Source organism: Gigantopelta aegis, chromosome 7, assembly GCF_016097555.1.
Source record: "Gigantopelta aegis isolate Gae_Host chromosome 7, Gae_host_genome, whole genome shotgun sequence".
Classification (NCBI taxonomy): Eukaryota; Metazoa; Mollusca; class Gastropoda; order Neomphalida; family Peltospiridae; genus Gigantopelta; species Gigantopelta aegis.
In genome coordinates, this window is record NC_054705.1 from 10,683,066 (window position 1) to 10,799,165 (window position 116,100).

The following is a 116,100-nucleotide window of genomic DNA, read 5'->3' on the forward strand; positions in this document are numbered from 1 at the left end:
TTTTGAATCAGTGGCGTAGCGAGGTGGAAAGGGGGGGGGGGCATGTCTCACCCCAATCAGACATTTCTTCTTTTTTTCTTATTTTACTATATTAAATTTTATAAAATCATACAAAGTACTTAAATATTGTGGGTTGCCCCCACTCCCTCCCAATAGTGGGTTTCCCCTTCACCCCAATCTGAAATCCTGGCTACGCCACTGTTAATTAATATTTTTGTTACCGCGTTGTCCCAGTACAGGCAGTAGCACAGAACGTATCCAACACAAATGCGTGACGTCATAGAAGACTTGCGTCACAATAACGATTGCCCCGCCTCTCAATACCAACGTGTAATGACGCACAATACAATGTCATCGCGTTTGTTTCAGTAGACGTCAGCGGAGAGTGTTTGAAAGCAAAGAGGTGTATTGGCCCATGTGGAAATTTTGAGGGCCCAAACCTGTTAAAGAGAGATCATGACAAAATAGTTTGACTTTCCGCATCGTGAATCTGGGTCACAACTGCCCAGTATTACTCGCCCGGCGGACTAGCGCCATTTAAAATTAAATTGTACTCGCCCCCAGGGATTTCTACTCGCCTGGGGCGAGGAGGCGAGCGTTAGCTTCTATCCCTGCTGTCTTAATGTTTCTAGGATACATACAAGAAGAATATTGCACTAAAAATTGATTTAGCCTCAGGGGGACGGTGTTCGTCCACCCCAGCCAACGCCCCTAAGATGTAACCAGTAATGGGAGTGGCATTCCACCTACAACTGTTCCAGCCAGTGCACCACTACTGGTATATCAAATACCTTGGTACTAATGGAAAGAAAATGTAGCGGGTTTCCTCTATGACTGTCAAAATAACCGTTTGACATCCAGTAACCGATGATTAATAAATTTGCTCTAGTGGTGTCGTTAAACAAAGCAAACTTCTTCCACCTACAACTGAAATAGGAAACACTAACGTATCCAGAGGGGTGTCTTTATCTCCACTCCGTATATATACTATTTTCCTGATCCCCCCCTCCCCCCCCCCCCCCCCCCCCCCCCCCCCCCCCCCCCCCCCCCCCCCCCACCCGTCTCCAATAAAGATGTGGCAAACGACTCCCGATAACAAACAAAACATCCAAGTTACATCTACTCGTCCCTGGTTTTCTTATTTACATTTGAAAATGATGAAACTGTTTTAGTCCTGTCATATTAGCAGCGAAGGTGATCGCAGTGTTGGCATATGCGATCTCTATCGCATCATATCTCACAAGATCGTGTCGTAAATTTTATATAACTTGCAGCGTACCACAACGCAGAAAAACTGCACTCGTCTCAATGTCCTCAGTGGTGAAACCCCACGCCAACATGGATATCATTTGCCCTATGTGCATGCCAGGAAAAAACCCCGACCAACTGTCTTTGTCTGCCTCTCTCTCGATCCCTTTGTCTGTCTGCCTCGCCAAGTGCATGTGCTGGGTAGGGGTGGGGGTAAGTGAGGGTCGGAACCCCTCCCTGCTCAGGGTTTCTGCCAGAGGGTAAAATTGGTATGGCACAATACCCAAATATTGTTTAATTAATTTTGTTTAAGTTAACTTTTTGATAAAGTTAATTACTCATCATTCCTGTATGATTTCCTTAACCATAACCCAAAATTTAAACACTTTTCTTTCTGCGAATAGACTATCAGTGGCGTAGCCGGGGGGGGGGGGGGGGGGGGGGGGGGAAGGGGGCCAATCCCGGGAAACTTACCTTTTCGCTTATTAATAACACTAAAAAGGTTCCTGTGTCAGATCCCACTACACACGATTTGGCAAAACAAACACACAATGACGTCACGTAGTATAAAGCGTTTACATCTTTCTGGACCCATATTCACAAAACATCGTAAGCCTAGTTTTACACGTAAACGTAAATTTACGACTGAAGAGCTATTCACGAAACAACGAAAACGTAAGTTACGTGTAAAGTTGGACGTAAATATAAGAGTGCCTCCGGTTACAACTAACGCTGCACGTAAGTCGTGTACATATAATAAATCAAAGCACGATCGCCGTTATTTACTATTATTTACGGAAACTAGCAGCATTTCCAATAATTGAAGCAGTTTGCGATAGCGAACGCCCATGGATTGAACATATTTTTGTTTGTGATCGAACGGATGTTTTCCACTCGACCAATTTCTCCTGAGTTATCTTTTCCTTTTTTAAGAAATGTCCTCAAGTTCGTGCCAAAACGCGGATCCTAACCAATACCAAAATGCCATGGTTCGCCATTCGCGATGTTATTGTTAGCAGACGACAAACGAAATTGCGTCTTGCGCATTTGTTATTATCCGGTAGCCATCGTTTCTAATGGGTTTGTTTTATTATTTACCGGTGAGAGTGTTATAGATTTACGTCCAACTAAGTTACGTTTATATTTACGACCGTCTTTGAGAATAAGGTGCTTCTTGCACGTAAACGTAAATCTACGACAGACGTAAGTGCTAGCCGTAGACGTAAATTTACACCTTTTTATGAATATGGGTCCAGGTTTCTGTGTTAAACTTGTAATAAAATGGTAGTTTAATGCAATCAATGTGGGGTTTAAAAATGATCTGTGAGCCGTGACTAAAATACAAAGTTAAAGCAATACCCAAAACAGTAAAGTAGTTTACAATGGACGTGTAGCCGATGTAGGCTATTTCGAAAATAAAAAAAGAAAGAAAGAAGTGTTTTATTTAACGACGCACTCAACACATTTTATTTACGGTTATATGGCGTCAGACATATGGTTAAGGACCACACAGATTTTTTTTTAGAGGAAACCCGCTGTCGCCACATGGGCTACTCTTTTACGACAGGCAGCAAGGGATCTTTTATTTGCGCTTCCCACAGACAGGATAGCACAAACCATGGCCTTTGTTGAACCAGTTATGGATCACTGGTCGGTGCAAGTGGTTTACACCTACCCACTGAGCCTTGCGGAGCACTCACTCAGGGTTTGGAGTCGGTATCTGGATTAAAAATTCCATGCCTCGACTGGGATCCGAACCCAGTACCTACCAGCCTGTAGACCGATGGCCTGCCACGACGCCACCGAGGCCGGTATTTCGAAAATAAAGACTCGGTACCAGTTATGTATGTCCCTCGTTCCAGCCAGTGCACCACGACTGGTATACCACAGGCCGTGGTATGTGCTATCCTGTCTGTGGGATGGTGCATATAAAATATCCCTTGCTGCTAATCGAAAAGAGTAGCCCATGAAGTGGCGACAGCGGGTTTCCTCTCAATATCTATGTGGTCCTTAACCATATGTCTGACGCCATATAACCGTAAATAAAATGCGTTGAGTGCGTCGTTAAATAAAACATTTCCTTTTCTCTCTGTACGTGTCTTATGTGTGTATGTATGTTCCCTTTCTCTCTTCTCGTGTGTACGTCTGTCTGTCTCCTTTTCCTCGATTTAGCTACTGCACCATGACTGCTATACACAGGCCATGATATGTGCTATCCTGTCTGTGGTATGGTGGATATAAAAGATATCTTGCTACTTATGGACACAAATATAGCAGATTTCCTTTCTAAGACTATGTCAGCCAAATGTTTTACATCCAACAGCCCATGAGTAATAAAGCAATTTCCTCTAGTGATGTCGCTAAGCAAAACAAACGTTTAAATATTTAGTTATCTATCTCTGTGTGTGCATCTGTGCGTACGAGTGTGTGTGTATGTATGTGTGTCTGTCAGTATGTGTGTTTGTGTGTGTGTGTGTGTGTCTGTATGTTTGTGTTTGTGTGTATGTGTCTTTATCTGTGTGGACCGGCCTCGGTGACGTCGTGGCAGGCCATCGGTCTACAGGCTGCTAGGTACTGGGTTCGGATCCCAGTCGAGGCATGGGATTTTTAATCGAGATACCGACTCCAAACCCTGAGTGAGTGCTCCGCTAGGCTCAATGGGTAGGTGTAAACCACTTGCACCGACCAGTGATCCATAACTGGTTCAACAAAGGCCATGGTTTGTGCTATTCTGCCTGTGGGAAGCGCAAATAAAAGATCCCTTGCTGCCTGTCGTAAAAAGAGTAGCCTATGTGGCGACAGCGGGTTTCCTCTAAAGACAGTGTCAGAATGACCATATGTTTGACGCCCAATAGTCGATGATAAGATCAAAAATCAATGTGCTCTAGCGGCGTCGTTAAATAAAACAAACTTTACTTTACTTTACTATCTGTGTGAGTATGGGTCTGTGTGTGCGCGCTCTGTGTGTGTGTGTGTGTGTCTCTCTCTGTCGGTGTATGTGTCTGCATGTTTGTCTCTGTGTGTGGGTGGGTGTGTGGGTGTGCCATTTACAATTTCATGAAGAAACAACAACAAAAACAAAAGTTAAAACAACATCGCCATTTAATAGCTTTTGAAAAAACATTACATCTAATATTTCTAGAACCTAGTTGATTAGGTAGCATCGTATCAATTATTTCACACAGCACAATATCTAATATGGGTGCCATTTTTAGTTTAACTGTGTCTATGGTTGTTGGCTTTTTTGTCTTATTGCGACCTTATTTTTCTTTTATTAAACCTTAATTATTTTCGGCTTGGTATCGCCCTGTTACTAAAATTAAATGAATAAATATAATTCGTTTCAACTTTCTCACAATATATCTAAATTGCATGGACCAAACTTTTACTAAACGTTGCACTGTGAGAATGCCCCTTTAACCACAAGCAGTACTATTTTTATTCACACCTATGTATTGTTATACTTTGTACTCGTAATCTATATGCATGGTATCATCTCTACTAAACAATAGCAATAAACAATTTAAAATAAAACGCATGCTGCGGATTGAAAACGTTCCTCACGCAAACCCAAATATATACTATATATACATGTAACTAGAGACGTTACGAAACAAAACACGTTCAAATATAATAAACAATAAAACAATAAAAATATTTTTTTTAGAAAAGGCATATGTCAATCTTATAAATAAACAATACAAATTCTTCGAGTAGGTTTGGAGCCAACTTTAGGATATGAAACAAAAACTGTCTTTATGAACTTTTTTATGATAAAATATTTATAAAATAAAAAGCAAGAACAACAACAATTATAACCATACATACATACATACTGGCATATACATCCAAAAGGTTTTAGAAGAAAACAAAATTATCTTATTTTCTACACGAAATAATAAAGTGTGTCTTTTAAACATTATCATAATAATTGTATACAAAACAATACCATTTTATCTATTAACATGCATGATACCAAAAATAACAACAACAGGATATTCACATTTATATCTCCACATGATTCTGGTATCAACTACCTAAACAAGTACTTTTTTCTTCTACATCATTATTAGTAGTATCAAGGCCTGTATGGGGTCATGACCTACTTCCCGTGACCCTGACCTTGGTGTGTTAGGAGACAATGAATGACCTTGGTGCAGGTGTACGTACGATTTTGGTGTGAATCATAGCATCCAGGTGCGTTACCGACTTCCGCCATAGCCTTCAGTTTATAACCTATTGGATTATTTTATACTGATTTATAGAGTATGATTTTTCTGTAGCACTCTTTACACTTAGTTTTGTCTGTTTTTAGCAGTTTTAGTATCTCAGACCAAATATATAATTTCACACTTAACGTTCAACACATAGCCATACCGTTTTGGTGGTTGCTTTGTTTTTATTGTGATGGGTGGTGTCGTCAACCCATTATTAACCAGAACAGAAAATTTATTAACACATTAACAGCAGCTGTTCATTGTACAGCCGCAAGTATTTGGTTAATCCCTTCACAAAGAAGGCCTATCAAAGATAGAATTAAACCAGAGTGGTTTTTCAGATCAGTGTACGTGAACTGGTATGATTAAGCAGTCTTTTAAACTACGGTCAAATAGAGACCACAGAATCACACCAGTTCGCATACACCAATGGCGACTGGCGAAGAGCCGCTCCGGTTTAATTATCTTTCCCATTAACATTATTTGACAAGTGATTGACCAACTACTTGTGGTCTATCACTATGGACATCTATCTATCAGCCGGAACATGATTACCCATAAACGTGAAGGCGCTATGCAGAAGAATGAACAGCTGCTGTTAATGTGTTTTATTTATCCATTTTTTTATTTTTTTAATAAACGGAATGATTGAATGATGTGTTAAACACACCACCCATCTCAATAAAAAAAAAAGAAATCACTGAATGTCGGACAAATGAATTCAAACGAATAAAAATAGACACATACGTTACATCAAAACGGTATGGCGATGTGTTGAACGTTAAGTGTGAAATCAAATATTTGGGTCGTCACTCTAAAACACTAGAACACCTATAAATAGACAGGACTAAGTGTAATGAATGCTACAGAAAATCAGCTAAAATAATACAGTCTATAAATCAGTACACCACAATCCAATAGGTTATAAACTCAAGGCTATGGCGGAAGTCGGTCACGCACCTGAACGCCAAGTTCAGGCTATGACTAACAACAGGGTCGCATACCTGCATCGTATCTCTCAACACACACCAAGGCCAAGGTCAAGTAAAATAGGTCATGACCCCATATTGGTCTTGAAACTACGTTTACGGTTAAAACAATATCAAATCTGAACGTTATAACGAAAACAATATACAGTTTAGTATTCGCAATCAATACAATTCTGTACGCCAACAACTGATCCAACAAACATGATTCGCATTTTAAATATCAACTTAATAAAACAATTTGTTATGTGTGTTATGGCACCACGTTTATGGTAAAACAATAACATATCCGTTTTCTATTTATACACAAAACGCAATCAATGCCACTGTTAAGTGCATGAGTGTCTCGTGAATAGAACCAACATTACAAACGAGAAGAACATACGTTTTGCTTAATTTATATAGTACCAACTTTGTGAACAAAAACAATATTATTTTCTTTGTATACGCACGAACGTATGTTAAAAGCAAAAAACTAAAATATAGTTTATGTTAATACCAATGTACACCTCTTAAAGAGAATTTTTAAAAATGCATACATAAAATGTACGATTTTTTTTATATACGATTATGTATGGCATCAACTTTTCAAAAGTGAGAACAATAGAAAGAAACATCAAAGAACATTACAATAAACATATATGTATACACGTTTGTTTATCAAAACATGATGCATGTATTAGTATTATGTGTAGGCCTACACGTGTGTGTATTACATTTATGAGAAACGCGAACACGTAAAGAAACAACGGAAAAAAAAAAACAAGATTTAATTTAATTTGGTTTTTATCCCATGCCTACAATAAGGAATGGGATTTTTTTTAATTTTGTAAAAAAAATTTATCAACACAAACAAATAAATAATAAAAAATTGTAAAACATTTTTTTTTTACTGACACTCGGTCACTTAATGTTAACTAATATCTGGTATAATTTTCACCAAAATAAAATACTAGTTAAATGTATATGTTTTACATGTAATGAACCAATCTTAATGATGGAAAATAAAATTATATTGATGGAATTGAAAAGTACCATCGTTGTATATATATATACAAGTGAACGGTGTCAATTTAAACAAAACGGAAAGATAAAAACTAAACAAACAAAAACAAAACAAATGGAAGTAGATGGTTGGAAAAACCCCCAAAGCAACAACATTAACGCCGGTGTTTATCCTTACTACTACACATTTTCGAACAAAAAAGTACACACCACCACATCCTTTGATATACCATATAGGGAACACAAACTGATACTGTGACCCATACCGCTCTACTTCCCGCCTTTTTTTTTTTCCTTTTTTTTAAAATTTTTATTTTATATTTTTTTTGTTAAAACAGACATACGTGCATTTTGCAGTTTCACTATTAATAATCTTCGTTCAGATTTTTTTTCCAACTGCTCATGATTTTTAAAAACACTCTTGGAGTTTGGTCTTGCGGGATCTTTCAATGCGATCGGTAAGTAAGAGAAACTGGAGGAGGACTATTAACAGAAAGCCGACCCCCCACCACACGCTCACCATGAGACGCCTCGTTGACGAGCGTAGCCGGGGTTTGGGAGACACCTGGCAACAACACGACTCACTAATCTGAACCGGTGTATTCATCCGCTGTATCTCGCCTGGACTGGACACGGGAGTCTGCGACTTGATAAACTCAGGAGTCACGGGTGATGAGTACGACAGGGAGTTCTCTGGCGAGGGAGGAGGAGAACACGTGTCTCTTTGCTCGACTGCGCATAACTCGACGTCCTGCTGGCAACATGTCGTGGATTCTGGTGGAGGTGACAAGTTCAGGTGCGAGTCTGTCCGCAACGTTACAGATTTGACAATCTGCTCGGAATCGCAGGATCGAAAGTCGTTCTGTTCCCAGGCTGGTGGCTGGGAGTGTTGTGTCGTTGGCGAGCATGGTTTGGAGATCTCTTGGAGACTAGAGTGCGGTTTGAGAACCTCCTGCTGCGATTCTTCTGTCAGTACAGGTGAACTGCAATCTTCACCTGAAATCATCATCGATATCAAGTGTCAGAATTAGAACAATTGTCCCAGCTTATACAACTTTGAAGTTGCTGACATCAGCATGTACTGTCAAACACGCGGAGTGAAATAAGCCACTGACATTAGTTGTAAGACAGTATAAAATACGCCACTGACATTAGTTCTAAGATAGCGTAAAATACGCCATTGACATTAGCTATAAGACAGTGTAAAATACGCCACTGACATTAGTTATAAGGCTGTGTAAACGAAACCGTTGATATTAGTTATAAGATAGTATAAAATAAGCCATTGACATTCGTTAAGCACTGATAGTTATAAGGCAATTTTGCAAGTAAGGTTTTGATTGGTCGAATGAAAGGTCAACTGGACATGAGTTCCAACGGGCTGCTGTTAGATCCACATGTAATAGAGGAGCTAATTTAAATAGATTGAGCCTGCCCCCTACGAAATAGGTTCACGTACGCCTGTGGGGGTACCAAGACTACCCACCCCCCGTTAAGACGAGGCAAAAACGAAAGCATATCATTACGAGACCTTACAGCGAGACATTTGTTGCTATGAAACCGGTGGTACACTGGCGTAACCAGGATTTTATAGTGTGTGTGTGTGGTGGGGGGGGGGGGGGGACCACACTATGTATGTCTGTATGATTTTATAAAATGTAATAGTTAAAAAAAAAAAAAAAAACTTAATTGGGATGGGGAGCATGCCGATCAACTTCCAATATTTCCTGTTTTCGTGCAGTTCAAACATCATAAAGAAAATGTTTATTTATACTAATTTAGTAAATAACTATATACATCTAAGCTGCTTTGTTGTACGTTCATCACGAATATAGTCGTGCTAAAAATAAGAGAAAAAAACCTTAATATTTTATTTTTGTTTGAAAAGGGCATCTTATCTGAAAAAGGTGGTGGTGGTGGGGGGGGGGGGGGGCGATTGAACACCGGACACCCCTTGTATCCGCTACTGATCTTCATTATGATTAGAGTATCATGAAATAATAAGTAAGCCGCGATCAAGCCCGTAGTCAATGGGGTGTCGGGTTTTTTTTTTTTTCAATATGCCCCCAGACACCCCCCCCCCCCAAAGCCACTCATGCCTCACCATAAGCCTAAACGACACACACACACCCCCCCCCCCCACACACTCCTCTCAAAATCCTCGCTACAGGCCTGCGCGAAGTTGGTTGCTCGTCTATGACAGGTAAGGAACCTGTCGTAGGATCTACGATGTATTTACGATATTTTGGAGTCACCACAATAATTTCGAAAGTACGCTAAGTTTGCCGCAGTCACTTACGACGGATTTACGACATATCGTAGCTAATATTGTTTAAAAAATACGGGTCCTGGCCTGGTGCTTATAAAACGTGTTTGAGTCTAGACTCGAGACTCTATTGAGAGTCTGAGACAGTAATGTCATGACAACGCCATACAAACTGTATGCGTGTGATGTCATTAAAGATTGAGTCTAGACTCTAAACGTTTTATAAACGGGCCTGGTGTTTGTAGAGTTTCAAAATTAATTTTCATGCGAAACGAAAGACGTACAAAGGTCGGTGGCTTTAAGGAAGCCGTATTGAGTTAGCTCCCCTGTGTACCATGTAGCTTGTAAAAAGAAAAAGAAGTTTGCTTTGTTTAACGACACCACTGGAGCACATTGATTAATTAATTTGTCATCGGCTATTGGATGTCAAACTTTTGGTAATTCTACCACGTAGTCATCAGAGAAAACCCGCTACATTTATCCTAATGTAGCAAGGGATCTTTTATATACACCATCCCACAGATAGGATAGCGCATACCACGGCCTTTGATATACAAGCCATGGTGCACTGGCTGGAGCGAGAAATAACCCAAATGGGTCCCCCGACGGGGATCGATCCCAGAAAGACCGCGCATCAAGCGGGCGCTTTATCAATGGGCTACGTCCCGTCCCGATTAATAAATCTATGCGCTCTAGTAGTATCGTTAACCAAAACACGTTTTAACTGCAACACGATTGAGGCCGAGCTTGCAGTATCAAAAGCCATTCTAGATCTGAACACCATCTCCCATTGAAATACGATTCCCGCCAACCCTCCCCGAGTCATACCCCTTCGATAGCTCGATTACTCTGTCGTTTGAGAGTTCTCACTACACAGATGTCATCTGCCATTGAAATCCACGTTAAATTGCCCAGTTTCAAATGAAGATTGCCAATAAAACGAGTTCTCGATGATACTAACACCATATTCAATAAATCTCGATTGAAGTACATTATAAAGAATATTTGTAAAAATCTTCAAACGTCAAACTGCAAAACTTTCCCCGTCATTTTAAATTTGCTAAATAGAAGGAAGCAACTCACCTGCACATTAAGAAAAGTATTGACTTAATGTGCACCCTGCACTAGATAGCTCTGTCGTTAGAGATAACTCTATACCGAAAACATGGAGCGGCTGCCTACCACCGGGCACATGCATGTACGAATTGAACTGGAACATTCTTGACGGGGGGGGGAGGGGATTGGGGTACTGTTAGTTTTCGTCCTGTAGTGTGTGTATTATTGATTACTATGTGAAATATTTGTCATCGGCGAACTCGAAAATGATTAATGTAGGCTTAAAGTATTTAATGTCTAACATAGGGTTATTGTTGTATTAGAGCTGGAATCCTTGCCCACCCGGTTGTTTCGTGTTGTGCTACACAGTTATCTCTGACGACAATTAAAATTAGCTCTACTGGGTCTACCAGTAAATCTAACAGCATTGCGTGGACTCCCATGTCCAGGTGACATTTCATCTATAAATAACAATTTTAATCTCGACCAATTACTCTTTGCCTTTTATAGCGTTATTCGGGAGCATATAAATTCTAAAAATATCGGGCGAGACTATTTATGCAAAAAACAGGGGAGAAAGTGCAGTAATAAACTCTGGATTTTATACTAGTATAAACAGCTTTTATGGCTATACTGTGAGAATCCGGGATTACGATATTGCCAGTAAATTATTTTCTATAGGAGAAGCCACGGTGACGTCACATGTTTTGATCACGTGGTACCGCGCGAGCGCTGGTAGGCAAGAAACCAGTTGACAATACTGGCATTAGTAGTAATGAACAATCGAATGTTTTTCCGTCAATTAAATCAGTGTAGACTAGTTTTGATGAATGGTATTTTGTCATGGTAATTTCATACGTTGTTGTTAGATGCACAAGTCACTGTAGTAAGGATTATGAAATTAGTTTCATCAAATACAGTGGAAGCGAAACGTTGAACAGTTAAAGCTGACAACAATCAACTTTGCCCATCCCACAACGGAGATCGTCATTTTATACAAGGTTTGTTGTATGTTATTCATTCGTAATACTAATACACGTCAGTATTTATTGAAATGAAAATTGAAAAGATAATAAAATTAAAAAAAATAATAATAAAAGCCCCCACCAAACTGACATGGAAACAAAGATGCCCTGTGAACAGTAGGCCTACCCAGTCAATCGACAAACAACGTTTTATGTAACTTTTTGTTTGTATTGACGGATCCATTATAGTGGGTAAAACAAAAATCTTAATATATTTTATATTGTATTATGCCATAAAATATGTAGGTGGCTGGAGTATTTATATTTTTAATTAAATAACAGGGAGTGTGTGTGTGTGTGTGTGTGTGTGTGTGTGTGTGTGTGTGTGCAATCAAGCATATATATATATTGTTTCATATGAAAATGGTTCTGAAATATTTCCATTTATTAATTATATTATATGTTAATTATAATGTTTTACTTTTTTTATTGAAGAAGTGATCCACAGGTGTATTTGTAATGTGTAAAAGGTATAAACATTTCAGGGTGGGATATCAGATGTATTAAATCATTTGTTTGGGATTAAAAATAAATAAATACTAATAATAAAACTGGATATTGATCCACAAGTTGGTGATAACCACCATATTTTATTAAAAACATAAATTATGTTACATGCATTTATTATATAAGTTATCTGAATTTGTTTGCAGCAAATAAAGAAAGAAAAGGGGAGCTGATTGTATTTACAAGTATTATTGTCATCAGTGACAGATGTCAATATGTCTTCACAAATACATTTATGTGTATTCAAATATTTAAATAATATTCACTATACACAATATAAAACTTTCATACTTATATATCATAGAAATTTACCAACTTTCTTATTTTTTTCTAGCTATCAGTGATCCCTGTTTATGGACAAAAAGAGAACCGGCAACTCTTGGATGAAAAATGGGCCTTTCACGATGAATTAAGGGCGTTTAAGTTTTAGGGTGAATTAAGGGATGCTAAGGAGAACACTGGTATCAGATTCAGCGATTCTTTTCTACAGTATCTCATGTTTCTGTGCATAAGAAGGATACCAGAACCTTTTTCACTGACTTTCCAAACTACCATGTGCAATATTATTGGGGCTATTCAGTATGTGATGATGACATTGATAACACTTGGATTTAATCTTTTTTTACCAGGATCTCTATTTTCTAATAAAAACAGACTTTACAAAATCAATAAAATTATATCGAGAAACAATAGACAACACATATTTATTATTTTCTTTTTCTATTATCATTATAAACCAATGATCAAATGATATTTGCATTGTGTTAATGTGTGTCTTACATTTAAACATTGTATTGTTACCATTTACAGTAATTTGTTGTTTTAACTGGTTTATTAATCAGGTTGAAAGTGATAGCCTTTGAAACTGTGCCTCTTGTCAAAGGTAACTGACACTGTTTTAGATTTGAAAGGAAGGAATCTTTTTATTTAACAATGCAATCAAGTCATTTTAATTACGGATATATAGAGTCGGACATGTTTAGGGATCACACAGATAATATTAGGGAGGAAACCTGCTGCTGTCACACAATGGATTACTCTTTCCGATTAACAATAAGGGATCTTTTATATGCATCAGCCCACAGACAGGATAATAAATAGTGTAGCCTTTGTTACACCAGTTGTAGAGCACTGGCTGGAATGAGAAATAGCTCTATAGGACCACCAACAGGAGTCAATCCTAGATCGACTGCGTATTAAACTATGTCCTGGCCTGCATGGGATTAGGCGATTAAAATATTAATGGCAATTTTTATTATATATATATATATATATATATAAAAAATAATGCTACAAAATGTTCTGAAGATGTAAAGCACAAAGGTGAGGGACCAAGTAAATTAAATTTGAGATGTATCCGGTTTAAAAGGCTAAGTTCTGTACTAATATTTAAAAAGGGACGCTGTAGCTAGAGGGAGAAATGTATGTGTGGTCATGGAACATGTATGGAAACTAAATTTAGGTTCCTCCATTTTAATACAATGTGTTAATATGTAACCGATATCAACAAGTTTAAGGAATATAAAAGGACCATAAAATTAATAGTTTTAAAAGTTTTTGTAAAGTTTTCTAATAAAATACTTGCTTAAATTTATTGTTGATGAAAAGCCTTACAAATGAACCAGTAGACAAGTTTGATGTGTTATATATATATATATATAACTACTGTCTATATATTGTCTACTGGTTGTTCATTTGTAACAAATGTTCATATATATATATATGTATGTGTATCTATATGTACATATATATGTACATATATATGTATATGTATATATACATATATGCATATATATATATATATGGGTTATTTAAAATTGTTTAAAGAAATAATTTCCTTTAACAAAGTGTAGGCCAATTATTTCTTTTAAACAGTTTTAAATAAAAAATATAGGCTACTCGTTTTATTTTATTATTTTTATTTGTGTGTGCGCGCGCTCGTTTGTAATGCTTTACTTGAAATATGGACCAGACGCTTTAAAAATACATGGACTAAAAATATTTATTCAGGTGAAAAGAAAAAGAAAAAAAAGGAAGTTTGCTATAGTTTTGAACTCTGTCAATCGTCAAATTTTATGGGTGGAAAGAGTACATGTATCTCCTCCATACAGGAGCTATGTAGAATGGCGTTCCCGTGCTACAAGCGGTAATTTAAGCACGTGTTGGCCATTCTTTGCTATTCACGCTACGCTAGTTCGCTTTGTTACTAATGACCATTATGATAGACTTCTGCCTACCAGATGCGCGCGCATGCTGATACGTGACGTCACTTCCCTAAACACATGGCTTCTCCTATAAATTATTAAGCTATAATTCAAGTTCGTTTTGTTTTAGCGCCAACGTGCATCGTAGTCTATATTTGTTTACATTGAACAGCGCAATTCTATGCGCCGGGTCAATAAAACAAGGCCTTGTTTATCGTATAACATTTATACACTTAATCATTAGTGTTTATATTATCAGTAGTCACCGATAACTTACCTTATCAAGTGTTATTAAGTTGTTAAATTGGCATTTTTATACAGCCGCAAATGTAAAAAGATCGAAGCCATGCTTTTGTACGAGCCTCGTTCTGGATTTTTTGAGAGTTACTTCCGGGTTTTTGTCAATGCTATTTTTGACGTCTGTCACACTGTGTGAGTTAGGTAAATATTAGTAATTTCAGATATTACTAATGTAACTTATATCTAATTCGGAATGGATATGGAACTTATATTTATTTGTGTATATATTCTTAATTGTATTTATTTCGTTCCCATTATAGCATAGTAATTAAGGTATAAAGGCCTGTAGGGCCTAATGACGTTAGCCAGTAGTAAATGACGTCATTGGTTTTTCTAACCCGCACTGCGGGATTTACAAATTCTGCAATGCAGGATTGTACCCCGCACTGCTGGATTTTACCCCGTTTTGCGGAATGCATAATTCTGCAGTGTTGGATATTAACCAGTATTGCTGGATTTTGGCGGGGGTATAAATACGAATCCCGCAATGATTTGTCAGTTTCGGTCAGACGTTCGCCCCGATAGGTGGGTTGGGTTTATTAACAGAATACTAAATTATACGGGTTTTACATGTGTATGTTATTGGGATAACTTGTAGAGACCAAACTCACAACCTTAATGATTAGATAATTAATAAAGATTAAAGGGTATTATTTTCGGTATTTATTATTCATAGAATTTAGGGAGATAGACAGCACCCATTACACAAAAGAGGTGTATGCCCCGGGTGTTGTGGTTTTTATGTGGTAAAGTTTAAGGCATATTATATAGAGAGGGATTGAGTTAGAGAGATGCCCATGTAGTGGAAGTAGGTCTGTGTACCCAGACAAAGTATTTAAAGTGTATATTCTTGCTGATATTGATGTTCTTGGTCCAAAATTAAGTTTGTGTATATCATAACGTTGGAGACTTAGTATATTAGGAATAATTATTATTAAGCAACTTACCTGTTTCAGGTGAATAAGACTCAGTCTTTTAAAGTAAATTTAAGAATTGTGGTATATTTCAAAGCCTGAAAGTAACTTAGCCATGTTTATTCAATTATTTATGTGAATTTTATTACTAAATGAATCAGTGAACATACAGTTCAACTGCGAATGTAATTTGAGGTTATTGTTAAATAAATATTGTTGAATTTTAATCTTGTTGGTGATCTTTTGCCTTCATAGTTAGTGGTTATGGCCATTTACAAGGACACCCTCTAATCCAGGGTCGTCACAATACCATCACGGGTTTTTTTGTTTGTTTTGTCTTGAAACGAATTTCATATGAGATTTTATATTGAAATTAGTTTCTGGCATACTTCGTAATTCATCCGAATCATTTCGTATACCCTCGGCATAATCCCGAACGGTTTCAAATTCTTTTCAAATCACTGTCATGATTTTGCAAGTAAGGTTTTGATTGGTCGAATGAAAGGTCAACTGGACATGAGCTCCAATGGGCTGCTGTTAGATGTAATAGTGGAGCTAATTTTAATTAGATTGTCTGACGACAGAGAGCGATCATAACCGTCCATATGTCCGTCAAGCTCTTAACAGCAGAGTACTCTGGCTGACGCCTACAACTATACATTTCTTACCTGACTCTTGCAGTTTGGCGATTCTAGATAGTCGGCTGGGTAGCAGCATGTAATTTCTCTTCTCCCAGAACTTGACCAAGTTGTTGTAAGACTGCGTCGGCGTAGGATCTCTGACGTCATCTATTTTAGCGCCCGAAACCGCGAGGGGTTTTCCACATGACGGTTTTAAACTGTTTGAAATGGGCCGTTCACCCACGTCCGTGTGACACTTGGCGGTCTCCAGCTTGCTGGATTTGACGCTGTCTTCGTTATTTTGTTCATCAGAATCCTCCTCGCTACTGTTTTCAACAGATTGCTTTTCTATCTTTCTTTTTCTAGCAAGGAGACTTTTACTTTCGATTTCTCGAATTGTTTCTTCAACAGACTTTTCTTTGATAACGTCTGGAGCTGAAAACATTTTGTTGTTTTGTTCATCAGAATCATCTTCGCTATTGTTTTCAACAGAATGTTTTTCTATCCGTGTTTGTTTCGCTTGGTGACTTTTACTTTCGATTTTACGAATTATTTCTTCAACTGACTTTATTTTGTTAACCTCCGGGGCTGTATACATTTTGTTTTGTTCATCAGAATCATCTTCGCTACTGTTTTCAGCAGAATGTTTGTCTATCTTTCTTTTTCTAGTTTGGCGACTTTTACTTTCGATTTTGAGAATTATTTCTTCAACGGACTTTATTTTGTTAACTTCCGGGGCTGTATATATTTTGTTTTGTTCATTAGAATCCTCTTCGCTATTGTTTTCAGCAGAATGGTTTCCTATCCGTTTTTGTTTAGCTTGGCGACTTTTACTTTCGATTTTGCGAATTATTTCTTCGACAGACTTTATTTTATTAACGTCTGGAGCTGAACACATTTTGTTGTTTTGTTCATCAGAATTATCTTCGCAACTGGTTTCATCAGAATGTTTTTCTGTCTTTCTTTTTATAGCATGGCGATTTCTACTTTCGATTTCGCGAATTGTTTCTCCAACTGACTTTATTTTGTTAGCTTGTGAACCTGAAAACATTTCTAATGGCAGTTTTCGCGTACGTCAAACCGAATCGCTGTAAAACAGAATATAACATAACTATACAAATATAAATGATATGGCATTTTGTAAAAAAGTAAAAAATCAATAATAATATTCTCTTCTTTTTAAAAAATAATAATAGTAATAATAATAATAGAAAAATATTTTTAAAAGAAAAACCCACCAATGTTCCGAATAGCCTATACAATAATAATAATAATAAGTAAATACCTAAATTTTAAATGTATACAATAAATGTTTTTAAAGATAATAAAATTAATGAATAATAATAATAATACGAGGAACATATTCCCTTTACACCGGAGGTGAAATTTCGTTAACACCGATGTCAACCTTCACCTTCGTCTTTATGTTGGTGAGACAAAAACCGCATGGAGTACCCCCCTGCAAGAAAGTTTGATTATGGAGACAGAAAGTGTTGAAGCAGTAAAATGTTTATCGGAACAGGTAGCTAATTTGTCGCAAACCGTGAATTCGTTTTCTCAATGTCTCGCTATGTACAACTGAATTACGCCAGGCCGAATGGCATCAATGTTTTTATTCAAATCAGCGCGGTCAAGAAACTCTGTTTCAAAATGGCGACCGGTTATAATCTTCGACGCAGGAAGCTGTCTCTCCAAACGTGGAGTTTTCGATACACAAAAGCAGACGCCTACTCAAGTTTCAGCCCCTCTCGGCCCCACACCCAATACAGATAACTTTGCGTCCGAGTTGGAAAAGGAATATTTACAAGTAAAAGACTCCTTGAACAAAGTGTCGGTGCCAAACTACTTCAGTACGGTAGGCCTACTTAAAAGTGTTTGATGGTAGACAAGGAATTTCTAAAGAATGTCACAGTTCTTTATCAGTAATTTCTAAGTGTGCACGCTATACGCAAAAAGCTTTGAAACAATTGGGCTCGTGGTCATTATTAGTATTAGTATTATTAGTTTGTATTGTATATTTGTAGTGGCATAAGTTTTTTTATAAATTATTATTATTATAAATAAATAAAATAAAAAGATAAACCCAATATTTTACAATATTCCGAATATTTAATAATAGTAACAATAATATCAATAATAATAATAATTCTTTGGAATGCTGTAAATGCCGTATTTTATCTGCACCCTTCCTCCACCCCCACCCCCCACCCCACCCCCAATTTTTTATATATTTTTTTTAAATAAATAAAACAAATCATGTAGGCCTATCCGCTAATTTTATGTGCAAAACTGAAAACAAAATACCGTTTACATTTTTGACATTTTATCGCAAATTAACATTGGCTTAGCCAGGATTTTACATTATAAGTGTGCTTTATGACGATAGGCAAATATAACGTGATGAGGCGGGGAGAGGTATGACTAGGAATGGGCAATAAATTAATACTTTTCATGGAACATATGAAGGGTGGATTGCTTAACGGTTATCGTCTGGTATATTATTATTAGGAGTAATACTTATACTTAATCTAGCTGCTTCAGTTATTTTTGAATCAGTGGCGTAGCGAGGTGGAAGGGGGGGGGGGGGGGGCATGTCTCACCCCAATCAGACATTTCTTCTTGTTTTCGTTTTTTTACTATATTAAATTTTATAAAATCATACAAAGTACTTAAATATTGTGGGTTTCCCCCACCCCCTCCCAATAGTGGGTTTCCCCCACCCCCTCCCAATAGTGGGTTTCCCCCACCCCTCCCAATAGTGGGTTTCCCCTTCACCCCAATCTGAAATCCTGGCTACCCCACTGTTAATTAATATTTTTGTTACCGCGTTGTCCCAGTACAGGCAGTAGCACAGAGCGTATCAAACACAAATGCGTGACGTCATAGAAGACTTGCGTCTCAATAACGATTGCCCCGCCTCTCAATCCCAACATGTAATGACGTACAATACAATGTCATCGCGTTTCTTTCAGTAGACGTCAGCGGAGAGTGTTTGAAAGCAAAGAGGTGTATTGGCCCATGTGGAAATTTTGAGGGCCCCAAACCTGTTAAAGAGAGATCATGACAAAATAGTTTGACTTTCCGCATCGTGAATCTGGGTCACAACTGTACAGTATTACTCGCCCGGGGGACTAGCGCCATTTAAAATTAAATTGTACTCGCCCCCAGGGATTTCTACTCTCCTGGGGCGAGGGGGCGAGCGTTAGCTTCTATCCCTGCTGTCTTAATGTTTCTAGGATACATACAAGAATAATATTGCACTAAAAATTGATTTAGCCTCAGGGGAACGGTGTTCGTCCACCCCAGCCAACGCCCCTAAGATATAACCAGTAATGGGAGTGGCATTCCACCTACAACTGTTCCAGCCAGTGCACCACTACTGGTATATCAAATACCTTGGTATGTGCTATCCTGTCTGTGGGATGGTGCATATAAAAGATCCCTTGCTACTAATGGAAAGAAAATGTAGCGGGTTTCCTCTATGACTGTCAAAATAACCGTTTGACATCCAGTAACCGATGATTAATAAATAAATGTGCTCTAGTGGTGTCGTTAAAGAAAGCAAACTTCTTCCACCTACAACTGAAATAGGAAACACTAACGTATCCAGAGGGGTGTCTTTCTCTCCCCCCCCCCCCCCCCCCCCCCCCCCCCCCCGTCTCCAATAAAGATGTGGCAAACGACTCCCGATAACAAACAAACAACATCCAAGTTACATCTACACGTCCCTGGTTTTCTTATTTACATTTGAAAATGATGAGACTGTTTTTGTCCTGTCATATTAGTAGCAAAGGTGATCGCAGTATTGGCATATGCGATCCCTATCGTCTGACTATTTTGGTGATCTAATTTAAAATTGAGTTCATTTATAACTTGAATAATCTTCGGACTTCCTTTGTTCATTTTATTAGAAAATTAGCAGCTTTGAACATCCTAATGGCAGTTTTCGCGTACGTCAAACCGAATTACTGTAAAACACAATATAACATAACTATACAAATATAAATGATATGGCATTTTGTAAAAGAAATCAATAATAATTATTCTCTTTTTTTAATAATAATAATAATAATAGAAACATATTTTTAAAAGAAAAACCCACCAATATTCCGAATAGCCTATCAGTGGCGTAGCCGGGGGGGGGGGGGGGGGGGGGGGGGGGGGGCATTCCTGGGAAACTTTTACCTTTTCGCTTATTAATAACACTAAAAAGGTTCCTGTGTCATATCTCACTACACAGGTGCCGAAAACTGTAGACGTCAGCGGAGAGTGTTTGAAAGCGAAGAGGTGTGTTGGCCCATGTTGAAATTTTGAGGGCCAAAACCTGTTAAAGAGAGATCATGAAAATGTTGACTTAAGATATTATAAATACGATATTTCCAGCCTTCTCAACACAATAGAAAAAATAAAAAGTGAAGGGGTGGTCCCCCCCCCCCCCCCCCCCCATTCCGCAGCCCCTCCATATCTTGGTCCGATTACAGTCTTATTTCAGATAGAAGGACGTAGACTGGTCTGAACCTGGAAGGGGGTGGGGATGCAAGGTCGAATATGAACCTAGTAGACACTTTGTCTTAATGTTTCTAGGATACATACAAGAATAATATTGGACTAAAAATTGATTTAGCCTCAGGGGAACAGGGTTCGTCCACCCCACCTCCCAGCCAACGCCCCTAAGATATATAACCAGTCGTTGGAGTGGCATTTCATCTACAACTGTCCCAGCCAGTGCACCACGACTTGTATATCAAACGCCTTGGTATGTGCTATCCTGTCTGGGATGGTGCATATAAAAGATCCCTTGCTACTAATGTGAAAATGTAGCGGGTTTCTTCTCTATGACTTTGTCAAAATAACCATATGTTTGACATTTACTTCAGCGGGGGGGGGGTCGGACAAACCCCCCCCCCCCCCCCCCCCCAAGCAAATGGTCCGCTTTGAGAACTAAAACATACAGATTTATACATATGGAGTTTCTGGTGATGCAAAACAAAAAGGAAAAACGGTCCACTTGGTTCATATTCGACACACACACACACACACACACACACACACACACACCGTATGTCCAGATCACGCTACCCCCCAAAACAAACTTCTTCCACCTACAACTGAAATAGTAAACACTAACGTATCCGTGAGAGGGGGGGGGGGGGGGGTTTCTCCCACCCCTTATATATAATATTTTCCTGTCGCCACATGCCTGATAAACGGTGCGGTCCCCGTCCCCAATAAAGATCTGGCAAGTGACTCCCGATGACAAAACATGCAACAGTGACTAGTAGAAGACGTTATCATAAAGTGTTACATTCATACGTCCCTGGTTTTCTTGCTTATATTTGAAAATTTGAATGTTTTGTCCCGTCCTATTATTGTAGCTAAGGTGATCGCAGTGTTGTCATATGCGATCACTATCGCATCGCATCTCAGAAGATCGTGTCGTAAATCTTTAATATATAACTTGCAGCGTACCACAACACAGAAAAACTGCACTATTCTCAATTTTCTCAATGGTGAAAACTCCACGCCAACATGGATATCATTTAGCCTGTGTGCATGCCAAGAAAAAACTATTAACTTTCTCTGTCCAAGGTTTCTGCCAGAGGGTAAAACGAGCATGGCGCCATACCCAAATTGTTTTGCAGAAGGCCCCCATACCCCCTGTTGACTGTGGCAGTATTCAGTTTCATAGCGCCATACCCAAAAATTTCTTTCTGGCAGAAACACTGCTGTCTGCCTCTCTCTCTCTCTCTCTCTCTCTCTCTCTCTCTCTCTCTGTCTGTCCCTCCAAGCAAGTGTGGGGGGGGGGGAGGAGGGGGGCGTGTTTGAGGGTCGGAACCCTTCCCTGCTCAAGCAAATTTGTTTAGTTTTTTCAGTAAATGTTCAATGAGAGCACGACCCGAATCCCCTATAAACTTGCCGAAAGCACATACCACGGGCTTTGACTAGTTGTGGTGCGTAGTTGGAACGAGAATCCCCAAATCAGTTGAATGGATGCACTGAAGTGGTTCGATCCTGCGACGCCAGTACCTCAGGCGAGCACTCAGCCGACTGAGCTAAATCCTCCCCCCCCCCCCCCCTTTTTTTGATCGAAGATTGGGATATAGCACAGTGGGTAGAGTACTCGTCTCCTAGGAGGAAACATTCTCCGGTAGAATTTTTTTCCCCGTGACAACCAATGCCTTACGACCGATATATATAACCTGATGATTAATAATTTAAGGATTATCTGTTATTTCTTTTACGTTCTTCGGGATATGAACAAACAAAAAAATCATCCGCACACTGTGTGAATCGGATAAATGATGCGGGTTTTCTCCAGAGACTATTATGTCAGAATTATAATATGTTTGACATCCAATTACCTGATGATTAATGATGTGTTCTAGTGGTGTTGCTAAATACATCAAATTAAACTAAATTTTTTTAATGATAATAATTTACACGAGGTAGGTAGAGCCTCACATAAGGCTAGGGGTCATCCATTTAGTACGTACGCACAATTTTCCGATTTTTTGCACCCCCTCCCCCCCCCCCCCCGTACGCATGCGTACGCCAGTGCCCCCCCCCCCCCCCCCCCCCCCCTTGCGTACATACGCAAAAGATCGTCAGTCAGTACCAGTAAATGTAGACAATGCCACCGTCGATGTCATCATGGTATACTTCAGCAACTTCCATTCGGCCGCGGCAAGTTCCTGAACCTCGCCCGCCTTCTTGGTTGGGTTTACACATTTAATACATTTCAAAAGTTGGGAATATTTGTCATAATTATCACCACCGGAGGCCATTTTCTTGGCCATGCATGCGTGCGTCAAATGACACAAAGGTCATGCAGTGGAATGACGCAAAGGGTTAGTATGGCGAACAAAACAGGCGCCGACGATCTAGAACGTCAGTAAATAATCAAATTAACTATATATATATTTTTTAATTTTACCCAAATAACACCCCCTCCCCCCGCCCCGCCGTACGCAAGCGTACGCAAAATGGCTCTTAAATTTTCACCCCCCCCCCCCCACCCCCCCAAAATGCGTACGTACTAAAAGTATGCCCCCCTACTTATTTAGAATATATTAATTTACTATTCTTGTTTTTCGTGGAAAACGTTAAAAGTTTGTGGTCACCTCTAGACCACGTTAAATTATCAGTCGTCGGCTATTGGGTGTCAAATATTTGACAATTCGGACGTGTAGTCTCAGAGAAAAGCCGCTTTTCCCCCATCGTATATATACTCTTCAAAAGAAGAAACGCAAAACCACATTGTCGTAACATTTGGAGAATTGATTTAATTATTGAATAATTACCAAATGTTGCAGGATTGTTCACAATTAACTCTAGTCCATTGTGAGTAAGTGATAGGACACACCACCAAGGTCAAGGTCATCTGGAGTCAATACCGGGTGTGGCCTCCGCGTGTGTTGACAACTGCCTGGCACCGCCTGCCCATTGAAGCAACCAGAGTACGGATGACGTCCCGGGGGATGGTGGCCCACTCGGCCTGCAAGGCTGCTGCCAGCTCGGGCAGGGTCTGGGGCTGTGGTTGTCGATGTCGGAGGCGTCGGTCCAACTCGTCCCATAGATGCTCAATTGGGTTCAAATCCGGTGATATCGATGGCCAAGGAAGGACATTAATGTTGTTGTTCTGTAGGAAAGCCGTTGTGAGACGTGCTGTGTGAGGCCTGGCGTTGTCATGTTGGAACACTGCGTTGGCGTTGGCCATAACTGGAACGATGTGTGGCCGGAGGATCTGGTCAATGTAGCCCTGTGCATTCAGGTTGCCCTGCACGTGGACCAGGTCAGTTCTGCCAGTGTGTGAGATGGCTGCCCACACCATGACACTACCCCCGCCGAATCTGTCCACTTCCTGCACGCAGTTTGCCGCATAACGTTCACCACGACGCCTATACACGCGACATCTTCCATCATGACGTCGGAGCAGAAATCGGGACTCGTCACTGAACCACACCTGTCTCCATCGCAGTTGAGGCCATTGTCGATGAATCTGGCACCACTGCAGTCGGAGTCGACGGTGTTGTGGTGTTAAGATGACACCTCGAACTGGACGGCTGGCACGAATTCCTACCTCACGTAGGCGGTTCCGTACGGTCTGGTCGGATATCCTGCGCAAACCTGGTATTGCTGCGGCTGTGGAGGTGGCAGTAGTCAATCGTTCCCGAAGGTGGCGTACCCGGATGTAGCGGTCCTGCCCGGGGGTAGCGACCCGTGGTCGACCGGATCTAGGGAGGTCACGTGTTGATCCATGTTGCTGGTAACGGTCCCACAGTCTGGAGATGATGCTTGGGGACACATGGAATGCCCTGGCAACGGCCGTTCTGGATTCGCCTGCGTCTAGTCGGCCGATGGCGTTGTTTCTCTGCGGTTCACTGAGACGTGGCATGTCCTGGATTGTCAACTGTCGGCCAGATACAGAGGCCAGGCAAGCGAACACCCTGCACTTTTATACTGTCGGTGTTCATGTTGCACGTGCAGACAACGCACGTGCAGTGGTGACATGGTTTGCACGTGGCTGCGTTTTTGCGAATATTCACATTTTGGAACTTTATTGTACAGTAGCTGCGTTTTATCGAATGTAACCGTGGAAATGTGTTTGGGACATGCAATGACCTTATATTCACAAAGCATGAACCGGTAGGAAACATAAAATCGGAGTTATAACCCATTTGTACCCTTTTGCGTTTCTTTTTTTGAAGAGTATATGTCCACAAATGACTGTCAGGTCAGATGTCGGGAATTAACGTGCTGAGGCCTATATCAATTTAATGTTGAAGCACGATTTCTGACCTGGGCCCCGTTCCACAAAGCGATCTTAGCGCTAAGATCACCTCAAGTGCATATGTTAGCTGTGCAGTTACGGCGATCTTAGGGCTTTTATATGCACTGTCCACATGCGCGTGCGCAACCCAAAATCCAACAACAATAATTATAATCCTGAATCCGCACTTTAAACGCAGGATATGCCCATGCGGATCCTTTAAATTTGGAAAGCAAGGGGGTCATTTTAACAATTACGTAATGATCTCAAGGGTATTTCATTTCCACTTATTTTCGTACTTAGGCCTATATCCAATTAAGGTTCAAGCACGCTGCCCTGGGCACACACCTCGGCCTATCTAGGTTCTGTCTGCCCAGGACAGTGGGTTAGTTGTTAATCGGTTAGTGGTTAGTGAGCGAGAAGAGGGTGTAGTTTCCTTACACCTACCCACGGAGACTTTAAGAACTCGCTCTGAGTTGGAACCGGGCTGCGAACCCGGGACGGGGAGTATTGATAAGCATTACCTAATGTTAGAAGGGGGAGTGGTCTTAACGTTACACGTTACTTAGGCGAGGGGTGAGCGTATCAAATCCCATAGTTTGTGTTATGTAATTATTAAAGAGCGCCAGTGGTGTTTGTAGATTGTATCTTGTGTTGTAGGGGCGGGACGTAGCCCAGTGGTAGAGCGCTCACTTGATGCGCGGTCGGTTTGGGATTGATTTCCGTAGGTGGGCCCATTGGGCTATTTCTCGCTCCAGCCAGTGCACCACGACTGGTACATCAATTGCCGTGGCATGTGCTATCCTGTCTATGGTATGGTGCATATAAAAGATCCCTTGTTGCTAGTCGAAAAAGAGTAGCACATGAAGTTGCGACAGCGGGTTTCCTCCCCCAATATCTGTGTAGTCCTAAACCATATGTCTGACGCCATATAACCGTTGTTAAATAAAACACTTCCTTCCTTTTGTTGTAGTACTGTCTGTGCATCTGCATACTATATTTACGGAATGTTACATACAAATTGGGGGAGGGGGACACAACTCCTCCTGAATCTGCCACTAAAGCAAATACACAACAGCTGCTAATGTACATCCTCAAACCCGCCTCGCACCCACCCACTGGCTATGTTAGAGGATGGGCCCTGAGTGGGTGTGCTTGGACCTTCAGTGGATATATTGACACGTCAAGAACTACCCTGACCCATACTCACACATTCTATTGTCCACACAAGGAGAACCCAGTCTGAAAAGACAAACATAAAACAACACCACTGTCGACATATTTTATTTTATTTTTTTAAAAATCTATAACAGAAAAAGAAAAATATATATCTATAGATTCAAACAAAATCCTTGTAAAAATGTTTTTAAATAACAACACATACATAACAAATGTAAGACTAAATGCTCACCCATATAATTAAAAAAGGAATATGTCCCAAAACAATTAGCAGGTTGTAAACAGTTTATTCTTAGAAAATCATGATCACAGATTCTTTTGTTTTCTTTTTTTTAAATTAGTTTTCTTGTAATCACTAAAACCCAAGATTTGTTACATGATATGAAGGGGATACTAAAAGAATCCACTGATACCGGTAATATTAAAGGAATCCAGTGTATCTAAAATCTCTGACCACCGTTTCCTAGGCACGTACCTTTTTCAATTTCGTATAAATTGTATTTCGCGCTATTACAAACACCAGGACGATCAGAAAGACACAGATTTGCTCAAATTGAAAACCACAGTCTTTGCTACACCAGCTGTAGAGCACTGGCTGAGAAAAAGAAATAGCCCAATGGGCTCACCAACATAGGTCGGGGGGGGGGGGGGGGGGGGGGTCCAATGCCACCACATGTAGGACGAAAATGTATGGGTGTTTTCCCTACTCTATAGATAAAAATAACGAGGTGCTTTGGTCATAGGTTCGAACCTCTTCAGTGGAGCCCATCCCAATCAGTGCTCCACAACTGGCATATCAAAGGACATAGTATGTGCTGTCTTGTCCGTGAAAAATCATATAAAAGATTCCTTGCTGCTAATGTTAAAAGGTAGCGGGTTTCCTCTGAAGACTATGTGTTAGAATATACCAAATGTTTGACACCATATAGCCAGTGACTAATGAATCAATGTGCTCTAGTGGTATCGTTAAACAAAACACGCCCCCAAATCAAACACACATCTCGATCTCCAAACAGCACTTACCAGCTCTTATGGACTGTCACACAGGCATGACACACGTACCATAACCTTTTGTCATGCCAGCTGAGGAGCCCATGCAATCACAAATTAATCCTGGCTGTTTTGACACTTGATAGGTAGAGGAAAGGAATGTTTGTTTAACAACATCTCAGCACCTTTTAACCACAGCTATTTGGTGTCTTAACAAATGCTTGTTTTAACACTTGATAGGTAGAGGAAAGGAATGTTTGTTTAACAACATCTCAGCACCTTTTAACCACAGCTATTTGGCGTCTTAACAAATGGTTGTTTTGACACTTGATAGGTAGAGGAAAGGAATGTTTGTTTAACAACACCTCAGCACCTTTTAACCACAGCTATTTGGTGTCTTAACAAATGGTTGTTTTGACACTTGATAGGTAGAGGAAAGGAATGTTTGTTTAACAACACCTCAGCACCTTTTAACCACAGCTATTTGGCGTCTTAACAAATGGTTGTTTTGACACTTGATAGGTAGAGGAAAGGAATGTTTGTTTAACAACACCTCAGCACCTTTTAACCACAGCTATTTGGCGTCTTAACAAATGATTATTTTGACACTTGATAGGTAGAGGAAAGGAATGTTTAACAACACCTCAGCACCTTTTAACAACAGCTGTTTTGGCGTCTTAACAAATGATTATTTTGACACTTGATAGGCAGAGGAAAGGAATGTTTGTTTAAAAACACCTCAGCACCTTTTAACAACAGCTGTTTTGGCGTCTTAACAAATGGTTATTTTGACACTTGATAGGCAGAGGAAAGGAATGTTTGTTTAACAACACCTCAGCACCTTTTAACAACAGGGCAATTCCACGGTAACGGAATTACGAGTTGGAGAGATATTTCAGGCATTAAACTCAGCTAGTCCACATAAGAAAAATTAGCATAATGGTGTAACTATGTAATACACTAGTACTGCATTAGTGCTCGTTTATGGACAGAACTGAGACTCTCTACTGCAAGGTGTAGTGCATGAGTACTTAATTAAAGTTTGGTAACGGAATTACGTAAAAACGGACACCATTTTTACGGGCACCGCAAAACATCAACAAACTCTGTGAAGTATGATGAAATAATTATTTATCTTCATGATGGAATGATGACCTAATGACTTGTGATTAACAAAACAGAAATTATATTACATATTATCTTTTCGTAATTTTGTTGTACAACATTGAATGCCGGTAACGGAATTACACAGTTCGGTAACGGAATTACCGCTCTGAATTTACTTTTGAAAAACAATATTTATTTACTTTAAATTTGATTTGTAAATATGTTGCATAATTTTATGAGTTAAATAATAATTCAGTATACTTGTTTTAAGCATTCATATTAATATTTCAAATGATAACTAGTTTCAATATCAGTAACATGTACACGTACATGTATATGAGTGGAGATTTAAACTAGCACTAAACTGTGTACATACTAGTATTACATAGTAAATGTTTAAAATGTTTGACAACAATTGAAACAAATTCTTGAACATTGACATTGTTAATAACAAAGAGAATGACACCAGGTCAGAGGAACACAGGCCAATTAAAATTATATAAACTGACCGTCAAACATCTAGATTGTATTATGGTAAGTGAAAGATATTATGCCTAATAATAAAATTCCTCATCTATCTGAGGTTATGGTAACATACATGACAACATTCAAAACACCAGTATTTTCTTTTTTGGCCAACCAAACATGCCATCTTTCCATTTTAAGAATTTTACTCAGATTAGATTTTCTTGTGAAACAGCATTAATACTATAAAACGGTTGCTTTCTTTTTGTCCATTTTATACATTTAAAAGCATAATGTTGGTAATTAGAATGATACTATCTATTTTCTGGATATCCTGTCATTTAAATATAAATTATTAAATACAGTCAATAATTGCCTTTGGATAAAGTAAAATTAAAGTTTGCTTCAAGTAAATATGTTATGTTACATTTCCACTTTCTGGACCCTATATATGTTTAAAGATATGTATAGAGCTTGAAATAGTGGCCTGTAAAAAGTGAAAAGAAGTCTATTTTTAAATCTTGCAAGTGAAATAAACATTCACCTGCTAAAATTAACTAAAAATTGCGTCATTTTTCAAAAAACAGATGTACATATGATCATCTCATCTTCTATATTTAGCTGAGGTCGAGCTCATAATTCTGTTACATTTTAATTTTATAATGCTCTAAGTAGTTTAAAAGGTCTTAATTTTCCACACATTGTCCCAAACCCTACATTCATGTTGTGTTGTCTTATTTCCAGCAGGCCATTTTTGTTTCACAGCAGGCCATATTTCTTTTGGCCTGCTATTTAAAAAAATAATAATGGCAGGCCATATTTTACTTCATATTTCGAGCCCCGATATAATTCTAGTAGGTTTCGATTATAACTTGAATTTTGTCATGGATTTGCAGAAGTTTAGTCATCATAATGAAGCTTTTAAGTAGTACTGTTTGGTTAAAGTGTATCAGATTTCCTTAATTTCTATATTGTTAATGAATGACATTTATATTTGCTATGGGTGTTCCGCAAATGCATTTGGAGCCACTACTAGTACTATTACCATATGGATTTTTAAAAAAGATTTTGTACATCTTCCTATTGTTACATCACTTGATGTACTGGTATATATGGATAAGAGTGTAGCATTTTAGTACTGTGTAGGTTATATTAAAGTGTTTCTTAACAATATATACCAAAGACGGTAACGGAATTACAAACCTATGGTAACGGAATTACATGTTTAGAGCTATATAATTTTACTAATAATGTATGAATTTGAAAGTAAATGTGTCTGATTATGTTAATTAACATATACTCAGAGAATATGAGTCGATTCCTTGATTACATATAAATGAATAATACAATCTAACTTTTTGTTTGTTTTCGGTAACGGAATTACAAACTGATTCTATGTTTTCTAATTTCTCCTAAATGTCAAAAAATAATATTTTTCATTAAAGTGGATTATGAAGTGTAGTACTTTGTTAGTGGTAAAACAAAAACACTAATAAAAAGAATATTACCTTCAATTACATGGCTGCTGTACATAAATTCATAGTGTGTATTATGGAAGTGTCATATTTTTAGTTTGACGGTATCCTCATAAAATAGCTAAAGTCAAACACATTCATTTATTTTACAATATTTTACTTATCAGATTTGGATTCTCCAGACATTTTTACATTAAAAACAATCTTAATATATAAGGAATAACATGATTTGATTTTTTCACTCCATGTCCACTTTAGCGTGGAATTGCCCAACAGCTGTTTTGGCGTCTTAACAAATGGTTGTTTTGACACTTAATAGGTAGAGGAAAGGAATGTTTAACAACACTCCAGCATGTTTAAACCACAGCTATTTTGGCTAGTTCAACATCTGCCATTTTGGTCTAGAGAATGACAGGAAACTGGCTGTTGCCACATGGACTACTCTTTTAAAGCAGTAAGGTATCTTTTATATGCACTTTTCCATAGACAGGACAGAGGATACCTCGGCCTTTGATGTACCAGTTGTGGGACACTGGTTTGGATCAGGAAAAAAACAAAAATGTCCAACAAAGATTATTGATTTAATTCTATGGCTAATCTTAACTGAGGCAAGCACTTAACTTTAGAAGATGAATTTAATTCTATGACTAATCATAACTGAGGCAAGCATTTAACTTTAGAAGATGAATTTAATTATACGACTAATCATAACAGAGGCAAGCACTTAACTTTAGAAGATTAATTTAATTCTATGGCTAATATTAACTGAGGCAAGCACTTTACCTTATAAGACAAATTTAATTATATGACTGATCGTAACTGAGGCAAGTATTTAACTTTAGGAGATGAATTTAATTATATGACTAATCATAACTGAGGCAAGCACTTAACGTAAGAAGATGAATTTAATTATATGGTTATCATAACTGAGCCTAATACTTAACGGGACACGCCCTAGTTGTTAACCATTACACCGTTGTTTTTCGCTATTAAACCCATTTTTTCACTTACCATTTATTATTTAGAATATACATTTCCATTCACCTGAAGTGTTTTTTGGTAATCCTGTTTTTGACTTACACATGTGTAGCTACACGTATTTACAAAGCCTGTTTTTGACTTACACGTGTGTAGCTACACATATTTACAATGCTTAAATACCCATGTTTAAGATAAACAGGCTTCGTAAATTCGGCCCAATGTAGACTCCCCCCCCCCCCCCCCCCTCCCCCAAAAACACATACCAACGTACAGCAGATTGTGCTTTAGGTAAAGGGGGGGGGGGTCCGAAACAATATGTAAATGTTTATAATTTGAAATAATAAAATTTTTGGTGGAAATCAATTTAGATGTACATGGTGGGGGTGATTTTTTTAGCCAGTAGGGGGTTTCCGTGCAACTGGGAAACCCCCCATAATCCACCCCTGCACTGTTACATGATTGTAAGACACAAAAGGGGCCATAATTGTGTAAAACAAATTAGACACTGGACTCATTAGCTCCCCTGTTGACTGCACCAAGCTGTCTACATTATGGAGCAACTTTTCGACTGCTTCTTCTTCAGAGCGTAGCGTGTCTGGCTGTTCACCACCACCTTCAGCCTATAGTTTTCATCATGCAGTTTGTCCAGCTCTTGTTGTAGTCGTTTCAAGCGTGTGTCCTCTCGGACTTGCACCTTGAGTCTCTCCATCTCCGTGGTAACCTGCGCCAGCTGGTGTTGCACTTCTTTCTGCTGTAGGTGCTCCTTCTCAATTCGCTGGGAAGAAAAAAAAAAAAGTTTAAATGTTTCTGCTAGCATGGATAGAAAATGGAAGTTATGTATGTAAAATATGGTCTGCTGTGGAAAAAAAAAAAAGTTTAATTTTTTTCTGCTAGCTTGGCTAGAAAATGCAAGTACCGGTACGTACGTAAAATATGGTCTGCTATATAAAAAAAAAAGGTTGCAGGCCAATAATTAATACAAATATAACCAGCTAAAAAAACCATATGGCCTGCTGGAAATAGTTTTAATTTCCATAGGGTCACTATACCCTGGGTAGTTTGCTACATTGTAAGATGTTTCCGACTAATAAAATATTTCTACGATTAAACTTACATATTAAATACATTTTCTCGTTTAGAATATCATTGTCTGTAAATTTAATGTGTTTCTGGTCGTCTTAATATTTGTAAGAAGCCCAAACTGGATTTTGTCTTCAAATAACTTCGTACGTACGAAAAAATATATTTTAGGAAATAAAATGAAATTTAACCTAGTACAAATATTAGAATGATCAGAAACACATTTCATATACAGCCACTAATATATTATTTAAAATATATTTTATATGTAATTACAATCGTTAAAATGTCTCTGTTAGTCAATAACATCTTAAAAATTGCAGCAAACTCAGGAATGTCAATATATTTTAGGAAATAAAATGAAATTTAACCTAGTACAAATATTAGAATGATCAGAAACACATTTCATATACAGCCACTAATATATTATTTAAAATATATTTTATATGTAATTGCAATCGTTAAAATGTCTCTGTTAGTCAATAACATCTTAAAAATTGCAGCAAACTCAGGAATGTCCCTTTAAGTAATTATAGCAGGTGAATTTATAAGTCACCTGCTAAAAGTCTAAAACATGGATTGCTTTTCGCATGCTGCTATTAGCTGTTCTAATAATATTTTTGTGGGTATGGAATTTTTATTGGATTTTTATTCAACATTTTTCAATTGTCACAAGCTCTAGCGAGTGACCCTATGGAAATTATTTCCCCAAATGACATAAACATGGTACAAAATGGTAGCAAGGTTAAAATCCTATTTATTACCTATTAATTGATTATAATTTATATCACTGAACTCATTTGATTATAACGCTCTGGTACGTTTTTTTATGCGCCAGTCATATCACGTCACTGTACGACGTCAACATGTTTTATCCCACTTGACGTTCTAGTGAGACTAACACTTTGATGTGTACCAATATATTTTAATCATATACATATAGGTAATAAAGAGATAATATACTGATTACTGAAGGCAGATGTCGTCATGGCATGTTTGTGCTCAAAACGCGAAGCTTTGATTCAAGTCCAGGCCTCACCGTCAACGTTTCCACCTACCCTTACCGAAATGACTTATACAAACTTATAAGTGGAATATACTTTACTTATATGCCACTTATAAGTGGCCTATAAGTTACCTATATATTGGTATAAGTGAAGTATCAGTGTGTATAAGTGAAAAGAATGGTTAACTGATACATCACTAATACTCCACATATATTTCACCTACAAGTGGTTTATCAGTAGTATAAGTGAACTGGAGTTAAGTATAAATGAATATAAGTGAAATATTAGTTTGGAGATAGTCCTTTTGCAAAGGAAATGATGTGTTCCAAATGAAATGGGAAAAAACTAAGTCCAAAACATTTTCATGGTTATTTTTTTTAAATTCATAACTTCTCACAGGATTTATCAAATTCATTGGGAACAGTGGCTAAACAACCAAACAAGTAACAGAATTTGATAGTATTTCCAATAATAATAAAAACTAATTATTAATATTAATACACATGATGCTATATGATTATAATTATCCCATGCTACCTCTTCACTTAAATAGATCATCCCCACTCACCACCTGTCACAATAAATAGCTGTAAAATTGTAGCTGCAGGGCAAGGGAGGAGTGGGGGGAGGTGAGCCCCATTTCAATGTTTATTACAGTATGGATTTATTTTATCTATTAATGGTAATTTGTATTTACATATAAAAAAGTTAATTAACTAAAAAAAAAAAAAAATAATAATATTAATTTAAAATAATAAAAAAATCAAGGAAAAACCCCACAAGAAAAACAAAGACAACAATGACATCTGGAATTCAGATAGAACAAGGGATTATTATAAGAGGTGCAAAATCCTGAGATTAATAGCCTATGTATTTTGATTAAATGAACTAAAATAATTTATGTAATGTTCATCATCTTCTACAATTCACAAACACCGCAAGTCTTTAGATATCACCTTACAAAGGGATTACCTAGCTCCACTAATTGGGGCAATAAAATGTCTATAGGAGAATGGGAGTAATTGTCGCCTGATCACTTTGGACCTGTCTTATGAGGATGTGTACCTCTACTTCTTGCAGACTAAGAGTAATTAATTTACTTCACATAGTGCTAATTAAAAGCCCATGGGAAATGGGGGCAATTGTAATGACATGAAAAATATTTTTCAGCTTTTTTGTTTGCTTAATACACATATTCATTTTTATAAGCCCAATCATTGCCTGTTAATATCATTTACATTAAACTGTTCTACAGTCAGAATACTTATTGTTTGTTCAGAAAAATAAGGATGCTACAGAGAACACCAAAAGAAAAAACTAGGGTCATCATATTTTTTACAAAATGCACAATTAAAATGGATGTCTGCATTTAATTTTATTCACCAGTTATCTCCAGATACATAAATGTTTTAATATGGTTCATGTACTGAACAAATCAGTCTGACTGATGTTTTATTAAAGTTGATCATCCAGCTTTAATATCCTCAACATGCACATGCAAATACATGAAACTTTACCATTTGGATTATGAAAACATAATCAGTCGAATCAGAGAAATTTATAAACAGTCATTTACATTATTCTTTCTAGTAGTTTCCAGAACTTAAGAGATTAAATATATATATATATATATATATATATCATATAATATCTTACATTTTCAGTGCAATCAAAGTATGTGATATTTTTCAGATGACATACTTTAAGAATTTGATAACTTTGCAAATTAGATGTAAATTAGTCAAGGTCTCGGCACTAAGTTTATTGACATTTAAGCAAACGTACTTGGGTGACACTACATGATTGACGTATGCATTCATAGTCATCAAATAAAAACATTTCAATGGCAATTTGACACTGAAAGCTGTCCAGCGTTCAGAAAACAAAAAACAATAGGCATAACTTTATTTTGATGTAAGGACATCCAATATGACGTCATTCGAGTTTGACGTCATTTCCATTCAAAAATACACCGCGCCACATATTCTTACGTCATTTGAATATCTAGTAATGGCGGACTGGAATTAAAGTTGTGTGTACAGTTTACAAAAACTTGTTGTATATTAAGCTTGAGCTTATATGATAAAGAGATTATTACCCTCGTGTATTTCGGTATCGTCAATATCATACCAGAGGCTATGAGGCTCGCATAATACAATTTTTATTCCTAATATATGATATTGACGATACCGAAAAACACTCTGGTAATAACCTATATACATTTGTATATATACACACATGTATTTTTTTTTTTTTTTCTTCTTAATTAAAATTAAATATTTCAAAGTCTAGCTGTTTTAATACAAAAAACATTTATACTAGAGATTTGATTGAATAGTTTTTTAACTTATTATTTTTAGAAGTAAAATTGAAAATTTAACTGAAAGTTTGTTTTTTCCTGAAGTTTTGATTCCCCACACCTGAAACTTGGTAGGCTATGATTCTCTATCTTAGTCTTTAAAAACTAATAGAAAGAACTAAATGTTTACATTAAACAATTGCTAATTACATACATGTAGCAGATCTATCCAGACTACGGTATATAAAATATTTGTTTTCTTTTTTGCTTTGCAGAATCCCATCTGAATGTTGGATGACATATATCAAGATGGCACTGAACAGGATATAACTGAAGAAAAAGGATGTGAGAGAATCCAATCTAACATTTAAAAATAAATATACATTTATATTATTTATAAAAAAAAAGTTTGCATATACTGTTCAGATATATTTGTCGTTCACATCGGGAAGAATGAAACACCACTTTGTTAAGACTATTGTGCTTCAATTTTTATGTCTTGCTGACAGTTTACAGATAGGGTGTGGAAGTGCTGTCATACTGTACCGGTGACATAAGAACAATAACTTTTTAAAACAATTATTTGAATTAAATGGGTCATGGGAATTCCCATGGTATTCTTGGATTTTGAACCTGTTGTTTCATGTTTCATTCTTCTTTTTTCTTTTCTTTTTCTTTTTTTGACAAAACATTTGTTACCAGTTGGTAGCTTGACCAAAATTGGTGTCCATTTCCGTGGTTCGAGATAGGGTCAGTCACATTAATTATACAGCAATTGCCTGAGAATATTGAAATTTGGCCTCCAGGGACAGATTGCTGTCTAAGTTCATTTGTTTAATGATGTCACCAGAGCACCGATTAGTTCATCACTGGCTACTGGATGTAAAAAATTAAACTGATAATTAATTCTGACCCATATAGTCTTCAGAGGAAGCTCTCTACATGTTTCAAAAGCAGCAATCCTTGCCTTTTGAAAAACAAAGGCGAGTGAAAAATCGCACACCTCAAAACGCTTAGGCGAGTGAAAACCAAGCATTTATATACGGTATGAAGTAATTGATACATGTAAATGCAGAGATACATGTTGCACAAATGAATCAATAAACCAATAATGTTTTCTTCTAATTTTGTTGTTTGGTTCATTAGTCTAGTCTGACGTCTTTTCCCTTTCAGGAATGGAGTTATAGTTTATTAAAAAGTTTCAGGAGTAGTACTATAGAAATATAATTATGACAATACACTGATGCATACCATTTGATTTTTTAATTACAATATGTACTATTCAAATAATTTGATGCACACAATTATATATACTGACACACAATGAAAACGCAAAATAGATATTTTTCAATATTTTGTTGTGATTAATGAAAAATATATTTATTGGACTTAAAATAACAATTTATGAGAGGAAGATGGTGGATGATTACCATTCTGGAGAGAAAACTGTAGTCTCGCAGCACGATGTCGCGGTGTCACGATGTTACCGTTGTACGGGCATCTGCATCCGAGTCCAGCCGGATGACCGTCATCGGATGGATAGACCTTCCATGACGTCCTATCGTGTTGCTTGCTGTCATCATCGCATTCCTGAACCGGTCACAGAGGTGGTGTCGTCAAATCTGCCAATCTTGGCGTGGGGTCGTAACGGGACATTGACCAGGTCGAGGTCAATCACAGACACTCCCGGTCTGTTGATGACGTTCAACAAGTTGTCCAATAGTTGATGGATGGACTCTGAAGGTCCTAGCAACTTGGCTTTGCGAAGTCCCCCGTTGAACTATGCCCAACGCTCGCTCCCTTTGTTCTTCTCTGAGTCGTGGCATTCTTAATGTGACGAGGAATATGACACCGTTACGTGACTTTTATGTGTCCACATACTGGCATTTCACGTGCATTGCATGCAGTATGATTGAGCATGTAGTGAACGCATTTCACACCATTTTGTGTGTTTCTGCGAGAACAAAACCAGGATTAAAACCCAGACAAAAGTACCAATCAATGGCTTCCTCTCATAAATTGTTATTTTAAGTCCAATAAATATATTTTTCATTAATCACAACAAAATACTGAAAAATATCTGTTTTGTGTTTTCATTGTGTGTCAGTATATATACCTTTTCAGTGTTAGATGGTTTGATGAACGTGCAGCAAAACATATATAGGAATCAACTTGTCTTGAATTTCATTATTGTGTACAACCAACATGATTAGGATAGTTGGGATGGGTAAAAACACTGGTTCCGAGGAGGTGGTGGTTCATGAACTTCGACCCAAGCATCTCAGGTGTGCACCACTGATTCATATTATTAAACCTTTTTTTTTTTTAATAACTCGTGAAACGTAGGCCTACAATTACTTCATTTGATAGTGTTAGTTGGGACATTGACATTCATGCGGCATTTTTAATTCAACAATTATGCAAACAGTCTCCCTCAACATTTTGTAACAGGTCATTTGACCTACCGCTACAAGTTACGAATGGCTCTGACTTTTTGTCATTGATCTAGCACGGCCCCAATATTGTTTATAATAAAATATAAAAACTCTGAAAAAATCTGTCATTACAAATGATTTTATTCCAAACGTGGGATGCCATAATAAATACCCCATTATTTTAGACACCATCATCAATGCGTAATAAGTTGTTAAGTAGACCAGAGTGTGTGCGTGCAGAATTCCAAGAGTAAAAATAATCTGACCCTGATAGCTCTGATTGGTCAATATGCCACAGATCGAACACTGCGCATCAAATCATGTTCCAGTCACATGGTCTGTGACTTTCTAACAAACGAAACAAAAATTAAGTAATCGGAAATGACCATTGATTACTGTTACTATAGTGTGTACATATATAGATTAAATAACATGTGCATATTCATCAACCTCTGGCTGAAACACAACTATTTAAATGAAGTTTTATTTGATTTTTTTTTTTAAGAGAAAAATAATAGATGTAAAAAAAATACCTAGGCTTATTCCTACATACCTATTATCATTTCTTTTCCTTCTTTTTATTATTCTGTCTAAATTTCATTTTAAAAAAAAGAAAGAAAAAAAAAGAAGAAGAAAAAAAAAAAAAAAGAGAAAAAAAGAAGTATAACTACACGATTGTCATTTTCGGGACCTCACGTAAGCTTCGTAGGCTAACAGTTATTAACTAATCAAGACAATTTTACCAACTTCGCTGATTTCCGTAACGAGTTCATTTGTGTAGGCTACAGAAGCCACTGTTTAATGCAACCCCGTTTCTTTTTTTGGCATAACTATATGAACAGTATAAATGAGTTATCCTTATTCAGATGTTGTGACAAAAGTGGACTGTTTCTAATTAATAATAAATTAAATAGGCAAAGAAGTTTTGATCGGATTGGTACGTCTTCGAAGATGTCTATAAAACCTGTGTTTTCCGATTTGTATAGCAAAGATAAGTACCAGTCATATTAAAATCTTGCATGGACGCTACCGTTCTCGTAACATTTATTTTGCTGGTATTATTAAACGGATCTTTCTATCAGCTACATAAGGTAAATAGTGGCAATCAATATACAAAATTATTTTACGTTCGCTGTTTGTTAAGTGTAACGTGCGTTATTTTCCACACTCGCCAGACTGAAATTACGTGCGCTGTACGAGTGCGATCGCACCCGCGCACCTTAAAAGGCAAGGTTTGAAGCAGGAAGTCTTCTTTTATATGATCTAACCTCAGACAGGAAAGAACATACCACAGCCTTTGATATTCACTTATATTTCACTTATACAGCATTTTTGTAAACTATCAGTGAATCACTTGTACTTCACTTATAAAGCAATGTTTGTAAATATCAGTGAATCACTTATACTTCACTTATACATCATTTTTTGTAAAATATCAGTGAATCACTTATACTTCACTTGTACAGCAATGTTTGTAAATATCAGTGAATCACTTATACTTCACCTATACTTCACTTATACAGCAGTTTCTGTTAAATATCAGTCAATCACCAGGGTATGCACTTTACGGTCGCCCGATCGCGAGTCAAAATAGCGTCAGGCAAGTCAAAACCGTATCACGTGTCGCCAGGCGGGCAACCAAACATTTCCGCATATTGTATTATGTATCAAAATGCAAATAACTAATCTTTGTAAGAGATCGGAAAGTTAGTTTTTATTTATTGTTTTCAACTGGTTTCCTATTAGCCCTTACGGAAATAACTTATACAAACTTATACTTTACATATACACCACTTATAAGTGGCCTATAAGTTACCCATATATTGGTATAAGTGAAGTATCAGTGTGTATAAGTATAAGTGAAAAGAATGGTTAACCGATACATCACTGATACTCCACATATATTTCACCTATAAGTGGTTTATCAGTGGTATAAGTGTTCTGGAATTAAGATATTTTTTGTTTGTTTCTATAAGTGAAATATAAGTGAACAATTAGTTTGGAGATAGTCTTTTTGAAAAGGAAATGATGTGTTCCAAATGAACAGGGAAAAAACTAAGTCCAAAAAAATTTCATGGTTATTTTTTAAAAATTCATAACTTCTCACAGGATTTATCAAATTCATTGGGAACAGTGGCTAAACAACCAAACATACATCTAACAGAATTTGATAGTATTTCCAGTAATAATATTTTTTTTTATTAATATTAATATTAATACACATGATGCTATATGATTATAATTATCCCATGCTACCTCCTCACTTAAATAGACCCTCCAGACTCACCACCTGTCACAATAAATATCTGTAAAATTGTAGTGGCAGGGCAGAGGGTGTGTGTGTGTGTGTGTGTGTGTGTGTGTGTGTGTGTGTGTGTGTGGAGGTGAGCTCCATTTCAGTGTGTTTATTACAGCATGGATTTATTTTATCTATTAATGGTAATTTGTATTTACATATAAAAAAGTTAATTAACTAAAAAAAAAAAAAAAAAAAAAAACACAAGAAAAACAAAGACAACAACAATGACATCAGGAATTCAGATAGAACAAGGGATTATTATGAGAGGTGCAAAATCCTGAGATTAATAGCCTTGCCATCTTAGGCAGTATGGTGCAACTTCAAAAGGACTTAATTCAGACACCACTGTGTGGGTCTCCAGCCAGTAGGAGGAAACCCAAAGAAGAAAACCAAAATGGCGGCACCTGGACATTTTCTTTGTGCACATGTGTTTAGTTAAGACTATACCTCATGTCCGTGGAACAAGTCTATCATACAGGAAAACTAATTTGGTAAGTATCTGACTACATGTAGCACCTATTTTTTTATTTTAACAGTTCATGTTTTTCATTTAAAAGCCATGCATTACAATCATTGCTGGATTTTCAAATAGACAAAATGGTGGCATTCCTTTGTTGATAAATTCTCTTTATTTATGTTAATGCATGTGCATAAACATTTCATTTAGTGAATACAACTATACTAAAAGTTCAAACTAGTGCTGATTATAGTTATTTTGTCACACAAAGGTTTGGTGGTGTTGTTTACATTTAAATATTATAAGTAATTAGTAGTATTAGTAATTAATTAAAATATACTTGTGGTTTCCCTCTGTTACCAACAAACATGATTTTTTTTTTTTTTTTTTTTATGTCAAAGCAAATTTTAAAGTTTTTAAATCCATATGATCAATTAATAGCTTGGAAGTATTAATAAGTTATAATTTTTAATTATATAATTTTGATCATTGTGACCTGTCCCTCCATTTCCGGTAATGGAGGAACATTTGTGCCATTGTACATTAAAAACCAACTTGAAAAGCATCATATATATATATGTATATGTATATGTATATGTATATGTATATGTATATGTATATATGTATATATGTATATATATATATATATATATATATATATATATATATATATACATATACATATATGTATATATATATGTATGTATGTATATATATGTATGTATATGTATATATATGTATGTATATGTATGTATATGTATATATATGTATATATATATGTATATATATATATATGTATTTTGATTAAATGAACTAAAATAATTTATGTAATGTTCATCAACTTCTGGAATTCACAAACACTGGAACGTGGAAGTCTTCAGATATCACCTTACAAAGGGATTACATAGCTCCACTAATTGGGGCAATAAAATGTCTATAGGAGAATGGGAGTTATCACCTGATCACTTTGTACCTGTCTTATCAAAAGGATGTGTATCTCTATACTTCTGGCAGACTGGGAGTAATTAATTTACTTCACACAGTGCTAATTAAAAGTCCATGGGAAATGGGGGGCAGATGTAATGACTGACATTTGAAACAGTAACATGAAAAATATTTGTTAGCTTTTATGTTAATTTGCTTAATACACATATTAATTTTTATAAGCCCAATCATTGCATGTTAATATCATTTACAGTAAACTTTTCTAAAGTCAAAATACCTATTGTTTGTTCAGAAAAATAAAGATGCTGCAGAGAACACCAAAAGAAAAAACCTAGTGTCATCATATTTTTTACAAAATGCACAATTAAAATGGATGTTTTCATTTATTCACAAATTATCTCCAGATACATACATGTTGTAATGGTTCATGTACTGAACAAATCAGTCTGACTGATGTTTTATTAAAGTTGATCATCCAGCTTTAATATCCTCAACATGCACATACAAATACACAAAACTTTACCATTTGGATTATGGAAACATATATAATCAGTTGAATCAGAGAAATTTATAAACAGTTATTTGCATGATTCTTTCTAGTAGTTTCCAAAACTTAAGAGATTAAAAATATATGTATATACATGTATGTATTTTATTTTCTGGTTTCTTCTTAATTAAAATTAAAGTTCAACATTGAATATTTCAAAGTCTGTTTTAATACAAAAATTAACGTTTATCCTAGATATTTGATTGAATATTTTTTTAAACAATTATTTTTAGAAGTAAAATTGAAAATTTAACTGAAAGTTTGTTTTTTCCTGAAGTTTTGATTCCCCACATCTGAAACTTGGTAGGCTATGATTCTCTAACTTAGACTTTAAAAACTAATAGAAAGAACTAAATGTTTACATTAAACAATTACTAATTACACTGTACATGTACATAGCAGATCTATCCAGACTATATAAAATATGTTTTTCTTTTTAAATTGTTTTGCAGAATCCCATCTGAATGTTGGATGACATATATCAAGATGGCACTGAACAGGACATAACTGAAGAAAAGGGATGTGAGAGAATCCAATCTAACATTTAAAAATAAATATATATATATATTATTTATCAAATATTTCTTTGCATATACTGTTCAGATATATTAGTGGGTCACTTCGGGAAGAATGAAACACCACTTTGTTAAGACTATTGTGCTTCAATTTTTATGTCTTGCTGACAGTTTACAGATAGGGTGTGGAAGTGCTGTCATACTGTACCGGTGACATAAGAACAATAACTTTTTAAAACAATTATTTGAATTAAATGGGTCATGGGAATTCCCATGGTATTCATGGAATTTGAACCTGTTGTTTCACTATTCTTTTCTTTTTCTTTTTCTTGACAAAACATTTGTTACCAGTTGGTAGCTTGATCAAAATTGGGGTCCATTTTAGTGGGTGGAGAAAGGGTCAGTCGCATTAATACAGAAATTACCTGAGAATATTGAAATTTGGCCTCCAGGGACAGATTGCTGCCTAATTTCATTTGTTTAATGATGTCACCAGAGCACTGATTAGTTCATCACTGGCTACTGGATGTAAAAAATTAAATTGATAATTAATTCTGACCCATAGTATTCAGAGGAAGCTCTCTACATGTTTCAAAAGCAGCAAGTCATCTTTTATATGATCTTACCTCAGACAGGACAGAACATACCACAGCCTTTGATATTCACTTATACTTCACTTATACAGCGTTTTTGTAAAATATCAGTGAATCACTAATACTTCACTTATACAGCAATGTTTGTAAATATCAGTGAATCACTCATACTTCACTTATATTTCACTTATACTTCACTTATACAGCATTTTTTGTAAAATATCAGTGAATCACTTATACTTCACTCATACAGCAATGTTTGTAAATATCAGTGAATCACTTATACTTCACCTATACTTCACTTATACAGCAGTTTCTGTTAAATATCAGTGAATCACTTATACTTCACTCATACAGCAATGTTTGTAAATATCAGTGAATCACTTATACTTCACCTATACTTCACTTATAAGTCACTTATATATATTTAACACTTCTGTTAAATATAAGCGAATGACTTACACTTCACTTATATATATGGTTAACACTTCACTTATACGTCACATATACTTTGTATAAGTGATACCTCATTTGCATACAAAATCCTAATCGTTTACTTATAAGTCACTTATACTTCAAAAGTATTAACGACTTATACTTCACTTATGAGTAAAAAATATAAGTCATTTCGGTAAGGGAGTATCTGCGCAACCAAACCCATATAGGACATAATAGCGATTACTTACCCAGTCTATCGAACAGTCTAAAACCATTCGGAATGCCTCGGCCAGTTTTGATTATGTATTCGGAAAACCTCAGCCACGTAAATGTATTCGTAGGTTCAATGAGAACACCTCAATCATGTCCGTCTTTACTTTCCATTTAGTTACAATCGGAACAACTCGTCACATTCCACTACGCAATGTTTCGGAGAAAGATTTTGTTTAGGTCTCACTACACAGATGTGATCTGCCACTGAAACCCATGTTAAACTGCCCAACTTCAAATGAAGATTGCCAATAGAATGGGTTCTCGTTGGCACTAACAACATACACCATGGCTAACATACATTATATAAGTATTTTATTTATTTTTTTGCTATATGACTGCATCTGGCTGTAGTACCGATCTGAACAGGTGGTTCATTAACCGATTCACTCCGGCTGTCTCTTGTGCTATACACCCATGTCCCAAAAGGTCAATGCACAATATTACAAAATAACATTGGCAAAATACAGCCAGAAGGCTTACCATTAAACATACATATTGTTTTAATTCTTCGCCATTTCCTGGAAGTGAATATGTGAACCATAACATGTGTCACAATTAGGAACTATAGTGGATCGTCATCAATCAACTCTCACCCGGAAGTCAACTGTATAGTGAGACCAAAGGGTCATCCAGAATAACATGTGTCCTTGACGTCACAGTTGAATTTACAATATATACATGTGTATGTGTATATTATGAAGGGTTCACCAGAATAACTTTTGTGTCCGTGACGTCACGGTTGAATTTACATATATATATATACATGTGTATGTGTATATGAAGGGTCATCCAGAATAACCCGTGTCCTTGATGTCACGGTTGAATTTACAATATATACATGTGTATGTGTATATTATGAAGGGTTCACCAGAATAACCCGTGTCCTTGATGTCACGGTTGAATTTACAATATATACATGTGTACACATGTATGTGTATATGAATTAGGGTCCACCAGAATAACTTATCAGCGATGCCACATTTTTAATAAGGTGATATGTTTGAATTGAACTCTGCAATCGTGGACTATTTATGCCCAAGAAAGCATGATTTACCAACTAATTCATACAAACAAATTGAAGTGAACACACATATATAGAAACACACAAATTCATACAAATAAAAATGAAGCGAAAGCACACACACACATACAAATCAGGGGTAGGGGGTTTACACCTGTACACCAGAAAACAGCATATGCATCTGAGAGTTTAATTTGTATAGTGTTTCATTTGTTTATAAAAAGTAGTGCCCCTTCCTAGGATTTTGATCAGGGTACGGCCCTGTAAATTCACGCGCACGCGCACGAGCACACACACACACACACACACACACAAATAAAGACTACTTTTTAAATCGGGAATAAAATATGATTGCAACTTATGAATATCTCTTAAAATACCATCACTTTGCAAAAAAACCACAATCACACAGACAGACAAATTATATTCATTATAACAAGTCAGTCCTGATCGACTGTCTATTATGTAATTTGTGTATTTATAATCGCACGACGGGCCGCTGTTGTGCATGTGTCCTTATTTTAGCCCATATGCTACCTGACTTCAAATACCCGGTGAAAATGCTCGACAGCTTAACCACTCGACAACAGACACTGTTTCTTGTTTGTTTTTCTGCTTAGTCACCTATTTAAATATGTAATAAATGTCACAGCATTCAATATAAACTTTCTTTCATAAATCTGCCAATTGAGACACGACCCCCAACACACACACACAAACCTTAGCAAGATGACATTATAAAGGACAGCTATATATCAAACTAGAACTATGTTTACTTTTACTGTGCGAAAACCATAAAGTGTAATCTACGTTTTTATATTGTTAAGTCAAACAACATTGCACCAGCCCAGTCACGTATGTGGACTATTTTTTTAAATCGGGAATAGTATGACTGTAACTTGTAGATGTTTCTATTTCACGTGTAAATATATTTCAAAATATAATGACGCAATATTTTATGCGTTAGGATTGTTAAATAGGAACTTTCACCTGCATTTTTGTTACTAACAAAACCCCACAAAAACAAAACAAATGACTAGACGTTCTGTACGTTAGGATTGTTAAACAGGAACTTTAACCTGCATTTTAGTTACTAACAAACCCCCCCCCCCCCAAATTTTTTTAATGACGTGACGTTTTATACATTAGGATTGTTAAATAGAAACTTTCACCTGCATTTCAGTTGCTAAGAAAACTGCAAATAATAATAATAATAATAATAATAATAATAAATAAAAACATGTCTATGTATGTTTGTATTATTGTGTATATGTGGTAAGTTATCTGTGTGTTTGTGTGTGTCTTGTCAGTGTGTTTGTTTGTGTCTGTCAGAGTGTTAGTCTGTGTCTGTCAGAGTGTTTGTGTGTCTGTTAGTGTGTTTGTGTGTGTCTGTGTATTTGCATGTGTCTGTTGGTGCGTTTGTATGTGTCTGTGAGTGTGTTTGTGTTGTATGTGTGAGTGTTTGTGTGTGTCTGTGAGTGTTTTTGTCGTATGTGTGAGTGTTGCATGTGTATCTGTGTGTTTGCGTGTCACTGAGTGTGTTTGTGTCGTATGTGTGAGTGTTTGCATGTGTATCTGTGTGTGTTTGTGTGTCTGTGAATGTGTTTGTGTCGTACTAGTATGTGTATGTTTGCATGTGTATCTGAGTGTGTTTGTGTGTCTGTGACTGTGTTTGTGTCGTACTAGTATGTGTATGTTTGCATGTGTATCTGAGTGTGTGTCTGTGAATGTGTTTGTGTCGTACTAGTATGTGTATATGTTTGCATGTGTATCTGAGTGTGTGTCTGTGAATGTGTTTGTGTCGTACTAGTATGTGTATGTTTGCATGTGTATCTGAGTGTGTTTGCGTGTCTGTGAGTATGTGTATGTCGTATGTGTTGGTGTTTGCATGTGTGTATGTTCATGAGTTGGTGTTTTTATGAGTATGTATTTGTACGTTTGTGTATGTGTATGTGCGTGTTTGTGTGTCTTTGTGTATCTGTCTACAGATGTGCTTGCATTTGTGTTTTCGGAAGCAAGGAGCTAAAGAGCCCGAACATCCGCCCCGAATCCGCTATCAACCAAACTATGACCCATAAATATCAGTACTACAACCCCTACCTCAAAGTATTAACTGCAGAAAATGGTACCCTTCAGTTTTTCGGTTTTTACAACACCCCTAGTTTCTCACAAAATTTTAGTACTTTTTTTTACAGGTACCCCACACATGTTTCAAGTACAAGGCTACTTGACACAGTGGTACTAGATGAAATAAAATTGCATACATTTTTTTGCCCAGATGAAACAATTTTTTTTTTACAATCAACACACTCACATTTATCACCAATCACAGGACTTGTGGTGTTCACTTCTCTATAAAAAGTTTGGTGCACCTCAAACGTTGACCCAACCAGAAGTTATTTGGTTTAGTACTACCTAAAGCACCATGTTCACAGTGCAGGGGGGTAATGTCAGTATATTTGTGAAGGGATGTTCCACAATGAAGATGGAAAGTATAAAGGTATGTAATATAAATTATGATAAGTAATCTGTATTTAGCAACCACAATTACAGGTTTTACATAACTTGAAAGCACTGTAGAAGCCAGCAATTTTGATTGATGGGTATGTGGGGTGGGCACCCATTCCCCTCTCCCCCCCCCCCCCCCCCCCCATGTTTTATATGTGCAGGGGTGGCACTGGTAGGAGATCCGACGGGAATGAGGGTGGGCAACCAACATTTTACAAAACAAACTTATAAAGGCAAACAAATTCCTGATTGGGGATGGAGCATTGCCCCATCCCACCCATACACCAACCCCCTGCGGCAAATGATAATTTCTTAAGATAATTTTTAAGGCCCAAAAGTTGATTTTCACATTATCACTGATAATGTTTAAAATTATATATTATAACATTAAATAATTGCTCAGTATGTAACAGCAATATCAGTATATTGCATGAATAAAATAAAAAAGCCTGCTGAATGTTGTCAATTGTGATTCAGTTTGTTAACATCTTTTTTCAGTTACACGAAGAGAGTGAGGCACACAAGACTGCTGTCCTAAAGAAACTGGGAGTAGAAACTACCCCAGGGACAACATAATAATTATAATTTAATTACAACAATTTGTAATAAAACTAAAACAAGTCCACAATTTCAATCTGTTTCGACCCTTTCTGTCAGTTTCCTCTGAGCTGTCCACACCATCACCTACCTGTCTCAACTTCCTCCACTGTTGCACCCACCTGGCATCCTCGTTCTCTGCCGCTAATAAAGCTGGTCTGACCCACGGCATTAACTAACGACCGCCGGTAGTAGGGGTGCATAGTAGGTGGTTACAAGTGCCGCTTAACAATGCCAGAAGTAACTACTGAACACTCCCTGAAGTGATCAGACTAAGCCCACAGCTAAAAGCTGATGGGGAATGGCAGGTGTGTGGCACAGATAGCCACATGAGACAAGAACCTGTCGCAGTTGGAGAGACAAGGACTGGGATGTGGAGGTGGACAGCGAAAGAAGTTGAAAGATAGGAGTTGCCAGATCGGAAAGAAATGAGATGGACTTCAAAGGAGAGAAAGGAAAGGGGACAGTGGGATAAAAAAACAAACAAAACTAAAACAAGTTCTGTTTCCTTCTTTTGTGTTGTTATTATTGTTTGTATGATATGATAACATGTTTTTAAACTGCAATTTAAGTAAGTTCCTTTTTTAACGAAATTCGGTCGCGGACCATTCAAATGTTGTACGGGTGAGTTAAAGTGTTGAGCACTGTGAGTGGCCCGATTGGCCAGTCAAAAATCCCAAGTGCATACCCTGCAATCTCTTATACTTCATTTATATTTCATTTATACTTCACTTATACTTCACTTATAAATCACTTATATATATCTAACACTTCTGTTAAATATAAGCGAATGACTTACACTTCACTTATATATATGGTCAACACTTCACTTATATGTCACATATACTTTGTATAAGTGATACCTCATTTGCATACAAAATCCCAATCGTTTACTTATAAGTCACTAATACTTGAAAAGAATTAACGACTTATACAAAGGGTAGAAGCCAGATAGTGCCTACTTGTATTTTTTGTACAGATAATATGAAATGTTTTAGTCGCCAAATGAAAAAAATTGACACAATGTCGAGGGTTGCCAATAAATGTAAAAAATGAATGATGACCATTGGGCTCTGTGGTCAAGTGAATAAGCTGTTAAGACTGTCAAGCTGACGACAGTGCATGGTTCAAATCTGGCAAAACTGGCTTACACTTTCATTCATCTATCGATCACCCTCTGCTTATGATGGGCTTATCGTTCTCATTATCTTAACATAAAAGAGCATTCTAATTCATCCCGCACTTACCTCTTTTAAGCCAATTTTTTTCAGTTTCCAACAAACGTCCTTTGTCCTATTCACACTATCATCTACCTGTCTCAACTTTCGATTCCCAGTCTGGAGCTCCACGCGGATAAGACGTGTTTGTTTCGCTTGTGCACACTGCACGTGCTTTCGTGTGCTCGACTTGGGGGTCCTTCATTTCGTTGTTTTTGTCAGCGAAATGAAGTTTTCTACTGGGATGTATGCGGCCATTGGAACTGATTGAACGCTGGAACGCTTCTCGTTTCGACAGCCTGAACCACCAGGTTGCATTCTTTTTTAGCGAGATTCCTCGCCTCCACGTCATTTCTCCGTCTGACTGTCGACTTGTTTTTCCCGTGACTCGTATGACGGCCATTCTGCATAACGCCACGGTTGTTCGCGTTTAGTCTCTACATGTCCGAGCCTGTCCTAGCAGCACTGGAAGATTGACCGCCCCACTCTAAGAAGAAATAGGAAGCGGGGTCGGCCCCTACTACTCTTTTTCTAGACTTTACCTTGCTTTATAGTGATACCATCTCGTGTCCTCCGGAGTCGGGCCCGTCCGCACCACTATACCAACCCATGACGACTGGACTATACCCTAGTCTGATACTCTCTCTCGTTTAGACGGATCCAGCTTCTCAAGATCTGTATTTCAGCACAGCACTACACCTTCAACGTCTATCGACTGTCAATCTAGGGGTTTTCTTGACGGGATGCAACCCATCTCGTCCCTTTAAGCTGTGCACCCAAACGGCCTTAACGAGGCCACTTGCGTAGACATATCGATCGGACTTTAAACTTTTAGATCTGCGTTCAAAATTTTATGACGAAATTACTTCTTTTTTTTAAATATTATTAAATAGTCCGATCCTCTCTTCTTTCTCTTATTTAATTTTGGACTGCCCTTCTAAAATGCTCCAAATTATATAAATATTCGGACGAGCAGTCAATTCTGATTTATTTTTGGATTGTAACCTTTTTCATTTTTTTATTTAATCTATTAACTTTTTTACTAATTGATATTTTCTAAATTCTGCCCCTCCCTATGTCACTGCGTATTTAAGCACAAGCTTGTGAGAATTTTACAGAATTATTACGGTACTAAAAAGTATTTTTATGATGATGTATGTGTAAGACAGTAACCAGTTACAGCCTATACCTGGTATAAAACTGTCACTGACCCTAGCTCCAGTCACCTTCAGCCCTCCCCTTACTTATATTGATATCAGGGCTGTAGCTAGGATTTTTTGTTTACAGGGTAACTGAGTAGTTAATAGTCTAAAACTCCTTAAACGGTTAAGAAGAGAATTTTCTATAAAAAAAATTGCGCTAACTACGGATTTGTAGGGGAAGACATAGTAACTTGCAACCATTTGATTGTCGACGATTGCCAAAAGCATTACACAGTTTTCTCTAACCTATCCCTACATATTAATATCAATAAGGGGAGGGCTGGAGGTGATCCACTCAACCTATCACTGACCTTGCGAGTCCACTCTTGTGACTCCTGAGCCGTCAGACATTGAATGCTGGCATCGCGGCGGACGTACACATCTTCGTTGTAGTCGTACAGCTGGGTGTTATCAACTATCTTGTCCACTGTGATCTTTATAACCTTCAGATCTGAAATTACCCATTCATGGATTCTGATTTGGCTTTTTCTTTTATATATATATATAGTACATGAAATAAAAGGCTAATTAATAAATGTGCTCTAGTGGTGTCATTTCAATTTTAAAAACACACCTTTAACTTAAAATATCCGATGTACATACATGTAATATGATCATATTAATATTTTTTTTACATTTACATTTGTTTTAACATAACAATTGAAAATAACCCATGTATGATTCTATAATTTTTATCATTTTTTTACATTTAACACTGGACGTTTGAAAATAATCCATGTATGATTATATAATTTTTTATTTTGTTTTACATTTAACACTCAACAACTCAAAATAACCCATACCGTATATGATTATATCAATGTTTTTACATTTCAATTTAACACTTGACAATTAAAAATAACCCATGTATGATTATATCAATATTTCTTTTTATATTTAACATTTGACAATTGAAATTAACCCATGTATGATTACATCAATATTTCTTTTTATATTTAACACTTGACAATTGAAATTAACCCATGTATGATTATATCTTCTGTACCTACCCTTAAATAAAACTTACAGATCTAAATGTAGATAATAGAAAACTCTAAATAATACATTTATACCTCTGTTCACCGAGGCGGTTCGATCCTTTAACAAAAGCACATCAGACAAGCACTCTATTGACAGTGACCGGCCTCGGTGGCGTCGTGGTTAGGCCATCTGTCTACAGGCTGGTAGGTACTGGATTCGGATCCCAGTCGAGGCATGGGATTTTTAATCCAGATACCGACTCCAAACCCTGAGTGAGTGCTCCGCAAGGCTCAATGGGTAGTTGTAAATCACTTGCACCGACCAGTGATCCATAACTGGTTCAACAAAGGCCATGGTTTGTGCTATCCTGCCTGTGGGAATAAAAGATCCCTTGTTGCCTGTCGTAAAAGAGTAGCCTATGTGGCGACAGTGGGTTTCCTCTAAAAAAAACAGTGTCAGAATGACCATATGTTTGACATCAAAATTGTTAGTGCTATTACTTTAGCAGATGGTCGATCCATAGGGTTTTTGTTTTGTTTTGTAAAGCAATGAAATTAATTTTTGATTTTGTTTATATGGTAGAAACAGGCCATGCAAAAAAAATTCTTAATGCCCTATAGTCATATCCTCCAATGACCTAAAAATTAAACAAACTGTCACAGCCAAACTGTCCAGGCCATATTTTGCATGTTAGAAATTGGTCACCATGCATACTCGAATGAGATTCCTGAAAGATGTTTTATTACAACAGCATGAAACTTTTCACACTTATTTATTTTGAATGGGTGCTGTCCTGTTATATTGAAACTCTTGTTAACTGCCCTATATGTACCTTCTAGCCGTAATGACTACAATAAATCTCCATCGGTCCTATATAGGCTAAATGGTCTTGCCATATCTCATTTACCAAATTCAGTGTCCACCTACATGTACATGTACCCCAACTTGGTCACTTTTGGAACTGCCCTTACCTAAAACCTTGTCACCATCATATCTGATTTGGACAAAGTCCACTGTGTATTTCTTTGGAAAGAGCAGGGGGTGAACTTTCTTTATGGCGTCGTCAATTTGGAGTCGATACCGATCTTCGTGTTGCTGGTCGCAAGAGACCCCGACAACACAGCCTGAAACACATTATTATTACATTATTTACATTTTAAACTATTTTCATGCTTATAATTTATATCCAAATAAGGTGCAAGCATCTGGGCTGTCTGTCCAGAACAGTGGGTTCATTGTTAGTGGTTATAGAGAAGAGGGTGTAGTGGTCTAACCATCTTACACATGCCCATTGAGTTGTTAAAACTCACTCTGGGTGGGAGCCAGTAGCAGGGTGGGAGCCAGTACCAGGCTGCGAACCCAGTACCTACCAGCCTTATGTCCGATGGCTTAGCCACGACACCACTGAGGCTGGTCCTCAAACACAAAGAGTGGTCATTATTTTTCAAAGTACGGTATGTGACTATTCAAGACTCGAAAAAGTGGCCTGCGAAAAGTGAAATGCAGTCTATTTTCAGACCTGGCAGGTAAAACAGATATTCACCTTCTAAATCAACCTAAGAAATTCAAGAGACAGATGTGTGTATGTGTGTGTGTGCATGTGTGTGTGTGTGTGTGTGTGTGATTACCTCATCTACTATTTAGCTCATGGACAATCAAGCTGATGACTGACACTCAGGCAGTGTTTAGAATCCCGTCAAGGGTCAGAATTATGCTCAGTCAGTTGAGTGCTCAGATGCTTGCATCGCTGGATCTATTCAACTGCATGATTGGGTTTTTTCTCGTCCCAACCAGTGCACTACAACTGGTCAAAAGCTGTGGTATATGTTTTCCTGTCTGTGGTAAACTGCATATAAAAGATCCCTTGCTGCATTAGGAAAAATTTAGCAGCTGATTTCCTCTGATGTCTGACGTTCAGTAGCTGGTGATTAATTAAACAATGTGCTCTATAGTGGTGGTGTTTTTTTTCAAATCCTGATAAAGATGGCTCACACTTTCATTCATCTTTCTCATCTATCACGCTCTGCCTTAGTATCATTCAAATTATCTTAATATAATAAAAGTGCCAATGTCTCCCATGATTTCAATCTGTTTCGACTGTTTCAACCGTGTCTAGCTGTCCGTTTCCTCCGACTCAGTCTTCTGTGCCGTCTACACCATCACCTACCTGTCCCAACCAGTGGCGTAGGGGTGTCTCTCGGGGTCATGGCCTCCCAATCAAACTTTGTTTTTGAAAACTGTATTAAATATTATAAAATCATACATCATACATACACTAACTGTGGATTGCCTCCCCCGCCCCAGCACCCCTAATATGGGTTGGCCCCCACCCCAATATAAAATCCTAGCTATGCCAGTGGTCCCAACTTCCTCCATCAGTGCAGTTTCTGTGTACTTCCCTGCACCCACCTAACATCATTGTGACTAAGTCCTTTCCTACTAATATTTATTTCATTTCAACTTATTTTCATGCTTATATCCAATTCAAGCATACTGTCCTGGGCACACACCTCAGCTATCTGGGCTGTCTGTCCAGGACAGTGGGTTAGTTGTTTAGTGGTTAGTGAGAGAAGAGGGTGTAGTGCCTACACCTAACCACTGAGCCCTAAAGAACTCGCTCTGGGTTGGAGCCGGTACCAGCTGCGAACCCTGTACCTACCAGCCTATAGTTTGATGGCTTAATCACTGAGGCCGATTCCTACTAATAAAGCTGGTCTAATTATATAACGAACACTGGTAGTACTACAATAGAGAAGATGGTTACAAGTGCCTCTTAACAATGTCACAAGTAACTACTGAACACTTTCCGAAGTGGTCAGACTAAGTCCACAGCTAAAGCTGATGGGAAATGGCAGGTGCGTGGCACGGATAGCCACAAGAGACAAACATGTTGTGGTTGGAGAAACAAGGACTGGGATGTGGAGGTGGACAGCAAAAGAAGTTAAAAGATAGGAGTTGCCAGATCAGGAACAAATGAGATCAAATTTAGGAGAGACATTTTGGTATTGAAAAATGTTATCTGCCATTTAGTAAAACACTAACAGTATATCCGACGAACACAAAAAGAGAGATGAGGGCCTTGGGTATGGAATTTAATTGTATTTAGATGAAATCAGCGGGTGAGAATTAACTTGGGCATGCATTTAAAGCAGAGTATACCAAAAATACTGCTCGATATTGGTATCGATACTGAAAACCACACCAATGTAAATCGCCCCAAAAATACTGATACCGAACCTGAAATTTCAATACCGCCCAGCTTTACTGGCTATGCTTTTATATGTACTTCACTACAGACAAGACAGCACATACCACTGCATCATGCATTTAATGGAATGGGGAAGAGGAGATTTAGCTAAGTTGGTAAAGTGCTAGCCCGAGGTTATTGGGTTGTAGTATCGCACCCACTTGGTGGATCAATTTTATAATTGCTTATCCACCATGCCAACCAGTGAGCATTACACAACTGGTATCATGGGCGTCGATTGGTGGGGGACAGAGGGGAGGGGGGGGGGGGGGGGCGCGCAACAACACCACCACCAACAAAAACAACAAAAAACAAACAAAAATGAAAACTTTAACCACTAATGTGTAGCTTTATGATGTTTATTGACATTCCTTTATCACACACACACACACACACACTAACACGTCCCCCCCCCCCCCCCCACACACACACACACACTTTTAAAGCCGGATTGACGCCCATGACTGGTATACATTGTATCAAAGGTTGTGGTGTGTGCTTTCATGTCTAAGTGAAAGTTACATTTAAAACTAGCTTGTGCATTAAATTTAGGACCTCATTTCCATGCAAGCTTTCTGCGAGAAATAATTACAGGGTACAAGTACGTAACAGAAACAAAACAGACCATAAGTGCCCTTACTAGGTGTTTATGAGTTTGAAAAGCTTTAAATTGGACGCTGCATTTTATGCGCTTTGGCAAATTTTAAATAGCATGACCTGCCAGATGGTATATATGGTGGGTAAAAGTGTGTACCCTAAAATATTGGAAATTAATGGATATATATATTTAATACTTATATAAATAATAGTAAGAAGAGAACTGCTGTTTAAAATGTGTGAAAATGCATGAAATAAAGTGTCCAGTTTCAAAGCATTTCAAATCCATAACCATCTAGTATGGGCACTTATTGTCCATTTTGTTTTTATTACGAACCCTAAAATTATCTTCTGGCAGAAAGCCTATGTCATAAAACGTGTATCTAGGTGTGCTGTTTTGCACTTGCCTGCAAATGTCAAAACACAAGGCCTAGCTAGCGGCTTACCGTGATTGTTAACTCCAATAAAGAGAGTTCCCCCGTCGCTGTTCAGGAAGCTGCACACGTACTTTCCAATAGTGTTCATAATAACATGCTTCTTGTCGCCCACCATAAACCCGCCCTCTTTAAATTCAGCGTTGCGCGTTTCATTTCCAAGCCTCTCTCCGAGGTGGTAGAATTTTTCGTCACTCATTTCTTTCTGGGCTTTGGTCTTCTTCACACATTTTCTGTGATCAAATTTCAGCACCTTGCTTTGTTCGGTGATGAGACTGAAGTCAAAGGGCACGCCACTCCGGTGTTTCGGTGTCTGCAGGTGATGGAGTGCCAAGCGGACGGCTTCCTCGTCTTCGAGATTCACGAATGCGAAAACATAATTCGTGTTTTTATCCACAATAGAAATCAGACTCTTTTTCACTATCAGTCCAATTTGTGTGAACATGTGAATGAGATGGCGATTCATCTTATCATGTCCAATAGACGACTTAAGACCTCCGATGTAGATGCTTGTGTTTTCAGGGAACTGTGATGACATGATGAGATCATTGGTCTAAAAAAATAATAAAAAAAAATCATTAAATAAAAAAGGAATAGATTGATCACAAGTCTCTGAGAATTGAAAATTAATTGCGCAAACCATTTATGGGTTAATTACACCAAAACAAATTTAGGTAACCCCATTTTGTTTTTATGTAACAATATATAAGCCATGACCATGTAAATGATGTCATAAATTCACTGCATGAACAAAAAATGGGTTACGCAAAATTATTCTTACACGAGCAATGCACGAACAAAACTATAGGTATTGCTCTCACAATTTTCAGAAGCTTGTGATCACCACAATTATGAAAAAAGGTACAGATAAAGAAAAATGATAAATATATGTATATTTTTTTTTAGATAGCCACTTTTCATTACAAAAAAAACAGAAATCTTCACTAGTCCACCGGACAAATACATGTATATCTAGAAATCTACTTGTCCGCAAATACTTTCACTTGTCCAAATAAGGCCAAGTAAAAAAAATTGTTTGGTTCCTGTTACATGCCAAAAACAAATAGGGTAAGTAGTTAGGGAAAACTTTTTTTTTTTTTTTTCTCCCACCCATTTTCGAGCTAATATTTCCTGAATAGTATAGCAGATTAATATATTAAAAGCTCTTTCTTTGTGTTACAGTGCAACTGACAATACATACTCTAATGAGAATCATTAATTATTTTCTATAAAAAAAAAAACATGTCGTAACCTAGTCAAACCACAATCGGTATTAATGTAAACACCACCCAAGTCTAATACTACACGGTAAGGTTATAAACTATGATAACACTAAAATAACACTATAATTTGTTCATTGGAAAAAAGTTTTAATATCAAAGGTCTGATCCACAACATGGTTACACCCCCTCACAACTACAGCAACAACACCGATCTTCCTGGCCTATTTCATTGCCAGTATTGCAGTAACAAAATGTACATCATGAACACAACGAAGATGTCAATAAAAATTAACAAAATAAGTTAACAAAAAGATCTCCATACTAACTATCCTCATAGCAGAGATATCAAAAGAAAACAACTATTTTCAGGAAAACAGTTTCCCTTTTGGTCGTCCATAAGGACACTGCACAGTATCTTTGCACTGTTGACAAAGAGGTAAAACAGGTTTGTATTTTTGCTTTTAAAGGTCTGATCCACAACATGGTTACACCCCTTCACAACTACAGCACTGCAGACGCTATTAAAGGTGAAAAGAGTTGTCATTTCTTAAGGTTTTGGGTACTACCAGTTAATTTCAAATGCCATGGATATCATCATATTTAATAATAAATACAGGGGTTATTTGTCAAACAAATGCAAAATATTGATAAGAGTTGATGTCTAAATATTTAATTTATGTAATCTTTTCAGCATAATCGGCTATTTTCATGTTTACTCTTTATGTTTAACATTGAATCCTAACTCGGTATTTCTAGAAGTTCGATTACGTTTTAGGGAATTCCCCTAACAACATAGACTGGAAATTTGTATCATTCTGCTTTTTAACAGTAAACTAGAGTAACATTTTGAAGATTGGATTCACAAGTTACGAGTAGTTCCGAATGAGTACGAGAACACGTCCAAGAGCATCTTCCATTTACAGAGTAGAATGTCAAAAATGTGCTCATTCAAATCAAATAATATTACATGTATTTAAATCAATTTCAAATGAAACGACATTCAAGAAATCGGAACACCACGTTACATTCCGCTACGCTTATATTTCGTGGAAATGTACAAGGAGTTCCGAATGGCTCTCGGAAGCTTTTTATTTGGAACTCTTCGGAAGCAAAATTGCGCAAAGTGTTCCGGGTCTTCTGGTAACGAGGTCTTGGACTGACAGATCTCGTGGCATCTCTCTGCAGTTGTTGTTTTTAGAGTCGACGAAAATTGATAGGATTGATATTAATGGATTATTAAATAAAACAGGTGGAGAAAAAAAAGGGGGGGGGGGGGGGGGGGGGAGGTTAAAAAAAGTTTAGGGTCGGCACCAAAAATCTAAGGACAGTCGGGTAACCGGAACCAAACCATTTTTTTTTACTACGCCTAAGTTTTTAGCTTTATTCAAGTGCAAGGACATTAGTTTTGATTCTTCAAAATGAAACTGCATATTGAACATTTTCACTTTCCTCTGGACAACCACTGAGTTACATTTTGCTTCTCCGAGCAGATTTTCACTTGTCAGGACAAACGGACAAGTGCTTATTTCGAACAAAGAAAGAAAGAAATGTTTTATTTAACGACGCACTCAACACATTTTATTTACGGTTATATGGCGTCAGACATATAGACCACACAGATAATGAGAGAAGTAACCCGCTGTCACCACTTCATGGGCTTTTCGATTAGCAGCAAGAGATCTTTTATATGCACCATCCCACAGACAGGGTGGTACATACCATGGCCTTTGATATACCAGTCGTGGGGCACTGGCTGGAATGAGAAATAGCCCAATGGGCCCACCGACGAGGATCAATCCCACACCGACCGCGCATCGAGCAAGCACTGTACCACTGAGCTGCGTCTCGCCCCTTATTTCGAACACTGCAGATACCAATGTATATCAATGAAGAACTTACAGTTTAACACAGGAATTACAGTGTGGTCCACGTTCTTGGAGGATTAAGCTCTTGTGTATATTTATGCAGGTTTCTTCTCTTTCAGTGTAGCCATGACATGTTATTTATAATGCATGCCAACTGATTTTCCTTGGTAACTGTAACGAAGTGCTCACTGTGTCCATACCGGATATGAAGATGGTTAAAGTCTATCCATTGGCAATATGGATGAACACATAAACGTCTGAAAAGATAAAGACAGTTAAAGTTTGTTTTGTTTAACAACACTACTAGAGTACAATATACACTGAATAATTCGTCACTGACTAGTGGATGTCAAACATTTAATTGGCAACTCTGACAATTATAATAGTCTTATAGGAATCCCGCTACATTTTCCCTAATTAATGCAGAAAGGGATTTTTTACTTGTATATCAGGCATTCTAGAATTCAAAAACATTTCACTGGCCATAGATCAAATTTCACTTGCCCACTTTTTAAACACTAATGAAATAAAAACAACAAATGAAATTAAACCACTGTTAACTTTATGATATTAATAAATAATTAAATATGTGATCCATTAAAATATTCCAAATATATATTCATTAGTACAGGGTTTTATCACCTGTTTCTAGACTCCGATAATGGGCACCATTCCCCATCATTCCCGAGAGGCCATGTCGTTTTTTATTCACAATTCTGGAGTAAAAAATTCACAATGTGAATTTAAAGTAAATCTCATTCACTTGACAAACATTCCCGCCCCAATAAAGTTTTGTAATGCACAGTACTCTTGAGTGCCAAATAAATGTACACCTACGTTTATTAAATTTGTGAAAAAAATGTTGGTGTCTACGCTTATTCATAATTCAGCACCCTACGTTTAATTACATCTTTAAAAAATGTAACCCCCTACGCTAATTCGGCACTCAACGCTTATTGCAATTCTTAATTTATCAAATGCTTACATATAGCCTCTATTAGGGGTACCAATTTTCCGCGATCATGGAATCGCGGATGGAATTGCAAATCTTAAAGTTAAACGGAATTTACAATTTTCCCAAGTTGTCAAATAAAATGCCAACTTTTGTGGTCAACTAATACATTTATTTATTTATTTATTTATTACTATACATACATTGTTTTTCTGCTTAATTGATCATTTGAACCATTAAGGCACAACGAAGTATGTTACTCTATGACAAAATGTAAACACACATTTCCGAATATGGCCTCGGATTAGTTATCTTCCCATTTGGTTGTCCAAAATCCGGAAATTTGACCGCGCAAGTAGTCTGCTGTTTGACTGTGATCATTTCATGGCAGACAGCTATGAAGTGGCAACTGTTTGACTGAAGTGACAGGGGATAGCATGTAGTTTGTAAACATGTGTAACTTGTTGACATTGAAGACTTGTTTGTGGTAATTCCGGCCCATGCAAAAGTAGTGCTTTTTGTGTAAAATGAGTGTACTCCGGCCTGGTTTAGAGGGTGTGTCTGTTTAAACCAATATGCTGGGAGAAAGAGCTGGACAACAGGGGTTGTCCTTTTCAGGGTATGTGTCCCCCATGCAGGCAAAGGTACATACAAAACTTCATGGGCCTGCTGATATTAATACAAATGTTATAGCCACTAAGGCTATATAGAAACATATAGCGAAATTAATTGTGGTCTGGGGCCATATTGTTGGCCGCCATTTTGTTTTTATCGCTCGGCTCGTTTTGGTTTTATTCGGTTGGGTAAATTCCTAGGATGCGTTCGATTGAGTGCTCGCCTGTAAATCAATGCAACAGTTCATGCAAGCATTTTATATATAAATTAATCAATTACACTTCAACACTTCATCTTTTCACCAAACATTGAAGACGGGGTTACCGAATTCTTAAGGGTAAATATGACTTTTTTAAAGCTATGTATACTAGAGTAGATAAAGTACAGTTCCTTGGTATGCGGTCAAAACGGCCCCATGATGAAACGGCCCTGAACATGCAAGTCAAAACGGCCAAAGAAAAAAGGTCACAACGGCCAAAGAAAATGGGCAAAACGGCCAAAAGAAATGGTCAGAACGGCCATTAGTAATAATTAGTAATCAATATAGCCTATATCACAGGCAGTTCAAAAACAACCAAAACAACGGAATCACTGGTAACAATTTATTAGCCTACACAACGCAATTAAGACCACCAATTAACATTTATTTAACAACACTGATAGCCCGACCCAGACGAGTTCCAAGTGGAGCTACTCGTCGGAGGCGGGGGGCGTATGTGTGCCCTGTAATTTATTATTTTAACGTTCCCGTCCCACAAGTTATTTTAATAATCAAAAGAAAAAAAGGGGGTAGTGGACCGTATAGACCCTCCGAGTGAGTGCATATCGCCTGAACAAGTTCTTAGTGGCCACAACGTGCCTATCCCCAAGTTCTTTTAATTTTTCCCACTAAAAACCAATAAATGCATTGTATTCACCTGCTAAACATTTATTTTTTTCCGGGGCACTTCCAATTTTCGAGGATGGGTTACACATTCATTCATCACTCAAGATTCGAGATAGACCACATTTATTGCGTCACTCGACCACCGCAATAACCGTGGTCTAACTAGACGAATCTCTCATAAAAGGATGATGCAACTATAACTTAAACTGATTTATACCATTATCTTTGTGTAGATGAAATGCATTTTTAAAGTATTATATCTAAGGCCGTCTTGACTTTTTTCAAGGGCCGTTATGACTTTTTCACTTTGGCCGTTTTGACTATTTTAGGGCCGTTTTGACCAATTATTGTTAAGGCCGTTTAGTACTGGGGCCGTTATGACTACGATCCCAGTTCCTTTAGGATATGGGAAACTGGCCCAAACTTATCTACATTCTTTCCTTTTTTTATATATATATTTTTACATTACAAATTCCACTCATTTTAATTACAAATTCCACTCAACCTTTTTATTTTCACTTGCAAATAGAGTTTAATAGAAATTAGCGAGAAAAATTAGGCAGAGTTACATCCCCTAACTGCGTTCCACTAACAGCTGGCATGGCCGATGACCACAGTTGTTTGTGAATCCCCTGGCATCATAAGTGTCCCCACCTACATGTGTATGCTTTAAAAATAAAGAATGATACAGGTAAAAATTAAGTTGATGAAATTACGTTTTGTTATAATAAACCATGTGTTAAATATAGGAGATAAATCTAGTGAGCTGTCATCCACCCTGATTGTTTTGATTTTCTTGCATGGAACTTTTGGATTTTTTTTTCAAAGCTGCAATCTCGCCTCACATTAATTATCATAATTTCATTTAAACGTACAAACACACAGTTTTAATTGTGTGTGACAGTAACACAGTTGTAACAAATAATAGAAACATATGTTTATAGTGAACACATTTTTTCATACTATGGAATTTACTACAAGTTATTTATTTCTGAGCCGCTTGTTTTCTAAATTACATGTACACATGTACACAACAATAGTATATTTTTGTTATTTCCAAAACACTTATTTTTACATCAAACCAAATTGTTTTCATTACTAGTCAATTTTTACAGTTTAGCTAAATTTCCAGACCCTATGCTAATTCCGCACTCTACTCTTATTGGGGTTTTTTTTAAATTTCCACACCCTATGCTAATTCCGCACCCTACTTTTAATTGATTTTAGAAAATTTTCCAGATCCTATGCTTATTCAGCCCCTATGTTTATTAGGCACTCGAGAGTAGATACATTTATTTGAATAAATTAACACAAGTACATGTATAGCATTACTTTTTAAATTCTAACTTAGCTTAATAAGATGTTTTTGAAATGAAATAAATTTCCAATTTAGAAGGCCTGTGTATATGCACTTTCAAACAGACAGGACAGCACATACTGTGCACTTATTGTACTAGTTGGGAGGTGGGTGGGGCACTGGTTAGGACAGGAAAAAAAAAAAAATCAGAAAATTAGTACTTTATAATCCAAAAACCTTCCCTTAAAGATAAAGTTAAAGTTTGTTCTGTTTAACAGCACCACTAGAGCACATTGATTAATTTTACTCATCGGCTATTGGACATCAAACATTTGGTAATTCTGACTCGTAGTCAGAGGAAACTCATTACATTTTTCCTGATGCAGCAAGGGATCTTTTATATGCACTTTCCCACAGATTGGAAAGCACTTACCACAGTCTTTGACCAGTTGTGGTCTACTGGTTAGAATAAAAACAGCCCAATCAGTTGAATGGATCCACTGCAGTGGTTTGACCCTGTGACAGAAGCACCTCAAGCAAGCAAGAACTCAAGCGACTGAGCTAAATCCTGAGCCCTACAGGATAAAGAGACGATAATGAACCTCAGTTATGCACTGGAACATGGAACAAATTAAGACACTAACCTCATATTTTCATATTTTTGACAGTGAAACCTCTTAAGACCGGACCCTCAGTAAACCGGAATTCCTTCTAAACTAGACGTTCTACAGAGTCCCTTTTTAAAAACCAGGACAAAACCTAACCGCTTTAAATTGGATCCCTCTTAAAACCGGACATTTGTCTTCGTCCCAAGGGTGTCCAGTTTGGAGGGGTTTCACTGTATATAGGACGATGCAAAGTGATCTCATTCAAATTCAACAATTGCTATATTATAATACTTCACCACATTAAAAATACACACAGTGTATGAGGTATTACATGTAACTTAGAATATCACCCCTGTCTAAATATTTTTTTTAGTTCTATATATATATACCGGAAAGATTTTTGCTGCAGAATAAAAATGGAGCTGTTGGGATATTATTGGGATATCATTTGAAAGAAAGGTTACTGGTTTGAAATTGCTGTAGGCAGACTAACTACATTGATGTACATGTAGGTGAGCAGTTTGACTATGGAAATATCATTTCAAAACTGCCATACATGAAAGCAACAAATTCTTAAGTCTGTGCCCAGTACCATTTGTCAAATGTAGTTTAAAAGAAACCATGGGCGGATTATCATTATGGGGGATTTCCCAGTTGCACGAACCCCCCCCCCCCCCCCCCCCAGCTAAAAAAAAAAAAACCCACCACATAGATCTAAATTGATGTCTATGTAAAATTTATAATTTCAAATTATAAACATTTACATATTCTTTCGGACCCCCCCCCCCCCCCCCCTACCTTAAGCATAATCCACCCTCGGAAACCAATGGTGTGGTAATTGTCTGTTAATGGCCATAGTGAAAAAAACACTTATACCCTGAAATAATAGTCTAAGCACCTAAGGACAAAGAGCATTAAAAGAAAACGTGTAACCAAAAAGTAAACATGTGTAATCAAAATGTAATAAATATCCTTTACTGTATTTAACTCATTAATTGAGCACATATATATATATATATATACACACAGTGAAACTCCTCAAAACCGGACACCCCCTGGACCATGTAAAAAGTCTGGTTTTAAGAGGTATCCGGTTTAGAGAGGTTCTCTTTTGTACAGCTATGTCGAAAGAGGCCACGAAAAACGTCCGCTTTTCAAGGCATTCCAGATTAAGGAGGGTCCAGTTTTGAGAGGTTTCACTGTATACAACATATTGTTTGTTAAACTTATTAATATCTACTACGAAATTCATTTCTCAAAACAAGTGTTTAAATACATGTACATGTAGATCTCACTTTTGGCAAACTCCATTCAACATAATTAAATATTGTCTGTTATTTCTTTCACATTCATCGGGGTATGAACAAAAAAAATTCATCTGCAAACTGTGAATCGGCGAAGCCGTTCTCAAATAAGTTTGCGAGTGATTTTTTTTTCATAACCAGATGAACGTAAAAGAAATACTGTAAATCATAAAATATTAGCGATTGTAAAATTTTGCAAAATTCAAATAATTAAGTGACATATTAATGACATAGAACTTTAGTGAGGTTGTCATACCTGATGAACATAAAAGAAATAACAGACACTACTTATACATTAAATTAAATTTGAATAATACATACAGGCTAATAACAACACTAAAACGTCATCCTTTATTTTTCATTATTTTTTATCCATAAACATTAACGCTCAATAAGACAACTTGCCCATATCAAATGACGTTCCCCGATGACATAGTTTTTACGTTCATTAAAAAATGAACAAACTTCCATTAACAATTGCTACGTCTGGACCAATGGGATGACGTTATGTTGTAATGAATATTTGTAACAGAAATTTCATTATTGAACCGTAAAACACTTCATACTTGTTCCGTAATTTCCATCTCTGGACACTTGTATTTGGTATATTATATAAAAAACTAACTTTTTTATTGATGAAAAAAACAACTGATGTAATTACTTATCAAAATGTTGTTCAATTTGGGTACAGACCTGTTAATGGATGATAATTACACAAAAATAAATTCAAGTAACCCATTTTCCTTTTGCCCAAAGCCTTAATTTATAAATATAGTAGCCTACTTAACCCATATGGATGTACGTGTAAATGTATGGATGATGTAAGAAATTTATAGCGCAAATAAAAAAAAGAGGCTATGCATAATTAAATATGCATGAGCAATGCTTACACCAGTGAGAAATGATCATTCTCGCAATTTTGGGAGATGTGGGGGGGGGGGGGGGGGGGGGGGCGGCCTGATTTTTGCACAAGTTAAACGAAAATTCCTGAAACCGAATATCAACATGTATTCATATTGCCAATATGAATAAATGTTGATATTCAGTTTCAGGAATTATTGGTATTGAGTACTGCCAAACAACTAAATAAGATTACAAAACAATCGCCACACATCGTCATGACAAAAAGGTTTCAGGCCAACTCATTATGCCCAAACACTGTTGTTTTTTCCCCAAATTTGAGGATTTGCTTCTGCACAATGGTGGAGGGGGGGGGGGGGGGGGGGGGGGGGAGGCGGGGGGCACACACACACACATAGCCCGAGTACTCTTGAGTACTACTACTCGGGCTAGCACACACAATTTGTTTGTGTGGCCACCGATGTGCATGATTATGATATTGATAATTTTGAGGTAGGACTTTCCTTTGGCACTGTCACGTATAAACAAACATTATAAATACTTATAATAAATAGAGTTAGGGCCACAGTGCCAAAGGAAGGTCCTTCTAAGTAGAGACCGCACCGGAAGACTGGTAGCGCCACTCACATCCGTTACACCATTGCCAAATGCAAGGTTTGAAAAGCACATGTTAGTTAACGTCTATAAAACATTTATTGTTTAACATTGGAAGAATACCAGTACTTGTAAGAGGTATAAAATACATTGATAAAACTTTATAACAAATATAGAACTCATGTTACTTAAATTGCCACTTTACGTTTTATTCAGTGGCAAAGTGAAAAAGTAGCGATACCGCATTTAATTATTAAAAAATATTGTTGTTGTCGTTATTGCAAGTATTTATTTTTGTGAGGTAATTATATTTAATGTATTACTCTTGCAGTACATGACAAAATTTAGATGTTTTGATTTATTGTATAACTGTGATCGCCCGTTAACAACATCTACCTGTTTGTGTGTTTACTACAATCCAAGATGGCAGATATTTGTTTAATACATTTTCAATGATTTGTTATTATGAATACATTTATTGTGGCCCTGACACATCTGTTGTTAGGGAATCACATAAAAATAATCCCTATAACAACATCTTTATAATTAACGGATGTAGGACAAAATGTCACTGGAAAAAATGTCAAGTCAAAATATCAACTATTAAATTGGAAGGAAGGAAGGAAGGAAGGAAGGAAATGTTTTATTTAACGACGCACTCAACACATTTTATTTACGGTTATATGGCGTCAGACATATAGTTAAGAACCACACAGATATTGTGGGAGGAAACCCGTTGTCGCCACTTCATGGGCTACTCTTTCCGATTAGCAGCAAGAGATATTTTATTTGCGCTTCCCACAGGCAGGATAGTACACACCACAGCCTTTGTTACACCAGTTGTGGAGCACTAGCTGGCTGTAATCAATTAAAGTGGTACCCAGGTAAAAATGTCAACTTTGACATTATACTTAATGTGTAAAAAAACATTTTAAAATCCTAACCATGTATTCTACAACTTTTTGTTTCACCAAATAAACCACTGTTTGCACACCTTTGACAATGACAGCACTAAATGTGTATATAATTGTCTCAATAACACAGCATGGTTGATGTAATTTTGTGTTTTAATACCACTAACTTATTTTTTAAAAATCAAAGACAGGCTGGCTAATAAGCCATACAAACAACAATGAAGCATTCTCTAATTATTCCAAATTTTGTAATTATGAAGAAACTCAATTTCCCAAAACCTAACATACATCTGTTCTCTCTCTTGCTCTGTCCTCTCTCCCCCTCTTTCACTGTCTCTCTGTCTCACTTCTCTCTATCTCTCATATAACACACACACATGTTGACATTTTGACAGAGATACGACATTAATGGTACACATTTTGTCCTCTTACATATTGACCATTGACCTGTATATCACTTTTTCCATGGCCAACTGATGCTCTTTACTCTGTATACAGTTGAATGCTGTGATAATGCAGGTAACGAATGAGGAGTTGCATGTAACACATGACGATGATGTTGACATTTTGCACAAATGAGTTTTATTACAGTCCATGTGTGATGTATGATATATGCTTATGCAACAAAAATAGCCGTTTTCTTATGTTGAATCCTTTTTGGGGGTGGATGGGTATTATAATTACCAATTAGTCGATTATATTGATTTTATTAATGGTACTGAAGGTATTTTATTTGAAAATCATGAATACATTTCCTACAATTTTGAGTGTGCCAAACGTTTTTCTTTTTTTTCGCAAAACGGAGTTACGTACCCTGATTACAATTTTTTTTTGGGGGGGGGGGTCACGGCTAATTGAATTTTTTTTTTATTTTTTTTTTTTTAATTCTTTTAAAGGTATTTCTTCAGTATAACAAACAATCAATATCATACTTGTCATATTTAAAAAGTGTCCGCGGTCACTATTCTAAGGTCTCTCTACACAGATGTCATCTGCCATTGAAACCCATGTTAAACTGCCCAATTAACTTCAAGCGAAGATTGCCCATAGAACGGGTTCTCGTTGGCACTAACAACATACACCATTGCGAACATACATTATATAAGCATTTATATTCATTCCAAAATTGTGAACATTTCCGTCTCAGTTTTTTGCTATATGACCGCATCTGGCTGTAGTACCGGTCCGAACAGGTGGTTCATAAACCGATTCACTCCGACTGTCACTTGCACTATATACCCATGTCCCAAAAGGTCGATGCACATTGTTACAAAATAACATGGGCAAAATACAGCCAGAATTAAGGCTTACCATTAAACATACATATTGTTTTAATTCGTCACCATTTCCTGGAAGTGAATATGTGAACCATAACATGTGCCACAATCAGGAAGTATAGTGGACCGTGATGAATGAACTCTCACCTGGAAGTGATCTGTGTAGTGAGACCTAAGCTTCCAATTCTCGGCATCACATGGCCTAGTTACCGATCATCTGGGTCTTTGGGGGTGAAGCAAAGCCTTAGTGATTACTGTTTTACATAGAATAAAGTTATCATATTAACTTTTTGCATGCCTTGCATATTGTCATTTATTTTCTGTAGCTAACACATAGTTGCAGCATGTCTTATGAGTATTATAGCAGCTTGGGTTGTCATATAAGAGAAACGAACAACGGGAATATGAATTAGTACAGTCTATATTTATTACCGACATGTTTCCGTATAGCTTATATTGTCGAGGGGACCAGACTAGAGGCAGGTTGGGCAGAACAATTTTTGTTGATGCAATTTTAAGGTAATATTAATTATAAATTTTAACAACTTTGAAATGATAAGATAATTATTAATATTATAATAATTATGATGTGGGCTACAAAATATATAATTTGTATGTATAATAATAAAATGTATATGCATGTTTCAAGATAATTATTTTTATGATTTAACATAATTATTTTATTTCCAAATAGAATGTAATAATTAAACAATTGCAAAGTTGTTACTTTACAACTTTAAATTACAGTATTATTATTGTCATTCTTATTATATAGATGTATTGGCAACAGTGAAAATGTTCCACTGAATACATTCTTTTATTCTTTTAAAAAAAACCCCAGTTTCTTGAAATAACGAAATGATTTTGTTTTTACATATTGTGAAATTATCTCATGATATTGGCCTTCCTTACCGGTTGAATGCAGGCAAAAAGAAAATAGCAATAATAAAATATAGCCAACCTCAGACCTTGACATCTAGGGGGAGCAATATCTCTCTCTACTTACCCATCACACCTGAGATTAGTTCAAGGAGAATAATATATAGTTCCCTTTGGCATGTGAATTTATATACATGTAGTATCAATATGGTAATATTTTAAATTGCCCCCCCCCCCCTCCCCCATAAACTACGTTAGGGAGCAAAAAACTTACCTGAGTAAATAATGGTTAATATATATATATATGTATAATATTGGTGTTGTTTTATATCTAGTCACAATGGATATTGCAGATATTTTCTTGTTCAGTCTTGTGCTGTATTGGAATTGTTATTGCAATTCAATTTAAGTACTAGTAATATCTACAAAACTAATTTTTAATAGTATACAGCTGGAGAAAGGAGGCAAATATCATGGCTGTTAATAAACTGATCCATATCGGTATGCCTTCTACTAGACTACACATATTTAACCTAAGTTGCTTTTAACCCGGGTTAAATTACCTCATGTAGATGCACTTATGTAGCATATTCAAGGAAAATATATGAATGAGATGGTTAAATGCTATATTCTCCATGTCAAACAGTGTTTCCAAAATGGAAAACAAATATCAGATATGGCAGTTGACCATTCATTTTATTGCAGGTAATTGCTAAAGCAGATTACACACACAAACACTGAACTGTAGAATACTATGAAACTACATATATATATATGTAAAAAGGTAAGTCCTCTAAATTGAACAAGCAAAATCCACAAATGTACCACAACCACCAAATTACATTGATCCACAATAGAATAGATTTTTATGTATTTTTAGATTTATGTGTACATGTGTATATATATATATATATATATATATATATATATAATATATATATATATATATATATATATATATGATAGATAGATATAGATATAGATACTGAAACAAAGGCACACACATTATTTACCCTCTGCACCAAAGTAAATACTATACACACGGAGAGATCAGAGAGAGAGAGGTTGGGGGAGGGGGGGGGGGAACTACCTATATTTTCTTACTGCAGGCCTGCTACAGACACATTTGCAAAATAATAATAATAATAATAATAAAGTTTAAACTAGAATTTAGGCCTATATTATAATTATTATATGTGTGTAATTTAGCAGCATAAACTTTTATTTTAAAATTAAAAAATAAATAAATAAAATGTAGTAGCTGTAGTATGGCAAAATAAATACAAGTATAGATAATATCCAAGCAACTAAGATTAAATGAAAAATAAAGACCACACAAATGTAATGATAAAGGAATACTGTAAATCATGTAATTAATACGTCATGATATTATTGCGTCCATACATGAGTGAACAAAAATGCGTATTTTTATTAATGCGTCGGGCAAAAGTCCACATCACATAAAAACCACAGTTGTGTTATTATTATATTGTTTGGGCTTCATCTTTCATGTTAAAAGTGGTCAGTAGTTGTTTTCACAGCTACTACATAACCTGAAGCTAATCGCATGGTGGGTCGACCAGGAAGCCCTAATTACTTAAAGTAGTGTAATTAGTATAACTACACCTTAGTGTTTTAGATATTAGATATTAATACATTTTATGTTTGCCAAAAAATATACATTTTGTAGGCATACATACATATTTATATATAAAATAATATAATGTGCACACTGTGGGGAATGGTATGTAGCATCGGGTTACAACCGATAAAATTCTATAGTAAATGGGTAATGCATGCATAGCAATAATATACAATAACAACATATATCATGTATCAATGTTGTCTGTTCTATGCGTGGTAGCAGTTTTCAAATACTTACACAATTTAATTAGCTGTTTTGAATTGTCGCTGGACAGTAGTTGCGTTAATTTAAATGTTGATGGTTTATTGTAATAAAAAGGTTTAATATATTTATCTCTTATGTTACTGAAGAAAGGACACACTAGAACAAAGTGATATTCGTCTTCTACAACATTCATATTGCATAGACGACAAATTCTATTATTCCTGTCAATATTGTGGTATCTGCCCGTTTCTATAAAGAGATTATGGGAAGATAATCTGTATTTACTTAAAATATGTTTGTATTTCAAGGCAATAGGTTTCTGAAGATAAGGTTGTAAGCAATAATTATTAACAACGAATTTGTATAACAGACATTTTGGAGAATTGTTGAATACAGCATACATAGATTGGATAAATTGATCAGTCATTCCCTGTTTGAATAGTGACATAAATGTATTGCGATTTTCTACATTTTGATTATGTGTTAAGGGTATGCCTCGCACTTTTGTGTGGTGATTGCTTCTAATTAATCCACCAGTAGGAATAAAAGGTAAACAGGTCGCTATTACAGGGCACAATATTTCATGCGAACGCCGACGTATTATTCTAACAAATGTTTTAGACTGATTTTATACACATGATGTGCAGCACACGAATAGACGTTAACAAATGCAATATATTGCAACAGTGACAACCTGTGACCAGTCTAAATTGAATGCCATGTATAGAGTCGAGCCAAATGGTTTGAAGAAATATGCACGGATTGTTGGTTACGGTTATATAATTTTCTACTGTTTCATTTTTAAAGGAATATATTTAGTAATAAAATTTGTTGATTATAATTTTACAAATGTTCAAAACAAATTAAATGTATACAGTAATCCAGAAGTGTAAGAAAATTTTGAAAATACTCACATCGCAAAATGAGCTTTTTAAAAACAAAACATTTGGAACATCACTGTATTATATAACCGCTATGATATTCCAGGAAAGTGAAAATAGAATGGCAACATCGAAACGAAAGAAAGATTCTTGAAGTATTCACAAAACGACGTTTAACAAAAATAGTTTTTGTATTTGTTTCATCTTTATATTATAAAAGTTTTATTTTATTTAGAAGTATTATAGTAAAATCCTGCACATTTTTTTTGTATTGGGAATGAGACTAAACAAAATGCGTCGTTATTATTGCGTCGATGTGTTCGCCGCATTTTTCGCATTAATTACTTGCTCGCATTAATTTCATGATTTACAGTATACTGTTTATTCAAGAACTGGATGCATCGTTTTGTTGGGGGGGGTTTCATGGAAGACGATGGAATTGTGCATTTTATTTACAGTACAACCGTGTCCGGTGTATCGGCGCACTTGGTATTTTGCATGAGTATGCTTTGGAAGTTGTCATGTTGTCGGAGTTTTTAACGAATTAAAGTTCAATTCCTTTTTCAATGGTTAATCAAGTATCAACATATTTATTGTTAAGGGTGCAATTAATTTATTTTTTTAGAATTATCAATAATTATATAATAATTTCAAAATAAATCATTCACCTGTTTTCGTGTTTATAAACCGAAGTAGGTCATCCTTATTGATATTAAGAATGTTAAAACCAGTCTAAAAACACCTTTCTCACATTTTAAAAATTATAGTAAACAGAATAAATGTAATTATTTTTGTTGGGTTATTTTTTTATTTAAACCGAAAAAGAAAACACAGGCAAATGCAAACAAAACGAAAATTTTACACCTTAATTGACAGTCATTCCGGTTCACAATTGTCACATTGTTATAAAAAAATAATCGCGAAATAAGATGCACGTGTGTGCACAATCTACCCGAGAAAAATAAAATCCATGTAGGCATCTTAGCCATGCATGACAATGAACATGTATGCATCTGCAGTACTGTGCCACTCAAGAACACGATTCCGAAACTGATCATGAGATGGGTCATATGTGATCTTCATTTTCATAGTAATATTTTTTAACAAGACAAAACAAAAAAGTACTAAAATAATTCTGGGACAATAGTGTAGCGTTTATGGGCTAAAAGTGAGGTCATGGGCGGTTTATAAATAGCGGGGTCAACGATCTACATCTACTGCGCCGAATCACCGGACATGCAAATCGTTTTGGATACAAGGGGGTGCCTATATTTATGCACCATTTTAAAATGTTTATTTACTACAGACATAAAACAGTTTGTAGTGTATTTCATATTATGCACTTCTTCATTGGTGAGAGACGCATTTGATTAAATATTTCACAATGTTCACATACGAAGATAGTAAAGGAGACCGGACACCAAAAGACATGTAGTGTGTAATGGATTAAGTTAGCGTCAAAGACCGTATTACTTTAACGCCCGGCTCGCTGCGAGGTACCGGTCAGCTGCGCGTCTTAGGTTTGGGGTAAAAACAGAAGTGGGCAGGATTATGCATAGATCTGAACGAAAGCGAGGCAATACGTCATCGGTGAGAGTTACCAAGCAATACCGGTACACGTGTTGATTCTTGGGTTGTGCCTTTTAGTCGTATTTTCTTTTTTTGTCTCCAGGTTTATCGGAAATTTAATTTACCAGATAATTAGTGTTATTATATACTTTCGACGTAATTATATGATGGTTAACTGCGCAGTGTTTAACTGCAACAGTAACAGCAATGCATCCCAAGAAACGGCCAACATCATGGTTTCGATTTCCAAAAAAAACGAAAGTTGTTTTAAAACATGGACGCATTATTGTCGTCGAACGGGCTTTACACCAACTAAATACAGCAGGTTATGGTACATTTACAATGTGAAAATTAAAACAAGTATGTACTTAAGATATACATTAAATAAAGGTATTGTAATTTGTTCACATACGAATATTTAAACTTCACATTTATTTACCTATAATTACCAAATTAATTTTCACCGACAGCCCATAATGACTCCATACTAACGTCTCTTGATCTAGTTGGTTTGTTAACCTCATAACAAAACACCTTCAAAACGTAAATTATTACGTTAGTTAACAATGTTTATCATCAGTTCAGTATATTGTCATTAAAATTAAAATGCTAACACTTTGGCAGGAACAACATATGTACTCTGGCCAGAAGGAATGATGGTTAAATAATTTTAAAGCTAATGTCGATTATTAAAGCATAATAAAATTGTACTTTTCAATGCTTTCTGTATGTCATATTAAAAATACTCTACACCAAATAATTATTTTAATACCTACCCTGGGTTTCTGCCAGAGGGTGCGGAGGGTAAACTTATATGTATGTACTAAAAAATCTCAGAAATTAATGTATATATATATATATATATATATATATATATATATATATATATATATATATAATGTTTTATTTTTTTGATAGATTATAGTAACATAATTGCTGTTTAAAATTTATAAAAGTGCATGAAATAAAATGTTCAATAAAAAAACATTTCAAACCTATAACCACCCAATATACTCCTTTGAATATATTTAGTTTTTACAGGCCCGTAGGAACGACTGGGGGGGGGGGGGGGGGGCACTGACGGACTGGGTATAAACTCTATATCAGATTTTGGTTACAATGGCAAAAATTAATGTGATAAAGAAAAGCTCACAAGGGGGGGGGCACCCCCCCCCCCCCCCCCCCCCCCCCCCCCCCCCCCAGTTCCTACGGGCCTGTTTTATTACGTACCGTCAAATTATTTTCTGGCAGAAAACCTGGCACCTTTGGCAGAGGTTGAAACAATTGGTCATCTAATTTTCGACTGTTACCATAAAATAATATAATTAATCACTTTTGGCATCTAGCAATTTAAAGCAAAATTAACAATAGTTACCATATGGAATAAGCATCATATATTATTTTGTTTTACCTGTAATATATTTTCATCAGGACTTCCTTCTTCCTCCATGAATGATTAAAGAAAATAACACTGGATATATTGTAATTATTTTTATTTTATTCCAATATATAACAAATGTCAGTATGTGGAGCAAACTACCCGAAACAGTTGGTTTGAAATCATGATTACAAAATCCTAAAGATAAAAGGAACTGGTTCCTAAGTTCACCCTCTACATATTATCTACATTTGTATAGGTATGTAGGAACGATATTTGAAGTGTGTGTGTGTGGGGGGGGGGGGGGGGGGGGTACAGTCTCTAGTGAGGGATACAAACTAGATTGTTTTATCTTTATATCTTTATTTATGCAAAGTAGTGAAAATTTAAAACATACATTTTCATATTAGAGTGTGTGATGGAGAACAAGCCCCTAGGCCCGCCCCTCCCCAGTTCCTACGGGCCTGTTGTATTTTATATTAATAAATGCAAAGACTACATAATAATATTGTCGATAAGACATATTAGTTGTAAAGTGATTGTCAGTATGTGGCAACAGTATATTTTCCATCATTTCTGTGTTTCTGTACCCGGCTGTGGACAGTTTCGGCAGACTGGTAACACATTTTCTTAATAATTAAAAATACACGGTTTAACCAAACACATTAAAACTTGGAGGGTAACTAGTTAAGAGAACAAAGTTTCTTGTTAAATTATTATATCTTCCTTTGGTGAGGAGGGAACGCTTTTTGCAAATTTGCGAAATCGGCCTCTGGAATATCCACTGACGTGTCATATTTACATCTATGCTGAATAAGATTTATGATGAAATATTATTACATTTTGTGTGGTTTTCTTCTAGGTCCATTTGCTTCAATTTACATTAAAAATGTCATAAAAAAATATGTTTAAAAAAATGCTTGTATGCTAGTCTATGACCGTGTGGCTTCCTCGTCTTCGCCGGCAGTTGATTCATCCGAATTTTCGTCTAAGACAACATTTCCAGGATTAGGGACAAAGTCTCTGATAAGTGGTTCAAACTGATACGGTTTGATGCCATTAGCACAAGCTGGACACAATTCTTCGTCACTCGAATCACTAAGTTCGACCATGCTGCTTGGTAGTTTCTTCAGTTTTCCTCTCATCGATGACGTCACGGGTCTAGCTCATCAATTGTCGTCAATTTCCGGCAAACATCGGAGATCAGCGAAAAAAAAACACCCAACCAAGACTGGCACGCTTAACTTAGTCAATAAGGGGAGCGCGGTTGTTGCGTGTTGTGATTTATGACGGTAAACAATTCATTACGCCGTATATATGGTTTGGTGTCCGGTCTCCTTTTAAGTCGTTAAGCAATAATGGCAAGATAGCATGGGCTTTATGAGTGTGTTAACCGTCTGGGGGGTCTAAACAGATGGGGCGGAAGTCGTTAATGACTACCGGATGACGTGTGTGTCAACCAAATGTGAGTCAACGGGGAGTGGAAAATTCCATGGCGTTTGAAACGTGTCCATATATGGTCATGGCGTGGGAACACCATGAGTCATCCCAGAACGTGTTTAGACACGACTTGACCTCGAGATAGCGTGGGGACGCTACCGTGGGGCCTATAAAAAAAACCCAGATTCAGGACGCTTGCCATTCGCTCAGCGACACTGCTAGAGAGAAGACGTATACCGTTGATGAATGATACTTACGATATATAATATTATATATAAAATGGAATCGAGATATAACAAAAACACTACAGAGGGCCTTGTCAAAAACGAAGAAAACGAAACGACATGTAAACTAGACCTCGGCGGTAACGTCTATATCGTGGCTAAACTGTGGAAGGGGGACATTGCCATTCACGTTCGTCAGTTCGACAAGGACCGTGGAAAACATTTTCCCACCAAGAAAGGCGTTTCTCTGACGATGAAACAGTGGTTGGAACTGGCCACCTTCAAACGTGAATCGAGTGTACCGCAGCATATCTGTGGGAACGTCTACGTCGAGACCATTTACAAAGGTGTGGATATTCGTCAGTGGTGGTATTGCGGGCAAGAACTGAAACCCTCGTGTTGAGGCGTTCGACTGACTGCCGAACCGTGGAAAGAGCTCCAGAAATGTTTGACACTATCTACGACTTTGTGCCTGAACTGAGAGACGTCATACCGTGTCACCAAGATCATCAAAATCTGACGGGTGCCATAGAGTGTTCGAAATGCAATCCGAGATATTAGACGTGTCCAGACATGTTCCGGGACGTCACGGGAAAACCCACAGGACGTGTTTGGACATGCTCAGACATTGTGCATATAAACCTTAGATTTAGAGCTGTTCGTCAATCGTCAGTCGACCGTTGTAGAGTGAAGACGTGCGCTCCAGAGATGGCATCGGGATATTCGAGAATGGACAGCAGTTGTAGCAGCAGCAGTGACGATGTCTTGGTATGCAAATGTTCTGAAAGACACACGATCCAATGCAAAAGAGTGGCTACCAAACCAGAAGAAAATGACATGGATCAAACGGACGCTGCTCGTGAACCTGGTGAAATCGTGGATGAAGAACCCACAGATATCCGTGAACCCGTCGAAATTGTGGACGAAGAACCCATGGATCAGACGGATGCTGCTCGAGAATATAAAACGGACTCGGCTCCCTACGATGATGATGCCTACGACGCCGATGACGAATGGGATGGTCTTTCGAGACATTACTTGGTCTGTCATCGACCCGAAATGAGAAGATTCTACAGACGACTCTGCACGTTTGGGTGGTGGCCCATACAGTTGCGCCAGAAACCGAGGGAACTTGCCAAGGCCGGTTTCTTCTACATGGGAGACCACGATGCTGTCGTCTGCTACTGTTGTGGACTACGCACCTACAGATGGCAGAAGATGGACGATCCAGTGATGGGACATTACAGGCTGTCCCCAAGATGTCCCTACATTAACAATGTGTTGAGACATTAAACGTGTGTGCTACTTTTCGTTTTGTAAAATAAACATGGGAATAACATGTTTTGTTTGTTATTAATGTAAAGGTGACTCTGTGTGTGTGTGTGTGTGTGTATGTGTGTGGACCGGTGTGTGGCTCTGAGTGTGGCCCCATGTGTGGCCCTGAGTGTGGTCCTGTGGCCCTGCGTGTGGCCCTGAGTGTGGCCCTGAATGTGGCCCTGTGGCCCTGAGTGTGGCCCTGAGTATGGCCCTGAGTGTGACCCTGTGGCGCTGAGAGTGACCCCGAGAGTGGCCCTGAGCTGTGCACGAGTTATTCTTTGGGATGGGGAGCATGGACCATACGTATCAATCAAAATTTAATCTTTCTGCGCATACGCTAAATTATAGAGAGTATAAATAAAAGGGCAATGGGTAACATCGTCATTTGAGATAGAACCTTCAGAGGCACAACATGTCAGACCAATACAAGTTGTACGTTCCCGATGCGGACAAGTGGACCCGCTTTTACAAGTTGCAAGCCCAAGGCAAACTTCAACCTCATTTTCCAGTGCAGCATGGTGGGAAAAGTCAGATGATGTACAGCGTGGATCGATGTCTTGAACTCTACAATCCCACTTGAAAAAAAAGAGAAAGAGGAACAGAACAAGCCTCCGACACCTAAAGTCATCATGGTCTCCCCAACGCAACAGGTGGTAGAACAAGCCAAGGCCAAGCAGAAACGGAAACGAGAACAGAGCGGCGTGGAACAGAAACGACGAGAGCAGACTGGGCAAAAACGGCACAAGCATTTCTGAGAAGACCATAAAAGGGGGCATGGCAGTTTCAACATCGCCAGTTCACGTCGAACACTTCAACAGTCAACATCATGAATCAGTGTCACATTTGCGAAAAAAAATATGTTTGGACCCACGACCTAACTCGGCACATACGAAATAAACATGGACTCTTGGAATCTGAAAATAAGCCTTCCCAGCAGCAGCAGCAGCAGCAGCAGCAGCAGCAGCAGCAACAGCAGCAGCAACAGCAGCAGCAGCAGCAACAACAGCAGCAGCTGTCGGGACCCACGTAATGTGGAAACATTTTTTTGTTGTACAAACTGCTAAGGGATGGTAAAATCCACCCGCCTCCCCAGTGCATCATCTGGTTCTACAAACGATCAAAATGGTTGCTCGAGTAAAAAAGTTTCAATGCATACCCGAGAATTTGGAAAAGGATCGTTATTTGCATCCCAGAGTCAGAAATCTCATCGTTTTGGATGACCTGATGTCCACAGCTGGAAAAGACTCTCGAATCACCAATCTGTTCACGGAAGGAAGTCACTACAGAAACCCCTCGGTGATTGCCATCAACCAGAACCTCTATAACAGCAAAGACCCGACACAGAGAAGAAACTGTCATTACCTGGCACTGTTCAACAACCCCATCGACAAGCAGCAAGTCCTAACCTTGGCACAGCAGATGTATCCTGGAAATACTCATCATGTCATGCAACGGTTTGAGGAAGCTACCCACAGGCCCTACGGACATCTCTTGGTGGACTTGAAACCGACCACGCCCGAACATTGGCGCCTTCGACCTAATGGTTTAGAGATGGGGCCATCCGAATGGTATAAAAGCACAAACGTAACGGCGAATGTCTCAGAAGAGTTTCAACCACCATCGGAGAAAGAGCTCAACGTGCAAATCATGCAAAGGAACGCATTCAAGAGAAAACTACCAGGCATACCCGCCTACGAAAGTGACGACAAAGAAGAAGAAGATGAGGTTGAGCCCTATCTGAAAAAAGTCAAGAGGATGCAGTCTTGCGATACGTGTGGTCTGGTCTTTAAAGACGTGAGTGACTTGCAGCGACATCTACGATTTAAAACGTGCAAGGAGGGAAATGAAGAAGAGGGGCCGTCGTCCGATCTGGAAAATGAAGGCGTACGTCTGATGCTCGAGCGTGAATTCGACATCAATCGTGATTATATCGAAAGCAAGAGGAAACACTACAAAGAAAAAAACATGTCCCGAGATACCATCTAAAGAAACATGAAGACTTTACAATGGAAGTTATTTAAAGACACGTACTCTCGCTTCCTGGCTTATATGCATTACTTTGACAAAGGCCCCAACCCGAGAAAAATTCTACAGTCTGTGAATCCGAAAAGAGATCTGAGACCTCAGATTCGTTCTAAATTAAATCTGTATCGTTCGTGGATCAGCGAATATTTGGACGAACTAGACAACGACGACGACGATACCGATACTGATGATGAGTACGAAGATGAAGAGAAATGAACACTCATATTTGTGACGGAACATGCTCTTATTTCTTTTCGCCTGTGGCGATATTAATTGTTTTAGAGGGCCGTGTGCAGTTCCAATATGCACTTAAGTCCAGGTGGGCACTTTGTTACATAATACCTCCGCGCGACCGTGGTCGAACTGTGCCTAATACACACCCAGCCCAGGTGCGGAGGCCATGTGGCCAGTAGTTACGTAATACTTCCGCGAGTGCGGTTTTTATGACCGTGATTTTAGCGCCTAGGCGTCATCAAGTCTGGCCATCTAAGAAAAATATGCCGGCTTGGTCGCTGTGGAAATATCACTTGATAGGGGGAGGACCGCATTGTACCCTCAGGCGAAATTCGGTTTTATGATAAATAGCTAGGGTTTTAGAGATATCGGGGAGAAACATATTGGAAGGCTTCCAGGGAACGCGTCCATTTGGACTTGGTAAATATTATTTCTGCTCTGTTGTATAACCTTGATGTGATTGATGTGACTTTAAATATTTTAATACTGTATTATACCAATATTATTTAGACGGTGCTGCCGGTAATCTGACGCAGTAAACTGTAGGCTCACTGTCTAATATATATAAAGCTTAACCAGTCATCCTAGAGGACCTAGGTAAACTGTAGGTTATTGTCTTTATTGTGATAGGTACCAGTATTAATTCTGTATTACAAGGTTACTGAATGAGTAGATAAGGGTTAATTAAAAATTAACCAGTTAGGAATAGAGTTGTAATTCCTTTATTAATTAAGTTCCCCTGGAAGCGTTTCTCAATTATCACACGTGTGGGTGTTGTGTCACGGTGAAGTGATTAGAATATTGTATAAACTAGACACCTAGTGATTAACTAATTAAGTGATCAGTTCTGGGTTGTTACTATTTGTTGTTGTTAATTAACTACTGCGGCAGTACATTTGTCAGCGTAGATTAATACAGATTCCAAAGTGTATTGTGTTTTTGTTCTGTTTTCTAGTGAACTAAACGTGCTATATTATATATACTTTATATAAGATCTTATCTCTGTTCATACCTAGAGACGAGCCACGCGGGTATATACTGCCCGATACAGAGAGATCTAATAGATATACAGTTAGCACAGATATTTGGATAATCGTGTTTCATTCAGTTACGGGTATTATAGGATCCCCGTGACAGGAGTGAAAATTGGGGCGCTCGTCCCAGATCTGAAACGGGACATACATATTTAAAAAAGTATTGTTTGTAAATGGGGGCTTTATAAATTATTTTTACAAATTAACCAGAAGTAGCAACGTTGTTCACTAGAAAATTAATTAATAATAAGTGCGTCATATCAAAACATGGATAAGAATTTGCTGGATAGGCATACGTTCAGTGTAGTGGAGATTAAGCGAGCACGTAAGGCCGAGTTAGTTGAAATCGCAAGTGAGCGGGAAATTGATTTAACATCAGCTAAAACCTTAGGTGATATAAAGATAATTATTATCCAGGACGTTTTTGGTCATAGGCCTGTTATGGAAGACAGTGAGATTGTTCCAGAGATAGAGATAAATGAGTTAAGTGTGGAACAACAATTAGCTTTTAAAAAACTTGAGTACGAAAGAGAAGAACGTGCATTAGATAGAGAGAGAGATAGAGAAGAGAGAGAGAGAGAGAGAGAGAGAGAGAGAGAGAGAGAGAGAGAGAGAGAGAGAGAGAGAGAGAGAGAGAGAGAGAGAGAAAGAGAAGAGAGGGATAGAGAAGATAGAGAGAGGGGGAGAGAGAAAGAGAAGAGAGGGGGAGAGAAGAGAGAGATAGGGATAGAGAATTCCAGTTAGAAAAATTAAAAGTGGAACATGAGTTAAAGTTGAATAGTGAAGAAGTTAGACGGGAGGCCGGAAATGGGTTTAACATGTCGGAGGCTTATAGATCAGTGCCTGTATTTGATGACCAGGAGGTAGACATGTTCTTCCAACTTTTTGAAAGGGCCGCTAAGCAGCTAAATTGGCCGCAGTCTAAGTGGACATTGTTAGCCGTGTCTAAGTTTAAGGGGAAGGCTAGTGTAGCTTATAATTCAATGAGTGATGAGCGAGCAAGTCAGTACGACCTAGTTAAGGCTGCAGTGTTGAGGGCTTATGAATTACGACCTGAGGATTATCGTTTACGGTATAGCGAGTTGAGAAAAACGCAGGGTCAGTCTTATAGTGAGTTTGTGGCTAAGAAGGCAGGGATGTTTGATAAATGGGTGGTGTATCAACAGGTAGAGTCATATACCGAGTTACGGGAGTTGTTGATCTTACAGGACATTAAAAATGGATTACCAGTTAGCTTACGTATTCATTTAGAGGATCGTGATGTAAAAAAGATAGAGGAGGCAGGCATAGTGGCAGATGATTACGTGTTAATACACAAAGCTCAGGCAGTACAGGGTGTAGCTCTTTACAACAGGGTGATAAGAAGAAATTTCAGCCAGGTTTTTCGCGGGAAAGTAACTATCGGGGAGAGTCTTCTAGTTGGTCAGCTAGTCAGGCAAGGAATGTACCTGGTGGGCAAAGTAAGGATAGGCCTGCATTATCAGCCAATGCACGAACTTTTCGCCCACATTGCAGTTACTGTAAAAAGGATAACCATCTTGTCAGGGACTGTTTTAAAAGGAAACGCGATAATGAGCAAGTGGTCGGTTTAGTGAGATCAGCTCCGTTAACGAGAGAGTTAATGGTTAGTCCCATGGCAGAGAAAGTAAACCCGTATGTGTCCACTGTTATGGTTTGTGATGTGAAACAAGAATTGAGTCCTAAGGCAATATCAGTCTATCGAGATACCGGGTGTAGTCAGTCACTGATAACGCAAGAGTGTTTAGCTGGTATTAAGAATTCAGATACAGGACGTAGTTTGGCCTTAACCTCGGTTACTGGAGAAAAAAATGGTTGTCCGGTTATATAACGTTTTCTTGTGTTCGAAGTTTGTGACGGGACCAGTCGTTATGGGTGTTGTGAAGGACTTGCCTGTTGAAAACATAGGAGTTTTGTTGGGTAACGATTTGACTAGTCAGTGTTGTCAGCCGAAATGTGACAGCCCTTTACCAATAGAAGAGTGTGAGGTTGATGAGATTAGATATCCTGCGTGTGTAAAGACTAGGGCTATGGCCAGAAGGGTAACAGGAGACCCAGAGGATATTTGTGATTTGTCTGATACGTGTGTGAGCCATGAAATTGGAGTGGATGAGGTTATCAGTAAAATGGTAGATAAGTCAACTGACGAACTAAATGTGGTGGAACCTGTTGACCTCCCGCAAAGGGTAAATGAACCAGTTGTGTTTGATAGAGGGGACTTACCTTGTAATAGACAAGAGTTAATTCTAGAGCAGGGGGCTGATCCAAATTTGTTGGCATCTCGCACTACCTTGTTAACTGTGGACAAGGGAGTATTAAGGAATAAGAGAGTTAGAGATAGAAAGGATAGGAAGCAACTGAGCCATGCTCAGAGCAAAATAAAATCAGTGTTTGATAGGAAGGCTAGGAGTCGGGAATTTAAACCAGGGGATAAGGTGCTGCTGTACCTTCCCATTAAACGGGGTTCATTGCAGAACAGGTATTTCGGGCCCTATGTTGTGCACAAACGAGTTAATGAGACAGGGTATGTGATAAACACTAGGTATTGTCACATCAATTTGCTAAAAGGTTATTTTGACAGACTGCCGATAGTTCCAGAGTTACCTGTCCAAATTGAGAGTCACTCAATTGCCTGTGATGACGTCAAGACTGCAGAGATCAAGTTAACCAACAGCCAGATTCTAGCAGACTTGTGTCCGGACTTGCACCTTGACCGCCCCCAGCGAGCAAAGTTGACTACGTTGATTCAAGACAATGTTTCCATTTGTCAGGACCTTCCAACGGTTACCAATACCTTAAGCCAGGATGTGCGCTTGGAACCCAACGCTACACCGAGTCGACAGCATGCCTATCGGAGAAAACCTGTAAAACGTGCGACACTGAAAAAGAAGGAATCGAAGTTCCAGTGGTCAGACGAATGCGAGAAGTCATTCAACCGTCTCAAGCAGATGCTCTCCTTGTCTCCCGTGATGGCAGCACCAAACTACCAAATGCCTTTCAAGCTGGCTGTGGATGCCAGTGACGTGGGAGCTGGAGCTGTGCTGTTCCAGGAAGACGAAAATGGACTGGACCATCCTGTAAGTTTCTTTCGCCAAAAAGTTTGACAAACACCAGGTGAACTATTCCACTATAGAGAAGGAAGCTTTGGCCAAGGTACAAGCTCTGAATCATTTTCAGATCTACGTGAAATTGGCAGTGCATCAAGTGGTGGTCTTTACTGATCATAATCCGCTTACCTTCATTTACAGAATGAAAGTCACCAACCAGAGTGTTTTGAGATGGAGTCTTCTTCTGCAGGAATTCCCAATTACCATTGAACATATCAAGGGCACACCCAATGTAATTGCTGATGTCCTGTCCCAAAGTTGAACGTTATGATAATGTGTTGACATTCTTGATTTCTGTTTTGCTTTTATATATTTTATTTGTATACCAGGGACTCAGAGACTCAGTGTGATTACTGGTAGTCACCTTATTACATGTGTTATAAATGCCCAGATGCGTTGATTAACGCACTTTTTGTTTTAATGTTGTATATTTCCCTATTCCTAGAGTAGAGGAAATATCCTTTTTGAGGTGGGGGTGTGTGACGGAACATGCTCTTATTTCTTTTCGCCTGTGGCGATATTAATTGTTTTAGAGGGCCGTGTGCAGTTCCAATATGCACTTAAGCCCAGGTGGGCACTTTGTTACGTAATACCTCCGCGCGACCATGGTCGAGCTGTGCCTAATAGACACCCAGCTCAGGTGCGGAGGCCATGTGGCCAGTAGTTACGTAATACTTCCGCGAGTGCGGTTTTTACGACCGTGATTTTGGAGACTAGGCGTCAGCAAGTCTGGCCATCTAAGAAAAATATGCCGGCTTGGTCGCTGTGGAAATATCACTTGATAGGGGGAGGACCGCGTTGTACCCCCAGACGATATTCGGATTTTTATGATAAATAGCTAGGGTTTTAGAGATATCGGGGAGAAACATATTGGAAGGCTACCAGGGAACGCGTCCGTTTGGACTTGGTAAATATTATTTCTGCTCTGTTGTATAACCTTGATGTGATTGATGTGACTTTAAATATTTTAATACTGTATTATACCAATATTATTTAGACGGTGCTGCCGGTAATCTGACGCAGTAAACTGTAGGCTCACTGTCTAATATATATAAAGCTTAACCAGTCATCCTAGAGGACCTAGGTAAACTGTAGGTTATTGTCTTTATTGTGATAGGTACCAGTATTAATTCTGTATTACAAGGTTACTGAATGAGTAGATAAGGGTTAATTAAAAATTAACCAGTTAGGAATAGAGTTGTAATTCCTTTATTAATTAAGTTCCCCTGGAAGCGTTTCTCAATTATCACACGTGTGGGTGTTGTGTCACGGTGAAGTGATTAGAATATTGTATAAACTAGACACCTAGTGATTAACTAATTAAGTGATCAGTTCTGGGTTGTTACTATTTGTTGTTGTTAATTAACTACTGCGGCAGTACATTTGTCAGCGTAGATTAATACAGATTCCAAAGTGTATTGTGTTTTTGTTCTGTTTTCTAGTGAACTAAACGTGCTATATTATATATACTTTATATAAGATCTTATCTCTGTTCATACCACGCGGGTATATACTGCCCGATACAGAGAGATCTAATAGATATACAGTTAGGAGAGATATTTGGATAATCGTGTTTCATTCAGTTATGGGTATTATAGGATCCCCGTGACAATATTATTCACATGTCGCCCCTTAGGGCCTCTCGATGTAACCCAATGTGTGTCCATTTTATATATGTGTAGTTGTCGCCCTTAGGGCCTATCGATGTAACCCAATGTGTGTCCACTTTATATATGTGTAGTTTGCAATTTGTCATTTAGAAATAAAATGAAAAAACCCCCAAAATCATTGCGTTTGTTTTTTGTGTATTACTCCATGACTAGATTTGTGATTGAATGTCAGTCTCTACTGCTACATTATAGTAGCAAGGGATGTGTGCACAGGACAGCACATACCACGGCCCTTGACATACCAGCGGCACTGGTTGAATATAGCCTATTGGACCACCGACGGGGATCGATCCTAGATCGATCACTGTATTTACCCATTTGGTAAACATTTATATTAAATGGTCAGGGCTGTGCAGCTATTTCCCTCGATCATAGGTTAGTTTGGAGTGTTGAGTTGCAATTCACCAGTTCTTTCTTCAAAGCAATGGGCTTTTTAAAGCAATGTGTTACACATTCCCTTCTTCACCTACCGATTAAGACGTCTACACATTCCTTTTTTTTATTAATCATGTTTGTTTTGAAAGCAATGGGTTGGGGTGTTACACATTCCCTTCTTCACCTACCGGTTAAGGCGTCTACATATTCCTTTCTTTTATTAATCATGTTTGTTTTGAAAGCAATCATTTATTAATGTTTGTAATGTGCTGGGGTGTTACGCACATTCCTTTCTTCCTCCTACTGGCCACTGAATAAGTGTATGTACTTTCCCCACTTTATTTCTTTCTGTCTTTGAAACACATCGGAAATTAAGGTCTTGATTTGTATAATAACATATGTTTTCGTGTAAACTCGACTTTGTAACTTCAGTGCGTCGTTAAATAAAACATGTCTCTGTATCATATTTCAGCCGCAACTTAGTAAGAAAGTAATACTTGGAAGCGACCCGCGTGTGTTTCTTATTATGTATCTTTAGCAGACGATATAATACTGTTTCTGTATTTTAAGAGATGCATCTGTGAGAAGTGATTAATGTTGAACTAAAGTTTCAAACTATGTGGTTATATTTATTTTTCCGTACCTCTATCCCATTAAGGTTGAAACACGTGCCCTCACACACACACACACACACACACACACACACACACACACACACACACACACACACACACGCACACGCGCGCGCACCACTTATCTGTGACTAAGACAGTGGGGATAGTGTAGGGGTGAAATTATCTGCTCTTACGTTAAATGCCACTACCAACACCCCCGTGTTTGTTATTCTTTAAATGGTATCTATCGTTTGAGTATACATTCAGTATTTATTTTATAGTGATACATATGTAATATTAATGCTTTGTCAGTTTATGTTTGAAATTACCATTGTGCGATCACTGCGATATATGAAAGAATGTCGTATTTCAACAACAACAAACTAGCAACCTTCTCATTGGCTAATCTTGTTATGAAGTCTTGGGGACCATACTCTACGAATGTCTGGCAATACAAAATACTCTAATGTATCAAAACACCGTAAAAAACAATATGTTGGGTGCCTCTATCCCTTTAAGGTTTAAACACGCCCGCACACACACACACACCAGCTATCTAAGACAGCGGGGATAGTGTGGTATGTGCTATCCTGTCTGCGGGATGGTGTAGGACACCTTGCTACTATAATGTAGCGGGTTTCGTCTTCATGTTTCAAAATTACCACATGTTTGACATCCAATAGCCAATGATTAATAAATCAATGTGCTCTAGTGGTGTCGTTAAACTTTTAAAATAAAGCTTACTATTTGTATTTATTTCAACTTATTTTAATGATTATATTTCAATTAGGGTTCAAGCACGCTGTCCTGGACACGCATCAGCCATCTGTGGCTAGTGAAAAGACTGGGTGGTGACCAGTTGATACCCGGATACGAACCCCGGTATCTACCCCGGTCTTAACCACCGACTACAGCAATGATTCAGGCATTTCCTGTGACGTCAGACACCCGCCAAGATAGCGTCCCCACGCTATCTCGAGGTCAAGACGTGTCTGAACACATTCTGTGATGACTCATGGTGTTCCCACGCCATGACCATATATGGACACGTTTCAAACACTGTTGAATTTTCCACTCCCCGTTGACTCACATCTGGTTGACACACACGTCAAAACGATTAAACCCATCTGATTAATGACTTCCGACCCATCTGTTTAGACCCCGACGGTTAATACACTCATAACACCCACGCTATCTTGCCATCTGATAGCCATTAACGACTTCCGCACCATCTGTTTCCTGTACATCAAAGGAAGAGCTGTCACAGTCACATATCCCCCCCCCCCTCACCCCCCGTCATTCGACACCACTCTATGGGTCATTAACGACTTCTGCATCATCTGTTTCCTGTACATCAAAGGACCCCCGACGGTTAACACACCCCTAAATCTGGTCGACATCCGGTGTTTCCTGACACACAGGTCAGGTTCCCACGCCCAGCCCACAGCTGTCCAAGTCATTAACCCAGAGGTACTCTAAGTAGGCCAAGGTTAGCGTCCCCGTAACGTCATTAGGCCACGCCCCCACGCTTAGAGGTCAGAATAGGCCACGCCCAGGTCTCGTGACCTCATTTGCATACATGGTACCCAAGTGCCGGGTCTACTACTGCTGTTATCAATGTAATCACAGTTACATGCCCCTAAGTAGGCAAGGTTGGCAACATGTCAATAAACATTTAACAAAAGACCCATCGACAGCGTAGAAATTTAATTTACACAAGCATTGTGTTGGTTACGATAAGCCGAGTTCGGGTTTGATGTTTTAAGTCACGAAGGTCTATATATTCCTTCACAAACGTGTAACATGATTTGCTTCAAAGATAAAAAAAAATAACAATGAATTTAATTCACTATCTTCCTATCGTGTGAATTTGTTGCTCTTTTAAAAACATTTATTTAGCTAAATAAAGAGTAAACAAAAGTAACGTTGGCTTTGCATGGTCGAACAGATGTTAGTAACATTTTATTTTCATATCGATTTTCAATATAACAAAACGACCAGCTAAACGTCACCGTGTTGAACTATCACACGATTATAAACTTTAAATAATTAAAAGTTTCGAAAGTAAACCTAAACGAACGTTAAGATTTTGGGGTGAAAAGTTTAGTATGGGAAATTCAGCAGTTGGAGACATTATCAAGAAGCGAGAGGTTTATAAAGCAGAGTTTGCAAAGATCATTAGCAGAAATAAACGATAAGCTGAACTATTTAATGGGGAAGGGAAGGTAGTTACGTAAATGCAGACCCCTGAAAACCGGACACCTCTGAAACAGGATATTTTACTTGGTCCCAATGATGTCCGGTTTAGAGGGGTTTCACTGTGTATATATATTTTTTTAATTGTTTATTTTTTAATTTTTTTTACGAAAAAAAAACGTTCATTAATTTCTCTAAAAATAACTAAAACATAAGTACTAAGTTTTAAACTGTTACTTACCTGTCTTTTTTTTATTTTTCTTCTAAAAATGTTGGGGTGGGTGTGTGGGTGTGGGGGGTGGGGGTGGCAATGAAACATATTTCTCTCTTGTTTGCCAGTACGTAAAAACGTTACTGTTGCCCCTTGCTCGCCACAAGAAGGTCAAAGAGTTGAACAAGATATACCAAATTTGATGTGTGCCTTGTTGAGGATTTTACATAAGTCAAACAGAAAAGATTACTCATTAAAAGGTTCGAGCTGTGCTGTCCAAACAGCGGTTACCTCAATATAGTTAATACACAAGTGTTAATACACATGCTGATTCCACGTGCCTGGTGTATAACTCGTGAATTGAAATTAATACTGTAGGAATTTTTTTAATATCCAGATAATTCCTCGTACACATATACAATGTCACATATATACTGAACAAAATAAGAAATTTCCGCTAACTTTGCTTGAACATAACTTGATGAAAACAAACAGGGGGAATAAATGTTATATATGCGTTTAAAGAGTGTTCCGTGATGCATCGTTTGGTGCAAAAATCATGGCCATAGGTTAACAGAAACTGGGAAAAATTTTGACCAAGTGTGGTAGGGGTTAAAAAAAACCCCACCCACTTAATAACGGGTATGACCACCTCTTGAATTGACCACTGCAGTGCATCGCAGGCGCATATAATTGACTAAAGTGTTGATTTCTGCCTGTGGAATATTGTTCCATTCCTGAATGAGCGCTTGACGAAGTTCGTTGACGTTAGCGGGTGGGTTGGGACGACGCCTCAATCGTCTGTCCAGAATATTCCAGACATGCTCGATGGGGTTGAGATCAGAACTTTTAGCGGTCCAGTCATCAATGAAATCAATGTTATTTGTCCTAAGAAAATTTACAGTGTCTCTAGCTGTATGAGAGGTGGCATTATCATGCTGAAAAATCGAGATGTTGGCGTTGTTATGGAACAGAGGAATGACGTGATGATCGAGAATGTCATCGTGGTAACGTTGAGCATTTAAATTGCCATCAATGACGACTAGTGGTGAACGATAACCATGGGCAATGGCTGCCCAGACCATGACAGAATCCCCACCCCCGAAACGATCTCGTTCAAGAACACAACAGTCAGCATAGCATTCATTTCTCCTACGTAGACGCGCACCCTGCCATCACCACGTTGTAAAGAAAATCTGGATTCATCCGAAAAAAGAACGGTATTCCAGCGTCGCCGTATCCAACGAGTGTGTACACGTGCCCAATTAAGACGATTTAGACGATGACGTTGCGTTAAAACGCATCCGACGTAAGGACGTCGTGCATGTAAACCATTCTCCCGCAGATGCTTACGAACAGTTTGCCCACTGATTCGGTTATTATGAAGCCCAGGTGTGTTAACAGCAGTAGCAGTGGCAGTTTGGAATCGATTGCGCAAATGCGTGTTCATGATATAGCGGTCTTGACCACGCGTTGTAACACGCGGACGTCCACGACGTGGCAAGTCGTTGGTGCTTCCTGTTGTTCGAAATCTTATGCGAAGATTTCGTATAGCTCGACTAGAACTCCCAACGTGCCTTGCAACGTCTTCTGTCGACATGCCTGCATCAAGCATGCCAATCGCACGTTCGCGTAAATTATTGGGTATTCTTGGCATACTAAAAATGCTACAGTGTAAAAAACGTTAATTTGTTTACAAATTTTGAAGCGTTTTCGTTCACTTGACAACAATGTCAGTAAGACAAGTAAAACAAATTGACCGAATACTACACGGGACATGTCGAACCATGCATGCACGTGCAAATTGAATTGTGTTACTATCCGATAGTAAAGGGAGATATTTGCATAACGTCGTGAACAATAGGATACAGAGAGATATGCATTTTTGGAATCATAGCGGATATCATGAGCGTCATTTGGTGGGGGACAGGGGGGACATGTCCCCCCCCCCACACACTTTTAGCAGTGGGGGGGGGACAGAATATCTGATGTCCCCCCACTTTACTCTAAATAATGTTCTCAGACAGCCACAATGACCTTCATTTTTCAAACTTTTATGGGGGGGGGGGGGCATGCCCCCAGACCCCCCTAGAGTCGCTTCAAGCCTAGGGCGCTCGCGATTAGTCGCACGAAATATTGTTAGAACCAAATTGTCCCCCCCCCCCCCCCCTTTTTCCTTGCAAATGACGCCCATGGCGGATATACAACAGGTGACATTGTTAAGTGGCTTAGGAATAACCTCGCAAGGAAAGTGGATAACATTGGAAGCTTATACATATGGGCGGGTACCTGTGACTTTACAGAATTATCAAAACCCAGGAGACACATTAGGCTTAAAGACGATCCATCCATTGTGAACTTTGAAGAAATTATTGACATTACCCGACTTTACAACGGCAAAGTTGAATTAACGTTTTTAGAAGTTCCAATTTATTCAATCGTAAAATGGAACAAGTTTCATCACCATGCTAATCCAGATTACTTCAAGGAACAAGATGAATTACTAGTGAAACGAACTGACGAGGTGAACATGAAAATAAAACTACTAAATGTTACACTGGGAAAGGCATCCCCCCAGATTCTCTCACGATCTTGTGAAAAGCCGTACCAGGGGATCTAGAACGATCAGTTATTTTTACAACTTCGATTTGTACCTTGATGGCATTCATCCCCGACATACTCTAAGCAAATACTGGCTGAAGAGAATTCAAGAGCGGGTGCATGCAGATTGCTATTAACTGACATGCATTTTCAATTCATATGAATATGATATGGTTTCAAACCAGATAAACAAACATGACGTAATTTGTCAGTAATATGATTGCATTTTGTCCTAAATATGTTATTTCTTAACACGACATTGTCCACGAAACCATTTGACTTGGCCAGTATGGCCTTGCAATTATGTACCAGTGGAACTGAATAATTTGGTGTTAATAATACTAGTGATTTTATTGCCCACATATATTTCTGAACTGAATTCAAGGAAAGTGTATTCACCTGCTAACAAGAAGAGTTATTGAGGATTGCCTCACAACTCTGTATCTATTACTTGAAGTAAACAATTATTATGTAATTAACCAGCTTACCACTTTTTTGGTTGATAGTGTACTGGTGAATTGTGCCTTGTTATTACTTACCTACAGGTGTCACTTTGTTTACTGTACTTTGTTACTTACCTACATGTGCCACTTACTTAAATATATATAACCAGCTAATCAGAGTGTATGGTTGACAGTCTACTGGAGAAATAATGCCTGGATGTTACTTTTAGTTATAACATGTACATACATTATGTATTAACTATATTGAGGTAACCGCAACATGTAGGCATACATCCATGTGCGAACTCCACGAAAGTTGTTGAGGATTGCCTCGCAACTCTGTGTCAGTCACTGGAATCGGCGTGTGTATTAACACTTGTGTATTAACTATATTGAGGTAACCGCTGTGTTTGGTGGACAAAGTCCTGGTGAACTGCGACTTATAGTTACAACATGTAGGCCTACATCCATGTGCGAACTCCACGAAAGTTGACATATCTACCAGGCAATTAGTTGTTGAGGATTGCCTCGCAACTCACTGTCAGTCACTGGAATGGGGATGTGTATTAACACTTGTGTATTAACTATATTGAGGTAACCGCTGTTTGGACAGCGCAGCTCGAACCTTTTAATGAGTAATCTTTTCTGTTTGACTTATGTACTGGCAAACAAGAGAGAAATATGTTTCATTGCCACCCCACCCCCCATCCCCCCACACACACCCTGACGTTTTTAGAAGCAAAATCAGAAAAAAGACAGGTAAGTAACAGTTTAAAACTTAGTACTTATGTTTTAGTTATTGTTAGAGAAATTAATGAACTTTTTTTTTCTTAAAAAAATAAATAAATAAATAATAATAATAAAAAAAAATTAATAATAATAATAATATATATATATATATGTTTTATTCATTATGGAACGAGAAATGACTTCACCGATCCTTTTCCACATACAAGATTGTTCCGAGTTTCATTTTCCTCCCATAATGCACCGCGCGTTATAAACCCAAGTCGTACAGTCGGTCGTTTTTCCTTTAATTCAAAGTGAAGATCGTTTCAAAGTAAGTATTTCTTAGTCTGCATCTGCTCGAAAAAGATCACACTACACGATTAGGGTGGAAAACGGTGGTGGTAGTCACTATTTCGACCACAATTCCGTTCCGAGCAAAATTGCTCGGAACGGCTCTGTGTTTGCGAATGGAAAATGTCGTCGGCTGTATAAACTCAGTAATGTGCATTTACATTCGAGTTTATTTTTATGAACTAGGCCCAGTGGTAAAACGCTCGCTTAATGCGCCGTTATAGTCCGAGTACTCTGACTATAAGAGAGCTAGACGGACATTTGGACATAAATACGCTCTTAAAGGGACACGCCCTAGTTGTTAACCATTACGCCGTTGTTTTTCGCTATTAAACCCACTTTTTCACAAATAAAATTGCACTTTACTTACCGTTTATTATTTAGAATATACATTTCCATTCACCTGAAGTGTTTTTTGGTAATCCTGGTGTTTGTAATATCACAAAATGCATCTTTCGTATTTCTTAAAAAGCCACGTGCCTCTGAGAAAAAAACCGTTGAGCAGACAAGGTCTAATCTATTTTTAGAGGGGATATTCCCATTTCAATGTCACAGACGTTGGTATACCACGTGACCGTTATCATTTTGGTTCGGTTTGTTTTCTCGTGCACGGTTCGCACAATCAACATCCGATTTGTTGTCGTTTGCTTGTTGTTCATTTGTGAGGTTTTTCTTCACAGTTCGTGAACATTTTCATTAACAATAAAGTTCAGAAAAGTAAGTATCTCAATACAAAACGTTACAAACCCTTAAAACCAATAATTTTGCTAAGTTTTACGATATCTGGAGGGGGGATACAACCTTGGGGGGTGGGGGTGGGGGACACAAGCTATATTATTACCTTTATTTAAATAGAGTAGAAAAAAAAAATCTTACATTTTCGTCCTGGGGAGAGGAAGTGCCTCTCCACCCCTGACGACTACTACTACTACTACTGCTACTACTACCACCACCACCACTACCACTACCACCCACCACCACCAATAATAAACGGTGCATCTAATTGCTAATAACAATAGGTTAGGCACTAGTGCCCGGTTCCGAATAGCAAATGTAGGCTAATTGCGGTTTATATAAAATTTATTATTTCAAACACTGTAGTATAGTCAACATGGTCGGTGTCGTCTTATTCCCATTCACGTATCATGATTGCTGCAGCAGCCACTTCCTAAACAGAAGCACTCATGTTCGTAAAGTAACTTCCTGTTCCAAACTCATTCCTTTCGCTGTCCGGGACAGAACAGTTGGAACATGTCCAGGAGAGGTGAAAGGAACGCACCCCAAGTCTGTGCGCACTCTGTGAAATTTGTCGTGATGTAGGCATTTTTGTGCTTCGAGCGAAATCTACCGGTGACATCAGAATACTAACTTTCAAAATTATTTTAAAAAATTGGGTCATGGGGATTCCCATGGTATTTATCGATATAAAACCTGCTTTTTCACTCCATTTTATTCAAAAGTGATCTAAGTGTGTTACAGGTTTGTAGATTAACCAAAATTATAATTTATTTTCGCTGGATGGAACTAGGGCGTGCGACTTTAATGAGAGCGGCGTATTTATGTCCAGATGTCCGTCTAGCTCTCTTACAGTCAGAGTACTCGGGCTAGCGCCGTCAGCGGACCCATTGGGCTATTTCTCGCTCCAGCCAGTGCACCACGACTGGTACATCAAAGGCCGTGGTATGTGCTATCCTGTCTATGGGATGGTGCATATAAAAGATCACTTGCTGCTAATCGAAAATAGTAGCTCGTGGAGTGGCTACAGCGGGTTTCCTCGCTCAATATTTTTGTGCTCCTTAACAGTATGTCTCACGCCATATAGCCGTAAATAAAATGTGTTGAGTGTGTGTTAAATAAACCATTTCCTTCCTTCCGTTCTAGGTAGTACTAAACCAAATAACTTAAAGGAATACTCTCGCAAGGCTTTTGGACTGGTATGCATATTCAACGGTATTATAATGCACATTATTGCTAATATCAACAAGTAAACTATTATATTTAATTAATAAAACGGTTAAATGTGACGGCTATTACATATAACATGCGCAGCCATTTTGTACCATCCCAGTGAATAAGCCCTCTGGCGAGTCGATGGTTATGTAATATTTAACACTTCACGTCAGGAATTAGTCTTAGAACTGAAGAAACAAACGTACCTGGGTTTTGTTTAGCAATGTTCTGTAATAATATCCATCCCAGTAAGCCAGTAACAAGTATATATTTTTTTATAATACAAAATAAACCACCATTGTCAAAGTGTCGAAATAACTGTGTCATGTTTTGTCCATATGATAACCTACGTACTGACATGAGAAACTGAGTGTTTTCTTAGTTAAAGTTACATTCTCTGGTTACCATATTATAACATCATGTATAAATATGAAACACGAGCTCAAATGCACTTTTAAAAAACTTGTGTGTTCGCTATGAACGGAGATCGTCAAAAATATACGCTTGATTCGTCGCCTGTGCCGCCATAGCTTGGCAAAGCACAAACGACAGCCTGTTGTTAGTTTCAGTTAACACATGCGTTTGCCGATTTCAAATTGTAGGATTCGTCTCAAAAAATTAAAAGAGAAATCTTGCGCTGTACAAAGAACGTTCAGTGGAGGATACGGTACTAGAGTCTTTCGTTAAAACCGGTTTGATCTTGACAACGCATTATCGACAATCGTAGCTTCCTATTTCAGAATTAATATTTTATAAAGTGTTAGTAGAACTTTCAAAGTTTAGTCTGTATACTAGTAACACATTAATCATGTATATATTTTTTTTAAATAAAATATACTAAAGTAGACAATGAACGTTTTCAATCCGACGCCATACAACCGTAAATAAAATGTGTTGAGTGCGTTGTTAAATAAAACATATCCTATCCTTCCTTCCATCTGCTGTTGGATGTCTAACATTTGGTAATTTTGACATATCGTCGCGTGAGAGCTAAAAGGTCGTAAGTGGCAGATTCGACCTAAAACGTCTTTTTTGCATATTCGGAATCGCCATCCCCGATTACATATTGTCACAAAAAAATCATAGCTGTGTCCCTAATTGCATCGCTAATACAGAAGGATTTAAATGGTCGTAAGTGAATCACAGATACCAATTTGCACGAAAATAAACGTAACTGACACATACGACGTTCCTCCGATTTGCTTGCTGTCCATTATGTGAACACGACTGGTCGTGTGTGGTAGATACACCCTTTTTAAATACAGTTCGTTATATAATTATGTCTGACATAGGTCGTATGTGCCAAATACGACACATATGTATTCTTTGTTATCGGTCTGCGATAGAAATTACAAATGCGAAGTACAATAGAGCATACATTATGTCAATATTTGTATGTGCTTGAATCCTAAAAATAATATGACTTATGTCGTTGTGAGAGCCCAGTCTATTTAACAAAAACATTTGGTACTGCATGCAACGAACCATTTGGCAACAGACAAGAATGGTGTCTGTGTATATAAATAGGATTTGCAGTAACATTAATGTTTGTATAGTTTGTTATTTTATGTGCACCATAATTATAATAAATAACCATGTTTTGGTGAATTTTCTCGAATAACAAATATCTATTTTGAAATGTTTTAAATTGAAGCAAAGTTTCCAACATGTAATGTATATCTGTAGATACAATTTTAATTCATAATAATGTTGTATGTGACATATGCGACCAAAGTGCAAGCATAATCACACTGATTTTGGATGTACATGTATTTAATTATATGTTACGGTGATCAAGTTCCGCCTTTCAGCTGCCTTTGAAGATCTACAGGATTGCCCTAATGTAGGCATTATGGATTAACAATATTGCACATACAAACGTCATTGTAAGTTATTCAGAACAAAGTCCAGTAACAAAAGACAGTGTAATCAGACGTAAGGTTAAAAGGCGAATACAGTGAATGTGGCCTCAACATAAACGATAGCAAGATCTATGAACTTTGATTAACTTTACAGTTAACAAATATTTGCAACAGAATATCCCTGTCCTGAGTCAGACCCCCGATCCTATTTGAGGCCGGACTCGGGATAGGCGTGGTCGAATCCCTACTGGTATATGGACTATGGACACGTTAAACCAGTTACTAAGCTAAGCTAAGCAACAGAATGTCGAACGTGAACATGACACAACACACACACCATAACATTAGCACAACATAAGCTGAACATGACATAGCACACACAACATAAGCTGAACATGACATAGCTCACACAACAGGACCTGAACATGATATATAGCATACACAACAGAACTTGGCACATCAATGACAACAAGACCTGAACATAACATAGCAAAAAGCTGAACATGACAAAATAATCACCACATAAAATGAACGTGACATAGCACTTGCGACAGTTTATTTGTTTGTTTTGTTTAAGAACACCACTAGAGCACATTGATTAATTAATCACCGGCTAATGGATGTCAAACATTTGGTAATTATGACTCAGTCATCAGAGGAAACCTGCTACATTTTCCTAATGCAGAAAGGTATCTTTTATATGCACTTCCCCACAGACAGGACAGCACATACCACGACCTTTATCCAGTCACTTGCGACAGAACATGACATAGCACTCACAACAGAACCTGAACATAATAGAGAACTCACAAGAAAACCTGAACATGATGTGGCACACACAACAAAACCTGAATGTGACATAGTACACACAACAGAACCTGAAGAAGAACATGACAGAACACACATACAACATACCATGATGATAACATATCACTCACAACAGACGCAGAAAATAATTTAGCACACACAACAGAAACTGGAGGATTGATCACTTAACACTCAGCAAAACACGGAGAGAACATTACACATAACATAGTCTGTAGATATCACTGAACACGCATCATACATAACCTGGAGAGATCTCTGAACACAGTAGAACCTGTAGAGATCACTGAACACAACAGAACCTGAAGAGATCTCTGAACACAGTAGAACCTAGAGTGACCACTGAACACACAACAGAACCCGGAGAGATCACCGAACACACAACAGAAGCTAGAGAGATCACTGGACTCACAACAGAACTGGAGAGATCACCGAACACACAACAGTACCTGGAGAGATCACTGAACACATAACAGAACCTGAAGAGATCACTGACCACATCATAACCTGAAGAGATCACTGAACACAGTAGAACCTAGAGTGACAACTGAACACATAACAGAACCTGGAGAGATCACTGGACTCACAACAGAACCTGGAGAGATCACCGAACACACAACAGAACCTGGAGAGATCACTGAACACATAACAGAACCTGAAGAGATCACTGAACACACATCATAACCTGGATAGACACCTGAACACACAATAGAACCTGGAGAGATCATTGGACACACAACAGAACGTGGAGAGATCACTGAACACACAATAGAACTTGGAGAGATCACCGGACACACAACGGAACCATGAGAGATCACTGAACACACATAATAACCTGGAGAGATCGCTGAACACACAATAAAACTTGGAGAGATCACTGGACACACAACAGAACTTGGAGAGATCACTGAACACACAATAGAACTTGGAGAGATCACTGGGCACGCAACGGAGCCTGGAGAGATCACCGAACACCCAACAGAACCTGGAGAGATCACTGAACACACAACAGAACCTGAAGAGATCACTGAACACACATTATAACCTGGATAGACACCTGAACACACAATAGAACCTGGAGAGATCATTGGACACACAACAGAACGTGGAGAGATCACTGAACACACAATAGAACTTGGAGAGATCACCGGACACACAACGGAACCTGGGGAGATCACTGAACACACATCATAACCTGGAGAGATCGCTGAACACACAATAGAACTTGGATAGATCACTGGACACACAACAGAACCTGGAGAGATCACTGGACTCACAACAGAACCTGGAGAGATCACCGAACACACAACAGAACCTGGAGAGATCACTGAACACACAACAGAACCTGGAGAGATCACTGAACACACATCATAATATGATGTGTGTACAGTGATATCTCAAAGTTCTATTTTATGTTCAGTGATCTCTCCAGTGATCTCTCCAGGTTCTGTTGTGTGTTCAGCGATCTCTCCAGGTTATGATGTGTGTTCAGTGATCTCTCCAGGTTCCGCTGTGTGTCCGGTGATCTCTCCAAGTTCTATTGTTTGTTCAGTGATCTCTCCACGTTCTATTGTGTGTCCAATAATCTCTCCAGGTTCTATTGTGTGTTCAGGTGTCTATCCAGGTTATGATGTGTGTTTCAGTGATCTCTCCAGGTTCTGTTGTGTGTTCGGTGATCTCTCCATGTTCTGTTGTGAGTCCAGTGATCTCTCCAGGTTCTGTTGTGTGTTCAGTGGTCACTCTAGGTTATGTTGTGTTCAGTGATCTCTTCAGGTTCTACTGTGTTCAGAGATCTCTCCAGGTTATGTATGATGTGTGTTCAGTGATATCTACAGACTATGTTATGTGTAGTGTTCTTACCGTGTTTTGCTGAGTTTTGTAAGACTAAAGTCTCACCCACCTAATTAAAAAAGCAATATGTCCCAAAACAATTAGCAGGTTGTAAACAGTTCATTCTTAGAAAATCATGATCACAGATTCTTTTTTTTCTTTTCTTTTTTAAATTCGTTTTCTTGTAATTACTAAAACCCAAGATTTGTTACATGATATGAAGGGGATACTAAAAGAATCTATTGATACACTGGATTCCTATAATATTACCGGTATTTCCTAGGCACGTACCTTTTTCAATTTCGTATAAATTGCATTTCGCGCTTTTACAAACACCAGGACGATCAGAAACACACAAATATGCTCAAATTGAAAACCACAGTCTTTGCTACACCAGCTGTAGAGCACTGGCTGAGAAAAAGAAATAGCCCAATGGGCTCACCAACGGGGGGGGGGGGGGGGGGGGGGGGGGGGGGGGGAGTCGGGGGATCGGTCCAATGCCACCACCTGTAGGACGAAAATGTATGGGTGTTTTCCCTACTCTATAGATAAAAATAACGAGGTGCTTTGGTCATAGGTTCGAACCTCTTCAGTGGAGCCCATCCCAATCAGTGCTCCATGACTGGTATATCAAAGGACATAGTATATGTGCCGTCTTGTCCATGAAACAAGTTCATATAAAAGATTCCTTGCTGCTAATGTTAAAAGGTAGCGGGTTTACTCTGAAGATTATGTTAGAATATACCAAATGTTTGACACCATATAGCCAGTGACTAATGAATATCAATGTGCTCTAGTGGTATCATTAAACAAAACACATGCTCCCCCCCCCCCCCCCAAATCAAAAACACATCTCTATCTCCAAACAGCACTTACCAGCTCTTATGGACTGTGACACAGGCATGACACACTTACCATAACCTTTTCAAAGTTTTGTCATGCCAGCCGGGGAGCCCATGCAATCACAAATTAAACCCCACCCCCACCCCCACAATTGTTGTTCTTTTTAAAGTAGTGTTTGTTTCTTTAGTTATCAGAAGAAATAGTATGTGAAATAAAATCACTGACGTAGGAAGTAGGAGGGCGTGTGCCCCCCCCCCACTTTTCAGATATTTTAATTTTATAAGTGTAAATATGTGCACCCCCCCCCTCCTTTTGTTACCTTCCTATGCCATTGTAAAATATATCTTGTTATTGATGAGTGGTTTCAGACAGATGGAATGGTTTGTTTAACACCTCAGCACATTGTACCTTCCTACGCCAGTGTAAAATATATCTTGTTATTGATGAGTGGTTTCAGACAGATGGAATGGTTTGTTTAACACCTCAGCACGTTTTACCTTCCTACGCCATTGTAAAATATATCTTGTTATTGATGAGTGGTTTCAGACAGATGGAATGGTTTGTTTAACACCTCAGCATATTGTACCTTCCTACTCCATTGTAAAATATATATTGTTATTGATGAGTGGTTTCAGACAGATGGAATGTTTTGTTTAACACCTAAGCACATTGTACCTTCCTACGCCATTGTAAAATATATCTTGTTATTGATGAGTGGTTTCAGACAGATGGAATGTTTTGTTTTGAAGTCTTAATTAACAAATGGTTGTTTTGACACTTGATAGGTAGAAAGAAAGAAAGAAATGTTTTATTTAACAATGCACTCAACACATTTTATTTACGGTTATATGGCGTCAGACATGGTTAAGGACCACAGATTTTGAGAGGAAACCCGCTGTCGCCACTTCATGGGCTACTCTTTCCGATTAGCAGCAAGGGATCTTTTATTTGCGCTTCCCACAGGCAGGATAGCACAAACCATGGCCTTTGTTGAACCAGTTATGGATCACTGGTCGGTGCAAGTGGTTTACACCTACCCATTGAGTCTTGCGGAGCACTCACTCAGGGTTTGGAGTCGGTATCTGGATTAAAAATCCCATGCCTTGACTGGGATCCGAACCCAGTACCTACCAGCCTGTTGACCGATGGCCTAACCACGACTGGTATATCAATTGCCGTGGTATGTGCTATGGGATGGTGCATATTAAAGATCCCTTGCTGCTAATCGAAAAAGAGTAAGTCATGAAGTGGCGACAGCGGGTTTCCTCCCCCAATATCTGTGTAGTCCTTCCCCATATGTCTGACGTCATATAACCGTTGTTAAATAAAACACTTCCTTCCTTTTGTTGTTTACGGAATAATATTTCACATAAATTGGGGGGACGCAACTCCTCCTGAATCTGCCACTAAAGCAAATACACAACAGCTGCTAATGCACATCCTCAAACCTCTATGTCAGAGGATGGGCCCTGAGTGGGCATGCTTGCATGAACCTTCAGTGGATATACTGACATGTCAAGCACTACCCTGACCCATACTCACACATTCTATTGTCCACACAAGGAGAACCCAGTCTGAAAAGACAAACATAAAACAACACCACTGTCGACATATTTTATTTTATTTTTTAAGAAAAAGACAAAATCTATAACAGAAAAAGAAAAATATATATATATAGATTCAAACAAAATCCTTGTAAAAATGTTTTTAAATAACAACACATACATATATACATAACAAATGTAAAACTAAAGGCTCACCCATCTAATTGAAAAAGAAATATGTCCCAAAAGAATTAGCAGTTTGTAAACAGTTCATTCTTACAAAATCATGATCACAGATTCTTTTCTTCTTTTTTTTTAAAAATTCGTTTTCTTGTAATACTAAAACCCAAGATTTGTTACATGATATGAAGAGGATACTAAAAGAATCCATTGATACACTGGATTCCTTTAATATTATCGGTATCTAAAATCTCTGACCACCGTTTCCTAGGCACGTACCTTTTTCAATTTCGTATAAATTGTATTTTGCGCTATTACAAATACCAGGACGATCAGAAACACACAAATATGCTCAAATTGAAAACCACAGTCTTTGCTACACCAGCTGTAGAGCACTGGCTGAGAAAAAGAAATAGTCCAATGCCAGCACCTGTAGGACGAAAATGTATGGGTGTTTTCCCTACTCTATATATAGATAAAAATAACGAGGTGCTTTGGTCATAGGTTCCAACCTCTTCAGTGGAGCCCATCCCAATCAGTGCTCCACAACTGGCATATCAAAGGACATAGTATGTGCTGTCTTGTCCGTGAAAAAGTTCACATAAAAGATTCCTTGCTGCTAATGTTAAAAGGTAGCGGGTTTCCTCTGAAGACTATGTGTTAGAATATACCAAATGTTTGACACCATATAGCCAGTGACTAATGAATCAATGTGCTCTAGTGGTATCATTAAACAAAAGACACCCCCCCACCAAATCAAAAACACATCTCTACCTCCAGACAACACTTACCAGCTCTTATGGACTGTGACACAGGCATGACACACTTACCATAACCTTTTCAAAGTTTTGTCATGTCAGCCGGGGAGCCCATGCAATCACAAATTAATCCTGACATCTCACCCCACCCCCACCCCCACAATTGTTGTTCTTTTTAAAGTAGTGTTTGTTTCTTTAGTTATCAGAAGAAATAGTATGTGAAATAAAATCACAGGCATAGGAAGTGGGAGGGCGTGTGCCCCACCCCCCACCCCCACCCCAGTTTTCAGATATTTTAATTTTATAATAGTGTAAATATAATGTGCCCCCTCCCCCCTTTTGTTACCTTCCTACACCATTGTAAAATATATCTTGTTATTGATGAGTGGTTTCAGACAGATGGAATGTTTTGTTTAACACCTCAGCACATTGTACCTTCATACGCCATTGTAAAATATATCTTGTTATTGATGAGTGGTTTCAGACAGATGGAATGTTTTGTTTAACACCTAAGCACATTTTACCTTCCTACGCCATTGTAAAATATATCTTGTTATTGATGAGTGGTTTCAGACAGATGGAATGTTTTGTTTAACACCTAAGCACATTTTACCTTCCTACGCCATTGTAAAATAGATCTTGTTATTGACGAGTGGTTTCAGACAGATGGAATGGTTTGTTCAACACCTCAGCACATTGTACCTTCCTACGCCATTGTAAAATATATCTTGTTATTGACGAGTGGTTTCAGACAGATGGAATGTTTTGTTTAACACCTCAGCACATTTTACCTAGGGCTGTTTTGAAGTCTTAATTAACAAATGGTTGTTTTGACACTTGATAGGTAGAAAGAAAGAAAGAAATGTTTTATTTAACGATGCACTCAACACATTTTATTTACGGTTATATGGCATCAGGTATATGGTTAAGGACCACACAGATTTTGAGAGGAAACCCGCTGTCGCCACTTCATGGGCTACTCTTTCCGATTAGCAGCAAGGGATCTTTTATTTGCATTTCCCACAGGCAGGATAGCACAAACCATGGCCTTTGTTGAACCAGTTATGGATCACTGGTCGGGGCAAGTGGTTTACACCTACCAATTGAGCCTTGCGGAGCACTCACTCAGGGTTTGGAGTCGGTATCTGGATTAAAAATCCCATGCCTCGACTGGGATCCGAACCCAGTACCTACCTGCCTGTTGACCGATGGCCTAACCACGACGCCACCGAGGCCGGTCACTTGATAGGTAGAGGAAAGGAATGTTTGTTTAACAACACCCCCGCTCGTTTTAACCACACCTGTTTGGCGTCTAACATGGATAGTTCAACGTCTGCCATTTTGGTCTACAGAATGAGAGGAACCTGGCTGTTGCCACACATGCTACTCTTTTAAAGCAGTAAGGTATCTCTTATATGCACTTTCCAATAAACAGGACAGTGGATACTTTGGCCTTTGATGTACCAGTTGTGGGACACTGTTTTGGATCAGGAAAAAAGCAAAAATGTCCAACAAAGATTATGGATTTAATTCTATGGCTAATCTCAACTAGGCAAGCACTTTACTTAAGAAGATGAATTTAATTTTTAACTAATAGCAACTGACACAAGCACTTAACTTTATAAGACAAATTTAATTCTATGACTAATCGTAAACAGAGGCAAGTATTTAACTTTAGAAGATGACTAATAATAACAGAGCCAACTTAACTTTAGAAGACAAATTTAATTATATGGTTATCATAACTGAGCCTAATACAAGTTTAGAGGACGATTTTTCAATGAACCAATAAAAGCACTGTTGCCAGAAAACTGACAGCAGATTAACTGACACAATTAAATGTGACTGTCTGTGACAGATCATCTAGAGAGGGTTGCAAGGCACAGTGAACAAGTACTCAACATAACTTTAACAAAATCCAGCATAAACAAATTGTGTGTTTCAAGGAACCTGGTCCTACCTAGAAAAAAGGACTGATCCTAAATAATTTTTAAAATTTAATGTATTCGCTCCCCTCCCCAATTTTTATTATTGTTTTAATTATTAAAATGTAGGTGAAAAAAAGTACATACATAACATTTTGTCTGGTCCCATAGGAGTGAATGTAGTAAAAATAATAATAAAAATATACAAAAACCCCAGCCCCAAACCACAAAAAAACCAAAACAATAATAATTTAAAAAAAACAACATTTTACAAATTGAAAAAACAGAAAGAAAACAGAAAGGAAATGTTTGGCACATTCCTTGAAACACACAATTTGTTTTCACCTTCATCTATATTATATTACAGTACACAGAAGCAATGCTATTAATTCTGTAATGGGAGAAAATTATTGAATGAGCTTAACAAACACAGTGCACTTGACAATAAGCTTCATAAAATATACTCCACATGCATTAAAGGGAGAGTAAACTCAAACAAAGAGCCTTATGTGTTGGAAAGATGCATACCCAGATCACCAATAGATACTGACACTTTAACAAATGAGAAATGCGTAATTTTAGAGTTCATAAAAAAAAACCCATGATTATTCCTGCTTACTGGAGTCAGCAATTTTGTTTTGTTTTTGTGGTGTCAGGTACTATAACTTGGGGTAAAGTGATGTCAGCTCCGACCAACACTGTGTAAACAAACACTCTAATTTATGACAAGGCACTTCACTTTCATCAACCTGACTTGTAAAGCAACATAAATGACTTGATAGTATAATAAACTATTTAACTAAATATATTTCTATTTGCATCAACAGAACGAAATGGAGTTATAGCATTTTTCTCTCTAAAAATCCAAATAAAAAATGCATATTATTAGGTACGTTGGAGCAAAAAAACGACCATTCACGATACCCAAGTGATAATTTTCTTTTCTTTGGGACTACAATGTACGTAGCCCAATGCATGAACAAAACATGATAAAGTTATTTCGACACTTTAGCAATGATGGTTTATTTTGTATTGAATAATAATAAATACTTATTGCTTGCTTACTGGGATGGATATTATTACAAAACATTGCGATGCATCCGCTAAAATCAGCTATGCTTGTTTCTTCAATTCTAAGACTAACTCCTGTTACCGGTATATATAATAGCCGTCATTTAATTGTATTCATTAATTATAAGATTATACTTGTTGATATTATGCAGTAATGTGCATTATATATAGTTGAATATACATACAAGTCCAAAACCTTGCTTTAGCATTCCTTTAAGTAACACAGCTTACCTTTCAATATAATCCACTTTGTAAATACAACACAATACAATGTTTTATTGATCGGGGTTTTTCAATTCAATTAGCCACGTTCAACAATGAAATATCAGCTTTATTGCTTGTTATGTGAAACAGTAGTATCATGTTTTCCATTTATCAAAAATAAGCATAACAAAAATATATTAAAAAGTGAGACCTCAAATGTATACAAATATTTTTAAAAAAATAAAGAAATAATAATCACAGAAAGTATCATAATTTATCACATGGTGCTTATATAAGACATAAAAAACAAACAATATAAAACCGAATTTACAAAGCCTGTTTTTGACTTACAGGTGTGTAGCTACACGTATTTACAATGCTTAAACACCCATCTTTAACAAAAACAGGCTTTGTAAATTCGGCCCAATATAGACTCCCCCCCCCCAAAAAAACTCCACATACCAACGTACACTGCAGGGCCGGATTGTGCTTTAGGTAAGGGGGGGGGGGTCCGAAACAATATGTAAATGTTTATAATTTGAAATAATACTTTTTTTCGTGGAAATCAATTTAGATATACGTGTTGGGGGTGATTTTTTTAGCCAGTAGGGGGTTTCCGTGCAACTGGGAACACCCCCATAATCCACCCCTGCACTGTTACATGATTGTAAGACACAAAAGGGGCCATAATTGTGTACAACAAATTAGACACTGGACTCATTAACTTCCCTGTCGACTGCACGAAGCTGTCTACATTATGGAGCAAATTTTCGACTGCTTCTTCTCCAGAGCATAGCGTGTCTGGCTGTTCACCACCTTCTTCAGCCTATAGTTTTCATCATGCAGTTTGTCCAGCTCTTGTTGGAGTCGTTTCAAGCTTGTGTCCTCTCGGACTTGCACCTTGAGTCTCTCCATCTCCGTGGTAACCTGCGCCAGCTGGTGTTGCACTTCTTTCTGCTGTAGGTGCTCCTTCTCAATTCGCTGGGAAGATAAAAAAGAAAAAAAGTTTAAATGTTTCTGCTAGCATGGATAGAAAATGGAAGTAAGTACGTAAAATATGGTCTGCTGAAAAAAAAGAAGAAAAAAAAAAAAGAGTTTAATTTTTTCTGCTAGCTTGGCTAGAAAATGCAAGTACGTAAAAATATGGTCTGCTATATAAAAAAAAAAAGGTTGCAGGCCAATAATTAATACAAATATAACCAGCTAAAAAAAACCATATGGCCTGCTGGAAATAGTTTTAATTTCCATAGGGTCACTATACCCTGGGTAGTTTGCTACATTGTAAGATGTTTCCGACTAATAAAATATTTCTACGATTAAACTTACATATTAAATACATTTTCTCGTTTAGAATATCATTGTCTGTATATTTAATGTGTTTCTGGTCGTCTCTTAATATTTGTAAGAAGCCCAAACTGGATTTAGTCTTCAAATAATTTCGTACGTACGAAAAAAATTATTTTAGGAAATAAAATGAAATTTAACCTAGTACAAATATTAGAATGATCAGAAACACATTTCATATACAGCCACTAATATATTATTTAAAATATATTTTATATGTAATTACAATCGTTAAAATGTCTGTTAGTCAATAACATCTTAAAAATTGCAGCAAACTCAGGAATGTCCCTTTAAGTAATTTAGCAGGTGAATTTATAAGTCACCTGCTATAAGTCTAAAACATGGATTGCTTTTCGCATGCTGCTATTAGCTGTTCTAATAATATTTTTGTGGGTATGGAATTTTTATTGGATTTTTATTCAACATTTTTCAATTGTCACAAACTCTAGAGAGTGACCCTATGGAAATGTTTTCCCCAAGCGACATAAACATGGTACAAAATGGTAGCAAGTTTAAAATCCTATTTATTACCTATTAATTGATTATAATTTATATCACTGAACTCATTTGATTATAACACTCTGGTATGTTTTTTTATGCGCCAGACATATCACGTCAATGTACGACGTCAACATGTTTTAGTCTCACTAGAACGTCAAGTGGGATAACACTTTGATATGTACCAATATATTTTAATCATATACATATAGGTAATAAAGAGATAATATACTGATTACTGAAGGCAGGTGTCATCATGGCATGTTTGTGCTCAAAACGCGAAGTCCAGGCCTCTACGTCAACGTTTCCACCTACCCTTACCGAAATGACTTATACAAACTTATAAGTGGAATATACTTTACTTATATGCCACTTATAAGAGGCCTATAAGTTACCTATATATTGGTATAAGTGAGGTGAGGTGAGGTGAGCCCCATTTCAATGTTTATTACAGTATGGATTTATTTTATCTATTAATGGTAATTTGTATTTACATATAAAAAAGTTAATTAACTAAAAAAAAATAATAATAATAATATTAATTTTAAAAAAATTAAAAAATCAAGGAAAAACCCCACAAGAAAAACAAAGACAACAATGACATCTGGAATTCAGATAGAACAAGGGATTATTATAAGAGGTGCAAAATCCTGAGATTAATAGCCTATGTATTTTGATTAAATGAACTAAAATAATTTATGTAATGTTCATCAACTTCTGCAATTCACAAACACTGGAAGTCTTTAGATATCACCTTACAAAGGGATTACCTAGCTCCACTAATTGGGGCAATAAAATGTCTATAGGAGAATGGGAGTAATTGTCACCTGATCACTTTGGACCTGTCTTTATCAGGATGTGTACCTCTACTTCTTGCAGACTAAGAGTAATTAATTTACTTCACACAGTGCTAATTAAAAGCCCATGGGAAATGGGGGCAATTGTAAAATGACATGAAAAATATTTTTCAGCTTTTTTGTTTGCTTAATACACATATTCATTTTTATAAGCCCAGTCATTGCCTGTTAATATCATATAATTACAAACTTTCCGAATTTATACGATTTACTGTATTCTGATTGGCTGACGTCACTAAAAAACCAAGCGTTATCCTTCCATAAACCTCATAAAAATACGTCATCACGGAAGACCAAGATCGAAATAACCGCACAACACCAACAGTCACTACACGTAAACAAAAGTTAATATCAAGGTCACTTTGCGATAGAAAAACACAAGACAAATCTGCACATGAAATTGTTTCATTTTTTAAAAAGAAGTTATAATAAAGATATATACACTGTTTTTGTTGATTCAATACTTATTTTTATTTTTAGCGGACAATTTCTAATAGTATGTATACATGTATTCCTACGCTTATTTACAGAACATGGTTGACGGTAAGAACGAAAGAAATTATTTTTGAGTGTTTTAAGGTACACTTCTTGTACTGTTTGTAATTATAAGAATTGTTTCTCATTTTTTAGGAATTTATCGATGTATAAAAGTCACAAATGTAGTATAAAATCGCTTCGCTACGCTACGCGATTTTATACCATTTGTGACTTTTATACATCGATAAATTCCTAAAAAATTAGAAACAATTCTTATTTACATTAAACTGTTCTACAGTCAGAATACTTATTGTTTGTTCAGAAAAATAAAGATGTTACAGAGAACACCAAAAGAAAAAACTAGGGTCATCATATTTTTTACAAAATGCACAATTAAAATGGATGTCTGCATTTAATTTTATTCACCAGTTATCTCCAGATACATAAATGTTTTAATATGGTTCATGTACTGAACAAATCAGTCTGACTGATGTTTTATTAAAGTTGATCATCCAGCTTTAATATCCTCAACATGCACATGCAAATACGTGAAACTTTACCATTTGGATTATGAAAATATAATCAGTCGAATCAGAGAAATTTATAAACAGTCATTTACATTATTCTTTCTAGTAGTTTCCAGAACTTAAGAGATTAAATATATATATATATATATCATATAATATCTTACATTTTCAGTGCAATCAAAGTATGTGATATTTTTCAGATCACATACTTTAAGAATTTGATAACTTTGCAAATTAGATGTAAATTAGTCAAGGTCTCGGCACTAGGTTTATTGACATTTAAGCAAACGTACCTGGGTGACACTACATGATTGACGTATGCATTCATAGTCATCAAATAAAAACATTTCAATGGCAATTTGACACTGCGCCACATATTCTTACGTCATTTGAATATCTAGTAATGGCGGACTAGAATTAAAGTTGCGTGTACAGTTTACAAAAACTTGTTGTATATTAAGCTTGAGCTTATATGATAAAGAGATTATAAAATATTTGTTTTCTTTTTTGCTTTGCAGAATCCCATCTGAATGTTGGATGACATATATCAAGATGGCACTGAACAGGATATAACTGAAGAAAAAGGATGTGAGAGAATCCAATCTAACATTTAAAAATAAATATGCATTTATATTATTTATTAAAAAAAAGTTTGCATATACTGTTCAGATATATTTGTTAGGACTATTGTGCTTCAATTTTTATGTCTTACTGACAGTTTACAGATAGGGTGTGGAAGTGCTGTCATACTGTACCGGTGACATAAGAACAATAACTTTTTAAAACAATTATTTGAATTAAATGGGTCATGGGAATTCCCAGGGTATTCATGGATTTTGAACCTGTTGTTTCATTCTTCTTTTTTCTTTTCTTTTTCTTTTTTTGACAAAACATTTGTTACCAGTTGGTAACTTGACCAAAATTGGTGTCCATTTCCGTGGTTCGAGATAGGGTCAGTCACATTAATTATACAGCAATTGCCTGAGAATATTGAAATTTGGCCTCCAGGGACAGATTGCTGCCTAACTTCATTTGTTTAATCATGTCACCAGAGCACCGATTAGTTCATCACTGGCTACTGGATGTAAAAAATTAAACTGATAATTAATTCTGACCCATATAGTCTTAAGAGGAAGCTCTCTACATGTTTCAAAAGCAGCAATCTTTGCCTTTTGAAAAATAAAGGCGAGTGAAAACTCGCACACCTCAAAATGCTTAGGCGAGTGAAAAATCGCACTCATCAAAATGCTACGGCGAGTGAAAACCAAGCATTTATATACGGTATGAAGTAATTGATACATGTAAATGCATACACACATGTTGCACAAATGAACCAATAAACTAATAATGTTTTCTTCTAATTTTATGTTGTTTGGTTCATTAGTGTAGTCTGACTTGAACTCTGCAATCGTGGACTATTTATGCCCAAGAAAGCAAGATTTACCAACTAATTCATACAAACAACTTGAAGTGAACACACATAGAAACACACAAATTCATACAAATAAAAATGAAGCGAAAGCACACGCACACATACAAATCACACATGTACACCAGAAAACAGCATATGCATCTGAGAGTTTAATTTGTATAGTGTTTCATTTGTTTATAAAAAGTAGTGCCCCCTTCCTAGGATTTTGATCTGGGTACGGCCCTGTAAATTCACGCACGCGCGCACACACACACAAATAAAGACTACTTTTTAAATCGGGAATAAAATATGATTGCAACTTATGAATATCTCTCAAAATACCATCACTTTGTAAAAAACAAAAACAAAAAAACCCACTCACACAGACAGACAATTTATATTCATTATAACAAGTCAGTCCTGATCGACTGTTTATTACGTAATTTGTGTATTTATAATCACACGTCGGGCCGCTGTTGTGCATGTGTCCTCATTTCAGCCCATGCTACCTGACTTCAAATACCCAGTGAAAATGCTCGACAGCTTAACCATTTGACAACAGACACCGTTTCTTGTTTGTTTTTCTGCTTAGTCACCTATTTAAATATGTAATAAATGTCACAGCATTCAATATAAACTTTCTTTCATAAATCTGCCAATTGAGACACGACCCCCAACACACACACACAAACCTTAGCAAGATGACATTATAAAGGACAGCTATATATCAAACTAGAACTATGTTTACTTTTACTGTGTGAAAACCATAAAGTGTAATCTACGTTTTTATATTGTTAAGTCAAACAACATTGCACCAGCCCAGTCACGTATGTGGACTATTTTTTTAAATCGGGAATAGTATGACTGTAACTTGTAGATGTTTCTATTTCACGTGTAAATGTATTTCAAAATATAATGACGCAATATTTTATACGTTAGGATTGTTAAATAGGAACTTTCACCTGCAAATGACTAGACGTTCATTTTTGTTACTACTAACACCCCCCCCCCCAAAAAAAAAAAAAAAAAAAACCAAAAATCAAATGACGCGACGTTTTATACATTAGGATTGTTAAAAAGAAACTTCTACCTGCATTTTAGTTGCTAAGAAAATTGCAAATAATAAAATAATAATAATAATAATAGTAATAATAATAAAATTTAAAATAAAAATAATAATAAATAAAAACATGTCTATGTATGTTTGTATTATTGTGTATATGTGGTAGGGTATCTGTGTGTTTGTGTGTGTCTTGTCAGTGTGTTTGTTTGTGTTTGTCAGTGTTAGTGTGTGTCTGTCAGAGTGTTTGTGTGTCTGTCAGTGTGTTTGTGTGTGTCTGTCAGTGTGTTTGTGTGTGTCAGTGTATTTGCATGTGTCTGTTGGTACGTTTGCATGTGTCTGTCAGTGTTTGTGTGTGTCTGTCAGTGTGTTTGTGTGTGTCAGTGTATTTGCATGTGTCTGTTGGTGCGTTTGCATGTGTCTGTCAGTGTTTGTGTGTGTCTGTCAGTGTGTTTGTGTGTGTCAGTGTATTTGCATGTGTCTGTTGGTGCGTTTGCATGTGTCTGTGAGTGTGTTTGTGTCGTATGTGTGAGTGTTTGTGTGTGTCTGTGAGTGTGTTTTTGTCGTATGTGTGAGTGTTGCATGTGTATCTGTGTGTCTGCGTGTCACTGAGTGTGTTTTTGTCGTATGTGTCAGTGTTTGCATGTGTACCTGAGTGTGTTTGTGTGTCTGTGAATGTGTTTGTGTCATACTAGTATGTGTATGTTTGCATGTGTATCTGAGTGTGTTTGCGTGTCTGTGAGTATGTGTATGTCGTATGTGTTGGTGTTTGCATGTGTGTATGTTCATGAGTTGGTGTTTTTATGAGTATGTATTTGTACGTTTGTGTATGTGTATGTGCGTGTTTGTGTGTCTTTGTGTATCTGTCTACAGATGTGCTTGCGTTTGTGTTTTCGGAAGCAAGGAGCTAGAGAGCCCGAACATCCGCCCCGAATCTGCTATCAACCAAACTATGACCCATAAATATCAGTACTACAACCCCTACCTCAAAGTATTAACTGCAGAAAATGGTACCCTTCATGGCTAATTTTCGGTATAACCAGATGTTTTTACAACACCCCTAGTTTCTCACAAAATTTGAGTACTTTTTTTCACAGGTACCCCACACATGTTTCAAGTACAAGGCTACTTGACACAGTGGTACTAGATGAAATAAAATTGCATACATTTTTTTGCCCAGATGAAACAATTTTTTTTTTACAACCAACACACTCACATTTATCACCAATCACAGGACTTGTGGTGTTCACTTCTCTATACAAAGTTTGGTGCACCTCAAACGTTGACCCAACCAGAAGTTATTTGGTTTAGTACTACCTAAAGCACCATGTTCAGTGCAGGGGGGTAATGTCAGTATGTTTGTGAAGGGATGTTCCACAATGAAGATGGAAAGTATAAAGGTATGTAATATAAATTATGATAAATAATCTGTATTTAGCAACCACAATTATAGGTTTTACATAACTTGAAAGCACTGTAGAAGCCAGCAATTTTGATTGATGGGTACCGGTATGTGGGGTGGGCACCCACTCTCCCCCCACCCCCCCAGTGTTTTATATGTGCAGGGGGTGGCACTGGTAGGGGAGATCCGATGGGTGGGCAACCAACATTTTAGAAAACAAACTTATAAAGGCAAACAAATTTCTGATTGGGGATGGAGCATTGCCCCACCCCACCCCACACCCATCCCCACACACCAACCCCCTGGGGCAAATGATAATTTCTTAAGATAATTTTTAAGGCCCAAAAGTTGATTTTCACAGTATCACTGATAATGTTTAAAATTATATATTATAACATTAAATAATTGCTCAGTATGTAACAGCAATATCGGTATATTGCATGAATAAAATAAAAAAGCCTGCTGAATGTTGTCAATTATGATTCAGTTTGTTAACATCTTTTTTCAGTTACACAAAGAGAGTGAGGCACACAATACTGCTGTCCTAAAGAAACTGGGAGTAGAAACTACCCCAGGGACAACATAATAATTATAATTTAATTACAACAATTTGTAATAAAACTAAAACAAGTCCACGATTTCAATCTGTTTCGACCCTTTCTGTCAGTTTCCTCTGAGCTGTCCACACCATCGCCTACCTGTCTCAACTTCCTCCACGGTTGCAGTCTCTGTGTGTTTCCTTGCACCCACCTGGCATCCTCGTTCTCTGCTGCTAATAAAGCTGGTCTGACCCACGGCACTAACTAACGACCGCCGGTAGTAGGTGGTTACAAGTGCCTCTTAACAATGCCAGAAGTAACTACTGAACACTCCCTGAAGTGATCAGACTAAGCTCACAGCTAAAAGCTGATGGGGAATGGCAGGTGTGTGGCACAGATAGCCACACGAGACAAGCACCTGTCGCAGTTGGAGAGACAAGGACTGGGATGTGGAGGTGGACAGAGAAAGAAGTTGAAAGATAGGAGAAGTTGCCAGATCGGGAAGAAATGAGATGGACTTCAAAGGAGAGAAAGGAAAGGGGGCAGTGGGATAAAAAAAACAAAAAAAACTAAAACAAGTTCTGTTTCCTTCTTTTGTGTTATTATTATTGTTTGTATATGATAACATGTTTTTAAATTGCAATTTAAGTAAGTTTCTTTTTTTAACGAAATTCGGTCGCGGGCAATTCAAATGTTGTACGGGTGAGTCAAAGTGTTGCTGTGAGTGGCCCAATTGGCCAGTCAAAAATCCCAAGTGCATACCCTGCAATCACTTATACTTCATTTATATTTCACTTCTGTTAAATATAAGCGAATGACTTACACTTCACTTATATATATGGTTAACACTTCACTTATATGTCACATATACTTTGTATAAGTGATACCTCATTTGCATACAAAATCCTAATCGTTTACTTATAGTCACTTATACTTGAAAAGAATTAACGACTTATACTTCACTTATAAGTGAAAAATATAAGTCTTTTAGGTAAGGGTAGAAGCCAGATAGTGCCTACTTGTATTTTTGGTACAGATGATATGAACTGTTTTAGTCGCCGAATGAAAAAATGGACACAATGTTGAGGGCTGTATTAATTGTCTTACAGGCATCTTGCCAATAAATGTAATAAATGAATGATGACCATTAATAGGGCTATGTGGTCCAGTGAATAAGCTGTTAAGACTGTCAAGCTGACAACAGTGCATGGATCGTTCTCATTATCTTAACATAAAAGAGCTTTCTAATTTCTCCCACACTTACAACCTATTTCAAGCCTATTTTTTTCAGTTTCCAACAAAAGTCCTTTGTCCTATTCACACTATCATCTACCGGTCTCAACTTTCTCCACGCGTGTGGTCTCTATGTACTTCCCTGCACCCACTTGGCATCCTTGTCCTCTGCCTCTAATAAAACTGGTCTGACCCATGACATTATACCGACA

At 37.5% G+C, this 116,100-nt stretch overlaps 3 protein-coding genes and 2 long non-coding RNA genes across 5 annotated transcripts; 3 read left to right on the forward strand and 2 right to left on the reverse strand.

Annotated features, from left to right (window-relative positions):
• Positions 1 to 4,332: 4,332 nt before the first annotated feature.
• Positions 4,333 to 19,223, reverse strand: LOC121376813 (myb-like protein V). Its single transcript, XM_041504586.1, has 3 exons — positions 19,173 to 19,223; positions 16,397 to 17,436; positions 4,333 to 8,452 (listed from the first exon to the last, which is right to left on the reverse strand). The coding sequence occupies exons 2-3, from the start codon at positions 17,397 to 17,399 to the stop codon at positions 7,866 to 7,868; spliced, it is 1,590 nt and encodes a 529-aa protein (XP_041360520.1). The 5' UTR covers positions 17,400 to 17,436; positions 19,173 to 19,223; the 3' UTR covers positions 4,333 to 7,865.
• LOC121376815 lies at positions 17,469 to 36,333 on the forward strand. Its single transcript, XR_005958532.1, has 2 exons — positions 17,469 to 18,203; positions 35,977 to 36,333. It is a non-coding gene; the product is annotated as an uncharacterized LOC121376815 (long non-coding RNA).
• LOC121376814 (schlafen-like protein 1) lies at positions 31,541 to 63,431 on the reverse strand. Its single transcript, XM_041504587.1, has 6 exons — positions 63,279 to 63,431; positions 59,130 to 59,352; positions 56,020 to 56,560; positions 52,701 to 52,853; positions 51,060 to 51,199; positions 31,541 to 32,090 (listed from the first exon to the last, which is right to left on the reverse strand). Exons 3-6 carry the CDS (start codon positions 56,543 to 56,545, stop codon positions 31,860 to 31,862), a joined length of 1,050 nt encoding a protein of 349 aa, XP_041360521.1. The 5' UTR covers positions 56,546 to 56,560; positions 59,130 to 59,352; positions 63,279 to 63,431; the 3' UTR covers positions 31,541 to 31,859.
• LOC121376816 lies at positions 39,897 to 42,954 on the forward strand. The gene is made up of 2 exons (XR_005958533.1): positions 39,897 to 40,926; positions 42,837 to 42,954. It is a non-coding gene; the product is annotated as an uncharacterized LOC121376816 (long non-coding RNA).
• A 13,900-nt stretch (positions 63,432 to 77,331) lies between the features above and the next one.
• LOC121377875 lies at positions 77,332 to 77,916 on the forward strand. Its single transcript, XM_041505974.1, has one exon. The coding sequence runs from the start codon at positions 77,332 to 77,334 to the stop codon at positions 77,914 to 77,916; it is 585 nt and encodes a 194-aa protein (XP_041361908.1).
• The last annotated feature ends 38,184 nt before the right edge of the window (positions 77,917 to 116,100 follow it).

What these genes read in the sequence shown, in the direction of transcription:
- LOC121376813 (XM_041504586.1), bottom strand. Translation starts at nt 17,399, where the DNA reads ATGTTTTCAGGTTCACAAGCTAACAAAATAAAGTCAGTTGGAGAAACA. An exon ending in CGCCAAACTGCAAGAGTCAG is followed by an intron (nt 8,453 to 16,396) that starts GTAAGAAATGTA and finishes TGATGATTTCAG; the next exon opens with GTGAAGATTGCAGTTCACCT.
- LOC121377875 (XM_041505974.1), top strand. Translation starts at nt 77,332, where the DNA reads ATGGCATCGGGATATTCGAGAATGGACAGCAGTTGTAGCAGCAGCAGT.
- LOC121376814 (XM_041504587.1), bottom strand. Translation starts at nt 56,545, where the DNA reads ATGTCATCACAGTTCCCTGAAAACACAAGCATCTACATCGGAGGTCTT. An exon ending in TATTGGAGTTAACAATCACG is followed by an intron (nt 52,854 to 56,019) that starts GTAAGCCGCTAG and finishes AATGTGTTTCAG; the next exon opens with GCTGTGTTGTCGGGGTCTCT. An exon ending in TGATGGTGACAAGGTTTTAG is followed by an intron (nt 51,200 to 52,700) that starts GTAAGGGCAGTT and finishes GGGTAATTTCAG; the next exon opens with ATCTGAAGGTTATAAAGATC.